The sequence below is a fragment of the Aethalodelphis obliquidens genome, unplaced genomic scaffold (assembly GCF_003676395.1).
Source record: "Aethalodelphis obliquidens isolate GAN/ISIS:26980383/991018 unplaced genomic scaffold, ASM367639v1 scaffold5, whole genome shotgun sequence".
Classification (NCBI taxonomy): Eukaryota; Metazoa; Chordata; class Mammalia; order Artiodactyla; family Delphinidae; genus Aethalodelphis; species Aethalodelphis obliquidens.
Window position 1 is genome coordinate 32,798,835 of NW_020837949.1, and position 144,179 is coordinate 32,943,013.

The window sequence follows — 144,179 nt, forward strand, 5'->3', positions numbered from 1 at the left end:
TGTACTCTTATAAGTGAATAATAGCACAGACATTGAAAACAATTTCCTTTCATTTATTTCTAGGTCTTCAACTCTTTTTTCCTAAATGTGAAAATCTACTGTGCTAGCCTAATGAGCCACTACATCCTGGTATTACTTTCATTCTTTTATAGATGGCTTTCGTTTCTCTTCAGTTTCATTATTTTCACTAAAAGGGTTAGCCATTGCATTGCTGTGCACTCCCACCTCTCTCAAGCTTCTGCTTGTCACTGAATCACTGAGTTATAACTGAGAGAACCCTTTATGCTAACTCGATGGAATTGCTGATAATTGGGGACTGGTATGTCAGTCTCAGGTTGGGGCAAGACCGAAACATGGGCTGAAACTGAAAAAGGCATAATCATCTAAATCTAACTGCATGTATACTTCCAGGAAATTCTTGGAATGTGAATTTGGTAAGTTATGAAAAGAATTGTAAAGAAATGGTTTACACACATCACATACCAACTAGCAAGAGATGAAGTAGCATTCTTTTCCTTTTTTAAATTGAGCTTACTAAAAGTATTTTCATAATGTGGACTAATTGCAGCCCACTGAAGATGAACAAACACATGGGTGAATTAACACCAAACCTCGTTTTGACTATTGACAAGGAAGGTGCCCCTTTTCGTGCTCCATCAGGGTAAAGGTTAAATTTACAAAACAAATGCATTAATTACCATTTATTTCAAAAGTACTTTATTTTATTATGGTGTGCAGCATTCATCACCTAGACAACCAGCTCCTTGGGAAGGCCATGCCAATAAAAGAAAGTCTAGATAAAGCTCAGAAGTCAATATTGAGAGTACAGCATCCAAATCAAATTAAGGAAACACTGCTGAGGTTGCCAAACATTTGACTTGTCTATTGCGTAGGTCTCAGACACCAGGGAACATGACATCGCAGAGATTTCTTTTTGATATACATATGTATCTGCCTTAAATGAACTGTCTGTGTAGTGTTTACTGGGTCCAGAATAGAGTTCTCTCTGATTGTTAATAAGTTCAAATCTTTGACACTACCTTCATCATTTAATTGTTTTGTTTCCCCTTAGTGTACCCTGGGATCATAGAGGAGACTCCTAACAAACATGTCTGGGCACAAAGGAAACACTGGGCTCATGAAGAATAGCTCTTGCTATTCTGCTCCTTGGTTGCCCTTCCTGAGCAGCCTGCACACCTGCAACCTCAGCTGGGAGAAAGGAACATAGCTTTTCCCAGTTCATTTGTTACTAACTAGCAGTGAAGCCGAAGCCTGGGCAGTGTGATAATCTAAGGCACATGTTTAGGCAAATGAAATATAGTCTTAAACAGTTTTCTTATTTAACTGGGACGGTTAGGTAATCCTTTTTCATATTCCCGTCCTCACTCTAAATAAAGATTATCTGAGAGAATCACAAGTAGTGGGAAGGGAAATCAGGGCTGAAAATTTAATTCTCCCATCCAAACCTCACATATAATTTGAACATGAGTCATTGGACATGGAAGGGATGGTGGCATCTGTTACGTCAGACACATCATCATTTATCAGGGGTCTTCTGGCTTATGTTTTTAGTTGCATTCGAGATGCTATTATTTTGAAAAAATTAGAGCTGCCAATGAGAAGGGCAGGTTTTTTTGAAAAACAGTTATTTTGGGGAAGGCTGTGTTTTGTGACTCTGAAATCAGTAATTCAAAAATAAGAAAGTTTTTTCCCCCTAGCCATTCCTATATGTGATCAATATGTGCAGTTTTATCAGGAATATCAGGTCTTCACATGAAAGATCTCCACAAAGACAAACATTCAGGAGAGCATCTCGGTTTCTCTTCATTTTATAGAGCTAGTTTCATGTTGGTGTTCTTAAATGTGCAAGCCCAGACTGTGTATAATTGAATGAATTAATAACTTATACTTTTAAAAAGTCAAAGCACTTAATTTTACTCCTTTTTATTCTTTCTTTTAAAGATTATCAATAATATTTTCTAAATTACCTACAACATTTAAATAATCCTCATTTAACATCCTCATTCAGAAGCAGTTCTTTCATTGCTATCCATTAGCTTTATATATATATATATATATCTTTTAGTCATCAAAACATACGATATACAGAAAGTAGTTAAAGTCTTTTCTCCATGCTCAGGTCCTACTGCCTCAGTAGTATTTTCCACAGAGGGACACCCACCCTCTGCTCATTTATCCATTAATTTCTCTGTCCTATGGCTCTTTCCTTATTCTTCCTTTGTAAAATTATTTTGGCCATCTGCAGTGGTTCCTTACTTGACCAAGAAGTCCAGAGTGAAGGTAAGTAGTGGGTGGAGGGCACTGGATGGTCATGGAGCCTTACTAAATCTTTACCATGGTGGAGTGACCATTGCCGAGTCTTGTGGGATGAGAACTCTGGTTTCAGCTTCCAAAATTGACTTAGCAAACCTTACCCCCATGGAAAATGTCACCAGAAAGTGATGCTTATTAACTTGATTAAGTCAAACTGCAGTGAGATATGGAAGAACATGGGGTGCTGGATACTCTTTTCTTCCGGTCAATGTGTTCTCTCTTTAAGGCAAAGTGTGAGGAAGCCAAGCTACCATCAACAGGTTGCATAGTGAGCCTGGGGCAGGAAAATGAGATGCAAGTTTTGTTATTGATCTTCACAATGGGCATGTATATTCTTGGTCTGGGGAAAGCATGTGTTCATGGGCCAGTGTTCCTTCTTCCTATGGGTGGTGCTTGGAGCTTGGATGAGCACAGCCACTATATGTCTCTGTGGCTCTTTTTCATCTCTGCTTCATTAGCTGATTCCCATCATAACATGTCCCACTTTATGCCCCCCTTACACCTTGTACATATCCCTACACCTTAACTGTTTCTTATGAATGGTCTTTCAGTACAGTCATATCTTCACATATATGGGAATCGTTCTATCTTCTGAGTTATTAGAAGCAGATTCTATAAAGGGTAACTAATTTAACTTATAGAAATCTCATTTGTGATCTTATTTCCATGATTTCCAAGAGAAATAATGATTGTCATAGGTTCCTCCTTCCCTTATTTGTACTATCCCTCATGTGATGTTGTCATATAGTCAGAGGAGCATAGATTTTGCAGTCACAAATTTTCAGAGACAAATTCCCTTTCTGCCTCAGGCTAACTATGAGATCTCGGGTAAATTATTTATACTCCTGAGCTTCAGTTTTTTCATTAGTAAAATGGATTATAATAATAACTACCTTTTAGTGACTTTAGCAATGTGGCTAATTTCCACGTTCTTCTGTCTAGTCCCTATCGTTCTTCTGAGGTCCAGGACTCTGTTACCAATTGCTTACTAGGAAACCCTACCTGGATGTCTTACTAGCAACACTACATATCTCATTGGATGTCTTCAGAATATTCTGAAGGTGAATCTTCTCTCTCTTCAACTTGCTTCTTTTTCTGTATAATGGGATGGTAATAGGTGCTGAGTGGAACTTATTTCAAAATTGTGATTAAAGTTCAAAGCTGGAAAGAGAAGATTCTAAGTAGTCCTCATTCTAAATGCAAAGAGCATACTATTGTAGGAGTCAGGCACTTTCCCTCAGGGCTTGACGAATGGTTTCACTGAATCTGTTGTGTGCCCAGCCCTCTCCAACTCCCCAGCCTTTCACCTGCCTACATCTCTCTCCAACCTCTTTCTCCATCTTTGTCCTAGAAGCAAAAGAATAGTGTAAAATTTGGTCTGGAGCCATAAAGTAAGGAGACTTCTGCCTCCACTGTCCCTCCTCCCCACCCTAAGACCAGAGGAGAAGCACAGGAGATGAGGGGTGGGAGACATGTGTGAAACAGACGTTGAAACAAACACCCTAACTTCCACCCCAAGCTTCTGGAGCTGCAGGTCTAAGATGGCATGGAGAGAAAGGGGTATTCAAAAGAGCTCTAAATCCATCTGATATTGAGGTGTCTAAATTACCAGGACTGAATTTAAAGAAGTAGAATAGAAAGTGTTGGGGAAAAAAATCAGATACCGAGTATTGGAGAGAATATGAAGCAGCAGTCTTTCTAATATCTTGCTAGAGGGAAGTGAATTGATAAACTGATTTGGAATTATCTCATGATGTTGAAGATATGCACACCCTATGACCCAGTAATTCTATTCCTATATATTTATCCAAGATAAACTCAGGAATATGTGCACCAGGACACAGGTACAAAAATGTTTGTAGCAGCACTGTTTGTAGTAGCAAAAACAAACAAACAAACAAAACTCTGGATTACAAAAATGTTTATGGCAAAAAAAGGGTAAATGAATGGCAGTTGTTCACACAAGAGAATATTATACGGCAGTGAAAATGAATTAATTATAGCTATATCCAAAAATGGTCATGAATAGTAATAATATAATGTTGAGTTAAAAAAAAAAAAGCCAGACCTAGAAGATTGTGTATAGCTTGATTTCTAAACTAGCATTTGCAATGCATTATTTTTTTAATCAATGGAATGATAGACATAATTTGGGATAATAGTCATATCAGATAAGAGGAGGCAAGAGGTAGAATGGGGAGGTGAACATAGATGTAAGTTTTGTCACTTTTAATTCTCCAATTGGGTGGTTGATTTATGGGTATTGATTACATGATTAATAAATGCATAACAGGGACTTCCCTGGTGGCACAGTGGTTGGGAGTCTTCCTGCCAATGCAGGGGACATGGGTTCGGGCCCTGGTCCGGGAGGATCCCACGTGCCACGGAGCAGCTGGGCCTGTGTGCCACAACTACTGAGCCTGTGCTCTAGAGCCTGCGCACCACAACTGCTGGGGCCGCTGCACCTGGAGCCCGTGCTCCACGGCAGGAGCGGCCACTGCAGTGAGGGGCCCGCGCACGTGGCGAGGAGTGGCCCCCGCTCTCTGCAGCTGGAGAAAGCCCTCGCACAGCAACGGGGACCCAGCGCAACCAGGAATGAATAAATACATTTATTAAAAAAATGCATAACAAATAAATAGAGGGCCATGAATCATGATAGTATTTAATGAAACAAGTATTATGCTTTTTCCAATGTTGTACTCCTGAAGTCCATTAAAAAATAAATAGTAAGAAAAGTTATGAAGTGGGGTGGGGATAAATTCAGTGAGAATGAAAGGTGAGTGACAGACCATAGCTGAAGGCAGTTATTGGAAAAAATTAAGTTGTTGTAAGTTTATTCCCCAACAAATTGAGACTTCTCAATAAAATATTTTCAAATGCATGAAACCACCATTCTTCCAATTGCCTGGGTTTTAATCTGAGTCATCTTCTTTGTTACCATTATCCAGTCTAGTGTTTTTTTAAACCACAGGTCATGACCCAACAGATTATGAAATCAGTTTAGTGGTTTATTCTCAGCTTTTAAATAAAGAAAAGAAAGAGAATAAAAAATAGAAAATATTAGTGTGCATTAAATGTAGTAAGGGATGTGTTTCTGTGAAAACTTTGTCTCATTTATGCATGTGTATATGTGTTGAATTACGATATAATTAGAGGGTGCATTAAAAAAGTTAGTGGTGGCCAAGTTCTATAGGTCCATTTGTAAAAAACGTGTTCTCTCCTTCATTCTCACTGCCTCCACCTTTGGGCAGGTCCTCCACTACCTCACCTGGATATAATGGCCTTCTAACTGATATCTTAATTCTAAGCTATCCTCTCTTCAATATGCCATAACCTCTGGAAGAATCTAGCTAAAACGCAGTTCTGATCGTCACTTCCTTGCTCAAAATCTTTCAGTTATTTCCTTTCAGTATTTGCTGAAGTCAATACAGAGCACTCCACCCTGTTAAAAACCCTCTGAAGTGTAGTCCGAACACACTCTATAGACTTACCCACTGATACTCTTCTTACTGAAGCCTCTCTAGATAACTTCAATTTCACAATATTCTTGTAGTATTTTTACTCTTTAACAGTAATAATTTAAATACATGTTTTATTCTACTATTGTATTCGAGTTCCTTGACATCAGTACCTAGAACAGTGCTTTGTACACAGTAGTTGTCCAATAAATATTTGTTCATGTGAGAAATAGAACTTGTAATACAGTCTTGGATTTCTATTTATTTATTTATCTAATTTATTTTTAATACAAGAATGTCCATAGCAACTTTATTTATAATAACCAAAAACAAACCAGATATCTACCAATAGGAGAATGTACAAACATACTGTGGTATATCCATACAATGATTGCTTCTCAATGGCAAAACAGAATAAACAACTGATACGCGCAACCGCATGGATGTATCTCAAAAACATTACGGTGAACGAAAGAAGCCAGACACAAAGAGAGTGCCTTCTCTGATGATTCTGTTTTTATGAATTTTTTGAACAAGCGAAACTAATCTCTGGAGGAAAAGAAATCATATTGGTGGTTGCTTCTAGTGAGATGAGACAAGGGTTTACTGGGAAGGAACATAGGGGAAATCTAGGGTCATGTAAATGCCTTATTGATAAAGTTCAGGTCACATAGTTGGATACATATGTCAAAACTCATTGAAAGGACGGCAAAACTATGTAAATAGTAAAAAGATCAGTGGTTGCCAGGGGCTGGGGAGGGAGGAGGGATAAATAGGTGGACCACACAGGATTTTTAGGGCAATGAAAATACTCTGTGTAATACCATAATGATAGATACACATGATTATACATTTGTCTAAACCTACAGAATATAGAACACCAAGAATAAATCCTAATGTAAACTGTGGACTTTGGGTGGTTATGTGTCAATGTAGGCTCAGTTGTGATGAATGTACCACTCTGGTGGGGAAGGTTGATAATGCTGGAGGCTATGCATGTGTGGGGGTAGCGGTTGTGGTAGATGAGAACTCCCTGCACCTACCTCTCCATTTTGCTGTGAACCTAAACCTGCTCTAAAAAAATAAAATCTTTAACAACAACAACAAATAGCCTCATTGAATGGTACATTTAAGATTTGGACATTTGGTTTATATTAAATTTTCTTTAAAAACGTTATAAACAAATATTCAATTATAATTGATGGTGTACATGCTGAAACACTTAGGGAAAAGAGTATTCATGTCTGTCACTTACTTTGAAAGGCATCAAAATAAGATGGATTGATGGGTGAGTAGAGGGATACATGGATGGATAGATAACAGATGAAGTAAGTATAATAAAATGTTAATGGTAGAATCTAGTTGGTATAGGTGGCTACCATAAACATTTTCAAATATTCTGTAGTTTGAAACTTTTTATAATGAAATCTCTAGTGGGGGAGGAAACAGGTAGAAGAATTTAAAATGCCTCTGGTTTATTTCCTTATTAGTAGTGGATTTCTCTCTTTCTATGATGTGCCTGCCTTTATGGTGCCAGGGAAGATGGGAGGATGGGATATAAGAAGTATATTCAGAAAAGTGGAGGTGGGGATAAGGTGGGGAATGTTGAATGGGGAGGGCTGGGGAGTCAGATGGCAAGAGTGTTGGGGAGTGTATCAGTCGGGGTTCAAGCAGAGAAGCAGAACCAGTAGAAAATATTATATAAGGAGGTTTATTGCAAGGTATTGATCTAATGAAATTTTAGGGGCTGATTAGGCAAATCCTAAATCAGTAGGGCTGGCTGTCAGGAAAGGCAGGCTGGAAATTCTCAGGCAGGAGCTGATGCTGCAGTTCCTGGGCAGAATTTCTATTTCTGTCTCAGAGTTCTTAATGGTCTAAAATTTGAGTTATTTAATTAATGAGAACAGTAGAAAATCTTTAAATGAATTTACCCAGTTATAAATTCTCAAATTTGCTCTTTATACAATTATATTAAATGACTTGAATGCAATTGTCATCTAACTTTCCCAATTATTGATAATTTACAGTGCACATAGCAAAAGTTATTAAAAATGAGAAAAACTTTAAAAAAAGTTATAGTGGATGTTGTGTTTACATAGGTAAAATAAAGTACAGAACTGGCCAGGCTATAGAGAGGAGTTTTGTAATAGCTGGAATCAGAATGAAGAAACTAGAAAATTCCTCACTCTTGTGGAGACAAGTTTTCTGAATATGCTTAGCTATTTGGTTATGTAAAGTCCCAGTAAAATATCCTGACTAATATATGTGAAAGGCAAATATATATGAGTTTTAAAGTAAAAAACCTCTTTGTACCATGCTTCTTTTGTACTCTATTAGAGATATTCTAGATTTGGATATTCTAGAAATGGAATCAGCATCTCTCCAAGCTAAAGAAATAGAAGCGTGCTCATAAATTTAAAGGATCAGGCAGATGTTCAATGAATATTCTGTTCTCTAAATACCTCTTTTTTAAAGTTTCATTTATATTATTTTCCTCTCCACAGTTTGACTAAGAAAAGTCTTTAAATGATAAACTTCATTAAACATAGGGTTCTGAGATGCCCCAAGTTTACTTACCACTTATACTGTCTAGTTTCATTGCTAGAGTTTGTTTTCCCCTTTCCTTAACAAGACAAAGGATGCAGAATATTTCCCATATGAGACTGTGTCAATAGTCCAGGACGTGAAAAATAACTTAGAATTTTACTTGCCACACCCAAAGATTGTTTGTTTACTAATTTTTCCATCCATTTCAGGATGAACTTTTAAGGTGTACGTAACAGAACTGGGTGCTCTGAACCTGACCTCTTGCATTTCCTCCAGGGGAGAGCTGTAAAAGAATGACATGATCTACTAGATCTCAGATATTTATGTTCTAACACATATATAATTTTAACTTGTGGCACATAATGGCTCTGTAAGAATGTTTATCTTTTGGACCTTTGATGATGCGAACTTTATTGTGATGTTTCATAAAGTCGCTGCTTTCTCAAGTTTCTAGGGATAGCTCCTCATTCTCATGTGCCAGAATTTGATGAAAGTTAATAATTTCTGTGTATTCATCAGGTTCACATAATTATACAACTTCAATAAATAATTAACAAAAAATAAGGTACAGAACTAAGACAAAATTACAGAAAAATGCAAGTGCTAAAATATTTTAGGTGAACTAGCATTTGCATTGATGCACTTGTTTCTTTTTAACTTACCCTGATTGACTATTTATTTGAACATCACTTTTTTTCATTTTGCCTAAGTAGGAAAATATCTAAGATTTTTCATTATAAAGTTATTACTAATAACCCCAACATTCTTTTCTTAACAAACAGTAACAGAAGAATAGTGAAATAATATAAATAAAGACAGAGAATCTGGAAACCCGTGTTAGTCCATGGTTTGGACTTTTCCAATCAAGTTACTAAGTGATTAAATAAATACTGAGTAGGAAATTTGAGCTAGATCTTGCACTCCTTATTCAAACTCAGTGGTTGTGACTAAAAGCAGTAAAATGCCCAAAATTCAGCCAAGGAAAGAAGATTCTGGAAAAACAAGGTCCTTTAAAAAAATCTCTGATTTGGTTTATCAATTACAAAATCACCAAGAATTGGCTGTATTTAAATCCTATCAATCGTGAGCTTAAAAAGAATTAACTATGTAGTCTACTTGTTTTTATAAATAATTTTCAGTTCTGTTAAGTAAGATTTTGCAGTTTATGTGGTAGCATTTCAAGGGTTTTTTATTTTGGTTTATATGAAAATTTTCCAAATGGTTTCTAGGCACCAGGGTTTTCAATTAGATAAGAAATTATTTAGCTACCCAGTCTTCCTTTTGTCTTTTGAAGAAAAATAAACATTATCGAAAGGCCTTTGGTAGGTATTTTTATACAGACATTAAAATTTTTTCCAATTCTGTGTTATAGGCCAGCTATAAGTCAAGCTATTTCAGCTAATGAAATTTGCTTTGATCAGAGGAGGCCAATCATCCTTCAAAGCATAGTATTTTGAAATGCAAGCAAGTGCCTAATAAATTGAGGGTGCTGCAGTAAGCAGCAGATCAAAATAGAGGTTGATGTTTCATTAGATCACATTAATACCTGACAAAAGGGATGACTACAAATCAATGGGGAAGCCTGCTCCTATGTGGGTCTGTGTAAGGGGAAGGCAGACTTTCTCCTCCCTCTCCTTCCCCACCTCTCTCCCACCTTTCCTCTGTCTCTTTCTTTTTTTCTCCATTCCTTCATCTGTTTCCCACTTTTGCCAAAGTATTTTAGACTACAGAAGTAGTGACTTAAGGCCAAGTATTCTTTATTTTTTATAGATATTTAGAGTGCTACATATTTCAGTGGGTGATAGGACAATAGTTGGTAGAGAGAACACTTTAAAAATAAATATTGGGACTTCCCTGGTAGCACAGTGGTTAAGAATCCACCTGCCAATTCAGGGGACACAGGTTCAATCCCTGGTCTGGGAAGATCCCACATGCCGCGGAGCAACTAAGCCCGTGCACCACAGCTACTGAGCCCGCGTGCCACAACTACTGAGGCCTGCGCGCCTAGAGCCCATGCTTGGCAACAAGAGAAGCCACCACAATGAGAAGCCTGCGCGCTGCAATGAAGAGTAGTCCCCCTTCGCCGCAACTAGAGAAAGCCTGTGCACAGCCACAAAAAAAAAAAAGAAATATTATAATAGTTTTCATAACTACGTAAAATCTTTTATACCCCCCCGAAATAAATATGTATCTATTCTCTCCTGAGGAAAGAGGCTTTAAATAAATGTTTTCGGAAGATGCAGATTCCTTGTGGAAAATTTCAAATATGACTTTAATAACAAATGACATATCTTCTCATTCAAAGAAGGATCAGATGACCTCGGCAAGCAAGATTGGAGAAATTCTTATACTTCTTTGACACCAGCTGGGTGTCCCAGAATTCAATTCAATTCTGACACTAACTACAAGGAGTTAATAGCACAGTCCCACGAGAGTGCCCTCACTTCAGACAGCAGCTATAAATGGAGTCCCCAGGCTACCTACACTTCTGCCTGGTCAACTACAAATTCAGAGGTTCCTATGACTGCTCCTCAGGTTCAGTAATATGCTAGAACTACTCATAGGATTCAGGAAAGTTCTATACTTACAATTACAGTTTTATTTTCAAAGATACAACTCAGGAACAGTCAAATGGAAGAGATATACAGAGCTAGGTATTGAGATGGGTGGTCCAGAACTTCTGCACCCCTCTGGGCATGTCACCCTCCCAGTACCTCAATGTGTTCATCAGCCAGGAAGCATCTCAAATCTCATTGTTCAAGAGTTTTTATTAAAGGTTCATTGTGTAAATGTGATTGATTAAATCATTGACCATGGTGATTGAACTCAATCTCCAGCCGTTGTCTCTTTCCCAGGGGTTGAGGGGTGGGGCTGAAAGTTCCAACCCTCTAATCATGTACATGGACTTTCTGGTGAGCAGCTCTCATTCTGAAGCTATCTAAGGGCCCACTATGAGTCACCTCCTTACCAGCTCAGGTATAGTAGAAAGGGGTTGGCTATGAAAAACAAGACACTCCTATCACTCAGGAAATTCCAAGGGTTTTAGGAGTTCTGTGCTAGAAACCAGGGGCAAAGACCAAATTATGTGTTTTTTATTATACCACAGACATACATCCTGTTTGTAGAGTCCTGGTGCTGTTTCCTCTCTTAGATTTTAAGGCCTAATCCCTTAGCTGGCGCCACTTGAGATCAGCTTCATGTATTTATAAGAGGTGAGGTTAAGTTGGCCTGAGACTTAAGGCCACGGTGGGAGGGGGTGATGGGGAGGTGCTGGGGTGAGTGGTGGTAGTGGGAGGGCTGTTGATACCAGTACCTGCATCACAGAGTTGTTCTGAGTGTTGAGTTATACATGTGAATTGCTCAGAACAGTGCCTGGCAGATGATGGCTATATAAGTGTTGGATATTATTTTTATCTTTTTTGTTATTATTATCACTACTCTCTTTATTTTGCACATGAGAACACTGAAACTCAAGAGGTAAAGTGAGTTGTGCAAAGCCCCAGTGGCTCTTACATACCTGAAGCCCAGGTATAAGCCACACTTCCTGGATAAGAATTGGAAGTGACACTTATAAGAGCTGGATTTCATTTGAGGGTCTCATTTAGCCCATGGTTTAAGCAGTTACAGAAACTCACATTGTATAACACTTATATACCACACCACATGCAGAGAGCTATTCATGATGGGGTTTTATGGCTGCTCTTGGCGTGTACGAGGCATTGAAGTAGTGTAATCACCACGTTTGGAGCTCTGTAGTGGAACAAGAATTTTCCTGTATTGACTATTAGAATCTCATACTAAAAGCCAGTAACTTGGACTGTGGTGTAAATGAGTCTGTGATGATAGTAATTTAATGGGAAAGTTATACTGGAAGCTAAGTTCCCTTTCAGCTGCCTTAAATTTTACCTTTATTGTCTCATTGCCTTTTGCATCTGAGCTTGGCAGTTAATGGTCTCTGTAATAAATTCAAAGAGGAGAGTTTAAAACAGTGGGGGCTGAATTTTCCTTTTTTGGTGGCTACATAAAACCTTCATAACCATTATTACTTAGGTTCTGCCCTAGCAGTTTTTATCAACTGGATCCTTTGATCTTTCTGGCCATATAATTAATAATTTACTAATTAAAATTTGGATTGGGTGCCCGTAGCAGATCGCAGTTTATGCTTAAGAATTTGAAGTCTCTTAGATGTTTCCTCTTTTGTTCCTACTTCCCCTTACCAACTTCTAAAGCTACAAAAAATACAAACTCCAGTAAGAGTAGGACTTATATCTGCAACCTCTTATTTTGTGATTCTTGAACTTAACTTCAAGCTCATAAAAAAACACTGAAAAGTGGGAGCTGCCTTGGAAAACATTTTTGCCTGAATAAGAATGCTTTAAAACTATAGCTCTACTTAAGAGGAATTGATAAAGAGGTCTTCATTATTAGCGTGCTAAATATCGCAGCTGTGTTCAGCCCATAAACCTTTACCACTTGCCTCAATCCTTTGCCTGATTTCTTTAATGCACAGCAATACGTGAAGTTGGAGCGAGAGAGATGATGCAGCCAGTCTCCTTTTGGCTGCTTTGATTCTGTCTCCTGACCTTCCGAATGGATATAAATAGCTCTAATGCCCCTCCCACTTTCTGTTCTCTTTCCCCTCTCTTTATCCTTTCCCTGTCAGTAAGGGATATGTGGGCAGATATCCTGGTTTCTTTTTTATCTTCACCTCAAATATTGACAAAATGTAGTCTCAATTAAAGAAAAAAGCTATAGATCAATCACACAGACTAGCAATCTTAAAAACACGGCTTACTGAAAATAAAGACCATTGTAGCCTTTTTCTCAGATTACCTTTAGCTAACTGACTCTGTCCCTGGAAAAATCACCACAGTGTTTTGTCTTTATTGGATGTCTATTTGTAAATAATTTGCCAAAAAGTTATCTTGCATGCATGAAATAATGTGCTCAAATGTTTGGAATTCATTGGGACAAAGATGCACTCTCAATCAAATTAATCACTGCTACCACAGGTAACATAATTTTCAAACTGAAAGCTGGTCTTTCATTCAGGCATTACACTTCCACCACCTCGAGAGACCATTGCTGAGCAGCCATAACAGGCAAGATCCTGAAGGGTTGCTGTGGGTGGAATGAGGGAATATAAAGCATGATCTCTGCTCTGAAAAGACCTAGCTGGGAAGACTAGGAAACCTTTAATCATAACACAGAATTAATGTGAGGATGCCAAAAATGTTCTGAGTAGGGATGTGATTTACCGGTATGAGGAGACTTTTTCAGGGGAGAAAAGGCAAAAGATGTTAAGCAGAAGGTATTGCAGAGACCACAAGTTTCAAAAGCTGCAATTTTCCTGTATCAGCCAAGGTGCATGGTTGCAGGCTCCTCTGTCCATCATGAGGAGGAGGAAGTTCACTGGACTGATGTATATGTTGAAATGGCTAGATATAAAATTTAAGTTGTGTTTTTGTGATGCTACTCTGTGTGATTGATCCATGGCTTTTTTTTTCTTTAATTAGGACTATTATTTTATCAAAATTTGAGGGGCACACATGCCAACACAGGAATAAAGGGCCAGGCTTGGAAGAGGAAGAAGCATGGGAATTTGGAGGTCTGGGTTGGAAAGACCATGGTGTATTAATCAGGATTTTCCAGAGAATTTTATCTATCTATCTATATCTATATCTATATAGATATAGATATAGATAGATATAAAATAAATCGAGAGATTTAGGGGATTGACTCACATAACTATGGAGGCTGGCAAGTCCAAAATCTGCAGGGTAGGCCAACAGGCTTAGGAAAATACTGATGTTGCAACTTGAGTCCAAAGGCGGTCTCCTGGCAGAATTCCCTTTTTCTCAATGGGAGGTCAGTAGGCCTTCCACTGATTAGATGAGGCCCACCCACATTATGGAGAAGTGTGCTTTATTCAGAGTCTTTTAATTTAAATATTAATCTCATCTAAAAAATACCTTCGCAGAAACAAATAGAATAATGTTTGACCCAGTATCTGCCTACCATAGCCTAGCTAAGTTGACATATAAAATTAACCATCACAAATGGCAAAATCCTCTGCAGATGTGGCCTGGTTAGCCTGCCATGGGTGAGATCTGTGAGGAATCTGTCAGTCAAGGATCAAAGTCCTGACTGGCCACATATCAGTCATATGTCCACCTTCCCGCTACAGCAGGGTGAGGAGAGGGAGGCTCTTGACCACTGGTTTCCATTGTGGGAGCTGGCTGTTCCTTCATCAAGAGGTTTCACTTAAACGGAGACCAAGTTGCTCAGGGGAAGGGAGGTGATATTCTGGACAGCTGAAGAACAAACACCTACTCTGTTTCTTTGCTGTGTGACCTAGTGTTCCAAAAGTTTTTGTATGTAATCTATTTTTTCCTTGAATCCTCAAAAGCCATGTATCTTGTTATTTATTCACTTGTTTATCATTTAACTCTCTTCTCCAGAATGCAAGCTTAATGAGGGGAGGGATCTTGTCTCTTCTTGACCACTGTTATCTCCAGTACTGCCTGACACATAGTTGGTGTTCAATATATATTTTCTCAATAAATAAATACATGGATAAATGTTTGACTATGGATAGTAGACAGTCTATGCTGTAGACTGAATGTTTGTGTACCCCCCAAATTCATGTGAAGAAACCTTATCCCCCATATGAGGGTATTTGAAGGTGGGGCCATTGGGGAGTCTGATAGGACACTAATCCCCTCAGGAATGGGCTTAGTGCACTGATAAAAGAGACACCAGAGAGCTCCCTCTCTCCTTCCACCATGAGTACAGAATAAAAAGATGGCCATATATGAACGAGGAAGTGGATTCTCACCAGACATCAAATCTGCCAGTGCCTTGATCTTGGACTTCCCAGCCTTCAGAACTGTCAGAAACAAATTTCCATTCTAAACTACCCAGTCAATGGTATTGTTATAGCATCCTGAATGAACTAAGACAGTCTGTAAATAAATGTATATGGTTACAAGTCTATAAATACATATATAAAGTTATATGTCCTGCTTGACTTTAACTGCTTGCTACTGTGATAGAGAAATGATGAAAATAGGGCTATCAAAAATTTTATCCTTATGTTTTAGTTGCACAGAACCAAGAGATTTAATAGTAGAAGTTCGTTTTGTTTGTTTTGTTTCATACCCATAAATTCATACACATATACAACACATATGATATATGACACTCCATATATGTTAAGAGAACAAGAAATACGAAAGTCAATTCCATATTTATGGGTCTTTGTCTTACACTTCATAGATTTTTCTAATCTTTTCCACAGTTTGGACAGTTTCTCATCTCTTGTTCAGTGATATCTGTACAAAGGAGGCTCTTTAGTAAAAGTCATGAATGTAACCTAGACCTAGGAGAAAATTGTTTTTGCCTCAAAGGAAAGTGAGAAACATCAGTAAGATACTGATAAAGCTTCTTCCAGATGATCAGTGTTTTTCACTAAAGAATGGTTTTTATGTTTTCCATGGCAGAGAATTCCACATCCAAATGTTCCACCGTTGCCAGTAAAGGTTTTCCCAGCCCAGCATGAGCAATACTCAGTTAACAATACCTAGCAATGTGTATATTGAGTCCCTCAGCCAATATTTATAATGGAGAGACTTACACTTGGATGACTTATGCGACAGAATACACTTTTCAGCATTTTGTTGCTGTTTGTCTAGGATGATCCAAAACCTTACTTTTTTAGAGCCTTTGATCTCTTAGCCCTCCTGATTAATTTCCCGTTATCTTTTGCTGCATAACAAATCACACCAAGCTTCTGGGGGTGAAGGGGGGTGAAGCAGCAACCATCTTATTGTGGTCACTGATTCTCTGGTCAGGAATTGAGAACACAAGCAGGGATGGAGTCTTTGTCCTTTGATGTCTGGGACCTCAGCTGGGAAGACTCAAACAGCTGAGAGTGACTGGAATGGCTGGGGGCTGGAAGACCCCTGTAATCCAAGGTCCAAGAGGCTAGTACAGTACCTACCAGTGGCCTCTCCATTGGCTTGAGCTTCTCACAGCATGGTGGCTGCATTCCCAGGGGAAGAACCACAAGAATGAACGGTCCACATTTTGAATCTCAGAAAATTGTTTTCTTTGAGGCACATGTTATTGTGGAATCAGACATGGGTTTGAATCTCTATTTCACTGTCTAGCTGAAAGAACTTGGGTATGTTTTCTCCTTTCTCCTTCCCCTCTTCTTTGTTATAACTTCAATTTTTTCATCCGTGTTGGGAGAGTCTGGCAACATGGGAGGCAAACATTTTTCTTTCTCTGTGAGATGAATAATAACTATTTTGGAATAGAGTAGGTAATTTTGTAATTTTGCATAAGGAGCCCAGAAGACTCCAGGGAGAGAAAGGGCCAAGATTACTTACTGTCCACACCTTTCCCCGCAAATTCCAATTTTTCTATGATTCAAATTAGCAAATCTATCACAGTGGACCAGGGTTTCCTAGAGCAAGACCCAGGGATGGGGATAGGTGATATGACTCCCAAAATAAAATAATGATGAGTATAGAAAGAGAGAACCACTGGGCAGGTCATGATCACTGGTTCAGGGAATCGAAGGGGAGCTTGCTTTAGTAAGATTTCTCTGTGAACCACTTGAAAGGGCTGCAAGGTTGAGCCTGAGCTGCTTTGGCTTGGAGTCTCAGTGACTGTACTTTGTACTAGGAGAGAGGAGGACAGATACCTTCTGCTCTTCCTTGACAGAGCTCAGGGATGTGGAGCATGGTGGTGGTAGAAGTACAACCATGGACGAAACAGGAACAATGCCCTCTAGCGGTGGAGGAGAAGCCCTTGGTCTGCCCACTCTGTTCAATGGCCTCTCATTTTTGAGGCAGCACCAGGAGCACTGGTTTACTCTGGAGCAATGTGCTTCTGGTGTCAATTATGAGATTCCCCAGCCTTAATATGGCTCTTCTGAGTTGTAGCTCCAGAGATATCAATAGGTCTGGACCTTTGAATATTTTAGATACTGACCAGAAACCTTGAGCATATCAGAGAAGAGAGTGTGAGGGTGGGTGAAAAGGGACAGGAGGGGATTAATGTGCTGTCACACCTGTGTCAAATTTACACAGGAAACCACAGTTACAAATGTAAAGCATAACAAAAATACCAACTGAGGGGCTTCCCTGGTGGTGCAGCGGTTAAGAATCCGCCTGCCAGTGCAGGGGACACGGGTTCCAGCCCTTGTCCTGGAAGATCCCACATGCCACGGAGCAACTAAGCCCATGCGCCACAACTACTGCAGCTCGCGTGCCTAGAGCCTGTGTTCCACAACAAAGAGAAGCCACTGCAATGAGAAGCCCGCGCACGATAACAAAGAGTAGCCCCCACGCGCCACAACTAGAGAAAGCCGGCACACAGAAACGAAAACCCAACGTAGTCAATAAATAAATAAATTTTATTTTTTTTAAAAAACAAAAAAACAACTGAATCTGTTGTGAAGACTACATAATAAAAATAAATATATATGTAAGGTGCCTAGCACAGTAGTTGGTCTCCATTAGGAACTCAACATTGTTTCCTTCCCATTCTCCTCTCATCTCTCTCTTCTGTCTTATGGGAGGAAAGCATTAGTTTGGGGGTCAGACAAATCTGATTTTTGAATTCTGACTTTTTATTTGTTAGCTGTGATCTTGGGCCCATCTTTTACCTTTCTGAGGCTTGGTTTTGTCATTAGAAAAATGATTCAAAAATAATTATTTTACAAGTTTAGTAAAATTAAAGTAAAATTATAAAAGCTGAATAAAATGATACTTCCACCCCTTTTCTAAATCTTTCTCGTATCTCCCCTTTACTACACACTCAACAAAAATCCATGGCCATTTTATAGTTCCAACTTCCAGGGGAATTTCAAATGCATTCCTCTCTACTTTTCCTGAGTGGCACTATCCTTGACAAAGATTTCTTTGGGACTGTCCACGTTTCCTAGACTGAATTTCCCCAAATCTCCCTGACTGAACATAACGGGCCATATTCACTTCCTTCCTTTATCCAGGAACAAGGTCACCTCCTGTAAATTTTGGAATGTGTCCATTTGAGGCCTACTCTGCCTTTTTTTTTTTTCATTTTTGCGGTACACGGGCCTCTCACTGTTGTGGCCTCTCCCATTGAGGAGCACAGGCTCTGGACGCGCAGGCTCAGCGGCCACGGCTCATGGGCCCAGCCGCTCCGCAGCATGTGGGATCTTCCCGGACCGGGGCACGAACCTGTGTCCGCTGCATCGGCAGGCGGACTCTCAACCACTGCGCCACCAGGGAAGCCCCCTACTCTACCTTTATGTTTATCACTCAACTTCCACCTTAGAGGAACTAGAGAGACCACAGGATTAAGCTTGAGGGTTTTGTTTTTGTTTTCACTTGGATGGCACAATGTATTATTATCTTCAGGGATGCTAAAACAATTAGGTATCCCACAAGGAGCATGCAAGTTCTCGGCATATGCCACAGTCAGCATTTATTGGGTGACCAGGAGCTGAAGGGCTCCCTATGATCATAGTACTTAAACCTAAGGGCTCAGATTAGCCTCAGAGTTTACCTGGCCCCAACCCCTGCACTCAAGGGTTTCCTTGAACTGAGAGCAACTCCACTCCAGATTCTAGTGTCTCATAATGATATAAAATTCACTCAGACTTTTGAGTTCTCTATTTGAAACCCTTGAGTAGTTTTAGAGCTTTCCATAGCTATCCTACCATTGGACTAGATTTGTTATGTAGCATGTTATTGATACTAATAGGCATTCATCTTCTGCATTTTTTCTAGCTCCTGTACAAATGCAACTACCCTGAGATAGTACAGATTGCTGACTTAACCAGGCAGTTACTCGGTCTTTTATTTTGGTATTGATCTCAATGAAGAGTCTTCTAAGTATTCAAATGAAAGGTTGTGGTGAATGAAAGGTGTGAGAATGACATTAGCATGACATACACTGTCTTGCATTGTGAATAGATGATTTCATTATTTAGGCCTGTTATCTCGGTACTTATTCAGAGCTCAAGTTCTGAAAAGAACAATACACACACACACACACACACACACACACACACACACACACAGAGAGAGAGAGAGAGAGAGAGAGAGAGAGAGAGAGAGAGAGAGAGAGAGAGACCAGGCAGCAGGAAACCTGTCCACTCTCCCCAGTCTTCTTTTTCTGACACTATGATTGAAAGAAGAGTGTCCTGTTGATACAAGGGACACATGCTTTGAGGTCAGTCCCATTTTCGGGATGTTCTGGATCTCTTATGTGTTAGTAATAGTGATCAGCTGAAGGTTATTTAGGACCCCCCCCCCCACAATGAGGACTTAATTAATCTGTAGATTTTAACTCTCCAAAGGGGAATTGGAATAATAATACCCAAATGACATTTATTAATAGATCGTTATCACCTGGAAGAGAAGTTCCAGGTGGTACCATGCGATTTTGTCCTTTGCCTGGATCTCAGGAAAATAAATAGGGACACATTGGATAAGAGAATCAGGAACCAAAAAGGTACTGAGAGGAGTGATGAGCCAAGTTTCACAAGATTAAAGGAGATGGTGATAAATGTAAAAATCTGTGCTTGGGTTCAAGAACCTGATTATAAGGGGATTCAGACAGGCATGTCTTAGCAATGTCATGTGTGGGAAAGTCTTTTGTGTCAAAGGATGACAATGCGGCAGCCACGTAGAAAGTAGGTAAACAGAGAGTTTGGTCCTGATTTGCTCGGAATTGGTCACAGGATGACCGTGACACACATTACAAACCTGGAGAAGCAGAGAGACAAGCACGTTGAAGCATGCTCAGAAGAGAAGGATTAAGGTGGCGATAGGGCTTGAAATAAAGGAAACCAGGGGTTCTTGGACTGGGAAGAGAAGACTCATGGGCATATTAGTGTTCCAGACACCAGTCTGTTAATGTGAATGTTTAATTTGACTTGTTCTGCTTGGCTCCATGTGGTTGATGATGAAAAATGGATAGAGTGTCAAGGTGATAAATATTTAGTTTACTTTAAGAAAAGGTGTTTCATAACTAAAGAGCTAATGGGTGATCTGAGAGTTGGTAAATTTTCTGTTATCGGGGGGATTTACTCAGAAGCTGAAAAAATCAATTACAGTAGGGATTTAGGCATAGGAAGCATGATTGGACTAATAATCTCTAAACTCCTATTGAAGTTGGAAATCCTGAATATATGATTCTAACACTTACTTGCCTAACTGAACATTTGTTTACTTGTGAAACATTTGAATCACCGTGACGAAGAAGGTCCAAACCCAAATTTTTGTGTATGAGATTTAAACACTGATCTGGGTAATTTTAGCCAAAGATTATTGGTAGTTTGGAACGTGTAATGGGATTGTATTTTACTGTGATGGTTCTGAGTTCCAATTCTGGTCCAGTCATTAGTGAACTCTGTAGAAGTGTGCTGGAACCGGCTTGTACCAGCTTGTGAGAGTTGACTGTGTGCATTTCCTCCCAAGTTTGTGTTCAAAGACTTCATGTTGGCAGCTTGTAATTGGCCATACTGGGAGTACTTACAGCATGGGAAGTGGAAAACACTACAAATCAGGGTTTTTTCTACTCTCTAGAAAGCTGGTTGTTAAACATTTACCAGTAGAACCATTAAAAATATATTTTTATGTGAACTCCAGTGTATGAAACAGATATACAACGAATGAAGCTAGCGGAATGGGGCCATAAGCCATACCCACTTAGCTTTCCCTCTTGCCAGGGCATGTCCTTCCCCAATAAAAGGCTCTAAGGCTCCCCTGTGGCACCCTATAACTCCATGGAATTTAAAAACTTCCAGAAAAATGATCCTTTTTACTCACTCTATGACTGTATTCTTTTAACCATTATTTTAATTTTCCTAGATCTAGGAATACAGACATAAAACAGCAGGGTTTCCTTCAGTTTTATAAGATTGTCTTTAAAATGCAGAGCCAAAGGTATCAGTTTGAGAACATTGGAAATCTGATTCCTATAAATACAAGAAGAAATGCACATAGGAAATAGTGAGTTTCCTAACTTTGTAAGTTTTCTTAATGTAATTGTGGGTTTTCTCTTGTAGTGCAGGGCTAGCCCAATGTGTAGTCATAAGTTTATGTGACTACTTAAACTTTCCTTTAGCATATTACCTTTTTCTTTCTTCGTTAGCTAGAAACTTGATGCCTTGAGGGAATAAGATTTGGTGGAATATTGTAATGTGTGGAGGAGGGGATATGGAAAGGCAGTTTTAAATGATCCACAGACTTTTGCATGGGCTCCTAAAAAACGGTGAGAGGGCATTAAAAGGATAACTCCCCAAGGGCAAACTTTGTCCGCTTTTTTTTTTAAAGAAGGTGTTGGGGGTAGGAGTTTATTAATTAATTAATTTATTTTTGCTGTGTTGGGTCTTCGTTTCTGTGCGAGGGCTTTCTCTAGTTGTGGCAAGCGGGGGCCACTCTTCATCATGGTGCACAGGCCTCTCACTATCGCGGCCTCTCTTGTTGCGGAGCACAGGCTCCAGACGCACAGGCTCAGTAGTTGTGGCTCACGGGCCTAGTTGCTCCGTGGCATGTGGGATCTTTCCAGACCAGGGTTCGAACCGGTATCCCCTGCATCGGCAGGCGAACTCTCTACCACTGCGGCACCAGGGAAGCCCCTGTCCACTTTTTTTTTCCTAACTGCATGGCTTGCTTCCTACAGTACCTGAAAATGTCCCTAGGAGGATCATTATGATCATAGGATCATAGGCTGTTAGGCAACTGGAACATAAGTCTAGGCATCTAGAGTGACATGCTTGAGGTGACCCTGATGTTTCCAGAGTGTCCATACATCAGAAAATAGGAGCACGCATGGCATGATCTGCTGCAGAACTTATCAAGTCTCAAATCAACTTTATCGCTGATTGTGGAATTCCTGTTCTCAAATGCTAAAGTGATATCATCTGCCCATATTTTGGTTTGAATATTTTCATCTGAATTTCTCTGGTGCTCTGAACTCTGATTTCTTTAATCTCACCTTTCCCATTTTCCCAAGAATTAACAGTGGGTTCATGGGTTCATTTTCCTTTCAAGGTCTTCTAATTCTATTGCCTCTTTCCTTGACTTTGTACCCTGATTTCCCTTATACCAAGTTCTCATCTTCAGAGGGAGGAGCAGAGTCGTGGCTGGCTAGATTGTAGCCCTTATCTCTACCTACACTCCTTCCTGTTTCCTTCTCTTGCCAAGCTTCCCTCTTCTCTCTGCCCTTCAGTCCCTGAGCTGGCTTTGAACTCACAACCTTTTCTGCCACATGCTCCTCATGTTAAGCCCCTGTCCTAATCTGCTTTGCCATGGACTGTCTCCTTCCTCTGCCTAAATCCTTCCCTAGTGTCCTTGGTCTTCAACCTGCTATATTGTCTTCTGCCAGCTGGGACTAGATCTCTATTTCTTGACTTACATTTGTGTCTTTTTCCATAAATTATCTAAAGGAGAGACTTTCTATATTTGCACTGGAGCTATGCCACCTTTCAGATATTCAGCACACAACATAAGGTGAAGTAAGATGCCACCTTAAGTCTCTTTACAGTGAAGAAGCATTGAATATTTTGGTTTCTTCTCAAATGCAGAGAAGAACAATTAAAGATTTTCCCAAATAATTAACAAAAATCAATTTAGTAAATATTATTCTCTTCTTAGAACACAGAAGTAGGGACCAACTGATTATATTGCTCCAATCCGCAGGGACAACCAAGTCAAACAAAGCTAGTTTACCATACAATATAATTTTTAATGAGCTTTGGAAGACAGATAATTTTTTATCAAACCTGTAATAACTCTGTGTTTATCAGGTTTAACTTTTCAAATCTAATGATGTGACACCTAGTGTTAGTTTTGAGTACTGCTAAGTATTTCACATAAAGTGTATTAAGAGTTTCCATTTTAAAAATTTCATTTAATTTCTTTATATACCTTGTGAGATTTATTCAGGTTATGATATAGTCTCAGGACAGATATAGCTTACTCTTTGGTATTCAAATTGCAGAATAGGATTTGAAGTCAGAAGGCTGGGCTCTAGATGTGGAGCTGGCTAGCTCCTGTGTTCTTGTGCAAACTATTTTCCTCTTCAAGTCTGTCTGAATGCCCTCATTGGTAAAATGAGAATGATGAAATATCTTATTTATCTATAGGCCCTTTCAAACTCTAGTACCCTGTGAGATATCTTTTTAAAGCATTGGATATGTATGCCAACTCCATTTTGAAGCTTGGTATATGTTCACCCAATAAACTGGCAAATAAAACAGTTGTTAGTTGGAGGAGTATTGTTATTCTTTTGCTTAAAAAAAACGGATGTTACAAGTTTTAACAAAGAAGTAAAATAGGATTTTAATGATTTATATTAACACTGTCTAATAGAGCTTCTGTGATGATGAGAATGTTCTATATCTGCTTTGCTACTTGGCACTTGAAATGTAGCTAGTGAGACTGAAGAACTAAATTTTAATTTTATTTACTGTAACTTAAATTTAAATAGTCACATATGGCTAGTGACTGACATCTATGACAATACAGATTTATAGAGTGTAGGAAATATGGGAACTTCTTGATGAATTTGGGGTAGTATTCACCAATATACTTACTCTTGTTACTATATTTCACATTCACCATCCCCCCCCTTTTTTTTCTTGCCAGAATTAACCATACAAGTGCTTTAGGATTGATTCCATAATTGTATCTTCCCTCATGGTTTCAGTTATATAGGTCTGGTTTAATTGAATTAAGGTAAAGCAAAGATTTTTTTTTTTTTGGTTCACAAACAAGGATTAAAAGATGCAAAAATAGAGAACACTTTGTAACACTTAGTAAGTGTGAATTTCAATGCCTAACCCCTACAGTTATTTTTCTAAAGTAATTTTCTGCATTTGAGAGTTCAGGTTAAAAAAAATAAAGCTTAGGAGTCCCATGAGCTATCGAAATATATGCTTTTCTTCTTATTATGGTGTCTACAAAGAAATAAATACTTGACAATTTTTAAAAATGTTATTTAACTTAAATTTTAGCTTTCTTAAAATCTACTCTGAAAACACTCAAGTATTTTGAATAGAAACTTCATCCCATTTTATTCATTCCAAATTATTTATCATTAGGTATACTTTCTTTTGTGCTCTTGCAGTTAAAATTAAGCCCACTCAACTAACTCTTTCATTAGTGTATAATGTCTTGATTTCTATTATTGACATCATAGAAGATACTTTAATTTAACCCCTATTGCCAGATAAACAACTCCAGCAACACACACACACATACCCATACACATAGACATATACATTACACATACATATTCACAAACACATATACGTATACATTCATACACACACACACACACACACACATTTTTCTAAGATTTAAGATGACTGGGAGCAACTTAATATATTGTCATTGAAAGGACCTCTCTAACAAGGAACATATGCATAGGAGGATCTGGTCCAAAATAAGTAGAAAAATGACATGTGACTTATAAAAGTTGGTTGTAATATCTATAATGAGTTTTATCTTTTCCATACCTAAGCCTGCTATACCCCAAATTTCTGCCTTACTATAAAGTTACTTTGCAAAAAATCCCACCTTGCCTCTCCCATATGTATGTACTTTGAACATTTAAAAATGCAAAACTCTTCTATTTTTCTGCCATCCAATCAAAGGATAGCACTTATCTATCCTGAGTAACACCAGGTCAAAGCTCAACTAAGTGTATTTTTTACAATATTATGAAAAATAATGTTTTCAATACTGATTACAAGGCAGTACAAAACCCTGGACTGCCTTCTGAAATGAAGGTTGAACTTTACTTATGAAAAATTCAGCATTGTGCATGTGATTTGAGTTCAATTTCTTTGAAAATGATAAGCTTCTGTAAATTTATTAAGTGTGTACACACTTATAATGTATGTTTTCAGAATGTGTGATTAGACAGAATGTCCTATTCTGTGATCATTTTAGAAAAAAAGAAAAGCTCCACATATCTACTTTTACTTTGCCACAGGAAGCATGATATGAGTTATCTCTTGTCTCTGCCATATCAAGTAACCACATTTTGAAAATCATTTTATTAGCTTGAACACAGCTACTCTATATTCATCAAAGTGGCAGATGAAAACTCCTTAGTAACAAGTATTTCCAGATGGAATATTGCTGTGACTGAATATTCTACTAATTTATTCTATTCAGTCATTTAGATACTTATCTTTATTATAAAAGTTAATAATATTTGTGACATTTTTCTTTTACAGATCCTGCTTAAGTTATTAAATTCCCTGGTCCTAGAGCAGTTTAGCTAGCTTTCTATCATAAATGCACAGTAGATGGCAGTCTATGCACTAGAATTCACAGAACATCATCTTAAACCCTTAACTGCAGCTTTTTAAAAATCTGCATTTTGGAAATTCTGTTGAAGTTTCACACAATGAGGTTGAAAGTCAACTTTAAGCTACCTCCTGATTCATTTTTGGCCTTCGAGAACCATTATAAATGGAACATATATTTGCTTTTTTGTTTCATTTTGCTTGAAAACAATTTTGGCACAAAAAAACAGGAGAAATTATTAAATTAAAGTGTCCACAGACACTGAAATGATAAAGTCAATAAGCCAATTTTCTGTGAGTTTTCTTGATTTTTTAGAAAGGAGCAGACTAGAGGATGAGATTCCAGACCAAGATCTGTCCTTCTAAATGTGACCAGCAACATACAGTATGATACTTTGTTCTTCTAGAAAGTTTCCCCTATGTGTTGAAGACACAATTCACGGGTAATTGCAGGAAGAGTTATTAATGTTCAGTACTGAAAATTGGCTAATATAGGGTTCCAATATGATTTATCAAAAGGGAAATTTGAAAAGAGAGAGAGAAAATTATAATGGAATGTTTTCTCCCAAGGGACAGGAGTTTCCAAGAGGGCCTTTGCTTTGGGGGCTGTTCTTGTCTACCTCAAAAGACTTGGGCAAGGTAAAGAACCTATCCCAGTCCTCTGGAGAGCAGAGAGGAGGAATCACTGTTTCCAGGAGTCAGTGCATTCAGAGCATCTATTGTGAGTTTGTCAGAAATAAGCAAGTATGAGGCTGCTGGAGGTGATGAGACGGCTGCTGCTGGTGGGTCAGAGGAAGGGTCAGAGGAGGGTCAAGGAGAAACCTTTCCTGGACAGAGGATTTGGGAAATACCGGGTGGCATCACTGACTCTGTGTGAAGCCAAGGGCTGAGTGGACTGATGTAGAAGAGCATGTAGCAGAAAATAAGGGAAGGTGAGAAGAGGTGAAATCAAGTGTAAGTCTTCACACATGACGTTTACTTGACTTTGAATGCTCTTCTCCCCTCCACTTTGCACTGGCCGTCATCTTCTCAGTCTTCATGTGTCAGCGTCACAGTCAATATTTCTTCAATAAATGAATGAATGGATGATCATGCAGAAAAAATTAACATTCTAATCCCAAGAGTTTGAAGGTACAGCAGAGACAGCAAGTACAGCTTTGGTAGTGGTAGCAGGGGAGAGCTCTTCCATGGGAAGGGTAGCAAGCTCTCATCACCCTGAGAAAAGCCACAGAGATTCTATAAGGAGGCATGGAGGTCAGGTTGAGAGCTTAAGAAGAGATCAAGGCAATTCTATGTTTGAGTATTTATCCAAAAGAATTGAAAGCAGGGTTTCGAAGAGATATTTGTATACCCGTGTTCATAGTAGCATTATTCACAATAGCCAAAATGGAAGTGATTCAAATGTCCGTTGACACATGAATGGATAAACAACATCTGGTGTGTACACACCATAGACTATTATTCAGCCTTAAAAAGGAAGGAAATTCTGACACATGCTACAACATGGATGAACCTTGAGGACGTTATACTAAGTGAAATAAGCCAGTCACAAAAAGACAAATACTGTATGATTCCACTTAAATGAGATACGTAGAGTAGTCAAACTCATAGAAACAGAAAGTAGCACGGTGCTTGACAGGGGTGGGGGAGGGGGAAATGAGGAGTTGTTGCTTAATGGGTACAAAATTCCAGTTTTCAAGATGAAAGTTTCTAGAGATTGGTAGCATGGCAATGTGAATATGCTTAACATTACTGAACTGTACACTTAAAACTGGTGAAGAAAGTAATTTTTATATTATGTGTATTTTACCATAATTTTAAGAATGTTAAAAATAAAAAAAAAAGAGGATGGTGCAAGGCAGAGTGCTTCAGCCAGCATCTGTATCTACCTTTTCCTTGGGGCTGAGATAGTTCAGCCTTGTTGAAATCTTAGGGATTTAAGAATTTTAGCACAATACTCATGCCACCTATTCTCTAGTTGGGTCTTGACCTTATAATATTACCTTCTTGAATTCCAGTTTTGTTAACGGGTTCTTGCTTTCCTTAAAAAGCACTGGCTTAACGTCTCTAGGGCTGCGGTCTGCCTTGTTCTTACAGTCCCTTCTCTTCTCAAACTTCATCCTTGTCCAGGAGTGGAGCCTAACCTTGAGACCCTGACTTCCTGCTAATTGATTTCCTTAAAGATAACTCTTGCCTGCATTGATTTCCCAGATGCTCCAAATAGGCTGACCAACCATCCAGGGTAGCCCCGGACTGTCTCGGTTTTAGCAATGCAATTCCCATACCCTGGGAAACTCCTCAGTCCTGAGCAAGCTGGGACAGTTGAGCATCCTACGTGTAACTGTCCTCAGTCTGTCGGTGTGTTCTTCACTGTTGGACCCTCCAATGCCTGTCCAATAGCCCTTAGTGGAGGCAGGGGTGAGCCTGGCCAGAGTGCCAGCTGCACAGCCTAGAGTTAGAGGCAGTGCCCAGAGCCATACCTAAAGCAACTTGATACGGAAGGACACAGAGGATGAGGAGAAGCTTAAGTATTTGGAAGGTACTGAAGTTCAAAACTGGGAAGCCAATAAGAAGATATTTGGTGCTAAGAGCTAACATTTAAGAACTATGCTGAGGTTTAGACGTGAATTAACTAATTTAATCCTGACAGCCTTATAATACACATACAGTATATATATAGACACTGTGATTATCACATTTTATAGGTGAGAAAACTGAGACTTAGAATAGGTAATTGGTTTTGCTGGACTCCTAACTCAGGGCATCTGATTTTTAACCGTTCTCCCAGGGAGCTTTAAAACAGACTGATACCCGATTTCACACCTAGAAGTCCTCATTTAATTGGTCTGGGATGAGAACTCAGTATTGGGATTTTTACAAACTCCCCAGGTAGCTTTAATACGATTCCAGAGTTTAGAATCACTGCACTAAAGCCTGATTTTTAAATAGCTACTTGATTCCACCTTCTTAAAGTCAATGTTCAGAAGGTGGGCAGAGCTGGGGAAGTTGGATTGAGAGCAAGGATGGAGTCATGAGAAAAGGTTCTCAGCTCATTACCATGAACACAGTCACATGCTATTGCTTCCTTCTGTTGGCTACTGGTGATAGGTGAATCAAACAGGCTTAGACATCGGTGATCAGGACAAATGCCACTGGGGTATTTATTGCCTCTTGACCTCTTCCCCTGATGTCATATTTACTTATACACAGGCTGGATGCCCCCGACTCTGTACCTGACCTTCACAACTGGGCTGGATCAAAATCAGGCCTTGGTCTCTTTCATAATTCCTGTCTTATAAAAGTTAGACTGACTTAAAGAGAAAAAAGACACTCCTCTTTTCTCATCCAACTCCATGCTTTTTGCCCTATGAAAAGAGACAGAACGAAGACCTAGATTTTGATATTTTACTTGGGATGGTAAGAATTTACCATTTCCTTGGGAAAAATGTATTAGTTATACATGCCTAAATGAGTTATTTATAAGCCTGCATTCTGTTATCAGGTAGGTAATTCCTTTTGTTATTTTCCTAAAGAACTTCAGCCAGGTACTATGAAAACAGAAATGGCCACACTTTGGGTAGACCACTCAACCATCCATTAATATTTTTTTAGGCAAGAACTAATTGAATCTACCATGCTTCCCATTCCACAAATACTGCTCACACACCTCTGGGTGTGAGTGCTTCCTGGAAACCAAATCTTGTATAATGGCCCCAGAGCATGGTCCATCTATAATCACAAAAGCCGGGTCTTACAAAGGCCCAACTTCATAGAAGTTGGCTAAGAGTCCAGTTCCTGTTGGTGGATGCAGGAGTTGCCAGAAACTTCATTCTGTCTTCAGATTCAAACTTAAAAAATAGCGGTTATTTCAGATTTCCAGTAACTTTCTGTTTCCTACAAAGTTAAAATTTGAAGTGATATACTGTGGTGCTGGTAGAAACACAGGGATAGGTTCACTTTCTCTTGCTTGGCTTTCTTGGACAGGACAGGGATTTTGAAACAGCCTGCTGGAGTGAGGGTGGGGGGAACATCCCTGGCCATAGGACAGGGTGAAGCCCTGGGTAGTATTTGTGAGTGTGACCTCAACAACACTGGCTCTGACCACTAAGTCAGGGATCAGCAAACTGTGGCCACAGGCCAAATTCAGCCTGCCGCCTATTTTTTCCCCATTAAAATAGAGTTTTATTGGAACACAGCCAATGTGTGGAATGGCAAAGTTGACTAGTTGTGACAAAGACCATATGTCCTGCAAAGCCTAAAAATATTTACTATCTGGCCCAGAAAAAGTTTGCCAACCCCTGCACTAAGTTATTCACAGATTTAGAAGAGATTGGGTTGAAAAATATTCAGTTTGTCTCTGACCTCTTTTGGGGGTCAAGACCAAACCAAAACAGGCCACCACTTGGCTTGAATGTGGCACCTCTGCAATTTGTAGTCAGCCTCTCAAAGGCTATTGGCAGTGAGACATAATGCTGGTCTGTGGTCAGTACTAACAGTTTTTTGTTTTGCAAATACTCATTATTAAAGTAGGCTTATGTTTTTCAGAAATCATTGGAAATTATAAACTAGTGTTTGGTGCAATTTGGGTTTATGCTCTAGTGAAAAAAAGAGCTTATTAGAGGCCTCCTGGAAAACTTCTAGGACTGTCACTTTTTTATTCAGCCTATAAAGGAATGCTCAACTGTTTCTTTTATTATTATTATTTTTTTGGAATTCTCTTGTCCCCTTGGGTCTTATTGTTCTCATATATTTTTTAAAACTAGTGAGTCAGAGCCTTGCTACAATGAGAAAAACGTTCGGTCTCACAGGCCTTTGCTAGCGTGAGAGATGGCGTTGAGGTGCAAAGATGTCACTGGACAAACTAAATATAGGCCAAGCAAAGCACTCCCAGGCCCATCGTTTCTCTGTAAACGGAGGCCTGCTACGTGTCATGAGCCTCCTCCCCCTTTCTTTGCCCTGTGCCTTTTGCACTGCTCTGAGGAATCTTTCTCCTCAGGGTAAGGCTGATGAAATGTTCCTAAATTCCCTGAGGACACACAAAACTGCGCGAGCTGCATGAATTCTTTTTTGGAGGAAACAAGCTGGTTCTGGTGACCAGGCACAGAGTCCGGAGCCTCAAGACACCCTGCTAGCACAAGTTTTCTTCCCAGTTCTTAAACTAATTTGCTGTGCATTTGGATGGCAGCACTTAGCAGCTAAGTGTGGTGACACCATAGGGTGGAACTTTTCAATTTGCTTCTTTGTATAAGTGAGTCCGGACTATGTAATTTACAGATTAAACAATGAGAATATGCATTTCTAAAAACATGCAGATACTAATGGGGTAAAGTCACTTGGGAGAGGGAGTGAACAGTGCTATATTTAGACCAGCTGATTTTAAACTTCCTCACTTGTCTGAGGCTGGTGGGCTTAAAGTCTGCTTGGTGGTCTACGCTGGAAGGTAGAACCCTAATGTCATGACCCTTCTTGTGATTGATTCCCCAAATCTCTCAGCACAGAGCCTAGACCCCATCCTGGAGGAAGGGAGATGCCCTAGCAGAGGGAGAATACAAATCCTTGCTTTGCCTCTGACTCACCGCATGACTATGGAAAATTCTGGTTACAAAACATGGAAAAGTGCAAGTTTTTTCCCTTGTGAAACAACTCCTTGACAGTGTCTCGCAGCCATCTTACACACCCCATATGTCTAAAACTACCTCCTTTGGCAGTCAAGAAAGCTGGGACCTCCACAACTGCGAGGAAGAGGGGAGCAGGCTGCAGACAGCTGGGGTAACCAACTTGGCTGTGAGCCTAGCCTCTGTCATGGGGGGCTGTGTTGTTTAATGTAGGTGCAGCTGCTGTAACAGATAAACCCTGAAATTTTAGTAGCTCAGCTTTAATTCCTGTAAAAGCCCATTAGTGCTGGAGAGTGGGGTAGGGTAAGGTATGGCGCTTTCCTCCCCACAGTCTTTGGAGGACCCAAGCTGAGAGATGCTCTGTCGTTTCAACACGTGGTTTTCATAGATGCCCTTAGTCTAGACATCCAGCCAAAAGATGGAGGAACATATGGGAGTTTTTTATGGCTCAGACCTGGAAAGAGAGCACATAATTTCTTCCTAGATTTCAGTGCCAGATCTGAGTCACATGGCCACTGCAAGAAAGGCTGGGAAATTTGGTCTAACTGTGGGTCCAGGAGGAAAGGGAAAAAAAGTTTCTTGCACAAACTAGCCAGTCTCATGCACAAACTACGCCACCTGATGGAGAGGAGTCTCTAATGCTTTATCAGAGTCCATGGAATTAACCCTGGAACTTATTAGGGCAAAGGTGCTGAATTTCTTCAGTTGGTTGGAGTTGAGGAATACAGAATTACATACTCCCTTTTTCTCTTTCTTTGAATCTAGTTGACATTGTGGTTGAGTCTCCAAGGTTTATTTCACTACAGATCTAAACCCATCTTGGTAATTATTTATTTATTTATCTGGTCAGACAACTTGACAGAGCCAGGAACTACCTTGTGAATCTGCAGCTGAATGAGTGATGAGAAAGTATGGAATTACCAGTCCCCTTGGTAGTCCTGTGGAATTGTTCCACACCTATGAGTAACACCTCTCACAGGTGAGACATTCACTGCCTAGGATATGGAGATGCCTTGGATCTGTCCATCTTAGCTCAGTGAATCCAAGTGACCATGGAACTTCAGCAAATCCCCCTCCCTTCATGGTGGCAGGGTCCCAGTATCTGCATTTCAAGGTACAAGGGTTTTTTTTTTTTTTGGTGGGAGGAGTGGAAACTTCTCTGCCTCACTCTGCCCAGCAGCAGGGCAGGCTAGAAGTGCCAAGGAATTAACACCTGCCACTTCCACCCCCCAGCCCCAGCAGCAGGCTTCAGCTGAATTGGAAATTGGATATAAATGCCTGCTGTCTTGCTCCTTGGGTGGGATAATTCTCTGGTGTGTACTGTACCATTTACCTGAGTTTCCCATGTACATAAGCTGACCATGGTAACTGACTCATAGCTGTCTTCATTTCTCTGTATCACTTTCCTAGCTCCCAACAGATGTTCCCTGCTCTTCTCAAATAAACCATTTGCAAGTGAATTCTTATCTCAGTGTCTGCTTCTGGGAGAAAGCAAACTAAAACTCTACTATTCCAGAAAATAGCCTGGGCTTAATGAGGGGGTTATTCTGACGCTTTAAAAATAATGTTTTCCCAGGCAGATATTTTGGGATCATAGTGGTATTTACTCCCAACTTTCTTCTCTAGCTAATTTTAGTAGGTACTTGGCAGTTTCCCATTAGAACTATCTTTTATTTTATTTGGGACCCAAAGAAAATTTATCTCCATATAACTTATGATAGTGGCTTAAAAGATTTTTTTGGTATTATCCTCAGAAAGAAATACGCTCTATATTGCAACTCACTACACACACATACCCACACTCATAAAAGTGAAACAAGTCTTACTGAAGTCATTCTATTACCCTTGCTATGTGTGATCTACTCTGTTATTTCTATTCTACGCTATCGTATCCCATCCCATGCCATCCCATTCCATCTCATGCCTTCCTATGTCATCCCATCCCATCCCATCCTGTCCCATTCTATTCTGTTCTGTTCTATTTTCATTTAAGAATGAAAGCCATTAACCATTAAATCAGTTTTACAATTCTGTGATAGATCAGCACTCACAGTTTGAGAAACACTAGCTGAAGGAGACACCTTTCAAAACAGATACTGGCATAACAGGATTCTTAAAGAAAGAAAGTTCAAGAAGAGGATTTGCAAAACTGTTATTCATTGTCCCTCAGGATAGCTGTGCAGTGACCTTTGTTGATAGAATCCACCATTTATTAACATCCTCTGTTCCTGGAAGAAAGAAAAAAAATCAATATATTGCAGCTACCAGGATTCTCCATGTGGGGATTTTTGCAGGTATCCCCATTCCAGCGAGAACAAGCACTGTGAGGTTAAATGGAACAAATAGATAACTGGAAACTGCGAGGCTCTTGAAAGTTCGGAACAGTACGATGGGGCTTGCACTTGCTTTTAAGAATGGGTCCAGTGTTTTGGCTGGGAAAACCAGGAGCAGGGCATACACAAGCTGTGTACTCATCATCATCTCACATATATGTGGTTATCAATAGCCAGCCCTGTGATTCACCAGAGACTTATTTGTATAGGAGACTTAGAGGAAAGACAGCGAAGGGGAGCTCTGAACTCTAAGGTTAAGCCCTATGACTGGGAAGAAGCAAGAGTTCAAACCTCTTAGCCATCCAGGAGAGAACTCTTCAGAAGGGAGAGCAGTACTATTGTAGTCTCCGAGTTACTTTATAATTCTTTAGCACTAACAGAGGGATATGTGTGTGTATGTTTAGAGTGGATAGTGGTGGATAGTTAACTTCTGAAATACTGGACTAAGGAATTTATACTCCGGGGGTAGTCAACTAGCATTGAAAAACCATAACCTGCAATCCTATTAAAACTTTATCTCCAATAAATACAAGAAGGTTTGCTAGTTTGTGTAAGGGATACTAGAATGGTTTTTCATTGGTGAAAGAGTGGTGATCGAGTTATGTGGATTAGCTGGAAATGTTGTACATGCATTGCTGCCTTTGTATGAACATCAGGGAGTAAGAATCTAGAGAGAGCCTCATAGGGGCCTTCTTGGACAGGTCTTCATTCAGGTTTTGTTCAACAGCTTAACACAGGATCCTGTGGCTTGACTTCTGACCAAAAATTTAGCTGAATTCTTCACTAGGACACTGATGCGCCTGCCTTGAGTGACCATTTTATACATAGATAGTGTTTCCTGGGACTTCATTGCTCATGTCAGGTTATCTAGTTGTTTGGGGGCCTTATTGTAATGAGTATTTGAACAGGTGGCTTCTTTGATCTGAAACGTGTTTTCAGTATAATATATCACTTGGTAATGGATTGTGGGGGAGGATAATTACAATTCTCACCCATAGCTACTGGAGGTGACCGATATCTGCCAGAATAACCTAAAACTCATGAGCAACCAAATTTGCTTGTCAATTCCTTAGGTACACTCTCTTGATCTAAGAAAATTGTTTGAGGGTTGAAGAGAAACAGTGGTTTTTGAACACAGCCTAGTGAGTGTAACTGGGCTTGTTTCCAGTTCAGCCCTCACAGTTCTATGGAAATAGAGGCTTTGACGAAGGGTGGGTCAAAAAGCCACCTCACTATGGCCTCTATAAAAAATGTGGAGTAGAAGGAAGCCCTGCTTTGAGACACAGTAATAAAGTTGATAGCAGCATGATTTTTCTTCAAAACACAGGATATGAGTAATATTACATTTCTTTCCTTTTCCTAAATAAATTTAAAATGCTCCAAGCTCCCGTTTAGCCTGACTGGTAGAAACGTCAAACCTTGTCATGATAAGGTCTTTTTTGTTGCCATGCGAATGTCCTGAGGGTCTCTTGTACTTGGTCTTCAAAGATCACAGCTGACGTAGTAGTCAGTGTTCAGATTTGTACCATTCCATATCCTTCTCAAACTCTTCCAAAAAAAAAAAAGATAAATAAAAATAAAAAAAATAAAAGACTCAGATTTGTTCCATTCCTCACGGCTGGGGGTTCTCCTGGGGGACTGAGGTCATTGCCAAGGCCAGGAGCTAGGTGCCCAGGGTCCTGCCTCTTCAGGAACTTTAAGATCCCTTCTGAGGTCCTGTCACATATCGAGGCACTGCAAGACATCAGGAGAGGGACTCCCAGTGCTTGTGGAGTCCACACACAGCTGCTGTCTCCCTAATCTTGAAGGATACTGTCCAAATTGCCTTCCAGTCTTGCTTTTTCCATTCCTTTCACTTCTGAGAGGAGCCCATATAATCATTCTTCAGGGGGACCTTTAGAAAAACAATGTGAAATCTCCTTCTTGGGGGAGTGGCTGGGAAAATAATATGCCAATACATTTTTTTTTTTCTACAAACACAGATCCTGTAACATAACCCTGTTGTGCCAACAGCCACATCCAACAATGTTGAGAGATGGGTGAGAGGAATAGCTTCAGAATTGTCACTTGAAGCCACCCAGTAAGCAGGGTGTGACCTTATGAGATAGGAAATGGTGGAGAAAAAACGGAATTCAATTTAAAGTGGAAGAAAGTAATTTGACCTTTTTGGAGGGCACATATATGTTTTTCCTGTGCAAGAAAGTACATATCCAATCATTTGCTAATAGCACAAGCACCATTACTATGATAATCATTATTTTTAGATAGTACTTAAAAATAAGTAACTTTTAAACCTTTGTTTAGCATTATATATTGTCACATTATAGCATTGTATATATAGCATTATATATTGTCACACATGTGATCTTATTTGCTGTTCACCACATCCTGGGAAGTGGGCAAGGCAGATAAGATTCCCTCATTTTGCAGATAAAAAAAATCAAGTGTTTTTTATGCTAACTGAGCTCCAAAGTATATCAGGCAGTAGGCAATTCAGTGGGATTAGAACCCAAGTAGATTGTTTTTCTACTTGACCACTCTGCCCTAAGCTATAAGACTGGGATTGAAAATATGGTTTGTAGATGACTTATTCTTAAGCAAATCAGTTACTTTTAAGTGTATCTTTCAAATTAGCCACAAAAGGCTTTCCTCACAATATCCAGAGAATGATCAAATTCACTCTTCCTTTAGATCACATATTTAATCCCAACTCAGCCAAGTTAATGATTAGGTATTGAATGCTTCCAGTACTCTGCAGCTGACAGCTGTTTGGAGGGATGTGGTTTTGGGAAGGATTAGGTAGTCATTCATTCATTCAGAAACATTTGAATAGTAACTACTATGTGCCATGCATCACTTTAGACTCCAGTGCTGCTCTGTCCAACATAGTAACCATGAACCACAAGTGGTGACTTAAATTTAAATTAAATACAATTTAAAAATTTAAAAATTCAGTTCCTGAATTCACACTACCACATTTCAAATGCTCAGTAGCTACATATGGCTGGTGGTTTCTATTGGACAGTGCAGATACAGATTTTTAGAGGAAGAAAGTTCCTTCAAGTGCTTTCCATTTATTATACTGGAAATAGAGCATTTCTATACTTGAAGAAAGTTCTATTGTATAGCACTGTTCCATAGTGACAGAGATGTAAAGGGATCAGACTGGGCCCCTTCATTTTAAAAACATAATTATTGTATGCCTGTAGCACAACAGAATATATCATGGTAAGTTCTATAACAGAGGGTCAGTTCAGTTTAGCAGATATTTATTGTCAGTCCTTATGCTGACCTCTGTGGCCATACTGATGGCTAAAAATTGGTCTCTGCCCCCCAGTAGCTTACAGTTCAGTGGAGATATGAATAAAATGTCTCAAGGCCTCGAGGGCAGAGCAACTGTCTCTGCCTGGGAAAGTTACAAGAGGAAAACACAATTATGCCCATTTTTTTTCATCTTCTCTATCCATGAACATGCATTGTTTCCTGAACAACACAGAAAACACTTTAATAACTATATTATGTAATAAGCAATTATTATAATTTTGCATTGGCATTCTCAAAGCACTGGACTCCCTTTGCTCTATTTTACAAATGAGCCTGGACCATAGGGTGGGAACCATGACAACTCCCAAATTCGCTTGGCGACATTATTCATAAGGCAGGCTATTAGACCTCATCCCAATGATGCTTCTCTTTGCACTCTGCTGCTTAAAGCTGGGAGAACCTTCCTCCCATCTCCTCCTCTGCCCACCGTGGGTCAGGTGCAGAAGACATTTATGTTTAACATGGTCCCAATGTACTAAGAGTGGCCAGCAGTGATCTTTTATTGAAATTTCCGACAGCGGCTGTTTTGTGTCTCTTCTCCTTTTATCATGTGTCATTTAAATTTGTACAAATAATGAAATAGTTGTCCTTTAGAGTAAGATAAATCCTCATTTAATTTGAGGGTAGTGGCTGAATATTAACTGTGTTTTCTGAGACTTTTATGAAAGAGACTCCTATTCACTGGCTGAATTATGGGGGGAAAGTTCTCCATTGCCCTCTAGGGTTAGTGCCAAGGATTTAACCCTTAGGTTCTTTCCTGACTGGCATTAATATAACTCTACAGAAGGAAGTTGCCCAGGAGTGAAAGCACAGCATTGTTGAGACACAAGTCCATTTCAAGCTGATTTATTCCATTTAGTGAGCTGGGGTAGTTCCTTCTTCTAGTTGTGCCTGTGTTTCTGTCTTTACAATTGATACTGATTCAGCATTTGTTGCCCTTGCTGTATTTAGAAATCTTTGCAATCTTAATTGTTAAAGAGAGACCAGGCTGCCTAAGCTCTCAGAAAATCTGGATTTATTTCTTGCTCCACCAGTCACTCATTAAGTGACCCTAGGTAAGTCTTTTGTCCATGTCGTTTTATTCTTTCCATATGTAGGTTACGGGACACCTCCATTCCTATCTCATGGGAATATGGAGGACACAGATGTGGAAGAGTTTGGAAGATTAGAGTTTTATGGATATTTAGATTGTAAGAGACATGTTTGCTGGTTTGCTGGCCATATCCCTATTTCTAATTAGCTTCCCTTCCTTCCATAACCCCTTGAATGGATAACCTTTCAAACCAGGTGACTCTGATGCCATAGCTGTCACTGATAGGATTAGAATGGACAACAAATGTAGGAGAAGCCAGTCTATGATCTAGGCTGAGCCAGTCAGATGTCCCTCCTCTAGTATGAATATAGAGACAAGAAATGGAAGTCGGACAATGATAGGTCCTTGAAATAAAACGTCGGGTAGATTTTGGACATTTTGACTCAGTCCATATTGATAAGCACAAGAAGAAATATGGTTTATGAAGACAGGCAAGAGAATGGCTAGGATGTGTGTTTATATATATATATATATATCTTTATTGGGATATAATTGATTTACAATGTTGTGTTAGTTTCTGCTATACAACAAAGTGAATCAGCTATATGTATACATATATCCCCATATCTCCTCCCTCTTGAGCCTCCCTCCCACCCTCCCTATCCCACCCCTCCAGGTCATCATAAAGCATCGGGTGCTATGCAGCAGCTTCCCACTAGCAGCAGCTAGCTAGCTTCCCACTAGCTATCTATTTTACATTTGGTAGTGTATATATGTCAATGCTACTCTCTTACTTCATCCCAGCTTCCTCTTCCCCCACCACGTCCTCAAGTCTGTTCTCTACATCTGCGTCTTTATTCCTGCCCTGCCACTAGGATCATCAGTACCGTTTTTTTAGATTCCATATATGTATGTTAGCATATGGTACTTGTTTTTCTCTTTCTAACTTACTTCACTCTATATGACAGACTCCAGGTCCATCCACTTCATTACAAATAACTCAATTTTGTTCCTTTTTATGGCTGAGTAATACTCCATTGTATATATGTGCCACATCTTCTTTATCCATTCATCTGTTGATGGACATTTAGGTTGCTTCTATGTCCTGGCTATTGTAAATAGTGCTGCAATGAACATTGTGGTACATGTCTCTTTTTGAATTATGGTTTTCTCAGGGTATATGCCCAGTAGTGGGATTGCTGGGTCATATGGTAGTTCTATTTTTAGTTTTTTAAGGAACCTCCATACTGTTCTCCATAGTGGCTGTATCAATTTTTATTCCCACCAGCAGTGCAGGAGGGTTCCCTTTTCTCCACATCTTCTCCAGCATTTATTGTTTCTAGATTTTTTGATGATGGCCATTCTGACCAGTGTGAGGTGAAACCTCATTGTGGTTTAGATTTGCATTTCTCTAATGATTAGTGATGTTGAGCATCTTTTCATGTGTTTGTTGGCAATCTGTATGTCTACTTTGGAGAAATGTGTGTTTAGGTCTTCTGCCCATCTTTGGATTGGGTTGTTTGTTTTTTCGATATTGAGCTGCATGAGCTGCTTGTAAATTTTGGAGATTAATCCTTTGTCAGTTGCTTCATTTGCAAGTATTTTCTCCCATTCTGAGGGTTGTCTTTTTGTCTTGTTTATGGTTTCCTTTGCTGTGTAAAAGCTTTTAAGTTTCATTAGGTCCCATTTGTTTATTCTTTATTGTATTTCCATTTCTCTAGGAGGTGGGTCCAAAAGGATATTGCTGGGATTTATGTCATAGAATGTTCTGCCTATGTTTTCCTCTAAGAGTTTGATAGTGTCTGGCCTTACATTTAGGTCTCTAATCCATTTTGAGTTTATTTATTTATTTATTTAATTTATTATTGTTTTTGTGGTACGCGGGCCTCTCACTGTTGTGGCCTCTCCCGTTGCAGAGCACAGGCTCCGGACGCGCAGGCTCAGCGGCCATGGCTCACGGGCCTAGCCGCCCCGCGGCATGTGGGATCTTTCCGGACCGGGGCACGAACCTGTGTCCCCTGCATTGGCAGGCGGCCTCTCAACCACTGCGCCACCAGGGAAGCCCTTGAGTTTATTTTTGTGTATGGTGTTAAGAAGTGTTCTAATTACATTCTTTTACATGTAGCTGTCTGTTTTTCCCAACACCACTTATTGAAGAGGCTGTCTTTTCTCCGTTGTATATTCTTGCCGCCTTTGTCAAAGATAAGGTGAACATCTGTGTGTGGGTTTATCTCTAGGCTTTCTATCCTATTCCATTGATCTATATTTCTGTTTTTGTGCCTGTACCATACTGTCTTGATTACTGCAGCTTTGTAGCATAGGTTGAAGTCAGGGAGCCTGATTCCTCCAGCTCCATTTTTCTTTCTCAAGACTGCTTTGACTATTTGGGGTCTTTTGTGCTTCCATACAAATTGTAAAATTTTTTGTTCTAGTTCTGTGAAAAATGCCATTGATAATTTGACAGGGATTGCATTGAATCTGTAGATTGCTTTGGGTAGTATAGTCGTTTTCACAGTGTTGATTCTTCCAATTGGATGTGTTAAGAAAAGCAGGTAAAGTACCCTGAGACACTGGAAAGAATGAGATAGGGTGATGGAGTGAAGGGTTGTTTAAAACTTTCTATTTCCCATGAGGTCTGGCTCTGTTTTAGGCATTTTTACTTTTTAATTTGAACCACAGTCTCATGAGATAGGAGGCATTATGACTGCTGATTTAGGAGAACATAGTTATGTGACTTATCCAAGGTCACATAGTTGGTTTTGAAGTTGGTTGAGGATTTTTTTTGTGTGTGTGTGGTACGTGGGCCTCCCACTGCCACGGCCTCTCCCGCCCTGGAGCACAGGCTCCGGAGGCGCAGGCCCAGTGGCCATGGCCCATGGGCCCAGCCGCTCCGTGGCATGTGGGATCCTCCCGGACCAGGACACGAACCCGCGTCCCCTGCATCAGCAGGCGGACTCTCAACCACTGTGCCACCAGGGAAGCCCTGGTTGAGGATTTGATTACAGTTCCCTGCTTCTAACTTCAAAGTTTTTTCTGCTACAGTATTTCTTATTATTTACATTCATTGTTGTTTAAGGTTGAAGATGAAATAAGAACTAAAGAAGTTGTTTTAGTCCAATGTAGATACTGAAGGCTGATATTTTATTTGTAAGTTACCTGAGCAATATTTGATGTCATCCCAGATATTTGTCCTAATGCCAAAACCTCACTGTTAAATTTGTTTCCTCCTCAGGAATATAAATGACGCTCCTAGTTTTTTCCTATTCATCCCACTCAAATTATTACTCATTTCTGTTAGATCTGGAGTATGAGAGTTTACAAGGCTATTGTATATTTTTTCATGGTTTTGATAGATATTTTCTGAGCTTGGTCATCTCAGTTTAGCTTGGATTTTCAAAAAAATATTATTAGGACATATTTGAGTAATAATCACAAAAGCAAGCACTAGTCTTTCATTTAAGATCTAAGTTGCTATAAAAGATGTATTTATTTCATCAAGGCAGTGGTTTTCAAATTTTCTTAGTGATGGAACTATTTAATCAAATAAAATATTATGCTGAAAATTAATATGAAAAGAAATTAAAATGGACCTTGTTTGTTTGAGGGAAAGTGGTAGATACTGTTCCTCTCATCTCTACCCCTAGCCCACCTCTTTTCTCTTAGGGGATCTATCAGTACTTCTGACTTCTATAGTTCTATATTCCACAGTTTTAAGGCCACTATACTAAACCATAAAATTTATTGTCAGTAATTTTTATTTTACAAAAAGCTATTTTCTCAGAGAAAAATAACAAAATATTAATTCTAAGAGTCACTTTCATTGGTGCTTCACTGAGCTTCCTTGAAGACAAAGGCCTTTGTCCTACCCATTTTGTTTTGCTTGTTTTTCTATTTTCTACTGTACCAAATAGTTGCTTCCTGCGAAAGGAAGAAAACGAACAACCATGTGAACAGAACCTTGGACTAGGGAATATATTATCTGCATGGCTTTTAACCATTTACTGTCTTTTTTCCCCCTTGATGACACTATTTTAATACTGCCAAATAGTACTTCCCTTTTGCAATTTCTCCCAAGAACATAGTGAGTTTCTCCATAAAGAAGAGCTTTGGAGCTAATAGTCATGGGTGTTAGACTTTCTGGGAAACCTTGAGTAATCTATTTAACCCCTCTGAGCTTCTGTTTTCTGATCTCGAAAACAGAGCAGTGGCATCCAGTTGACTTAGATAAGGTCACATAAGCCATAGGGTTGTTGTTAGGAATATTTGTAAAATGCTTAGCATACTGCTCTGCCTTATGTGCTCAGTAAATGAAACCTATTTTTATTTTGAGGGCAATAGGAAAGGCAATGAAGAAAAGGACAAAATCACAGTGAAAATGCAAAGTCAGCGTCAAGCCAAATTATATCCATCAATGTGAGCATTGTGCTGTGTATTTCACAGAGTGCTTACTTGTGTTATACAGTTGATAGAAATTTGTTTTAGAGTTGGCGGGTAACTAAATCTCACCTTTTCCAAGTGTTCGTGCAATGTGATGAAGAGCTTAAAAAATATCCTCTCAAAAAGGACTTTGACTAATGCCTGGGATAGTTATTATCTCATTAATAGTTAGCATGATATTAATACAAATGAAGTAGAGGAGTAGGTTTCTTCGTTGCCCATTCATAGAGTGGCTCAGACTGGCAGCTGTTACCTTTTTTTAATGACTGCCTTCTTCCTGCTGCAAGTACCCCACCCTTTATGCCAGTTTCCACATGTTTTTCACTTGTTCTGTTAAAATACTAGGTAGATTATAGTTTTTTCCCTTTGACGTATAAATTACTCAACTTTCTATAGCATCAAATCTGTCACTCCAGTTGATTTTATTCATTTTCCCCTATCTAACTCTTCCCACTCCTCTCTCATTACAATAATAAAATTCCTCTTCCTTACTTGTAACTTTCTAGCTCTATAGAAGTTTGAGTGACTCATCACACAGTGGAGTTGATGAAGTCAACAGCTGCTGGAAAATCATCTTTTTCCTTAATAACTGTATCAACATGTGTTTGCCATTATTCAAGTAAGAAAAACTGTATATATCAAATATCCATGGTAGTCCTTGCTAAAATTTTCATAGGGGAAACTCATGTTTTAACATATCAGAGTGTTCAAATGGGTACAATAGAGAAAGTTTCAATGGGGGAACAAAATCATGGAGAAAAGAATGAAGTTGGGGAAGAAAAACAAATGGCAAGTATGTTGTTGGTAATGCTATAATTTATTTCACAACAGGTTAGGTGACCTTCTTCATGACACTATTAGCAGTAAAGCAGAAACTTGGCACTTCATGCCTTCATATTTTCCATCCATCTATCCAGCAATCTATCCATCTAACAAATACTAATTGAATGTCTATTATGGTAACAAATCTCTGCTTCATGCAGTTTGTATCCTAAGGGAGGTAAGGACAAAAAATTATAAACCGAAAAATAAAATAATTTCTCAATATTATGTGCAGTGAAGGAAATAGGCAAGAGGCTAAGATAGAGACTAACAAGGGAGGACTTGCTTCAGATAGGGAAGACATGGAAGACCTCTCTGAGGAGTGATATTGAGGCTGAGACTTAAAGGATGAGAAGGAGGTAGCAAAGTAGAGAGGAAGGTATAAGAGCAGTCCAGTCTGATTGAAGAGCTGTGCAAAGTCCTGTGATGAGATGGGACTTAAAATGTTCTTGGGAATGAAAGATCAGTGTGTCTGGAGGACAGGTAGTAAGGTGGTGGTGGTATGAGCTAAGATGGAAGAGACAGGTAGGGTCTGGGTCATGTAAGACTCTGTGGGCCTTGGTAAAGGGATTGGATTTTATAATGAATACAATAAGAAGCTACTGGAGGGTTTTAAGCTGTGTGTGTTTCTACATATGTGTGACAGTTTGTGTTGCTGTGTAGCAAAATGACCAAGTGAGTTAGATTAGGGGGCAAGAGTGGAAACAGAAAAACTAGCTAGGATAGTTCAGGATTTAAATGATGGTTGCTTACACGGAGGTAGTGACAGGGGAGATGAGGCAAGAGTTTAAAAGCACTGGAGGTGGAACTGACAGAATCCTATGAGTTAATGATAAAAGAAAAACCATCCTAAGAAAAAATTGCTCAATGACATATAAGTGATATCATATGATATTTGTCTTTCTCTGTCTGACTTCACTTAGTATGATAATCTTTAGGTCCATACATGTTGCTGCAAATGGCATTATTTCATTCTTTTTTTTGGACACAGCAGTGAATTTATTTATTTAAAAATTTTTTATTTTATATTGGAGTATAGTTGATTAACAATGTGTTAGTTTCAGGTGTACAGCAAAGTGATTCAGTTATACATAGACAAGTATCTATACTTTATCAAATTATTTTCCCATTTAAGTTGTTACAGAATATTGAGCAGAGTTCCCTGTGCCATACAGTAGGTCCTTGTTGGTTGTCTGTATATTTTAAATAGAGCAATGTGTACATGTCAATATGGCTGACTAATATTCCATTGTATATATATACCACATCTTCTTTATCCATTTATCTTTTGGTGGACATTTAGGTTGCTTCCATATCTTGGTAATTGGAAATAATGCTGCTATGAAGATTGGGGTTTGTGTTTCTTTTCAAGTTAGTGTTTTTGGTTTTTTAGGATATATACCCAGGAGTCGAATTGCTGGATCATATGGTAGTTCTATTTTTAGTTTTTTGAGAAAGCTCCATACTGTTTTCTACAGTGGTTGTACCAATTTACATTCCCACCAACAGTGTAGGAGGGTTCCCTTTTCTCCATATCCTCTCCAACATTTGTTATTTGTGTTCTTTTTGATGATAGCCATTCTGACAGATGTGATGTAATATCTCGTTATGGTTTTGATTTGCATTACCTGATGCTAATGATTGGTGATATTGAGCACCTTTTCATGAGCATGTTGGCATCGGCATTTCCTCTTTGGAAAAATGTCTATTCAGATCTTCTGCCCGTTTTTCAATCAAGCTGTTTTTTTTTTTATGTTGAGTTTTGTGAGCTGTTTATATATTTTGGATATTAACCCCTTATCAGTCATATCATTTGCAAATATTTTCTCCCATTCAGTATGCTGTCTTTTTGTTTTGTCAATGGTTTCCTTTGCTGTACAAAAGCTTTTCTTTAAAGTCACTACACTGATTCTTCTTGAATAACTTTGGCATAACTTTGGCCAAGATCTGACATCCTGCCACGGTCAAAAGCATGTCTCCACACTGCATACGAGAAATGGATTTACTGGGTAAACACAAATGCCAGCCTGGGTTACTAAATAATCAGCCTCAGTGCTTGCTTGGGAGCCCAGCAAAGGGAAGGACTCTGTTAACAACATGAAAGGAGTTTCAGGGGGAGAGAAATTAGGAGAAGATCCCTTTGCAAAAAATTTTTTTGGAAGCTGTGATGGTTAATTTTATGTGTCAGCTTGACTGGAGTACCCAGATATTTGGTCAAACATTATTCTGGGTGTTGCCATGAGGATGTTCTCAGATGAGATTAACATTTAAATTGGTAGACTGGGAGGGCAGACAGCAGAAGCAAGAAGAACTACAATCCTGCAGCCTGTGGAACAAAACCCACATTCACAGAAATACAAGATGAAAAGGCAGAGGGCTATGTACCAGATGAAGGAACAAGATAAAACCCCAGAAAAACAACTAAATGAAATGGAGATAGGCAATCTTCCAGAAAAAGAATTCAGAATAATGATAGTGAAGATGATCCAGGACCTCGGAAAAAGAATGGAGGCAAAGATTGAGAAGATGCAAGAAACGTTTAACAAAGATCCAGAAGAATTAAAGAACAAACAAACAGAGATGAACAATACAATAACTGAAATGGAAACTACACTAGAAGGAATCAATAGCAGAATAACTGAGGCAGAAGAACGGGTAAGTGACCTGGAAGACAGAATGGTGGAATTCACTGCTGTGGAACAGAATAAAGAAAAAAGAATGAAAAGAAATGAAGACAGCCTTAGAAACCTCTGGGAAGACATTAAATGCAACAATATTCGCATTATAGGTGTCCCAGAAGGAGAAGAGAGAGAGAAAGGACCCGAGAAAATATTTGAAGCGATTATAATCAAAAACCTCTCTAACATGGGAAAGGAAATAGCCACCCAAGTCCAGGAAGCGCAGAGAGTCCCATACAGGATAAACCCAAGGAGAAACACACTGAGACACATAGTAATCAACTTGGCAAAAATTAAAGATGAAGGAAAATTATTGAGAGCAACAAGGGAAAAACAACAAATAACATACAAGGGAACTCCCATAAGGCTAACAGCTGATTTCTCAGCAGAAACTCTACAAGCCAGAGGGAGTGGCATGATATACTTAAAGTGATGAAAGGGAAGAACCTACAACCAAGATTACTCTACCAAGCAAGGATCTCATTCAGATTCAATGGATAAATCAAAAGCTTTACAGACAGGTAAAAGCTAAGAGAATTCAACACCACCAAACCAGCTCTACAGCAAATGCTAAAGGAACTTCTCTAAGTGGGAAACACAAGAGAAGAAAATGACCTATAAAAACAAACACAAAACAATTAAGAAAATGGTCATAGGAACATACATATCGATAATTACCTTAAACGTGAATGGATTAATGCTCCAACCAAAAGACACAGGCTTGCTGAATGGATAAAAAAACAAGACCCATATATATGCTGTCTACAAGAGACCTACTTCAGACCTAGGGACACATACAGACTGAAAGTGAGGGGACGGAAAAAGATATTCCATGCAAATGGAAATCAAAAGAAAGCTGGAGTAGCAATACTCATATCAGGTAAAATAGACTTTAAAATAATGTTACAAGAGACAAGGAAGGACACTGCATAATGATCAAGGGATCAATCCAAGATGAAGATATAACAATTATAAATATATATGCACCCAACATAGGAGCACCTCAATACATAAGGCAACTGCTAACAGCTCTAAAAGAGGAAATCGACAGTAAAACAATAATAGTGGGGGACTTTAACACCTCAATTACACCAATGGACAGATCATCCAAACAGAAAATTAATAAGGAAACACAAGCTTTAAATGACACAATAGACCAGATAGATTTAATTGATATTTATAGGACATTCCATCCAAAAACAGCAGATTACATTTTCTTCTCAAGTGCGCACGGAATATTCTCCAGGATAGATCACATCTTGGATCACAAATCAAGCCTCAGTAAATTTAAGAAAATTGAAATCATATCAAGCATCTTTTCTGACCACAATGCTAAGAGATTAGAAATGAATTACAGGGAAAAAAAATGTAAAAAACACAAACACACGGAGGCTAAACAATATATTACTAAATAACCAAGAGATTACTGAAGAAATCAAAGAGGAAATCAAAAAATACCTAGAGACAAATAACAATGAAAACACGACAATCCAAAACCTATGGGATGCATCAAAAGCAGTTCTAAGAGGGAAGTTTATAGCTATACAAGCCTACCTCAAGAAACAAGAAAATTCTCAAAAAGCAATCTAACCTTACACCTAAAGGAACTAGAGAAAGAAGAACAAACAAAACCCAAAGTTAGCAGAAGGAAAGAAATCATAAAGGTCAGAGCAGAGCTAAATGAAATAGAAACAAAGAAAACAGTAGCAAAGATCAATAAAACTAAAAGCTGGTTCTTTGAGAAGATAAACAAAATTGATAAACCATTAGCCAGAATCATCAAGAAAATGAGGGAGAGGACTCAAATCAATAAAATTAGAAATGAAAAAGGAGAAGTTACAACAGACACCACAGAAATACAAAGCATCCTAAGAGACTACTACAAGCAACTCTATGCCAATAAAATGGACAACCTGGAAGCAATGGATAAATTCTTAGAAAGGTGTAACCTTCCAAGACTGAACCAGGAAGAAATAGAAAATATGAACGGACCAATCACAAGTAATGAAATTGAAACTGTGATTAAAAATCTTCCAACAAACGAAAGTCCAGGACCAGATGGCTTCACAGGTGAATTCTATCAAGCATTTAGAGAAGAGCTAACATACATCCTTCTCAAACTCTTCCAAAAAATTGCAGAAGGAACACTCCCAAACTCATTCTATGAGGCCACCATCACCCTGATACCAAAACCAGACAAAGATACTACAAAAAAAGAAAATTACAGACCAGTATCACTGATGAATATAGATGCAAAAATCCTCAACAAAATACTAGCAAACAGAATCCAACAACACATTAAAAGAATTATACACCATGATCAAGTGGGATTTATCCCAGAGATGCAAGGATTCTTCAATATACGCAAATCAATCAATGTGATACACCATATTAACAAATTGAAGAATGAAAACCATATGATCATCTCAATAGATGCACAAAAAGCTTTTGACAGAATTCAACACCCATTTATGATAAAAACTCTCCAGGAAGTGGGCATACAGGGAACCTACTTCAACATAATAAAGGCCATATATGACAAACCCACAGCAAACATCATTCTCAATGGTGAAAAATTGAAAGCATTGCCTCCAAGATCAGGAACAAGACAAGGATGTCCACTGTCACCACTATTATTCAACATAGTTTTGGAAGTTTTAGCCACGGCAATCAGAGAAGAAAAAGAAATAAAAGGAACACAAATTGGGAAAGAAGTAAAACTGTCACTGTTTGCAGATGACATGATACTATACATAGAGAATCCTAAAGATGCCACCAGAAAACTACTAAAGCTAATCAATTAATTTGGTAAAGTTGCAGGATACAAAATTAATGCACAGAAATCTCTTGCATTTCTGTACACTAATGATGAAAAATCTGAAAGAGAAGTTAAGGAAACACTCCCATTTACCACTGCAACAAAAAGAATAAAATACCTAGGAATAAACCTACCTAGGGAGACAAAAGACCTGTATGCAGAAAACTATAAGACACTGATGAAAGAAATTAAAGATGATACCAACAGATGGAGAGATATACCATGTTGTTGGACTGGAAGAATCAATATTGTGAAAACGACTATACTACACAAAGCAATCTACAGATTCAATGCAATCCCTATCAAATTACCAATGGTGTTTTGTACGGAACTAGAACAAAAAGTCTTAAAATTTGTATGGAGACACAAAAGACCCCGAATAGCTAAAGCAGTCTTGAGGGTAGAAAACGGAGCTGGAGGAATCAGACTCCCTGACTTCAGACTATATTAAAAAGCTACAGTAATCAAGACAATATGGTACTGGCCCCAAAACATAAATATAGATCAATGGAACAGGATAGAAAGCCCAGAGATAAACCCATGCACCTATGGTCAAGTAATCTGTGACAAAGGAGGCAAGGATATACAATGGAGAAAAGACAGTCTCTTCAATAAGTGTTGCTGGGAAAACTGGACAGCTACATGTAAAAGAATGAAATTAGAACACTCCCTAACACCATACACACAAAAAACTCCAAATGGATTAGAGACCTAAATGTAAGACTGGGCTCTGTAAAACTCTTAGAGGAAAACATAGGAAGAACACTCTTTGACATAAATCACAGCAAGATATCCTTTGATCCACCTCCTAGAGTCATGGAAATAAAAACAAAAGTAGACAAATGGGACATAATGAAACTTAAAAGCTTTTGCATAGCAAAGTAAACCATAAACCAGACGAAAAGACAACCCTCAGAATGGGGGAAAATATTTGCAAGCAAATCATCAGACAAAGGATTAATTTCCAAAATATATAAACAGCTCATGCAGCTCAATATTAAAAAAAAACAAACAACCCAATCCAAAAATCGACAGAAGACCTAAATAGACATTTCTCCAAAGAAGACATACAGATGGCCAAGAAGCACATGAAAAGCTGCTTAACATCACTAATTATTAGAGACATGCAAATCAAAACTACAATGAGGTATCACCTCATACCAGTTAGAATGGACATCATCAGAAAATCTGCAAACAACAAATGCTGGAGAGGGTGTGGAGAAAAGGGAACCCTCTTGCACCTTGGTGGGAATGTAGATTGATACAGCCACTATGGAGAACAGTATGGAGGTTCCTTAAAGAGCTAAAAATAGAATTACCATATGACCCAGCAATCCCACTACTGGGCATATACCCAGAGAAAGCCATAATTCCAAAAGACACATGCACCCCAATGTTCATTGCAGCACTATTTACAATAGCCAGGTCATGGAAGCAACCTAAATGCCCATCGACAGACGAATGGATAAAGAAGATTGGTACATATATACAATGGAATATTACTCAGCCATAAAAAGGAACAAAATTGTGTCATTTGTAGATATGTGGATGCATCTAGAGACTGTCATACAGAGTGAAATAAGTCAGAAAGAGAAAAACAAATATCGTATATTAATGCATATATGTGGAACCTAGAAAATGGTACAGGTGAACTGGTTTGCCGAGCAGAAATTGAGACTCAGAAGTAGAGAAAAATCATATGGACACCAAGAGGGGAAAGTGGCAGGAGGTGGGGGTTGTGGTGTAATGAATTGGGAGATTGGGATTGACATGTATACACTGATGTGTATAAAATGGATGACTAATAAGGAGAAAAAACATAAAAAAAATAAATTAGTAGACTGAGTAAAGCAGATTGCCCTCTCATGTGGGTGGGCCTCATCCAATCAGTTGAAGGACTGAATAGAACAAAAAGACTGATCGTTTTCTGAGTATGAGAGAATTCCTACTGCTTGAATTCTTTTGTACTTGAACATTGGTTTTGTCCTGCCTTTGAACTCAAAGTGAAACATCAGCTTTTCCTGGGTTTCAGCCTGCCAACTTTTGGACTGGAACTATACCATCAGTTCTCCTGGGTCTCCAGCTTGTTGATTTACCCTGAAGACCTTGAGACTTTTTAGCTTCCTTAACTTGTATGGACCAGTTTCTTACTCCTTAATCTCTCTCTCTTTCTCTATATGTAGTTTCCTAATATATTCATATATGTATATTTCATATATGTATTTCCTATTGGTTCTGTTTCTGTGGAGCACCGTGACTAATACAGAAGCTCTTAATGTAAACTTAGCCAAGGCCAAAATAAATTATTTCTGAAATGTGCATCTTAAAAAATTCCAGTTAAGAAATGGCAAAAATTCAAAGCAAAGCCCCCTCCCTGAATGTATCATTTATCAATGGAGAAAGTTAATATCTATCACATAAAGTTGTTGGGAGCTCAAATTAGATGACATAAAACAAAACATTGAGTAAACTGCTAAACAAATATTTCTTATTAATTATAACTTTCACCTGAAGTAACTCATGAATGTTGATGGCCTTAGAAGAAAGAGCCCAACTAAATGTGGAAAATGTGGTCTTGAAAACTGGAAGACCACCACCCCCAAAAACGTACTACAAATATGTACACACACCATGAATATGCTCATTACACACACACACACACACACACACACACACACACACACACACACACAGAAATCAACACATACAGACCTGTTTTGAGGAAAAATAATAAAGCTGACAAACTGTTAAACATTTTTATTGTGCAGACTTATAACTTTACAGGACATGCAGGATAAAAAAGTGTAAAATATCAGTAAGCATATAAAATTTCAGCTGTCTTTTGGACCAGCACTTGATTTGTACAAGGGACTAAGCATCTATATAGAACAGACATGTCTTGGGATACACAGTTTACAGATTGAATCACAAAGCAATTTCCCAAGTGATTTTCCTCATATAAAGATAAAAATATCTTTGCACTTAAAAATATTTCAGTATAGTACATTTTCAGTTATGTACACAGTTTAAAAGTAAAACTATGTCCATGCCAGTGTCTGTTTTAAATGCAAAAAACCTAAGTAGGTAACAGGTTGGCAATTAAAGTGTCAGGAGAACTGGAAGAGGCCAAAAAACAAACAAACAAACAAAAAAACAAGCAGAATTCCAACAGTTGTATGGAAATAAAAATAAAAGCATAACTGAAGGTTAAAAATAAAGTCCCCCTGGGAAGAATCTTAATATGAGCAGGAGGAATAAAAAGCTTTTTGATGTACCAGGCAGCTTTCTGTATGACTCAGGTTTACAGGTAAAATTCCTCAGTTTGAGTTCAGAAGAATTTGAATTTATTCCAGCAAAATTACCTCAATCTTTTATTACTGCCTCCTCCCCCATCTTCTCTCTGAGCAAAGTGATGCTTGGATTAGGTACAAAGCTCCTGGCAGGGGGAGGGGCCATGTGTCACAGCATTACAGACAGTTGCAAGTGCTTTACTTTGAAGAGGTCACATTTGCAACAACTCTGACAGTCTCACACAATGGCCTCCATTTTATGAGCCCTTCCCCAGAGGCCCACTGATCAGCTGAAAAGGGAACACAATGTTCAGCCACTAAACCACCCCAGTGATGGATTAGTTTGGAGTCAGGAAAGCGTGATTATTCTTGAAAATAAACGAAGCTGAATAGACATGCTGACCTCATTCAGCTGGTGAGAGACGGGGACAGTTGGCTTCTACTCCTGCCAGCCCAGAGAGGGCTTGGCCCCATTTATCCACCTTAATTCGTTTAATGGGGCTGATGTGGACCATACTCGATATAGGTAAAGATGTTGTGTCATCAAGTGCAGACATGAACTTCATCTGATTCTGTATCTCAGAGTCAGAAACAAGTGTGAAGAACTAGGTAATGGATTTTTCTAATTTTGGTCTTCAGGGAGGCTGCTGACCTAATGAAAGTTGATGAGGTGGACCCTATTTGAAAAGGAAAACCTGAAGAACAGGAAGGCACTTAGGTGTCACCATCTATATAACAAATATTCAGGCACAGAAAGTATCACAGGTTAAAATTTCAGGAGAGTAAGGCATTAGTCGGATCATGTGCAGATTATATTTTCTAACTTGATAAAGATCACTAGATTCCACTGGATCATTAAAGTGAATGGCAGCAATTCACTAACAGTTCAGAGGGAACAGTTGGTTGAAAACTGCCCACATACCTGTACACTCAATGGCAATAGCCTGGAATTCTTCCCTTACCATAAAATGATCAACATTTTAGAATAGGCAGTTGAGGTTGTTAGTTCTTTTTTTTTTTTCTCCTCCTCAGTTCTTCATATTTCTCTCAAATTATCTTTCAACGATAGGCTCATATCTCAGCCAATAAAACAATGATCCAAATGTAAGGAAAATATTTTAAGTGGGTTTTAAAAATTCATACCCCCCCAAAAATAGAAGACATAGCTCAGAAGAGACAAATAAAAGTTATGAAAACTGAGTGATTTCTTTGCTCTGAACCAAGAAAATTCATTCATATATTGTTGCTAACAACTTGAAATTGGCACCAAGAAAATTAAAAGGGAAAAAAAGAATCGGATATACTTCTATCCTTGAAGTGTCATTTATATTTCTTTCTGAGTGTTGATGTGGATATTGCTGAATATTTTGCCAATAGACTCAAATAGCGGGTCACAGAAGGCGTGGACATAGATGGAATAGACACGGCTGATGCACTGAATCTCAATCAAGAAACTCTTAATGCACGGTACAACTGCCCAGATGTGCAGAAAAGAGAGAATGGCAAAGTAAATGCCCCAGATGAGTGCCATTGGGATGCCAAAGAGGGCAGACAGCAAACGGTAAAACCAGTACTTCGTCACAGTGAAGGTGGTGAAGCTGGCCTTCCAGATGCCATCGAAACTGTGTGTCCCTTCTGGTTCTGCAATCACATCTTCAAAATCAATCTAAAAGGAAGAAGTGACAGAACATGAGCATGAAATAGAAGAAGAAAAGAAAAAAAAAACATTTCTGAGTATGCATAAATATATATTAGCTTTTATGTACAGGTTCTGTGTAAGATGCTAAAAGGCACCCAGCAGCATAAGCCTCGCTTGGAATTTGTAGGAAATTCAGAGATTTGGGCCCCACAAAAATCCCTAGGAGTGGCATCAAGGAGATTTTCTAACATGTCCTCCAGGTGCTTCTTTGCTGTGTGAAAGGTTGAAAACTGCTGCTCTGAGGGAAACTAAATGGATATGATAAAATTCCTGCCTTCAAGTAAAACCCAGCAACATGGATAAGTATACATGGCACTCAATAAAATGTAAATGACATGACCTAAGTTAATTGACTCCAAGACAACTACACACACAATGTTAAATGGTAGTTAGTTCATAACTGATTATCAACTCTTCAAACATTCAACTGGTAGAATATCTTCAGGAAATTAGATCATCGTGAGCTCTGAGGATTCAAGAAGTCTTCGTGGGGTGGTGGGACCTGAGCAGGGATTGGAAAATGGAGTATGATTTGGAAAGGAAGGAAGAAGGGATCTTGAAAATGCAGTGAGCAAGGCCCCAGGAACAAGGAAGGATGATACAGTGAGTGTCACAGGCAGATAGACCTGTGTGGCCACGGCTGGAAAGATGGGTTGAGGCCAGATTCAATTTTATTTTATATACAGTGGAGGTCTATTGAAGATGTTGGAGTGGAGGAATACAGCCACAATCAATGCAATCATTTATCAACATGAATTTGATATCAGTGTCCAGCCTGAGAAAAAAGGAAGAGACTCAAGGCAGAGAGATTCTTGCTGTATCTCAAGTTTGAGATGGTAGGGCCAAAACTGGAATAGGCCATGAAAAAGAAAAAAGAAAAGAATAAATAATGAATTTCAGGATGTTAAAGGAAGAATCCACAGGACTTAATTACTTCAAGGATAGGGAGAGAGAAAAGCCTAAGGTGAGCTTTGAGCTTTGAGCTTCAGGTTTTCCTGCTAGAGAGAGCAGAGGTGACATTAAAAGCAAGAAGAAAATTAGGAAGGCAGTTAAGAAAATGTTAAGCGAGAACTTAATTTTTGAATTGAGCAAACAGTAAGGTTTTGAATAAGGACAGATGCAAACATCAGTGATCCACACCTGTACTAGTCCCTTTTGGTGGCCACTAGGAAGTAATCAAATGAGTTTGCAGTCACATAGCACTTAATAGTTACCAAGTGCTTCTACATGCATTGTCTCCATGTGATCTGGGATTTCAAACCAATCTGGGAAGGTAGGTTGTCATTTTACAAAAGAAGATACTTAGGTTTAGAGAGGTGAAGGTGACTTGCTGAAATCAAACACAAAGCAATGGTGGGGACAGAATGCAAACTTGGCCCCTTTCCCAAATAGCGTTCTCTCCCACAGTATGTGTTCACTTAAGCAATTAATTCCCAGGAGCTTTTATCCCTCTGGAAGGATTATATAGACTAAACTGAAGCATAGGGTAAAAAAATTACCACCAAAAGAATAGGACAGAGCCAGCTTAACTGCTTGGTGGTGGCAGCAATATGAAGGGATCTAATGTAGTTTGAAATCCAAACAAGTTGATGACTGCTAGCAGCAATCCAGCTAATCTCAGGATTAGGGAATTAGAACTTGGGTGACTCCATGGAGCCTCTCAGTGCCAAGGAGCCACTTTTGATTCAACACAACAAAACCTCTTTCGTAAAAAGTACATAATACTTACCAATAGTTAAGGTTTATTTTCTAGAACATTCTGTTTCTTGATCTGTTGTCCAATGTCCTAAGAATATGTAATATATAAAAATGGTATGTCCACAATTATCTAAATGAAGCTAAGTAACTTTATTGTTGTTCTAATGTTTTCTTTCTTCATTTAGATCTAGACTCAGAAGTAAACATTTACTTGTGTGTTTTCAAAGGCTGTTCTAAATATGTGGCAAGTCAGATCAGTCCTTTAATGAAGTTTCTGTGCAGTTTACTTGTCTACTGTGGGGTTTTGCTCAGATAATGCATTTTCCTAGAGCTATTAAAAATAAAGCCCTGCTGTTTTCCTTCATCCAACTGAAAGGTACCCAAAGAATTGAGTATTTTTTAAAGATGACCTTATTTTGTAAGAGGATTTGGTGAAGTCAGAATGAATGCGCTAGAGCAGGTGTTCTTAACCTGAGTCAAAGGATGGGCAGTGTTGGTCCACGAATGCCCTGAAGTGGGTGCATACATTTTGAATGTACAATAGAAAAGGGTCCATTGCTTTTTCTTAGAAAATAGTCTATTACCAAAGAAGGCTGGTAAGCACTTTATGGGAACAGAGGATTCCTATCTCTTTACAGAACAGAATTTAAGCACGTCTGCCTAGAGATTCTTTTCCAAGGGAATAGATAGTTACTAACATTTGTTGATTGGCTATCATGATCAAACACTGTTCTCATTTAACTTACAGCAACTCTGTAATTTATTATTCCCATTTCATAGAAAAATGTAAGGTTTAATAAGTTGTCCAGGTAAATAAGAGGTGGATTTGAATTTCTAATCTGGTTTGAAAGATACTGACTCTTTCTTCAATACCACATTGCTTAAAAAAATATTTTTCAAATTTTCTCTAAGACGATTATAGTATTTCATAATTAAATGGTACATTAACAAAAAAGAGTTTATTGAATTTAACCCTTTGGTAACTGTAAGAATTCCCATAGTGTGGTCTCTGAGGAGCGTGTTACGATGAGGTCATACACATATATACACAATTGGTCCTTAGTGAAGATCTATGAACATATGCATGTGTGTAAGATTTCTCAATGATAAGTTAATTTTTCTAAACATAAATATAAATGCTTTTTTCAATGAATATTTTGGAAATTCTTAAGCTTTATTTTAACTTGCTTTGATTATTTCAAAGCAAGTTTAGTGTTTTTTAATGCTTTCCAGAAACTGCAGTGAGCATGATTTATTTATCCTCAAATATCCAAGTAAATTTAGAGCAGGTCTCCAGGGGTGGACAGCAACATGACAAAACTAACATGTTATATAAATATATTCAGTTAGTTGCTGCTTTAGTCTTAAAAACTTTAAGTGGCTTAAAATAATATTAAAAGTAGAACCAATTAGATGCAGCTGAGAAAAAAAATAAGGCAGGTTAAGGAAACACAATGAAGCCAGAAATAATGTTTCGTTTCTCTCCACCTCCATTTCTGCAGCAGTAATAGTAATAGGTTTTTGTGAGGAGAACATGAGAAAATTTATGCAAAGTGCTTAGCATGGGGATAGAGCATTGCAATACAGTAAATGCTTAATAAATGGCATGAAAAAAGTACTTGCTCTGGGTGACTAAGCTTTTTAATTGCAATAAGAGAAACTATCAGCTGAAAAGTATATGGTGGCTGTGAATTCAAACCTCATCAATGCTTCAAAAGAGCTAACTTCCATCTGTAATCATCTTTAACACAACCCTCTGAGATGCGTGCTCTTATTCTCATTTTACATATGAGGCTACTGTGGGAGGTTAAGAAATTACCCAAGGACACAAGGATGATAAGTGGCAAAACTGGAACTTGTCCTACCCCAAGTTTGACCTTTTTCTGCTTATGTATCCCTAGGACTATAAGCTCTTCCAGTAGCCTTATTCGCTTAATTTTCACCCATATAGATATGCTTTCTAAAACATTCACATTTTGATTATTAAAGGAATTACTCTTGTTAATGTTTCCATTTTAAGTTAGGACATCTAGTAACTAGGATGTTTTGCATTTTTGGTACTGATTGAATTTCCATGGCCCTGAACATTATGTTCTCACAATCCTGGGCACCTAGCCAAGGACTCTCTCTAAATGGCAGATAAGGAAACTGAGGCACGATTTAAATGGGCCAGGCATTCTCAAGGTCCCAAGTGAATCAGTGGAAAGGCTGAAATTAGAACTGTAACTTCCTGATTCCCAGGCCTAGATCCAGCCCTGCCCTCCACATAATTTCCCTAGGAACTTACATCTCTCTCCCCAGGTCCCTTCTCTGCCTACCCCATTCATATCTCTAGGTCTCCTGTAAGTCTCTCACTGTCTTCTAAGACATAGACTTGAAATGTATCTCTGTGTGAGGTTAGGAGAAGTGTCCTTTTCTCAACACTAATACAGACATTTCTGTACATTTATCTAGGGTGAAGAAAACTGGAGGGAATATTTTGAAAAATATCCTCATTATACATTTTGATATGTATTCATAATGCACTGAACCCAACAAAGTTCTGTTTGTAATCAGTCATTCCATCTAAAGGTAGTTCACAATTCCATCCATCAAAGCATAGTTGCTTTAGCAGATTCATAGGTATTTAAAGCTGAAGGAATCCTTAAAGAAAAGGAGTCCCATTTGAGATAGAGAAATCGATGGGCAAAGCTGTCAGATGACTGGATCAAGAATACTTTCCCACTTAATGGCAGGCACAGGATTGGAATTCAGACTTAGAAACTCTCCTAGGCTCTTCCACAGCTGTCTGCTGTCACCATACATCCTCAATCATCTGGATGCTACATTCTGTAGTCAATGTAAAAGGCAGCTAGGCTTGTATGTGAATTTGAACATCACTGAATGAATGATGATGCCTGTTTTTGACAATCTCCAGTGTGCTCATCGTTCACATGCATCATTGGTTTGATTTATCCCTTATCAAAGCTGTCACTCTGGCGTCCCGTTCCCTCAGGGACATGCTCCTCTTATCCCTCTATAGGAGGGCAGGTCTTGCTCAGAGCAGAACTTTATCTGCTCACCTAGATTTGGAGCAGAACAGCAGTTAGAGATTTGCTTTTAAACAACACAAAAACCAAGACATGCAGGTGCCATTTAGTTTCTTAGAATGGGATGCCTCAGATGAGGTTGAACAGCTTCTCCAAGAACTGATTTTCTGTTCTGTGATCTATGGAACAAGTTGCGCCTCTGGCCCGAATCATTATGCAGACTGCAAGATCAAAGGCATAAATATGCTTCAGTGATATTTCTGTGTCTTAATAGATGCTTTATAAGGAGTCAACAGTTTATATAACTAGATTTTTATAAATGACATTAAATACTTTTGTGCAACATTGACTTACGATGCTATAATTTTGGAAACGTAAGTTAACAAAAATCTATCAGCAGATGTTCAAGAAAAGCAATCTGTCTCATTGTGTTTTAATAACAGCTGGCTAATACAGTAAGTCTCAGATTTCGTCTTGTTAAATGTATGCAATGGAAATATTTAAAAAACATTTTATATGTACACAGGATTAAAAAACCATGGGGTCATTTTTTGTCTCAAAATTTGGACATTTTATTTATGAATAAGGAATTTTCAAGAAGGAAACTTTAAGTATATTTGAGATTTAACAAGCAATGATGCTTGCCTTGTCTGTTTCTGTGGGAAAATATCTTTTTAGACTTTTGTCAAAATTGTGAAAAAATCACAAAATTGTGATTGTATTGGATATATGGAGCACATAAATAATAACAAACAAGATGTTTACAGAAGATGTGTGTTGCCTGCTCTAAATCCACAGTCCCACTTCTCTGCCAAGTGAATCTTCATTTATTCAGGTCTTGGAAATAATTCTTTTATCTCAGAGTTAAGTTATAGTTGGTTATAGACTTGCCAGGGTAATCTTAGTCTCCTTGGTGAGTGGTCAGTTTAGAGTAGACATGTGACCCAATTCTGGCCAATGAGATCTAAGTAGAAGTCTGCTGGGCAAGACTTCCAGGAAAGCTTTATCTTCCTTATGAAAAGAAGCAGAGGTATATGATGTGGCCCTTTGCCCCTTTCATCCTACTTAGAAAATGATGTATTGCCTTAGTGTAGAGAAGTCATCTTGTGATCATGAGGTGACATGTATAATTAAGAGAATAGAAGATGCTGCTTTTGCTATTACCAAACTACTGAAACAATGCCAGTAGCTGTCTGCCTCTAGACTTCTCCTTATGCTCTTATTTTTAAGCCACAGCTCTTCAGATTTTCTATTACCTATAGCAGAGAGCATTCTTAAGTGATATAGTAACTAACACTCTTTCCTATTGGTTGGCATAGTAGGTGTACAGCTCCTCATATAGAAACCTGAATTCAATTAATAACCTCAAAATATCTTTTCAACACTACTAGACTCTACCCCCAGAATGTACTCCTTAACCTGTATCAGAAGAGTTTGTTTTACATTAACATTTAGTTTTAGCAAAGTGTAAGTAGGATGATAAATTGACTATGAAAAAGCAAATTCATGTATTCTGTGATAGCATCTAAGATGACTCCCAGTGATCCCCCCTCCCCCACTTCTTGGTATTCATGCTTTGTGTAACACCCTCCCCTTTAGTGTGGGCTGGATTTATTGATTTGCTTCTAAATAGTATAATGTGGCAAAAGTGATGGGGTGGTCACTTCCAAGATTAGGTTACAAAAGACCATGGCATCATCTTGCTTCCTTTCTTGCTCTCTTGCTTGCTTGCTCTGCTGGAAGCCAGCTGCCATGTTGTGAGCGGCCCTATTGAGAGGTCTGTGTGGAAGTTAACTGAGGGAGAACTCTAGCCAACAGCCACTGAAAAACTGAGTCCTCAATCCAGCAGCCTGGGAGGATCTGAATCCTACCATTGGCCATGCGAGTGAGCTTGGAAATGGGTCTTCTCCTAGTCGGGCTTTGAGATGACTCCAGCCCTGTCCCCTGGACTGCAGCCTGTGAGAGGCCCTGAACCAGAACTACTCAGCTAAGTCACACTTGGATTTCTGACACACTGTTAGATGGTAAATATTTATTGTTCTAAGCTACTAAATTTGGGGGTCATTTGTTATGCAGCTAGAGATGACTAAAACAAACCATCTTTATTTTGATGATCATGTTTTATTTTCTATTACATTGCTCTTTTTTCTGTTAGATAATTTAATTTTTAAGCTTATAGAAAAATGTATATAATGAATGTACATAAATATCCTGGAATTTGGTCCTGGAGCAAAGTCTAGAAATATATGAGAAGGAAATGCAGCATTTTCAACTTTCTACAATTCATATCAAACTGAATATTAGAAAAGTTTTAGGCAATTGATAGTGCTATCAGCGCATATCCATAAAGTGCTTGGCTTTCTACCCAGATATGCACCAAGGACTAAGAGCCAGCTCCACCTGGAAGACGCATCACTGAATCTTGACTTCTGAATATAATGTCTTGAATGCACCAGCACAGGGGTAGTGTTGCAAAAGAATCAACTGGAGGGAGGATGCTTGTTAAAATGCAGATGCTCAGGCCCATTTCAGACTCAGATCACACTCTCTGGGTTGGGGCCTGGGGAATCTTATGCAAATGATTCCTAGCGAATGACACATCCATTTGGATTTAGTGACAACTTCTTTTTGTTGCCGATACTCTTTCCCCTCCATGCCTGGAAGCCCTAGTCTGCTTCCTGCTTCTTTCTGGAAACTCCTCATGTGCTGGCTGGCATCTGGAAGTTGATGGATAATGAATGAATGGAAATTCCCTTGAAAAGCTATTCCTAATTTAAACCTATAAATATTTATTATTGGACAAGGATGAATGACTACTATTTATTATGAAAAACACAAAAACTGGCAATAGAAATCCTGATTTATTTTTCATGACTCTAAACCCAGTATAAACAAATGCATATTTTAAAAATCAAATACGTACTTCTAAAATCCTAACACATGAACCAAACCCACACATACAGAAGGAGGGTTGAGACTAATTTCAAACTCCCCTCAGTGTTCTCTCACATATTTCCAACATGTTGAACAGCCTTTGAAGTCAGTGGAATAAATGTTATCCATGAGTGTGTGGGTGTAGAGAGGGCTGAGAACCAGCACAATTAAATGTTACCAGAACACAGGAACTTTGCTCTAATGCCTATGTGTTTTCTCAGGGGCAAAGGCAAAATACCCATTTGTTTACTGGGCTGAACTAGCACTACTGTAGGAAAAAAGCTGCAGTGTTCTTGCAGCCCCGATTGAAAAGAGGAGGCCTGGACTGTATCCTTAATGCTTATGATTGCTTGGATTTCCAGAGGATCCACACACGGTCCTAGGAAAAATGTAAATCTGCGGTGGGAACATTGAAGTGTTCTTGGGCTGCTTTGGGGTAGCAGGTGCTAGGCAACTTCACCTTGTGGGAGAGCACAGGATTGCCTGAAGGGAGAGGGCTGCATTACTAACCAGGGTTTCAAGCTGAAAGAGGACAGAAAGGTGGGTATATACCTACCTCTGAGTGAGAGAAGAGGGCTGGGTGTAGAAACAGGGGTGCAGAGGGGACCTGCAGTCCCTGGCCTGGGCCTCTAGCTGGGACCCTTGAGTGTCTCTCTTTGGATTGACCTCCCTGTTGTTGCTTCTCAGACATTACAGAGACCTCAGAATAATGATATTTTATACATATAGTGTCCTATTTCACTCATCTGCTTCTCTTCACAAACTTGTGAAGTTCTAGGTTATCTTCATAACAAGAAAGGAAAATAGTCTTTTATTTCCCCAATAAGGAAAGGTCACTTAACTAATAAATGAATGGACCAAACCAGGACCTAGGGTAGGTCTATATCTGTTGTACCCATCTTGGTATCCTCCACAATTCCTAGTAGTACTATGCACACATTAATTAGCAAATATTCCTTCAATATGTATAATATTTTAAAGGAGCTATAAATGTCCATTGAAAGAATGTAGGCATACATTAACTATCATATTATCTACTATGAATTCTTTTCCAATTTCACAAGTGCACTTTTATTTATCGATATTTTTGGTATCCCATTTTATTAAAAGAGATGTTCTTTTCACCATAGCTCTATAATACCACGACCTGATCAAAATGAAGTGTAGGGTTGGTTATCATTTAAGTTACTTGAACGGCATGGAAAGCCTACAGAGGAGGGGGCAATTCAAACTCAGAAGTCTTCAGCTTTAAGGAAGAATGATTTAGAAAATATTGGTTAAAGCATGTTGTTGCTTTGTTGGGTTTTGCCTCAATGATCTGAATAACTACAGTTGTGTAGATCTGGCCCCAAAGCAGGGGGCACGCACTGGAGTATGTTGAGGAGGGGAAGCAGGGGTGGAAGCAGAAGTAGCAGCCCAGCTCTTTGGGGAATCAGTAGAGCACACCAGTGGGGAAGAGATAGAGTGAGGAGAGTGAATTTGTTCTTTGGTGTCTCTAGTCTCCACTTTTCCTCATGTTTTCGTGTGTGTGTGTGTGTGTGTGTGTGTGTGTGTGTGTGTGTGTGTGTGTGTTTCCCCAGTGCAGGAGGCCTACATTGTAATTTGTGCTTTAGAATGAATTTAGGTGACTATGTTCTTTTTCCTGGCAGGGGTATAGGGGGATGCACAGAGCAAGGCAGAGCATCATCTCCAACTGTCCTTTATTGTGTCATTAATGGACTTAGGGCATGAGTGTGGCGGATATATTCTGAGGCAGGAGAGTTGTACAGAGGTTTTGGAAAAGCAATGACATACATTATAGAGTACTATATGCCTCAATTGGTTCATCACATCCTGTATGTGAGGACCTTCAAGGCAGGTGTTATTTTCCCCATTTTACAGACCAGGAACCTGAGTCTCAGGGAGGTTGTAATCAGTGACTGAACCAAACGCAGGACTTAGGTCTCTTGGATCCTCCATCACACAACTCTCTTTAACCCCACACCAGTCCTTATTCTGCTTATGAAGCCCTGCTCAATCAGAATCACGTAGGAATTTCTGAATCCACGTGCTCTGGTTGCTCTCCCTTGCCTGCAACCATGCTTCCCATCCAAACTAACAGATAATGCTGCCCTGACTCAGCATAACCATTTCTACCAGGACAGGGCATGTGAATCCAAGCCAGAGGATGTGGCTGGCCTCCTTCTGCTGTCAAACCTCCATGCTCAGCATTACCCTCACTCTCCAGCAACCAAGCTCTTCTCTGGTCAGGACCCCCTGAGTCATTGACCATTGGTTACGAGGGTCCCCATTGCCTTGTCACCTCTCTGTGGCTTTTTCTGGTTTACCATAACATTGTACCTTTCCCTATTCCATTCCTGTAGGGCCAGTGGTTCTCAAACATTAGTCCATTCATTTCTTTGTTAAAATGCAGATTTCTGGGCACTGAGATTCTGAGTCGGTTGTGTCTGAGAGTAGGGTCCTGGTGTCTGTACCTCCTCCCTCATTTTGATGTAAGTGGTTATAGGTAAGACACTTTGAGAAAGAAAAAAAAAAACTGTCTTAGGCTGTCTTAGCTCTCTGCTAGGTGAGAGGATCTGAAAAATCTAACACTCAGATCTGAGTGGGCATGATACTAAGTTAGTTACTGTGTTGCTCTCTACTGTTGAAAGGCAATATGGTACCCTGCTTGACAGCATGAGGGCTGCTTTGAATCTCAGCTTTGCTAAGCTACTAAACCTCCCTGTGCCTTAGTTTCTTATCTGTAAATTGTGGGTATAATGGTACATACTTCATAAGATTATTCTGTGTATTAAATGACTTAACTTATGCAAAATATTTGGGACAGTGCCAGGGGCAATGGTCAATACTACATCAGGAGCTTCTGGCCCAGGCACCCAAACCAGGAGAAGTGGGGAAGTGTCAGGGATTTCAGTAGCAGTGTTGGGAGGATGGAGGAGCTATCTTGGAACAGGAGAACCTCTTGGCATTCCTGAAACCATTTTGTGCAGGTGGGTGCTTATTTTCCATTCTGCCATTAAGCAGATAAGAAGGATTAGCTCATCTCTTGCATGTGTGTTAGCCTTCTGGAGTTTATTGTAAACATGAGGCATACATGCCCTGGGGGAGAGATGCTCCAGCTGACTGAGTGACTGGATGTGTCTGAAAGTGGCAGCAACACCAAGCAGACAAGACTCTCTTTGCTTTAGATTAATTCCTTTTTGCCTTATTCTTCCTTTCCTTTTGCCTTTCACCTGAAGGCAACCACCAGGTTTTTCCATCTTTTGCTCTTCTTAGGAGGGAGAATAAATGATCCTTGGGTTTGTATTACACTTTGAAAATTTAAGTTAAATTTCCCTGCTCTGATAACAAAAATATACACTCCTAGTTTACATCCTGTTATGCATTGAATTGTGTTCCTCTCAAAAAGATACGATGAAGTCCTAATCCCCAGTATCTCAGAATGTGACCTTATTTGGAGACAGGGTCTTGTAGATATAATTAGGATGAGGTCACACTGGTGTAGAAGTGGGCTCCCCATCTGAGATGGCTGGCGTCCTTATAAGTAGATGGTAATGTGAAGACACAAGGAGAAGGCCATATGATTGATTTGAGTTATGCAGCTGTAAGCCAAGGAATGCCAAAGATTGCCAGAAAACCAGAAGCTAGGGAGAGACAAGGATGGATTCCCCTGCAGGTTTCAGAGGGAGCATGGCCCTGCTGACCTTTTGATTTTGGACATCCAGACTCCAGAACCATGAGACTGTAAATTTCTATTGCTTTAAGCCACCTAGTTTGTGATACTTTTTAAGGTATCCCTTGGAAACGAATATACATCCTTTTGAAATTGCTAAAAACTGTCCTTGATGATGAGATGATTTGGGGATTCCAGAGCATATTCATACCTCCTTGAGTATGCTGTGCACTCTTTCTTCTGGGGATCCCAGTCAGGAACCTAAAATCACAGTTGGTGTACCTGAGACCAATTGGCCGTGAGCCTTCTTCAGGAATCTGGAACTATCTCTCCTGTCCACATGGCCTCACATTTTCATTATTACAAAAAGCACCTAGTGTCAGGTGGCTTGGTACAAAGCAGGCTACATATCTTTTGATTCCTTTTTTTTTTTAATCTTCAGCCTTCTGGTATTGATTTGGTGGCACTTGTTGATGTTGAGTGTTACCAAACAAGTGACATGGAACAGTTCACAGTGTAAAAATAGGCCAAGCAAGGGCCAGTGATAGGAGCACTGAGACTAGAGCATTGAACTTGAACAGGGAGGAGCCATACCTTGGGGGCGCTTATGTTTGTCATCCCTGAAGAGAAATAACTGCAGCCCTTCAAAGTGTTGGAAGCTTACTTCTCAAATAGAAAGTCCTGTATTGTTTAATGCATGGAAATCTTATTTTATCCAAACATACAATGATAAGGATTCATCCAGAGGGCTCACTTTCTCACAAAATTCTGTTTACACTTGGGGGTTTGTTATTCTTTAAACTTCTGGGCATGTCATGGGAAAAATATGAATGATCACTGCACTAAAGAAAATAAAAGCTCTTTCCATTCCATCAAAGACATAAGAGACGGAAATGTCTTCACTGTTTTCAAGCTACCCATTGGTTCACATAGACATTTGTTTGAACCAGAGCTTTTTAAACACTCTTAACTTTTTTTCAGTTTCTACAACTCACTTCCTGATGGCAGAGGTTGTTTCCTACCATTCACTTAAGTCAACCTAGTGTTACTAATAGTTTTCGTCTTACCTCACTGCTTGAATATTTTTCCCTCCAGTGCTTTAAGTCTGTTTATTAAACAAATAGAAAATTAATGAAATAAATCTCTGTAGGTTTGAACATTGCTTGGCTAGTGAGGAAAAGGATTTACACTAGGGTCCTTGTAAGGTCTAAGCAAGGATAATCACAGCCCATCATGTGGCTCCCAAGACATAGCTCCCAAGCTCTACCACAGGGTTACTCCATCTGGGCACTTGTTGGCATTTTGGGCCAGATAATTCCTTGTTGTTAGGGTGAGGGTGCTGTCCTGGGAACTGTAGGGTGATTCTCAACATCTCTGTCGTCTACCCACCAGATGCCAGTAGCACCTCCTAAATTTTGACAACTAAAAATGTCTCCAGACATTGCCAAGTGTCCCCTGGGAGGGGGAGCAAAAAATAATCCCTGGTTGCAAACTGGTGCTCTAGAAAATCAGAATACAATTTGCTGAGACAGTACCTGAACTTCAGAAACATTTATAGCCTACAATGCATGCATATTTATTGCAGGCACTTTTGGTTTACAGTACTGTGGCCTTGTGAGTTCATTCATTCCTTCATTCAGTAGTTATGAAATACCTACTTTTTGAGGATGGAATAAATGAACCAAGCAAACAGAGCCAGGATAGGGTCTATGAGCTGGCTATGGGTGTCACTGAAAAGGGGACAGTGCCAATAAAATAGACATGGCCTCTGGCTGCTCAAGCTTACTTTTAGGGTAATAGAGGAAGTCACTTTCTTGCCCCTCCCCAAATCACTAACCTCTTGAATTTAGACCAGACCATTTTTTTCATCCCGCCTACCCCAAACTTATTTAATGGTTTGATTTTGTATGTGTGTGAGATTATTTCTGCTACTAGACTGTAAACTCCCTGGAATCTAGTAGATACTAAATTAATATTTGTTGAATAAATTAGTGAATGCTTTCATTTATTAAGTTATATTTCTCTTTCTCCTATTTACAAGAGCACAAACACGATAAAATCTCCTTTAGGAAAGAAAGTTCTGAATGTGTTATTATCTGGCCAGGGGCTAGTGATTGCATTTATTGATTGCATTCTATTATTCTAACCCAGTCATAGTAGTTTTGGTAAAAGAATGATCAAAAGGTGAGTAATGACAGGGAAGACAGATCTATTCAGTTTTTGTTTATCATGAAATTTGGGTTCATACCTACAGATTTAGGTTTAGATTTAAACCTATAGCTTAGCTTAGGGAGCTGATGAGCTCCCTGAGAATGTTCAGGGGGTCTGGAATTCAAACAACTTCATTTTTACTTTCAGATTCATACAGCTGGGGTGCTAAATGATGGGATTAAAATCACATAGGGTCCTAAATTCTGAACTTTATATGGGTCAGAGAGAAACAGACTCTTTATAGCTGGGTAATGGGAAAATATGATTCAAAGTAATAGTGCTTCCGTCCTGTAGTTCTTAGTCATCTGATCCTATTGCTCACAGTTGGGCTGTTAAAAGAACTTCAGAAATGTGGCCATATATGAACTAGGTGAATTTGATAACTGTCGGCACTCAGAAAGTCTGAGCATTTTCTATTTAGCTAGACATTTTTAAGACCATTGCTCTAACTAAAGTTGCAAATAATTATGAGCTTCTTTGTTATGTGAACTAAGAGAAATTGGCTGGTTACAAAAAATAAAAAACAAAAATTACTGAAAGTTTGTAACCAACTTTGGAACTGATTTTCTGATCCATCTTTGAACACAAACAGCCAGTTTGGAGGCAAGGGCAGTAAAAGGAAAGACCGCAGAGTTCTGAGCCCAAATGAGAAGGGGAAATGAACTCCAGCTCTTGATCTTCTTCAGGACCAAATATTTATTTGCAGTATATTTGCATTCAGCATGCCATCTGTTGATAGCTCAGTATTTCAAAGATGATTTAGTTAAGTCCCACAGCCTTACTATTAAGAGTAAGAATGACAATTGGTAAAATCTAAGAAGAAGGTAATAAAAATAGTATTGATGAGGGGGTCCTCCACCGTTATCTCTGCATGGACTTTTATGCACGTTTACAGCGTTCCACACTTTTATGAATATTGGTTAACTGGAATCACAGAATTTTAGAAATAAAAGTGACTTAGCGATCTTCTACTTCAACTTATTGATTGTTAGATGAATAAACTGCTGTCCAAAGGGTCCAAGTGACTTTTCCGAGGCCCAAGGTAACACTTGAGGTCAGTGTCCAAGAGAGATCTGGAATTCAGGTTTCATCTGAGGCTCAGTTTCCCCATCTGCTCTGAGGAGTGATTCGCATCAGTAAAGCACTTCTCAGTGACTTCTCTCTTCTCTGTGCCAGGCCCTGGAGAAGTGTGGGACACCTGCCATCCCTAGGTCCAGTGAAGCTTCCTGTGGCCTCTGCACCATTAGGAGAAAAACCAGTGCATGTTGTCAGCTCCATTCCTAGTATGCCTGAACCATGAACCCAAGTGAAAAAGAGGGATAGGGATGATGTTCTGACACTCTAACCTGCTGATCTTCCTCTTGGGGAGAATAGAAAGAATGAGCAAAGGAAAGGGAAAAACACCAGGACTGAATTACATAAGTGACATGAGATTTATCCCACATACAAAGTCTATCTTATGTAGTTGCTATAGCAGAGTTCCAGAAAGCACTTTTTTTTTGTAATAGGAATTTGAGTGATAAATATCATATTCTAATAAAAATTCTAAGGACTCTGCAGGATGAGGACCTAGAGAAGTAATAATTTCCCCACTGTAGCCCTTACAGTCCTGAAAGTTTTGTCATGATACACAGTTTTTTTATTAAGAAATTCTGCGAGTCGAAACCAGACTCAATTCCAGCTGTACATTAGCATCACCTGGGGAGCTTTCCAAAGAGAAAAGAATACATAGGCCTGGGCCCCATCCTAGACCAATTCAATCAGAATTTCTAGGGATGGAGCGTGTACAACAGTATTTTTAAATGTTCTCCAGATGATTTGTAGCTAGGGTAAAGGACCACTGGTCTAAAGTCACAAAACAGCCACCCTTTGCAGAAGCCACACTCTCTCATGAGTTTAAATCACAATAGGGATTTATACAAGCTGCAAAATTGTGTGACTATGCAATGTGTAGGAGGGATTGGATGGGCAGGCTTGCCATAAAGATAATGTTTCATACTGACCTTTTGGTACATACAATGCATGCATTTTGTAGTATTCTACTTTCAGATGTTTACCACTTGCATTCTCAACCACTGTTAACACAATGCCACATCAACTCCTCTTTGCCCCCAAACAAACCAGGTATCCTGCAGGAATAGAGGAAAGTGTTCATACATATGCTTGTGCTTCATTATGAGACTGTGTCAGTATTCTTATACACCAAACTGTAGCTGTAGAGGTAGAAGGATTTGAGAAGCTACATAAACAAGTAATTTAACACACTACTCTTACAGAACAACCTCTTGTGACACATTCCTGGGATTAACTGCTCTTATTACTTGGAATTTCTTCTCCCATGTAACCTAACTTTTCTTTTTTTTTCAACTAACCCCTTCCTCCTTTTTCCTTGTCCTGAATGGTGATTGTGTCTGAGCAGTATTTTCCTTGTTAAGTCTCATAAGAACCTAGCAGTAACTAAAGGCAGTTGTCATTTTATGTTCACTTTGAACTCTTCTAACAAACTGCCAGACAAAACAGTCCCTCCCCAGCCCTACCTGGGTGTTTCTCTTCATCTCTTATCTCCTTCCTTTTGCTCTTCCCTAGGATCTTTCCAGCATCTCTACCTCCTTATAAGATCAAAACAGATCCTATATTTAATAAGTCTGACCAATAGCAAATAAAGTAGAGAATCTTGTCTGTGACATTTTTGTTTTTTTTGGATTACATTCTCCTTTTGATTCCATTCATTGTGCTTCCTTTAAAATATCATTAAATTATTGAGATGTTTAATGTTCAGACACAATTGATAGACTTAGTTTTGGTCCCCTATTGCTCAAGGGGTGTGGAGCATGATGGATTCATTTAAGGGTGTGTTTACAATAGTGATTCTCACCCAGGAGATCTTGGTCCCTTAGGGGCTGTGGAATTATTACAAAGGGTTTCCATATCCGTTGTGTTTACCAAGCATCTTGATTTTCCACATCACAAGCTCCCACAGAAATGACAACCCTCTCCTGATATTTTCTTATTTTTCATATATTTACCTATTTGTTTCCCGCTTAATAGCTATACGTTTTATTCCTAGTCTTTTAACATTATCTTACTTTGTATTGGTTTTTATCTTATTTTTATGGGCTATTTGTAATTTGCCAAAAATCACTTTGATGTTATTTTTTATATATGTTAATAAGGTCATTGTAATTGGTGTCATTTGTAAGTTGAGAGTTCTCTTTAACTTGTTCATTCCAGTCATTGATAAAGCATTAAATGTACTACGACTGTGGTCTTGGCTGTATATTAGATATCAGTCACACCTAAAATTCACATTACACATCATCACCCTTTTTTAATGGCAACTTTCTAGTCCTGCCTATGCTTAACTGAATAATGACCCTGATTTCCTATACTTAGCTTATTGATGAGAAAACTATTTGGGGTCAAATTGACACATCTTACTCTTATCCTTATTATAGTAAATCAACCTCCTATCACGGGAAATGATAGAAAGAAGCATATCTGGAAAAGGAGCTAACATTCATTTCACTTGGCCCAGACATCAATAATGAAACAAATGATGTCTGACCCCTTCTAGAAACATTTAAGTGTTTTGCTTGTTTTTTGTTTTTATTCTTCTGAGAAGAGATCTGAGATCTCTGACAGACCACCTATGAGGTACAAAGAAACTTCTATGCTTTTGAAACAGTGGATACCACATCCCAGCTAGTAAAATCTCAGCTCTCTGTGTACTTAATATCTAGAAGTAATAAAGCGAAAGAATAGGAAGAAGAGGCTTGGGTTTCTCAAAGCTGTTGTCTCCTTTAGGCTTTGAGAAAGGTTTTAGATTTTTCTTCAGAACTGTCTCCGGACCTAGTCATTTCTCTGATGTTTGCATTTGTCCAAAGGTATATGGGGAGTCTGACAGGGAGTCCTTCTACCCCTCTCTTGGCAAGGGAGCTTTCATGTGGCCTGAGACCCAACTCTCAGCCTTCATACTTCTGGCCCCAGGGGGCAGTGCCAAGCAGCAGCAATGGCATCTTTTGGCATTCTAGGAATCTGCCTGCCCTGCCTGCGAGATACTTAGGAGATTAGCCTTATTCTGCAGGCCCTGGGAAGTCATCCAGGTGCCTCAGCCTGCTTATTGGAAGGCTCAGGAGAGATGTATCTATGTCCTCTTCAAACTGGAGATTAAAACATTCTAAATAATAAATTTATATACATATTAGAGCAGGTTGTCTCTTTACCTTAGTAAACAGAGTGAATGTTTTTGCATTTCTTTCTTAATTATTTGGATATGTTTTTCCTTATAAGGCTTTAAATGTGGCAGCTGCAGAGAAAAGGAGCAAAGGAATACACTCAATGACATAATCCTACTGTCTTTTAGCTCACTGAAGACATTCAATTACTTAAAAAAGAAATTTCAGTTTCTTTTCAGCAGATTCAATTTGGCATCCATTTTCTTTCTTTCTTTTTTTTTTTTTTTTACTAAAGTACATGCATATTTTTCTTTAATTGATCTTTTTGCATGTCCACTTTTCCTCTAGACATGAAGTTTTGTTTTTTTTTTTTTTTTAACATTTTTATGGGAGTATAATTGCTTTACAATGGTGTGTTAGTTTCTGCTTTATAACAAAGTGAATCAGTTATGCATATACATATATCCCCACATCTCCTCCCTCTTGCGTCTCCCTCCCTCCCACCCTCCCTATCCCACCCTTCTAGCTGGTCACAAAGCACCGAGCTGATCTCCCTGTGCTATGCGACTGCTTCCCACTAGCTATCTATTTTACATTTGGTAGTGTATATATGTCCATATATACACTACCACTCTCTCACTTTGTCCCAGCTTACCCTTCCCCCTCCCCATGTCCTCAAGTCCATTCTCTAGTAGGTCTGCGTCTTTATTCCCATCTTGCCCCTAGGTTCTTCATGGCCATTTTTTGTTTTTAGATTCCATATATATGTGTTAGCATACGGTATTTGTTTTTCTCTTTCTGACTTACTTTGCTCTGTATGACAGACTCTAGGTCCATCCACCTCACTACAAATAACTCAATTTCGTTTATTTTTATGGCTGAGCAATACTCCATTGTATATATGGAGTATATCATATATATACTTCTTTATCATAATAAAGAAGTATATATACTTCTTTATCAATTCATCTGTCGATGGGCACTTAGGTTGCTTCCATGTCCTGGCTATTGTAAATAGAGCTGCAATGAACATTGTGGTACATGACTCTTTTTGAATTACGGTTTTCTCTGAGTATACGCCCAGTAGTTAGATTGCTGGATCATATGGTAATTCTATTTTTAATTTTTTAAGGAACCTCCATACTGTTCTCCATAGTGGCTGTATCAATTTACGTTCCCACCAACAGTGCAAGAGGGTTCCCTTTTCTCCACACCCTCTCCAGCATTTGTTGTTTGTAGATTTTTTGATGATGTTGGCATCCATTTTCTGACAGCAGACTCCATGTGGGGCCCTGGGTGGGCACTGGGCAGCCACAGTCCTGGGGCCACCAGGGGCCACTGTTCTGTCTTGAAGGACTTGCATATGATGTGGGAAGAGAAGAGGGGAGAGAGGCATGGGGATAGAGAAGCAGAATGCTTAGAGGGCTTTGATACATGCTAAAATAGAAACAAAAACAGAATGTGGTGGGAGCCAAGAAAAGAGATGACCAGTTCTGATGAGGGCAGTCAGGGAAGGCTGACAGAGGCCCAGATATCTGAGGTGAGCCTTGGTGGATAGCTGTGGTTCTGTCAGGCAGGCTCTGGTGCACAAGGATGCATGGCAGGATCCATGCATAGTGCAGAGTAAGTGCTTCCTAAATATTTGCTGAATGGCCTTTCTAGGGAGCACCCATCTGAGAATGACTCTCATTCCTACCTTTATAACTAGAATAATAGGCTTACCCAAAATATTTTGGTGAACTGGTGGTTATTAACCATTTTAGACAAACAATTTCTCTCCCTACTAAAAAGCCTGACATTTAAGAACAAGTGAGAAAGAGGGCTCTGTTGACCTAACCAAAATAACTGGCAATGAAATCCAATGAATGCAGTTGCATTTCCTTGACACGTTTTGGTATGCCCACTTCCAGCTATATATTATTATTACTAATATAGAAAAAAACAGTGAGCCATGATTGATGGAACATTTTAATTGTTCTTCTGAGAGATTAATGGTACGTTGTAAAAATGCACTGTTCCTTACTTCTGGTATTTGTTTTTGAGAACAAATATGTAGTTATTAGGGAGGAAGTCTCATAGAAACTACTTTCAGGATTAAATAGGCATTTCTCCCACTAGCATAAAACTAGGATTTTTCTCAATTGTTTCCTATTTTTACAATGTATTGCTGTAATGGCACGAATATCTGTAGAAACTGGACAGAAAAATTGAGAACCTTAAATGAAGCTATTAGATGCAAAGTGCCTGTCAGGACCTGCTTCATTTTCTCACACCTAGCCCTCCCTGCACATCCAGGCAGGATCAGCTGCAGCCCAGGAGCTGTGGCCAACCTGGGCAGTCAGCATGCTTTAAAGACTCAGGTAATTCAACGCAAGCCAGCGTTGCAGCTTGTCTGGTCCTGAGTGTGTGTTCCACTTCTAATCACTGGGACACATCCCCACTTTGTACCCCACTTCTGTCTTTGGGATTTGACCCTCCCTGCCTTGTTGGGAGCTCACCCAGCTTGCATATTTCTTGAGGTGTGTGGGGTTTTGTCTTGGTCTTTACGTTGGTCCTTCCTCCTCCTTTCCCAACTCACCTACCAGGATCTAAAGTCTGACCTTAGAACTGTAGGCCTGTCACTCCCAAAACAGACCATGTCTGGAATCCCCCTGCCAAATGCTGCTCAGCCACTCTGAGAACACAGTCATGTCTTTCCTCACTATGGAGACACCACTGTCTGCTTGGATCATGATCTATTACAGAGAGGCACTGGAGCACAGTGGTTAAGAACCCTGGTCCTGGGGTCTAACTGTCTGGGTTCAAATTCTGAGTGTACCATTTCCTACCTATGAAATCCTGAGCAAATGGTCAGGTCTGAATCTGCTTATCTGCCAGATGAATATAACTGAAAATGATAGCACCTCCTCAAAGGGCCGTTGGAGGAGTAAGTAAAATAATCTGTGCCAGCAAGCTAGCCTGTAGAAAGTGCTGGAGGAAGACTTCCATGTCCTGTTTCACTCCCACCTGCACATTTGGCATCCCTTGGTTTGCCCCGTTGCACTGAAGTTAGCCCTTTCTGTTAGCAGATGTCATATCTCATCAGGTCACTTCCTGGCCTAAAAACACCTCTGTGGGTTGCTGTGGCCTACACAGGGACAGGTGCTTTGACTGGGCACAGAAGGTCATGCGGATCTGGCTCCTGCTTGTGTCCCTTGCTCTGGCTACACTGACCTGCCACTGGTGCCCAGAACATGTTAGGTGCCCTCAGGTCTCTGTACCTTTGCTCCTGCTACTCCCTCTGCTGGCATCCCTTTCCTGCCACACATGCCTGGTGCTCAGCCTTGGAGATTGTTGAGAACTCTATGCTTTGTGTCCAACTATAGCGCATCCAGATCTGAGCGCATCCACTCAGATCTGTTTATATATTTGCTTTCCTGATAAACTCTTCAGGGCAGGAGCTGAGAGTTAATACTCAATCAATGCCTGAACCTGATCGTGTCATCAGACATGACAGCACTGTGCAAAGCAATGGATGTGGGGGGCTCCTGGAGTTGGCATGTGCAAAGCCCAGTCCAGCACAGGGTGGGTGGCAGGGCAGGGAGAAGGGGCCAGGGCAGGGAGAAGGGGCCTTGTTGTCCTTTCTTTGTCTTTTGCTTCTTTTCCTCCCAGTTTCCTACTTTCTCACTACTTGGGTTCAGAAATCAGAATCTTTCTCAGTTCTTCATTATAAATGAGAAACCGTAATTGTGTTTGATGCCTACATCAGTGAGATGACCCGGTGTAATCTCAGGATGCAATTTATCTTTTTACATAGAATCTATCAATGTCCATTTGTATTATAATGTCCTTGCTGGGCTCAAGAAAGGTTTAAATACTGAATGCACCTTTTAAAATTTTCACTTTTAAATTGCTATGAAATAATATATTAAGCACATACATACACCATCAAAACTTATTTAAGCCTTCTCAAAATTAAAAATGCCTGCTTCTTAATTACCTAAATAACTAACAGTGGCTAAAGGGAAGCTCAGTTGTGTCTTTAGGAATATGTACTTCCCCTGCTATGAAATAATGACCAACAAGAGACATCTTCTCAAGGTTTAATAAAGAAAACAAAATGTATTTTATATCTAAAACATCAGCATAGGAGAGGCAGGAAATATGTATTCTGTGCAGGTGTAAATCTGTTCTACCAATTAAATTCCCTTGGTAGTTGCTCAGTGCATGGATCATGCAGATTTCCTTTAAGACAAAATTAAAAGCACTTCCCCACTCTAAACAATGGCTCATGTGAAAGCATGCCATTTTATGTTTCCTGGACTAACTGAAAAAAATTAAAACTATTTTAAACATTTTAATCTTTGATTGAGTAGTTGACAAAATATGTGATGGAAGGATGTCAGTTTCATTAACCCTGTGTTGCAGGGAAAGAAACTAAGGTCTGAGGGTAGAGTAGATTGGCACTTAAGAGCAACTCCTCCAAGTTATAGTACAGCTTGGTGGCCAATGAAGGATAGGAGAGAGGTGACATTGGAGACTGGAGAGGAAAGAAAAGCATGACATTCTTAAATGGAAATTTTGCCCATTTTGCTAAAAAAATAGTGCAAGTAGGGACTTCCAATGTATTTCAGGTACAGGAATCAGTGACAGGTCATTGCCAATTCATTCATGACCATATAATTTTTCTTCCAAACTGGGACAATTCTGAGAATGAAAGGGGCATTGTTAATAATTAATTATAATTAATAATTAAAAATAATTAATAGTTATTCAGGATAGCTATTGACCATTATTAACTTGCCTGCATGGGACAACCTAGAACATATGGCCACCCCACCCCTAGGTCACTCTGAGGCTCTAAGCTTGCAGTGGGCTGTAAGCCCAAGTGGCCTCAAGGGATGGAGGACCACTGAGCAAGGCTGACTTGGGAACCCTCTATGGTGTTTCAGAACTCCCTGGCAGAGTTTAAACTGGCCTAACCTTCAAGTGTTCTTCTGGCAGGAGGAACATCTAGAATTACATAGTGTGACTGAACTGTTCTCTTAGAGTAGAACCATTCAAGTGTATATCTTTAAGCCAGCCTTGGGTACAATAATTTCTAAACCTGACTTCACAATCTAGGGAGCTTAGAGGCCCTAGATTAGGCCCCATCCCTAGATACTCTAGTTTAGTAACTATGTAGTGGGCCTAGGCATCTGTATTTTTAAAAATTCCTGTGATGATTCTGATGCCCAGGTGAATATGAGGGCCCTCTTGGGTTTGTAAAGAGGATATGAGGTTTTAAAATGGTTGAAAATTTTAAATTTTCAATAGGATGATTAAAAGTCAAGCAACAATATGGGAAGGGAGAATATTAGAGAAGAACTGAAATATTTTCTATAAGTTAATTATAATTTTTATAGGACCCAAACAGGGGCAAATTGTTTAAAAAATATATGTTCCTTTGGTGTTTTCCTAAATAAAAGTGGTACATTGGACTCTAAAAAAAAAAAATATATATATATATATATATAACATATTTTATATATATATATATATATATATATATTATAAATATATGTTCCTTATTTTCCCCTAGCCTTACTTACTGGCTCAGGAACAATTCGAGGCATTATAGATGAGGCATGTTTTAAACTATGCCCTAAAGATTTTAAGATTTTACCATACAGTAGAATTTGGTAAAGGAATTTCAGCAAATGTTTTCAAAGGAAACTGCAATGAAGAGAGACAAGGAAGATAGTCATAAACTCTTTGTGGGCAGTGCTTATATCTATCTTTGTTCCATATTGTAGTGCATGGCACATAATAGATATATAGTAATCATTTATTGAAAGGTGAATGGGTTTGGGAGGGGAATGCTATTATATGAGAATGACTCTCATTCTTTTCTTTATAGTTAGAGAAATTGAAGCATAGAAACGTAAAATAGCTTGCTCAAAATATTTTTAAGGCTGGTGTTTATTAGCTTTGATTAGTTAAACAAGTTTGCTTTTTGCTTATGAGCTCCACTCTCAGGGACTGCTGAGGAAGAGAAATCTGTTGCCCTGACATCCTTCCCCCTCCTTCCTTGGTGTCCCACACTAATGGGACTAGACACTTTCTAGTTTGGCCCTTAGGTTGAAACCAAAACTGATCTGATTACTATGTGCATGCCTTTTCTTGATTTTTAAAGAAACAGAATTTTGTGTCTATATATTTAAGAATCGTTAACATTCAAGTTTTAAAAAAGAAAGTTAACAAAAGTCACAAAAATTTCTTTTCTTGGCACAGTACTCTTTCTACTCTGTCCAGGTGCCTCTGAGCACCTGTGGTTAAGCATATTTCTAGGGGCTAAGGGCTACCTTTTTAGAAAACTTCTTTTAACAAAAGTATAGCATGCAAATCTTTTTCTCCAGGGCCTTAGTGTATAGTAACTTAGATAGTATACATAGGGTCCAGAGAGTGGAAGACGAGTGTGTGTTTCTTGGCCTAAACCATCTTTGTATGAAAATAACAGCCCTACCCTTTTCCCGCTGCAAATCTGGCCAGAAGGATCATGAAAGGGCCCAGGAGCCCATAGCCCAGTGCACACAGCCCTATTCTTCTAGGGATCAGCTCACTCTGGATATTTCATCATAGAGAACAATAACTTACGGTTAAAAGTAGGGCAAACTAAAAAGCAGTTTAATTTAGAATATGAAAGTGTCTGTTATTTTATGAACTTGAGTGGGCAGGATGTATAAGCAGGTGGTTTTTGAAGTTATTGGACTTTCCAGATGCAATAGTTTGCAGCTGCTCTTACTTCAAACCCCTTTAAAAGGTAGCCAGCACTGCTGTCGATTGGAAGAATAACCCACATCATGAACTTTTTCATAATTAAAGAATATTTGGTGTATCTTATCTTAAATTTTAATAAATAATATGAAATTTTATTCAGTTAGAACCAAAGTTGAGCTAATTCTTCAAGTTTTTTGGACAACAATTTGGAGGTGGAGAAAGAAAAACTACTTTATTTTAATAAGCATTTAAAAGGTATGTCACTGTTGACTGAAATTGAAAATGTTTCAGATGGTTATGAATGAATAATGTCCCCCATTTTAATATTGTTATTTGCTCAGTGATGTGAGAATAATTTCCCACCACACATGACCATAGTGCTCTTTTACAAGCTGGGGATTCTGAACTCCATGCATATTCTCATGTGTGGCAGAGTATTAGTCACCATCTTGTGAGGCTATCTCCTAAACAAACAAATAAGCAAAACCAATTCCAACAGAAGAGACTATTAACATGGCGCTGAGTGCTTTGGGCCAGTCTGACCTTTTAAATCTTATGCTTTGATTATATCAAGCAAACATGAAATTTAAAATCTCTGTTATATTAATATTAATTACTAATTGCTCTAGAATGCTTTATAGTTGAAAGGGATCATGGTGGCATTAGGCCGTTATTTTGAAACCCAAACTGATTACCCTGCGCATCCCTTTTCTTGACTGCTAAAGAAAATTTTGTATCTGTGTATATTTAAGAATCATTAATTCAAATTTTAGGAAAGAAAGATACAAATGCGTATTTTTATTTTTAACAAAGATCTCCTCTCAGATGTACTGATTTGTCTCAGAGCTAGGCTCAGAATCATCTCAGCTCATTTCTCCTCTCATGACAATAATCCATGAAAATCACATAATCTTATCTATTCAAGCCTTATGTTATATTTCAAAATATCTGTTTTGGACACTAACCATGTGAAAACGTGGATAGAAATTTAAACTTTTTTAACCCTTAAGTTTCTCTTAATGTTAAAAAAAAGGAATTGGGAATTGGAGGTTAACCTGGTAACCATTACATTCTCTTCCAATTCTAAAATTCTGTCATTTTGCACCTATATGGTTTTATTCCCAGTGCCACTGCATATTGTTCTTCTCATTTCATGTCCAGACCATGATGCAATTACATCGTAACTGTTTGCTCCTCATCCAGACTGGCTATCTTTTATTACATCCTGTACCTTAACCAGTCATCTTCCAAAGAGCCCACCTTCATCATGTCATTCTAAGCTTGAAGTCTTCTTGGCTTCCCACTGCTGACATGATAAAGTTCAAACTTATCAGGAGTACTGGATTCAGGATTCTATCATCTGGCCACGATCAGTCGTTTCATCTCTATGACCTACCACTATGACACATGAACTCTAATTTCAGTCAAAATGGGCTGCTAAACCTTCCAGACTTATGCCCTGTGTGTGACATTCCCATCTCCATGCCTTGTCATTTAGAATTACCTCCTGTACTTTTTTCTCAGCTATTTGCATTCCATCTGTCGATTATGACCCAACTCACATTGCACCTCCTTCATGCCCTTCTCCATTAAACTATCTATAATGCATCCTTCTCTCACCCTAATGCCCTATCCAAGTAGGGTCTCCCTAACACTTAATATCAGTACCATTCACTTTCAAAAAAACTTTATTGAGGAATAATTGACAAATATAATATTTAAAGTGTACAACATGATGACTTGATATACATCCATATTGTAAATGATTACCAAGATCAAGATAATTAATGATTCACTTTTAAATAAACTTTTTATTATGCAATATTCAATACTACTTACTTTTGATTTATTATAGTATATATTTGGTATATTTCCAAAATGATAATGAGAAACCTTATGATAGAGACTGCATAAAAACGCATGCCAGTTGAAAAAGAAAGTGAAAATTCAAACCCATATGTGAGAGAGAATAAGTAACACGGATTAATGAAACTTAAAAATCTAGTTATATGTTTCCTGGCAAATAAAAAAAGGACCAATTAGATAGCATTTGGAAGTGACTTACTGTTGTGATATTGTGTGTGTGTGTGTATGTATGTGTGTGTGTATTTTTAATCTGTATGCATCTTGTCTTCACTAACTCTAATCTTTGTGATTTCTAGGACTTATTTTAGGAATTACACTTTGTAGTACGTAGCACAGTGTCTAGTCTAGCAATGATGAGTTTAACAAATTGATTGATGGCTAATGTGATATCAGAATCATAAATTTGAAGTCATTTTCTTTATTAGAAAATCAAAATAGTACATAATAAACATATGAATGAAATGTGAGCATAAGAAAACATAGAAATCTCAGAGGGAGAATGGACAGTCTGAAGGTATGACCACTTTAATTAGAAGAAATTTTAAAAAGCGTTCATAAAATAACTCTTTTTTTTCGATAAATGTCTATACAGACATCTCATAATATGGTGTAGCAAACCTTTAGTGAAATAAGAAACCAACTTTATTGGAACTAAATTGTTCAGTCTAATTTATGTCATTATCACTAGTGGAATAGGTGATAATACTCTACCTTCTTGAAGTATAAATTCACAACACATCCATCTTCTGAGTTTTCTTCCCTACCCTAAATAGCTGTTTTATGGGACTAAAAGGATACTGTGCAGATACACTATGCTGCTCCTCACACTGTACATCAGTGTTTCATTTCATCTCCATCTACAAGTTTCTAAACTTGATATGGGGACATTTTTAATATAGAGAGAATGAACACTCTAGTCCTCTGCTGTCCAATAGTAATTTCCATGAAGGTGGAAGTGTTCTAAATCTGTGCTGTCCACTACGGTAGCTACTAGCCTTAAGTGCTGAGAACTCAAAATGTAGCTAGTGTGACCGAAGACTGTATTTTAAATTGTATTTAATGTTAATTACTTGGAATTTAAATTGAAATAGCCAAAAGTGGTTAGTGACTATAGAATCAGACAGAATTGGCAGCTTTTACAGAGCTGCTTGCTTTTAGAACAGACCTTTTCTTACCTGATTTGGTAACTCTAACAGTAGATTCAGTTGGCCACTGTTTCTTTATTATCATGTGAAGTTTTAAGCTACCATGCATTAAGCGTGAAGCTTTGGGTGTCTTTATTATTTTAAGAAGTCTGTGTAATCAAAAGTAAAATTTAGAGAAATTTATTATTTACTGTCTCGGTAACATGCAGAGGATCCTCACTGTTTCTATCCTTAGATTTGTGCTTGGATTCAAAGAAAAAAAAATTATAAAATAGGAGTCTCCACTGGGTGTAGGCCCCCTTTCCTGGCCCTACTGGCAGATGTACTCTTTGCATCTCTCTTTGCAGGGCATTCTCTGAAGGCCTCTTTAAGCAAGACATCTGAGTAAGTGGGCCTACCAAATTCTTCTCGAGGTAGATTTTTTCTGTCTGATTGTCTTGTTTTGCTCACAGTTCTATGAGCAAGTGGGTGGAGTTTGCTTTCTCTAGGCCAGCAGAAGCTTGTTCTAACTCTTCCTTTTAATTTCTTTAATATGAGGATCCCCACACTTGCTCTTTGAAATGCTATTATGTGAACTATTTCCTCTAAGTCTGTTATGCCTTTTTTCCATTTGTGTTGAAGTCTCTTTTCCCACTGGGGCCTTTCTTTCTCAACTTAGTCATGCTATGTGTGGAGACCCACATCTACACTGCTGGCTTCTCTGACTCATCCTGGGAGGTTCACTTGCTTCAGGAATCCCACTCAACGCTGCAGTGGAACAACAGGGAGGCTCTAATGAAGCTAGGCCCTTCTGAAATCTGCATCTTTTCCTGGCACTTTTCCTTCTTGTCCAAAGCTACATGAGAAGGGAAACAAGCAAAAATGCCCTTTCCTCCTTTAAGGCAATGTTTTTAGTAAATAGTTTTTAGCAATTCTAATTTCCAGTTTATAAACTATTTTTGTTATTGCTGCTGCTTTTAAATATTCCATAATCTGGTTAGTAGAAAAGCCTGCTAAGGCTCCAATTTTCCTTTTTCCTCCACCAGCAAGCCAAGAGAGTCAATTCTGACAGTTACATTTTCCTTCCAGTTGCAGATTAAATTGTTCCCCTTTTTGAAATATATTATTCATAAATGTGAACAGTCTCTGAACTATGGCCCCTCCCATCCTGGATAGGAGGCTGCGTGGGCGGAAACTGCTCATCCACCCCATTGGCTGCTCTGGGGGTCTTCACACTTTAATCTTCCAGGCCAGGAATTTCTTTGGTCATCCCCCTTCCTGAGAGAAAACCCTCTGCCAAGGATGGCTCAGGCCTATGATTTCCCAATCAAGATGGGTTTAAGCAACAAATTCCTCTGATGAGATTTGTTCAAAGGGTCAAAGTTGAGTAACATAATCATAATCAAAAAGTGACCATCCAGTCAGATCTAAGTTTAGCCAATACCCATTCAGTTAACCTATTTTTAATCTCACCAAGCACATCCTTAAAGTATGAAAAGGAACTCCAACCTGAACATCCCATTAGCTCAGGGAAGGCTTACCCAAGCAGTCACTAAAGAAGCAACTTTCCACACCTAACTAGAGGTCTATAGGAGAAATCAAAAGGCACATATTATTTTAGTTGTGTAACTATGCATAGCTGTGTACAACAAGTGCCATGTTTTTCCAGTTAAATACCCTTCATATAAATATTAAATATTTGATTCTATTCTGTATATATATGTGTGTATATATATACATATATATATACATACACACACATATATATATATTTCATCTTTAGTCAGAAGTATTTCTACCTACTTTGTTATTTTTAAGAAAATCACTTCAGGTTATCTTAATTTTAGCTGAGGGAACCTGCTCACTTAGTATTCCGGCTGTCACCTTTGGCACAAGACCTTACCAAATGATCTCACTGTTTAATTCTATATACAGTGGAGAGCCACCCTTCACTTAGACTTTCAACCTGAAAACGGAAAAAGGGTGACCTGCAGCGCAAACATCTCACCCTCTCAAGGAGTGTGGGGCTGTCTCTTGCTGAGATCCAGAGGTTCATTTGCCAGGAGAAGGGTGCAGTTAAATGAACTCTTACAAAACTCAAGTTAGCTAAATTCCAGCTGAACTAACCGGCAGGAGTGGGGAGGGGAGATGTGACATTTCTGACAACCGCGGGAGTTCCCGCACATCAAGCCCAGAAAATGGTGAGTGTGTGGCAAAGACAGGGAAAGATACACAGGCTGCTGGCCAGAGGAGAGCTGTCCCAGCCCTCTCAGTGTCTTCTCGGGGCACATCCCTTCCTTGCTGGCCGCCTCACCTTACCTTGACCACGTCGTCGTTGAGATGCTTGGGGTCGCGGTTGACCAGGTCGATCTCCTTGGTGTGCGCGTCGTACACTTGCTTCTCGTTCATCTCTTCTGCCATGGCCTTGTTGTTGGGCTTGTAGATGTTGCCCTGTTCCCGGATGGGAACAGTGTAGAGATGTCCCTGCGGAGGGCGGACGGCCAGGAGGGGGAGGGTGGCACCGGCGGTAGGAAGAAAATTTCAAAAAGAAAAACCGGCGATCAGAAAAGTCAGCCTAGTAGCGCGGCAAACCTCGAGGCTCAAAATCGAACTAACCGCTTCGGAAGCGGTGGCTCCGCGCACAGTAAACTCCTTAGAGCCGCAAGCTTTTTAAGAGGATCGAGGAGAGGACACCACACCCCTCGGTACCAGGCAGGGAGCTCCTGCCTCCCCCGCCCGCCACCGCCAGGGGTCAGGGCAGACCCCGCCGTGCGGTCCGCCCCGGCCTCAGCCCTGTGCACGCCCTGCCCGCGGCACCCCGCGGAGACCCCCGCAGGGGAGAAGACCAGACTTCCGACTTTTCTCCAGCCCCTCTCTCCGCCACGCCACCCTCTACCCGAGCTCTTCACCTGTTCCCGTCCCTGGCCTCCATTTCCCTTCTCTCCATAATCCCTTCTAGCTTCATCCTTAAGACCCAGCTGGAACCCCCCGACCCATGGAACATCCTCCGCACCTGTCCGCGTCCCCCACCCTCCCTTTGCAGTCTCTGTTCCTGCGCAGCTCCCACCACTCCCCTGGTGCTCACAATCCCGCATCCCCCATCTTTGGGTCGAGCCAAGTGTCAAACCCTCCTAAGCTCTCTAGAACGGTATCTAACCTGCACAACCCCCCGGCCCACCCTCAGGTCACTCCCAGGCTGCCGGCCGGTCGCTGAACGGCGGCTGAGTTTGGGAAAATGAGGTCTCGACACCCAGGCGGAGACCGAGCGCCGAGAGGTGTTTGGAAGGGCGGGGGGGGGAGTGGTAGTTAGGGGGAGGGGAGGTCCGCTCCTCTCCAGACACCCCTGCCAGGCGCCGAGATGCAGGAAGAGTTCTTGAGGTGGCCCAAGAGCTTTGGAAAGTGCAAACAAGACGCGCGCTGTCGCCCCGGCCAGCCGGTTCAGGCGCCTTGTTCTTGTCCCCAAGACTGCGAGTGAATGAGCTCCCACCCTCTGCTCTGGCTCTCTGCCTCCCAGAAGACTGGGGCCGGACCGTGGGGGTCCCGCAATAAGGCAGTGCCCCTGAGCCATTCAGAAACGCGCCCTCGGTCTGGCAGACCCAACTTGAGGACCCCGACGACCCCCTTCTCCGCGATCCTCTAGCTTAGGGGCTCCCTTGACCCCCTTCCTAACAGGAAAACATAAAACATTCCTGCCTCCTCTTCACCTCCCCGCCCAGACCCATTCCTCAGCAATGCCAGGGGAGAGGAGTGCTCCGACGTCGAGAGAGGGCTGAGGCAAGCAAAGCAGTCGGAATATTTGGAGTGGGTGATAGCAGAAGCAGCACTTCTTGCGCGCCGCGATACCGGAGCACACCCACCCGAGCCTACCTCTGAGTCTACGTATTTGCCCCCCGACATTCTGGCCCGTGGCTGGATGAAGGCTCTGAGGAGATTTCCCTGGGCTGTGATTTAAGGGAACTGAGAAAGGAAGATCTTGTATTGTATGGGGGTGGGGGGGTGGGGAGGCTCTGGCGGGGGTGGGGGGGGCGGTGGCTGGGAGGGAGCCTCCTGGCTCTCCGCCAAGGGTTTGTTCTGCTCGCGGTTGGCCGGGATGTGTGCTGCGCCGGGTCTAGGCACATCCCCAAGGTTTTGGCAGCAGAGGGCGGGGAGCGCTCGCAAGGAATAAAGAGCAATGAGAAAGAGTTTTCACCGTCTGGGCTGCTTGGGCAGATATTTTAAACCTGGGGCAACATTTTTCCAACTATAAGCCACTGAGAGGCGTCCGGGCAGGGGAGCTAATGTTTTCGCAGTGCATCATCCCAGCAGGGGTGGGGAGTGGAGGAAGTCGACTGCCTGCAGAGATGCCCAGTATGGGCAACCGAGCTTCTTAAAGAATTCTGCCCTGTTCTAAGCCTTTTCTTCTCATCGCCCACGTTCCATCGCTGCTTAAGACACAACTATCTCCTTGTTTCACAGAGGAAGGGATGAAAAATGACCCGGAACCTTTAGGTGCATTTCACATCTAAACACAAGGAAGGAATCTGTGTGGGTGCGTGTGTGGTGTGCTTTTGGTGACACTGGTTTACATCTAGTCTGTGTGGATGGAAACTTGGAGAAGCAGGCATGCAGAATTTAACATTTACCAACCGCTTCTGAAATGTCTCTCAAATGCTTTGAAATAAGAAATAAAAATGTTTAACTCTTCTATTAATTTATTACTTTTTCCCCCCGGAACTAAGGAAACAGGTGATGCCATATTTACAAAATACATAAAATATTTACAATTGTACAAATATTTAATTGGAGTTTCAAGTTTACCAGAGAAGATTTTTTTTTTTTAAGTGCTTGGCTGTGAGTTAGAGGAGGCTTAGTTTTTCTAGTAATTGATTAGAATTTTTAAAAAAGTTGTTAGCAATGAAAATATTTTATCTGTTCCTAAATCGGGGTTTTCTTTACCTTATTATAAAGTGGCACAAGATGAATTGAGTAATAATCAGTCATTTTACTTTGGGGCAATAATAAGGAGATTCACTATCCTAAAACGGAAAGGACATTTTGCATTATGTTCCACATGCGCTCGAAAGTCAAATTATGATTTGAAATGAAAAAGCTGGTACTATACCTGAAAGGGCACAGGATACATTAAAAATACTGGCAGTCTAGAAGAGGGAAAATGGGGATGGACACAAAAGGAGGAGGAGAAAGGGAATTAGAGGATGGAACTCCTAGAGTTGATTATCAAGGTGGAGAGAAGACATAAACATATAAAAGAGAATGACAAAGCACAGGATTTTGTTATTGTTGATAGCAGAAAGGCAATACAGTTTTTGGAGAAAAGATCAATTTCAACTAGATGGCAGAGAAAATGTCACAAATGTTGGCATGACTTTACTTATGCTGACTAGTCATCATTAGAATACTAAAGATCTTCCCAAAGTTGGGTTTTCTTAATTTTACTTCTGCCAAATTGCATTTCTAAATGCTTTGAACAGATTACATGTTAACAAACATAATATTCTAGAAAAGGGAGGTGTCAGGCTCAGTGTGTTGTGTAGTGCCTAGTCTACCTCTAATGATTGCGAAAAGATTGCTATTCCTCTAACTCCTTCATAAAAATGTTGGCTGCAAAGCAGTTGAGTTTTGTTCTATGGAAAAATGTGGAAGCTGTTTCCCATCTTTTGTTATTCAGTCTTCAGCTGCAGTGAGTAATCTTGACTGTGAAAAAAGTCAACAGGAACAGGGAGAGAGCATGTCCTGCATTCCAGCAAGGAATGGACTTTGTGGGGAGGCCTGTGAGTGAATGCTTAACTAGCACTCAAAGGAGGGAAAGCAGCCTCCCTGGGGAAGTCCACCCCAAAGTCAGCACAACACATGGAATCATAATGATCAGTGAAGCGTTGTCAATGCCAAAATGAATTCCTAATGAGAAGAAAAACCACAAACTCTTCATTAACCTGCCCCAACAAGAAGCTGGCACCAAAGAGAAACAGATCATATTCTGGTTATAATAGCTGATTGGGATAACTGGCTCCATCCAACTTCATGAGATACAAAGAAAAGATGAAGTAGAACACTGTTAGCAGAGATTTGAAATGAATAGATGATGTAAAGAGATATATATATTTTTTGATACCCACAGATATAACTTTAGGCTTAGAGGCAAGTTAATAACTTCTCCAAATCATTTACTAAAAAAAAAAAAAAATGGGTAAATGGCAACTCATTTGCCCTCTACGTTTTTTTTTTTAGGAAGCAGCCTTAAAGGTCAGCTCATGCATTATATGTTACTATATAGAGAGCTGAAAGGACACAGGTCATCAAACCGGCTGTCTTCGAAATAAGGAAACTGAAGTTTAAATACATGAAAATGATGTGTTCTTAAGGAGTTTTGTGGGGCAATGAAACATTTTAAAATTCATAAATAACTATAGCACCTGTTAACAACTTGTGGGGCGTGGGATTCTTAAGTAGTGTAATGAGGACGGCTGTGGCAGTACTGTGACGTTTGTTGCCTTTCGTGTTCTCTCATCTCTTTCTCTAGGCTCCCTAACCCCTGAGCACAGCTTCCTCTTCCCATCCCTTCCACCCTAGGTCCTCTTCATACTCTCAGCTGGCTTCATCTCATTCCCACTCCAGGATTAGGAGTCTAAGGTTTGACCGCTTATAATGATATGAAGGTTTAAAAAAGCAGTCATCTTTCCAAGATTTCTCAACACTCAGAAGCTTGATACTGCCCAAATGTGCCTTTGTTGATGAGTTCAAAAAAGTGAGTGTAGCTTAGATTATAATAAGAATTATCACTAGGTGTGATATAAAAACAATTTAATAACTAGTATGGCAGAGCCACCAAGCAGTCATTCTAGGCTTGAGTCACAGCTCTGGAGCTGTGCCTTAGTGTCCTGCCAGCTAGCTGCTGGCTTATTGGGAGTTGGGGGCCCTTGGGAGAAGGACAGGAGGGGAGGGAGTACATTTTAGAGCAGTGACTATTTATACACAAGTACATAAATGGCAATATTCTTACAATCTGTGTTTCAGCTGAGTATTTACCCTGTTTTCACCATCACCACCTCTCATACCTTCCCCTATTCACCCTCATAACCCAGATCCCATTCAGGCCTTCTTCCCATACCTGCCATACCTTCTTCCATACCTTCCATTTTATACATGGAAAGAAATGGCTTTCTAGAAGAAGACTTTGCCTCATCACCCAGTCCCTTCCTATCCCTGTTCTGGTTTGAAGGCCTCACTGGAATCTTCCTCAGTTTGAGAAATTCATTGGTCTTTACATTTTGACTGTCTTAAATGATTTTTTTCTATTTATTTTCTTAAAAAAAAAAAGGACAACTATTTCTACATCTTAAAAATCTGATCAAGATGGCTGAAAAAGTATTCTTTTTATACTGTTTCTTTAAATTAGCTTTACTTTCTTTATTTGTAAAATGAAAAATATAATTGACGTCTACCCAAGAGGGGTGCTGTGAACATTCAATGAGGTGATGCATTTAAACCACTGAGGATACTGCCTAAATCAAAACAGATGCTAGGGTTAAGGAGACAAATTTCAGTCCACAGATTCAGGATTGAAATAAGTGTATTTTCTTTTATAGTATTTTTATTGTAAAATAGTTCAACCATCTAAGATATACCAAATAGTGTAATGAACACTCACCATAAGCCTGATCAAATACTTTTGTTTTGCCTGGTTTGCTTCAGATTTTTAAAGTGGAAAACATAGATATTATTCTGGTCTCCTGTGAGGCATAACTTTCTCTTTTATTAATAACTGAACTCAATTTCTTTTACAAACCCCATTCCTTCAGGTGGCAGAACCTTCACCTCAATCAAGTCCTAGTTTCTTCCATTTTGTTAAGGTTGTATTGCATCTAAGTTCCAGGGGCTTATTGCCAAGGAGTCTCAGGGTGGGTCTGTGGAGGAGAGTCTCTTCCTTAGTTGTACATCTTGGATCTGCTGATAGGTACATATCCTGTCTGTCATTGGTCCATTCAGGATGCTGCTATAATGTCCTCATGCTGATTCAATATGACCCTTAGGGCTAGAGACACCTTTTGCTACTTCTGTCCTTTTCTTGGGGCTCTGTGTAAGTCCGATGAATCTGGGTGGGCAGGCCTGATGCAGCATCATGGAGCCTCCTATGGTAAATGTGGTGTAGAGAACAGAATAAATGCCCTACCACCGTGCAGAGGAACTCTAGAGGGTTGCTATCTCTACAGGCCCTACTCAGAAGCAGGAGGCACAAGTACCTCTGCTCTCAGATCCTCTTTTATCTGGGTTCATGCTAGGGATACACATGTGTCAAAAATTACTTTATTTTCCTAATTTTGTCTCCCTTGAGCAGGAAGCCTTGCTCATATATCACTCAATTTCTTTAATGCCCTGAATTCCCCCAGGACCAAGGCTTTTGGAATCAAGAGAAGCCTTATCTCTGCTTTTTCGTTGTAATAATCCTTCCCTAGGTATGGTGGAAGGTGAGGTAGGGGAAGGCTCCATGGGCATCCAGAAAAGAACATCAGTAAACATTTCAAAAGTGTCATCATTCACTAGTTTTCCTCTTTCCCTTGGAGGGGGAATTAGATGAAGCTAGTCAAAAGGTACAAACTTCCAGTTATAAGAGTAATAGAGATGTAATGTGTGAGTGATAAACATAATTAACGCTGCTGTATGTTATATATGAAAATTGTTAAAAGAGTAAATCTTGAGTTCTCATCACAAGGAAAAACCTTTTTTTCCTATTTCTTTAATTTTATATATATAGTAAATGATGAATGTTCACTGAACTTATTGGGATAATCATTTCATGATGTATGTATCATCATGCTATATACCTTAAACTTATGTAGTGCTGTGTATCGATTATATCTCAATAAACTGGAAGAAAACATAATCCTGGTAAGATTTTGCTGGTGACATATAAGATCTATCTGGTTTTTCTGAATTATAACAAACCCTCAAATTCAAATTCCAAACATGTAACTTTAGAACTTCTGCCAACATTTATATTTCATTGATAGCCTTATATTAAGGCTTATATCCTTCTAATTAGCTCAAAATATTGATGGTGGAATAATATCTTTAGCCTTTAGCTTTTACTGTATCAGTTTACTATATAATTTTCCTGTAAAATCTTTGTTATTCAAGACCAAATCAATCTGACTGGTTATTCAGTATTATTGAAATAAGTTTAATTCTTGGGAAAAGTTTTGAGTAGGAAATCTTGTGTAGAAAAGTACAATTCTTGTCTGTGTCCTAAGTAAAATTGGTAAAAATATAGTTGTAAGTACTAAATCAGTACAGATGACTATGTCTGAATTCACAACAGCTAATTAAAAGCAAAAGATGCAGTGAACTGGTTCTTTCTTTGTCATCATATATCTAACACATATTTTAAAATTGAATTTTTGGGTGTATCAATTATTGCTACAATAATTCAGCACAAATAAAGTACTACAAAGCTCAGTGGTTCTAAAGAACAACCATTTATTTTCACAGATTCATGGGTTGGCTTGGCTGGGGCTCAGCTGGTCTAGGCTGGGATGGCTGGGGCAACTCTGCTTCCCATGGCAGGCCTGTGCTGGCTCTGCTCCGTATGTCTCTCACCCTCCTTGGACCAGCAAGCTAGTTAGGGCAGGTTCTTCTCATGCTCCAAGGAGCAGCAGAGGCACAAGAGACAAGATAAAATGTGCAAGACTTCTAGAAGCCTACACTTGGAAATGACATACTGACGCTTCTGTCCTGTTCTGTTGGCCAAGGCAAGTCATATGACTCAGCCCAAAGTCAAGGGACTGACAAGTAAATCCCACCAAGATGAGGCCAAGGTGAGGGTGTGAATGCAGCAAGATGTGAGAAGCCCAAATCTACATCACCTGTGTGTGGTCTTCAGCGACTGGCTTTCAATTTTTCAAGTTTTAATCTAATTTCTGCGATATACCCTTTGCTATCTTTTATTTCATTCTCAGAAAGCTTTACATATGTTTTAAAAATCTTTGTATTAAACAGTTGGTAACAACAATAACTAAATCTCTTAATCTTACATTAAATGCAAATTTTCTATATGAGGATTCTCAAATACAATGCTTGACAGAGGGCCTCAGATCAAGGGGCCCAGCAGGTCACAAAATAAATTCTCTTGGCTTTAAGCAGAATATGATTTTCAAAGCAGCTGACAATCTACCTTACTTTCAAAAATTAGGCCATCTTATTTTCATCGTCATTATTATTGTTCCGGATTTAGAACTCAATATGATGAAACTTGTGATTTTTCCTTGAAAATGCAGCGAAATTTTGTCTCTAAGAGTAGGTATTCAAAATCTACAGACTTCCTTTTTCTTTTATATGTAAATTTTTCCTTGAGTTTTTCCCCCATAAATTACATTAAAAACAAAATCATAATACAATCTGATTTGTCAGCGTACAAGTAAATCTAAATATTGAGAAAATGCTAAATGTAAGCAAACACAAATCACATTGAATTCTTTCTTATTTGTGCTAAAATTCCAGGTTCAGTTCATCATTTCATCATGATAGCAGTGCTCTACCTACCTTGACTATTTTAATAACTGGATAATAGCCCTACCAAAATAATTGTTCCAACGTTTATTAAAGAGAGGAAGTCTTAGTCCAAACACTGATATAATCAAGGAATAATATGTTCAGAAAACGTGAAAAGAGAGGTAAAAATATCAACATTTGGCTCATTTTGTTTTTTACCTAGGTAGATTTATATAAATAATAAAAGTAATGCTAATTACAGTCCTAACTAACCCAAGATTGAAAATGTTTAATATGAGGCTCGGGCATAGCAATGTTTCAGAAAAATTGGTGTCAAGTGGTGAGCCAGATTGCTACATTACATCTAGTTGAGAGAAGTAGAATTTTAGATATGTGGACGATGACTGCATTTCCTTCTATTCAAGTGAAACAAAATTCTGATCACCCTTTATAAATATGGAAACTCCATAAATCTTATTCAAAGTGTGACTAACTCTCAGCAAACCTAATAGGACAACAAAATGTAATATAATGTATAATGTAATATAATATATATCTGAGATAAATGGCATTTTATAGTATACTAGTAGAGTGTTTGAACAGCCTACAAGTAAATCTAAATTTAGAACATCACATATTTTAACAAATAATTAATTTAAAAATTCTATTTTAATGAAGTGATGAAGAACAAAAATGGTAGTAGTCCCTGAATACTACCATGAAATTATAAGGAGATATACACTGTAAAACTTTCATATTTTTCTTAAGTTAATGTAAATATTTGGGAGGAGTCCTTTACAAAAGCCCTTTGTTTTGTAACCAACCCATCTGGCTTTGTCAGAGCTCCATTATTTAACAAAGGAAACTCTCTTTCCTTTTGGCCCTTTCCCTAGTAAATAAACTATTTACCAGGAGTTGCTTTTACCTGGGGGAAATTTATGTCTACAACCACTCCCTTTGAGGCAACAATGCTTAATCATAAAATATTTCACTCTTCAAAAAGTATATATCAGTTCATATTGACCATTTATTAAGTGGTCTGGTCTTTATAGAGAACTTTACTTTCTTATAATTATATATTGAGTATATTGAAGGTTTTTTTTTTTTTTAACCAATTCCAGGGAAAATTTTGGTCTGTAACATGAGCTTTTGTACATACTGGAGGATGGGTTTAATTCGGCACTGCTGGCTTTGCTGTCAATCAGTTCAACTTACTTCAGAGGGAATGTGAATGTGTTTTAAACCCAGTATGGGGGATTATAGTTATGGGACAGACTGTAGAATCTTTCTTTTCTTTTTTCTTTTTTGATTGTGTTGGGTCTTTGTTACCGTGCACGGGCTTCTCATTGCGGTGGCTTCTCTTGCTGAGGAGCACGGGCTCTAGGCCCGGGGGCTTCAGTAGTTGTGGCTCTGGGGCATGTGGGATCTTCCCGGACAGGGCTCGAACCAGCGTCCCCTGAATTGGCAGGCAGATTCTTAACCACTGCGCCACCAGTTAAGCCCTAGAATCTTTTCAGAGGGTCAAATAATCTCTCTTTCAGTTTCTTCTTTTCTCTGTCTTTAGCTACTTCATCTTCATCTCTCTCCATGTCTTACTCAAGCTAATTACTAGGGCCTTGCTACCCAAAGGGACCTGCAGCCTCACCAGCAGCATCAGCTGGGAGCTTGTTATAAACCAGAATCTCAGGTCCAATCCCAGATTTATTGAATTAGAATCTGCATTTTAACAAGATCGCCAGGTTATTCGTATGCACATTAAACTTTGAAAAGCAGCATTCTAGAGGAAACTTGAAAATGCTTATTCTCTGAAGGTGTTAGGGAGGTGTTAGGCAGAAGCTGGGCAGGGAGTGAGTGTGCACACACGAGGGTGGGCCAGTGAACCCTGTGGCCCTGGCACATGATCCCAGACAGGCTCCGTTGCTTGGTGGCTCAGTCTGTATGTCCCTCAGTGGGTGCCATCATGGCGGACGCTACCAGTCAGGTGCTCCTGGGCTCTCGTCTCACCATCCTGTCCCAGCCGCTCTTGTATGTGAAGGTGGGATATGAGCTTCTTCCTCCAACAGTTGGACGAAATATTTAGGGGCGGCAAGTATGTCAGCTTCCTGGTCTTTTTTGTTAGGCTCAGCACATTGCAAACATCCATGGAAAGTGTGGGTTGTGCACAGGCTTAACTCCAAGACTGTGTTCAGGGGTCCTTGGAACTGTGGTCCATGGTAAAGTTTTACAACATTACCAGTAGTGTGACAAGGTTGAGGAGTCATGATTTGGAAATGTACAGAAAGAAGTTTCATCTCTGACCGAGTTATCAAGGAGACAACTGGAGAGATGATGGCTTCTTCTGCTGCTACTCTCATCACTCATCCCTTTCACGTGAGCACCCTGAGATCTATGGTACGATTCATTGGCAGAGAATCCAAGTACCATGGACTTTGTGACTCCATAGTAACTATCTATCAGGAAGAGGACATACTAGGATTTTTGTGGGTGTTATTCCTCGCCTCCTAGGTGACATCATTTCTTGGTGGCTCTGTAACTCAGTGGCCTACCTCATCAATGTCCTTGCACCAAACGGTGGGGTTTCCCCTATGAATGAAATGAGTTATTCCCTAGCTGTCACAGGATTTTTTTGCCAGTGTGTTGATCTATCCCTTTGTGCTTGTCTCTAATCTTATGGCTGTCAACAGCTGTGGGCTTGCTGATGGATGCCCTCCTTACTCCCCAATATATACTTCTTGGATAGATGGCTGGTGCCTGCTACAAAAAGAGGGAAATATGAGCCGAGGAAATAGCTTGTTTTTCCAGAAGGTCCCCTTTAGGAAGACTTATTGTTGTGACCTGAGAATGTCAATTTGAAGATGTGGGACAGGGACAGTGACATTTCTGTAGTCCCATATACACAGAATTATGGGAGAGAGTGTTGGTTTCTATACAGTGTGGAATGCTTTTTATTAAATAATCATTCAGTCTTGGGAAAATGAAAAAAAAGGCAGAAGTTATGTCAGCAAATAAACTAAAAAACAAAACAAAAAGTCCTCATATATAAGAACCACGGATGAAGAAAAACCTCCACAAATACATGCATAACAGAGCTTGTACATCATCATAGGAAGAGCAGTAGTAAGGCAGCCTGGATGCCTTACAGGGAATCCCAACTCCGAAAAGGAAGTAACATACTATTAAAGAAATATTTGAAGGAAATTGAAGGAAGCATCATTTAAGGGGAAACTCTACAGGCTAAGTTGTCCAAGTTGCTTACAGGGAACTGGCAGTTCTTTGCATTTCTATAAACTGATGTCTTCTTGGGATGTGAAATCAGGAATTACAAACTGGACAGCAGCCAGGATGGGTTTTTGTTGTTGTTGTTGTTGGTTTCTTTTTTTGCTTTGTTTGTTTGTTTGTTTGCTACGAAAGGAGTTGAGCTGTATTAAATTCTCCCATTAGCCACACCCAAAACGTGTTGGCTGTGGCAAGAGCTGAGGCAGCACTGGCCTTAGGGAGGGCTTCAAAGTAGCCCAAACCCACCCTGCACTAGAAGCGTGTCATGCTGGGCCAACTTCATTGAAGATTTTAAGACTGGGAGGATTTTCCTTTCCAATTCTGAATATTTCTTCAACTCTAAGAATCATGAAATCATGGAAATCTTTACATGAATCCCTAGTTCATCATGCAGCATAGAGACTGCCTGCATCTGATCTGTCTCATCATTCCAAAAGTTCTAACATGAAAAGTAGTTTATGATCTTTTTTGCCATTTCCTCTTGTTCAATATATTTAGGATCACAATTCTTTTTGCATGTGCCTACTCTAATAAAATTATCACTTAAGATGACCCCACTTAGTCTTTCTCTCTCTCAGAAAAAAAATAGTTTTAATAAAATCGTTCTTTGTACAATATTTTTCATCTTTTATGTGGCCCTTTACTCACCTTTAGAATAAATAATATCAACAACTCTGGCTCTTTTTCAGGGGTCTATTTTCAAATTTATAATCTTCATAAGATCTTTCTCTTGTCTAAATAAAATGTACATAAATAATTCAGTTGATTGCTCACTTGTTTTTTCTATACGATAAAATTTTTTTTTTGATATTTTATTTCCAATGCTTTGATCATGGCCCTCCCTCACCCCTTCTGCCCTCTTCATGGCCCCTGCACACGGAGGCTACCATGAAATTGATCGAATATGCTAGATACTCTGTGGAGATTTCATTTAGTTTATATTACCTAACCCTAAATAATGTGTGCTATTTCTGTGACTGCCTCAACACAGTCATATCTAAACTGGGAAGGAAGGCTTGCTTGTATCTTACGCTTTTTATATATTCCAGTGTGATGACTTCTCATTTTCCATATGGCTCCCTATTATGATATTGACTAGTTTACCACAACTGCTTTGTGAGAAAATATGTATGTAAAAAATGTTTGTTTTTGCAGACATGTTCATTTGGTGATTTCTTTATTTTGGTGCACTATTTGCAAAGTTTCAATCAGAAAGAATATTAAACTTTGTGAGATCATTTAAGACAGAGTTCTAAAGAAATCAAGATCATGTGTGATCCACTGAGTTTTTCTTTGTCTCATAGCAAAACATTGTAAGCCTTCACCCTTCAAAGCCATCTAAAATATTCAGTTCATTGGACTGGATGAGAGCAGAGAGGAGGAGAAAGAGGGAAGGAAGAGCAGAAGAGTGGGTGGATCTCTGCTCGCCATTGCCAATAGTGGGAAATATAAACACCATGCCCTATGATAGGTGTTCAGCATAACTGTTATTGCAAAGCACAGACAGCATTACTATATTAAAGTGAATGAAAAATTAGGGGAAAATGAGTGTGGGGATCACAATATGAGTTATCACTGTAGAAAAATGTTTGTTAAAATTTTATGTGTGCAAAATGGAATACTATAATGTTGTTCTATAATACCACCTAATATCTTAGTAAAAATTACATATATATGTAACTTTTACTGATATACATATATACACATGAATGCTGATAATGTGTGGAGACACATACACTGCTATTGCAATTGTAAATTGTACAAGCCTATTGAAAAGCAGTATGACAATATACAACCAAGCCATTAATATGATTGTATACACCAATCTGGTTTTTCTGTTTTTAAAATTTCTCGTGAGCAAATTATCTTATTGGAGGAAAATAAAATTATATATGGTTTTCCCTGGAATTTTCAAGGTAAAATAAATGACAATAGGATTGGATAACATACTAAAAGCTGTGCAAACTGATAAGAAATTTCCAACCAAATGAAGATATGAAATATGGCCCCTATCTCGAAAGGTATATGCTTAGCCTAACGAGAAATTATTACTGTAATTATTAAAATTTTACATGTCTAGGTGTTTAGTATTGAGGAGAAAGATCATCATTGTGTTTCTGATACATAATAAGAAAGTTTTTGTTAAAGGTAGTACAATTTTATGAAATTTATAAAACATGGGAATAATAGCATGTGAAAGATAATCTTTTTAAAAAATTTTTTTTAAGATTTTTTTTTTGGTGTGGATCATTTTTAAAGTCTTTATTTGAATTTGTTACAATATTGCTTCTGTTTTATGTCTTGTTTTTTTGGCCCTGGGGCATGTGAAATTTTAGCTCCCTGACCAGGGATAGAACCCACACCCCCTGCATTGGAAGGCGAAGTCTTAACCACTGGACTGCCAGGGAAGTTCCTGAAAGATATTTTTCTGACATTAGCTGGAGTGTTAGGGCCTAGGGCACAGATCATACAGGGAAGGAAATGGTGTGCTCAGGAAAGTAGAGAATAGGGCTGGGGGAGGGCTCAGGGATCAGAAGGGGGCAGAGTGAGGAAGGTACAGGGAGCCCAGATACCAGGTTGTAGGGCGCTCCCACCACTGAGGACTTTGTACTGACTCCATTTATGGGAGAAAGGAAAGAAAAAAGGTGCTTCTCATAGCAGGAAAGGTGACATGACTGAACAATGAATAAAAAAGAAGATTTTGGTCGGAAGGCAGAATTAGTCATTAGAACAGCCATACCCACATCCTAGAAATAGCCGATAATCTCTGTAGTGATTAAGAGCCTGAACTCTGGTGTCAGACTCTCTTGGCCCAGATCTTGACTCCCATGTGATCTTGGGAAAATTCTTCAACTTAAGGACATCAGTTTTCTCATCTGAAAAACAATAATAGAACCCACATCATAGAGTTATTGTGCAGATTAAATAAATGCCCAGCAAGTAATAAATGCTTAACAAATGGAAATGTTATTATTTGTACCAGAGATCAGGATTCTCCCACTGTTGTAATGCATGAAGGATTCCAACCGGTGTCCTCCTCAGTAAAAGAAACATGTTATCTTTGCCACCTGCCTCCCTGGGAAATGCTGTGTTTATCCCTGCAACTTTCCAAATGACTCCTTGTTTCACTGTCCCAGTTAGCTGAGCCAGCACTTGGCTGGAACTGGTGTGCCATTCAGTTAGAGGCAGGTCCTGCCTCCTGCCCTTCTCTCCCCTTTTGTTACTGGCAGGTGCTCGATGACAAGCTACTCAGAGGCAGGGAGAGAAAAGAATGCTCCAAAGATGACCTGTAGCTCCTATCTCTTCCTGAACCATTTATGTCTGGGAGAAATATTTGCCCTTGGTTACGTGCTCTTTCCCACTCTGAGTCATGTCTCTTCCTTTCTTTCATCATTCTCCACCCCTACCTTTTCCTATAATGGCAAAACAACTTCTCCAGCTGTGCAGCCAAGCTGAATGACCTGACACGTCCAAGTGCAGGCAGATAGGTGTCTGTCCTATTTTTGGATAATTGTTGAAGTGGTGTCCTCTGATTTCTCTGACTGCTGCATGGTCTTCTTTCTTTGCCACAGATACACGGCAACAGTCAACAGCACAGAGAGGTGAGGTGGAAGAGAGACAGATGGTCACAAGTTGTAGTACAGTTTTCATTTTAACTTTTGCTCTTCTGCCATTTTCTTTAGGGCACAGGGTTCTAGGAGAGCCCTCATGCCCCCTCCCAAGGCCCTTTTCATTTAACAAGACATAAGGAACTTTCCTTTATGGTCTTAGCTGACTTCAACTCCTTCCACCCTGTTCAGACCCCTTCGCTAGGGGTTTGAACAGAGGTGTCCAAAAGCAAAACTGTGAAGGGTAAAGATTGTGTCATTGGAGCCTCCTGTTCTCCCTTTTCTGTCTTGACTTTCACTTTGGTGGCATGTCTTTTAATCAGTGTAAGATGTTCTCAGGTGGCACTCCACTCAAGGCCCTCATACTAGGGCCCCTTATATAGTTTTCAGCATCCCCTTCTCAGATCATCCATTCACAGTGAAGTAATGGATGTCTACTAGTAGACTGAAATGTTACCTCACCCAAAGGTATCATTCATTTAAACGAGCATCAAGGTGTAAGGCTGCAGTGGGAGCAGTTCAGATATAGTCTGAAGAAAGAAGCTGAAGAGTGGGTGCAAAAATGGTTTTAAAATACAACAGGGTGCCTTCTTTTGCTCATTTGGTAGTAAACAGGGAGAAGAAATTGGGAAGATTAGCTATGGAAGCCGAAATTATTTTTATTCCTAAAACATATAACCTAGATATCTAGTATATCCTTATCTTCTGCTCCCTCCTCCTTCAATTCCTTCTCTTGTCCTCCCTACATACACATATACCGTGAAGGAAGGAAATATACCAAATCCTGATTTATGATAAGTTGCATTAGCGGTGCAACATTTTCATTGCAACACTACCTACTTTTTTTTATCTGAAAGTAATATGTAATCTTGTAAAAATTCTTTAAGCTCTTGTTATCTTAAGTAAACATTCAAAAATGATGAAATTGCAAGCTAAAGAAACTGAGCCATTATTTATGTGATTTCTCCACTATGCTATTTAATTTGTCCTGGATTCAAATGAGACAGTGTATGGGACTGTGTTTTCTAAAATGTAAAACTCGATAAAAACAATGTTTTAGTATAAATTTCAAAATGGGAAATAGGATAGTAAAAGAAATAGCAACATTCTAAAATGCCAGAGAGAATGTTTCCAAACCAGTTTTAAGTACTAGCATTTCCTACCCCTGAAGCCGTGAAAATACATTTCAGGCAAGAAAATTGAGAGTAAAGATAGGCATTACCCCAAAAGATGAAATATACTTGATATGCTTTACATACATTTTCATTTTCCCAACTTAATGATTCATGAGTGAGAAAATGATGAGAAGGAAAATCTTATTAGGATCAGTACTTTTCAAACCCCTCATGCAAATGAAGAAAATTATGATGTCAAAATGTGATTCCCACTCCAGCTCTGCAATCATCCCAAATTTTCTTCAATTATTTATTCATGTAGTTGTTCATTCAGAAAATATTGATTGACCTCACTAAGTGCTTGGCACCATTTTAGAACCCCAGGAAACAAAGATGAAGTCATATTTTTGGTTCTCAAAGACCTAACCAGCAGTCTAGTGGGGTTATTTAACAGGGTTAGTTTTACCATGTGGTAAGTGATAATAGGGGTTTGTACAAGATTTTATATGAAGACATAGAAGAAGCACTTAATGTGGTGGGGTTCTGGAAACAGGAAGGGTTAGACAGGCCATGAGGGGAAGAGTGATGCTGCCATGGACAGGAGAGGGCTGGGCACTTCAGTGAGGGCTGCAGAAGATAGTTGCTGAAGACAACAGTGGGTTGATAGTGAAGGCCTTGTGAACACTGCTCAAGAGTTTGGATTTTATTCTAAGGGCAATGGCATATGATTGATAGTTTAAGCAGGGGAATGACATGGAGTCTTCATGAGATCACTTCTTTTTTGAAGGGGAAGATGGATTGGAAAAGATCATATTGAAGCTGGGAGTGAGACCAGTTAAGAGGCTGTGGCAACTAGGTAGGCAAAAGATGAAGGTGGCCGTGATTATGGTGGCATAGCAGTGATTTGGGTAGAAAAATCTATAAATAAAATAAATTGTAATTAATTTAACATAGAGTAACATATTATTGGGGGGAAACTGTCACAATAATAAAGACTTAGAATTGTTGTAAATCTAGGAATCCCTGTCATGAAGAATCAAAGCCACATACAGTCTCATAATCAACAGAACTGTGAAAAGTGAATGCATTAATTCCTGTGTTTATAGCATGCCAGTCCTTTAATTGATAAAAAATTCATGATTTTAAAAAATGCCTTTAAAAAAATTCCTGGACTGAACAGCAAGATTGCATATACATGCATGTACATAGCCAAGTCTTCATTCTACAGAAGTCACAGGAAACAATGAGATGGGACGCTCCTAAGAGATCCTTGAGTCTAATCCTCTCATTAAAGATAAGAAAACTGAGACCTTGAGATTAAACCATTTGCAGGAGGTGACACACCTCAGTAATGGCAGTGCTGAGACAGGAATCCAGATGCCTGACCTGGAGGGCAGGGCTCTTTTCACTAAACTCCAACAGCTTCCCAAGAAAGGTATTTAAATAAATTCATGGGATGTAGACAACTATTGAAAAGAGGGACTTTTAAGTTCTTCACAACTTTAAAGAGCACTTTAAAAAGCTAAACGCATGTTTTATTATTGGAGATTGGTCATTTTTCCAGATTAACTAACAACAAGAAAATCTATGCCAATATCAGCAACTACTTTTCACATATTGACTTTCCAAAAATAATTTTGGACTCTGGTCTGGCTTCATGGTACTGGTATCCAAGAACATGTGACTTATATTGTTTTCTTATTTAAAAAATTGAAAACAGAAATATGAGTTTATTTAGCATTAGCAAGATACTTTATTTCATGAAGAATATGAAGTATGGTTGGTTTAAGAACATGCTATTCTATCATATTCATCAAATGATAGAAATGTTTATAGGGAACCTCTTAAATGCTGGGAAAACAAAAAAGTTAAATTACCAATCTTGTAATTTTCCACAAATACATTCCTGAATAAGCAATAACTCATGTATTTTTATATATTATGAGTTTTTTAAATAAGGAAAAATTAGTTTTAAAATGTTCTTTATTGATGAGTTTGACATGTAGTAAAAGCAATAAACACATTTTATGAGTTTTTAAAAAGTTTATTATGGATACTGGGAAAGTCCCATCATCACCCACCTCTTCCCTACCCCCAAATAAAAGAACCAGCATATTTGCACATGAAACCTGGATTCACTTGGTACAAAATTTCAATCTTTGAAATAAAATAGTTAATGGCAAATCTCAATAAAAAGTTATTTTGAAAATGATCAATGTTATTCAGAAATAAGGAAATCACATATTCTACGTTTTGCAAGTTAATAGGTTTTGTTATATGACTGTGTATATATTTTGGCTTTAAAACTTACCAGTAACTAGAAGATAGAAGCTCATGATTTATTTAAATAGATATTTTATTGATCAAATACATTTGCCCAATCAACATATCCAAATATTTTTTAAAAACATCTTAAATATAAGGTATAAAGTCATGAGACTTATTGACCTTTTTAACTATATAGTAACATCTATATAGTCAAATGAGTAGTAATGCTTGAAGTTAATGATCATGAGAGTGTTTTCTAAGCATGAATGGCCTAAGGCAGCTTTGAAAAAATCTCTTTTGTAGCTACCTTCAAAAGGATATGAGTTTCATAATCTGATCATTCATTTGCTTTGGTCCCCAATAGTATTCCAGTACAGTCATCCTGTATATTCACCAGCCTTAGAATTTGGGAAAATAAAATTAATCTTCATTGAATGAGGAGTTGTCCTCTATGAAGATATTCAAAGGAATGTTAATCCGAGTTCTAATAGTAATTCTGAAATTTGAGCATTTATACACTTTTAAGATATGCAAATTATAGTTAACCACTCACATCAGAGACATCTTTTGTACATGCCTATCATTTTGCAATAGAGATTTTTAAAACAACGGTGACTCATAACACTGAAATAGGACTCTACAGTTCAAAAATAATAAGAATAATTTTATACTGTGTAACAAGACTCATATTAGATAACATCTTGAAAGTTTGCAGCTGTTAGTTTTTAATTTATATATACGTAGCTCAGTAGCATGGACCCAGTAAATTGACAACTCTCCTGAAATTACTACGTGAATTACTGTAGTTGAAATTGTACTTAAGTGTCAGAAATAGCCTTTATTTTAAAATGTTATTAAATAGCAGCAATATTACTTGAAGGTAAAGCGAAACATTAATAGGAATGCAGAATACAGGTTTAATTTCTAATTACAAGACAGAAAGCATCTCCTAGATGAAATATCAGTTGGGTTTGTATTAAGATCACAGCCAGATAAACATCAGCCATAAAACACTTCAGGATTTTGCTTGGAAAAGTTAGAAAGAAAAGCCTTGTATATCTCTTTTCCATTCTATTACCAAAGAAGATGCATATGCTTATGTAATCAAGACAGTGCAATCTCACCAGTGAAGTTCCTTGTGGAAGACACATTTACTCCTCCTATATATTAGCTCAACAAGATAACAAATATAATGAGTTCTTTAAAGCAAATATAATGAGTTCTTTAAATCTGATTAGAGAAACATTTACAATAAGTACAAAATATACAGTAAATTGAAACATCTTGTTAAATATGCCTGTAGGTTAACTATGCCCTATTTAAAGGAACATACTTTCATGAATCTATTTTCACATTTGTTTTATCATATTTGAGAGCCCCTATCATCACTGTATACTTTTGTTACTGTAGTTTCTAGAATCTTTGTATTATCTTATCTCTAAGTATCCCCATGACTTTACCTGCAAAGGTAATTTAAAAAGTATTACTTCCAAAGTAAAAGAAAAATAAGAAATTCCATATTTTTATGAGCAGTTGTACACAAAACTATTGTAGTGTTTGAGAGAAATGTCCCTTGATCATTATAGATTCATCATTACAAAATGTATACTTACATACTAAAGCAAGAACTGTCTGCCTTCAAAATTAAGTGTTGCCAACCTACTGAGTAATTCTGGTTATAAAGTTAGATATGAAATCCTTGGCTTTTAATATAGAAAAGTATTATTTGAAAAGATCTGAAAATAAACATTTCTACATGTGGTTGCCCATCTTAATAGCTTTCTTAATTTGAACATTTGGAGAATTAACAGAACAGTAGTGCCTTTATGTTATAACAACAAAGAAGTATTACAGTATCCAAATCTCTGGACCTGGGGTCCAAGTATTCAGTCATGGCTCAGTTGCAGGCTGACAGAAGAGAAGCTGCGTCCTACGCTCCTACACAATGGGGCAATGACAACATCTGTCACGCTCTTCCATATTGTCTGCACTGAAGGCAGGACCATTAGGCAGGTCTTTACAAAAGGCATTATAATCCTGGAATGGAGGAAGAGAGATGTGTAAAGATTATTAGTGTTACCAAATAAGGCCACTGACTATTGCATATGCATATAACAATGGCCCAGTTCACCTAAGCCGGATTAAGCATTTGAAACAAATGAACAGTAACCCACATCATGATAAGATGCACAGAAAATATGTTGCTTAAAAAAAATAAACAAGAATGTACATGATAAACACCAATATTCTTTCTATTGGTAGCAGGCAATCTAAAATAGTAAAGCAAAAGATAAACAAAATAGTAAATTTATATACCTGATCTCTGCCCCTAAACATTAACCTGCCTAAATCTTCATATGTCTCTGAGGTCCTACTTCCTGGTAGCTTTTCCTGTTGTCTCATCCCACTTCCTCCCCATTGGACCAGGCTGGGTTGGATACCCCTTTTTTGTGCGTCTAAAGTACTGCAACAAACTTCTTAATCCTCAAATTCACCAAAAGATATCATAATGGATGCTAACTGCTTATATTTCTGTCTTTCCTATTAGAATGTAAGCTTTTTAAGTTAGGACATCCTTTACCCTTAATAAATGTTTGAGCTGAAGTGAATTTAGTATTCTCATATGCTTTATATTATTAATTTTCCACAGTAATTACACACACTGAAAAGGGTTGTGTAGTACAGTTAAAAGAGCCCTTCAATTATGTCAGAACTCTTAGACAAGAAAAACTAGAGTATCCTAAATTTATTTTTTCTTTATGCCTTTTCTTAAGATAACCACATATTTTCATATTCCTCAGGCTGGTTAATTTTTTCTGTAGTCCTCTGAATAATGTTCTTTGTCATAGTAATGCTTTTTGGGCACAAAAGTGTTTGTGAACTCTCAGGCATTGTTGGAGGGCTTCAATAGAATTTTTATTATTACTCGGGTGGGCACAAAGAAGTAAGGTTGATTTTCTTGGTTTACTATTAAAATGTGACTTAAATAAAGGTCTGTTGTATTTAGCCCAAAGTAAAGAGAAGATCAGGCATTTGAGTGATTGAGATATTTTTAGAATACTGAATTATTCATATTGACTGCCTGCATAGATTATATTTATCTTGTGTTTTGTTCCAATGCTAAAGACTTGAAGCAATTTTTTAAAGAAAATTAATTACTAGGTGTTTCAGAATTACATAGTTGAACAGAAACCTGAATGATAACAACTTTTAACTTCTTATCCCATTATGTTTCTCACTTGATATGTGGCCTTGGGCAAATCACTACAAATTAAAGTAAGAATAGGAAATCTTATAGACCAGCTATCAGGATTAACACTTATTATGCATCCCTGACAGGTCCATATGATGCTGTCATTATAATGAATAATAAATAGAACTATTTTGAAGTCAGAATATATAATGAAACAATTATGACAAAATAATCTCAATTTGACTTAAGTTTAGTTTGGAAAGCTTCCTAGCCAAATTCACTTCCCTCAGAATATAATGCACTTTCCATTCTTTCTTAGGCTGAGAAATTTTCTTTCCCCTAACTCTTTAGATCTCCATGTCCTAAGAGGGAATTAAACACAGGACAAAAGTGCAGCAAAGTGCAATTGCCCACATTTGAGGACTCAGTTCATAGGATGTGGTGAACTCATTTTATTTTCTTCAAGTTGTTGTTCTCTCACTTTGGATCAGAGGATCCAGTGATCCACTGACAACAAACTTAAATTGTGTTATCAACATCCCAGTTAGTTTCCTTTCTGAAACTCCAGGCAATTTGGAGTGACCCAAAACTTGGTTGGGGCTCTATGTGACCAACCAAATATTGCTTAAATAAATCTTATAATTAGCAAGATTATATATTTATCCATTGGATAATAAATCCATTAGAACTGGGACTTTTGTTTAGCTTTGTATCAACTATAGTTCCATAAGACTGCCTTGTCACAGCAATTTGCTGTATTAAAAAGTCTTCTGGGAAATGAGACTGCTACTACTGAATTTCCATCAGTTGGACCATTTATTTGAATTGCATCCCAGCAAAAATAAAAGGTAGAGGGGTCCAAGCCACATTTCTTTGGTATGATCCACTTATGACCAATAACCTGTGGTTGCCAAATGGCATATACCTCAGTTTATGGTATGGACTCAAACCAATTCACCGGTCCCTAATGACCTGTACTTCTGGCCTAGGATCCAGCATCACCAGACTGAGTTCTGAGTGTTTTGTTTTTGTTGTTTGTTTGTTTAAATAATCTAAAGTCAGATCCATTGTGACCATGCAGTGTGGTTCAAAGAACTTATTACTGCATAGTTTCATAGCTTTGATCACCAAGAAAAAAAGTTTACTCAAATGGGTTTGCTCTTCTATAAGGCCTCTCCTTGATCTGGTCTTATTGTGTCACTGGAATGTGATCCATTAATGATAAATCTATTTTATCAAGGTATAAACTAACTTTTAAACATTTTTGTTTGAAGTTACTCCTCTACTTGCAATCACAGCTGCCTGATGACAAATGTATGACAGTTAAATATTAATGTCCCACATGAATGTAATTTGAAAAATAAGCTATAGTTAAATAATACATTTTCTGTGGCTGAAAAGGAAGTGGTTTGATGATTCACCTCTGGAAGCACTACACAAAAAACATTCTCAGGAGAGCCAGGTGGAGAGAAGCATCATTTGGTTAATTGTAGTTTTACTTATATCTCTCCGCCATTTAGTAAATGGAAACCTTTTTGTTGTCAGTTATTCCACAAGTGCTTTAGGAAAGCCTAGCTTTGTTGACTGGCACTCTGTGTTTCCAAATAGCTTCATAGCCAACATTTCACAATATGTTATGTGGTCACTCAGTTTTTCACATTTTGGAAGGTGAGAAAATGGACATAGAGTTTAGATGACTGGTTTTATTCAATTAGGAATCCAAAATTTTATGCACTGACTTGGGCATCTTTAAAAAAAATTCATGTGCTAATGTCAAAATATAAGCTTAACTATATATATCCTTTGTTGATCTGCTCATGTAAACAGGCAAAGATTTTCATTCCTCTGGCAGTTTTCTGGCACTTTCAATATAGTTTAATTGTTTACAGTTTTTAGTGATCAAATTAAATTGATGTTTGTTATTTATCCTTTACTTATTGGGTGAACTTCAATTTATCCTTTAAAAGCCTTTGTAGACCCTTTTCTTTTTAAAAGCCTTCCCTGTGCTTCCCTCCTCCACAGATCTAGCTGGGTTGTCCTCAGCAGCCACCTCTGTACCTAGCCAGTTGTCCTGATGTGCTGTGAGTAAGCTGAAGGCAGATCTTGCATCTTATTCATTCTGGGCCCAGTGCCCAGCACAAACTAAGCACTCAATAAATTTTCTTGGTTGAACTAACTAGCTAGCTAACTGACTAAAGAAATTGATTCAGATGGTAAAGGGGAATGGAGAACAATTTCATAACTTCTAACAATGAACACAACATGTATTAGGGTGTGGCAATACCATATAAAGTGATTATGAAAGACATGGAGACATCTGGGGTTATACATTTCTGCAGGACTGCCCTAAAAGACAAGTTTGGCAATTGTTGCCATACAGGGGATAATCTGAATGTTCTTCCTCTCAGAATAAAGTGGACATTTTTAAAAACAACAATAACAAAACTTCTTGGTAATATATGACATTTCCTTTTAAATTTTTTAACGCTTAGAAATGTTCTCTATAGCTTTATGATGCATTTCGTGTGTGAATAAAGTTACTCAAAATGTCCCAAAATGTCCAACAGGTTTCTATATTTATTTCCCCTTTTACTAGATGCCACTCCTGTTGGTGCCTCATAGGTGAAAAAGTAACTTGGAAGCCTTCTCATTTCATTATCCTGCAGTTTGAGTTTCATTCATTTGTGCTGGGGACCCCTTCACCTTAACTGCACACATCTTGCCTCTCCTCTGTTCTCATCCTTGCCATTTGCCAGTGACAGGATTGGAGCCGCCTCTCCATAGCACTGCTTAACCAGGTCTGACATCCCTCTGCAATGATACTGTCACTGGCATTCTGCTCAGAGATCTCTTTTGTTTTACCCCAAGCACAGGTGGTGACTGAATAAAAGGTGATGAAAGAAATAAGAGCCCTGCCCAGAACCATGGGCACAAGTCAAAACAGGGCCCTATGAGAGAGCAGCCTGTGGCTGGAAGCATAGCTTCCAGATCTCCACCTCCACAGTCAGCTGGGCTTTAGCATTCGAAGGAAGATCACACCCGTGGACAGAGGGACCTTCCTTCTTCTGTTTAAACTCCTAACCCAACCTACAATTCTAAAGAAAGCACACTACCCTTCAAGGCCTCCCAGTTCTGCTACTGTGTTCAGAGATGATGCGCCTTCTTTCGCCTGCAAGCCGGCCTGGGAGAAGGGGAGGGCAGGGGGCAGGTGGCAAAGAACATTCCTACGTTTCAGAAAGCTGGCCCACCCCAGTGTGCCCCTTCTCACCAGATGTGCAGACAGCTGAGGATGGCAAAGAGAATTCCCGCAGCGAAAGCCAAGGGAATGGCCAGGAACACCGTCAGGAACTTGTAGATCACGTATTTGCTGATTTCAAAGAGAGCGTGGCTGCAGATCCACACTTTGTCAGACGAGTGCGTAGACGCGGGCTCTGCAATCACATCCTCGAATCCCACCTGCGGAGACAAGACTCAGGGATCCTGAACTGTCGCCCAACCTGCCTCTCCAGGATACGGGAGAGCTCGGGGTGGGAGAAGCAAGAAAGAAAGACTTGGCTGCGGTGCCCCACCTTCTCTTAGGGTCATGGTGGGCGGACAGGAAGTTGGCTAAGAATTCCTGGCTACTCAGGCGGCCCCACAGAGGGAATCCGGATCCCGTACCCTGCGGCGCTGACCCAGTGGCGAGGGTGGGAGTTGGGGTCGGAGCAAGTTAGAGGGGGCACCCCCACTCCCAGGCCTTAGCGGGGACTTGGGTCAGCCTCAGGTCCAGGGTAGGGCCCGCCCCAGGCTTCACCTTGAGATGCGAGTTGAGCCGGTGGGGATCTCGGTCGCTGCCTGGATCCACGAACTTCTCGGGGTCGGCGTAATCTACGCTGCTGTGGCGGCTGTAGGAGTCCTCGTCCATGAAGAGCTGGACATCCGCCTTCTCGGTCTCCAGCCCCATCTCAGCGCTTGGTGCGCGGCAGCTGCAGCCCGGCTGGCGCAGCGCGGCTCCCGGCCCGCGCAGCTTCGCCTTCCCGTGGCGCTCGGCCCCGCCCCGCCTCGCTTCGCCTCGCCTCTCCCAGAGCGGCCCGGACGGCGGTAGCTTCCCGCTGCCGGCTTCTGCTCCGGGCCCGCGCGGCCCGAGTCCCGCCCCTCGGCCCGGCCAGGGGGCGGGGGCCGAACGCAGCCCGCGAGATGGCTCCCTCCCCGCGCACCCCGCTGCCCGTCCCTGGTCGGGTTCCAGTCCGGCCCAGGCCAGGAGAGGGATCAGGGGGATGTCCAACCAGGCAGATCCCGGCCCTGCCCAGGTGGGCGAAGCGCGTCTCGGGGATGAGGACCCGAATTCGGCCCACAAGGGGCAGGAAGGCTTCTTGGGTCACATTGCACGACACCTAGAACTGTATGCGTAAGAGCCGGCAGGTTGACCCAGGGATAACGGACACACTGCAGCGAGGCAGCTTGGTGGTTAAGAGCGTGGAGGTATCGAATATGAAGGCCTGTCTTCACCTGTAGGCTCTACCGTTTACCTTGTGTGCTCCGGAGCGAGGTACCGAGCCTCTTGGAAGCCTCCTTACAAGGACCTGCCTCATTGTAAAATGGGAGCAGTGGTGCTTGCTTCACAGTGTTGTCCCGTGAGAATTAAATGAATTAATTCAAGTAAACCTCTTACGTGGTCCCTACACACAGTACGCTTCCAATCAACGTTGTTACTGCTGCACTGTGAGATAAGCAGCCATAACACACCTGAATGCCAGGCAACCTTGCAAGTGCCAGGGGACCCCGCAAGCGCATCAGCTCTTCAGCTATCCCAGTACCCAGAGTATGTGAGTCAGCTGGAGGCACCATGAGAATATGAAACTTGGTACGTGAGCCTCCTAACCCCTATGGGTTTGCATCTTCAGACCATAAGGGGAGGTCTGATTTTCTTTTTTTTCCCACTCTCTCTCTAAATTATAACTTACTTTTCCTTTGGATCAGATCCTGTTGAAAGATTTCAGGTATCTCTAAGATGCAGTCACATCTGCAACTGCCTTGTAGGAACCATGTAAACAAACCCCTATCATAAAGCCACACTGCAGTAGATGAACCAGCCTGTGAACTACTCACACAAACGCTTTCAGAAGGGAGGAGCTTGCACGTTCATAAAGGGTTTAAGGTCTGGTGGACTTACACATGGGGGAGGAAAAGCACCTAGTGAAAATTTGCTGAAAGCAAAATAATGAGTCCTAGACTTGAGGGGGTGCCTGCAGCTTGCTCAGAGCCTAAGGCATAGTAGGCACCCCGTAGGTATTGCTGAATACAGGAACTCACTGAACATATCAAATCCCCTTGTGTGAACTAGATTTGAAGAATTACTTCTTCTGAAAGAAAAAGACTATTTTTGAAAATATACGAACAAACAGCAGGATCCGAATTGGAAAAATACTTTGGAGCCAAAACTCAATAGTCTAATAATTAAATAAAAAGTTTACGTACTGCTACTACTGCGTATGGATGGCAGTGTTGTAACGCTGTAGAGTGTTAACATAGTTGAATGTTATGCAAACTTTGTCCCTTCTCTCCCAGAAGTGGTTCTGCTTGCCCATTCCCTTATTTCTTATTTTCTTTCCCAATTTTATCTATGTTCAATTAATTCCAAAGTGATGACTTAGACATTCTGCTTATTGCTTTTTCTATATTTCTCTACTTCCTCTATTCACCAACGCACACTTGACTCTGAGAGTTGGGACTTTTCTAGAGTTGTTGCCCAACAACTGTTTGTCAAAGTGAATAGAAAACATTAATCCTTAAGGAAATCCGTTATATCAATTACCAGGAGATGGAAAAGAAGAGAGAGTTTACAGCTAAATAACAGTTTGTACAAACTTATTTTCCTCAAACTTAAAATTCAAGTTTGAAGTTTAAGATTTCCAGATGTTTCATCCAAAGAAGAAAGTCATTCCCATAGTGCTAGAGTGGGCTTAAGCAGTGGCTGAAAATCTGGCATTAGGGCTTCTTTCCTTATCCTTCTCTGTCCTCTTGCCACATTTACATTTCTAGTGGGATTAGTAAGACATTTGCAATAGTTATCACAAGTAATTGACTCATTTTTTCAGGTGGCAGGGAGAGGAGGCCAAAAGGAAGGTAAAATTAACTTGGTTTTAATGGGGTAGCTTATAGATTCATTTGTAAAATGGTAGGTATTGATGAAAAAGTGTCTCTAAAACCTAAGTTAAAAGAAACTCATCCAGACTCATCTAGATTTGTTGTATTTAATGTGGAGCTTAAAAGAGAACAATTCATTTGTCCATTTGTTTACAAATTTCTCTTTCCCCCACCCCTTCTCCTTTGGTAACCATAAGTTTGTTTTCTATGTCTGTGGGTCTATTTCTGTTTTGTATTTATTTAAGTTCATTTGTATCTTTTTTTTTTCAGATTCCACATGTAAGTGATATCATATGATATTTGTCTTTGTCTGGCTTACTTAACTTAGTATTAATCTCTAGGTCCATCCATGTTGCTGCAAATGGCATTATTTCATTCTTTTTTATGGTGAAGTAATATTCCATTGTATATATATACCACATCTTCTTTATCTATATAACTATCAGTGGACATTTAGGTTGCTTCCTTATCTTGGCTATTGTAAATAGTGCTGCAGTGAAGGTTCTTATTTGGATGAAATTCTTGTCCACCTCACCATTCTAATACATAAAATTTTTTGAGATGAGCTGTAACAATGATTTTGCTTATCTTATTAGTAAATGCTTAGAAAATCTTAGCTACTATTGTCCTCAAGGAGTTTAAACCAGAGTGATTACCACAGCAAGTAGTATCCTGCTTCCTCTAAGTGGGAGATCTACCAGAAAAGGGGGAAGAGAGGAGGTGGGCGGGAGCTAAATGGCTGAGCACTCTCTAGGATCTTCCATACCACAGAATAACTCTCTAGTAAGCTCTCTTTAATTTTTTAAAATTGCCCTATAACCCAAGGAACTAAAAAATTTCATAACAAATCCCATACCGGTGCATTTATTTTCTGCACTGGTACAAGAGGGCTGATTTTCCAATGGTTATTAATATATTTGAAGAATAACAACTTGATAATGTATTAGTATTTTTGAGTAGGATAGTTTATAACCATTTTGTTCGTCACCTTTCTCAGCATAGTGTCTAAGAAAGAAGGTTATATTTCTGGTTTCTTGAAAATTGTATGTGAATACTTTTATGAATAAAAATATCTATTTTTCTCTTCAGTTTTTAAATTTTTTCCAGATCACATATGTGTATATATATATATATATATATATATTCCCTCTGTATGCTTACATACAACTTTAGGCAGGTTCTGTTCAAACGACCTTTGTGAAAACTGGTTATTAATGAAAATAATGACTTCTTGATTTCACTATTATGGTTTGATCATATTTAAAGCATTTGGATTAGGCAGGGTTTCTCAGCTTCAACACTGTTCATATTTTGGACCAGACGATTCTGTGTTGTGGGGACTGTCCTGTGCATTGCAGGATGTTTAGCAGCATCCCTGGCCTCTACCCTCTAGAGGCCAGTAGTACTCACCAGTTGTGAAAACCAAAAATATTTCCAGACATTGCCAAATGTCCCCTGGAGGCCAAAATCACCTTTTCCCTCCTTTCCTGGGGTGAGGACATTGGATAAGATACTGCTGAAACAGGTCTTCATGTGAATGGGAATAATTAAGCTCCAGCTGTCTATTTACAAACCCATGCTTAAAGCTCAGAATTGTAATACCAATTTGTCAGAAACTCCAGGGATTTTTAAAATTAACCTTAAGGATACTTGTTTGCCCTGTAAAAATTTCAGAACTTATTATCATCAGTTAAATTGCAGATTTTCAATATAATGCTGGTATTATTTGAGGGATGTATATATACCTCATTAAGAGACCAAAAAGAAACAACTGCTAGGCCCTATCTACCTTGCAGCCTCCTACATTTTCCTTACAAAGGCCAGGGCTGTTTGAATGATTATAGCTGGAAAAATGAGATTTGGGGACTTCTTGATTCCATCTTAAGGCTGTAAAGCTTAGTAATTTTTGACACTCTTCAGCACTTTTGCAAGCTTTAGGTGACCTTAACTGAGAAGTTCATGGATTTGTTGGTGGAACAGCTAGATGGTTGCTTACCAAGTCCTTTAAGCATCCCTTCCCAGACTTGTTTGCTGGCAGCAAGGCAAAGCCTGAGAAATTTGGAAAGACCTGCAGTATCTTGCATGAGTCATTCTCTTTGTGGATAGTGGGCTTTGCATAAACTTCCCTCCATAACTTCCTGTCCTGTACTCCATCTTCATTCATGTATCTTTTCATCTTCTCCCCCCTTCACCCCTACTCTCCAATTATCCCCTCCCCAGGACCCCCACAAAAAAGTTTAAGGGAACAGATAAAAAATGTCTGTTATTAAAGTTATTCAATAATTAACTTTTGTGGACTGGTGCCAGAGAGTTGTATGGTATTTAATAAAAGCTTTTTCATTTTTTTTCTTACCTATCACTTGTTTCTGTTCACATTTTGGGTAAAATTAGCCTTTACCAGCAAATTCTGAGTGAACCAGCAAATTCTGAGTTTAGTATTAACGCACAGTAGCTAGTTTGTAATTGTTGCCAGCTTAATCTTCTGGCTGTTTCAAATAGTACCACCTCTGGCCATAACCTCTTTTCATACGCAAGAATTTCCAGAATTAACTTTTGTTTGGGAATACTTAGCTATTAGAAATAGACGAGGAAGAAGGTACACTCCTGAAAAGTCTATATTCATGACTAGAACCGATAGGATCGTCATTCTATTCTCATTCAAAACAATGCATGACAATTAATTTTGGATTTTTTTTATCCTGTCTTCCATAAATAAAGGATGTTCCTGTTTAATCTTTTGAGCATCCCATTGATTTCTGGCATACTGTATGTATAAATAAGACATCTCCCCAGGACTTTGGTATTTTATCTTTCCAGAACATGAAGTAGGCACTAAGTGTTGGTGAGCACTAACTTTCAAATTAAACTCTTATTAAGTACAACTTCCTCTACATTCAAATGGGAACGTATTTCTGCATAGTTAAATGTTTTTCAAATACCAACTGAAATGTGCACAATAAGATTACTAGTTATCAAAACAAAAGATCAAGAGGTTGTTTTCTTAATTTGGGGTTTTATTTTGGACAAAAAAATATTTTAGTTCAATTTGAAGCCTTTGTTTTCTCTAGTAATTCTTGTTTTTGCAAATGTTATTCTACTTTTCATTTAGAGTAAATGCCAACTTTTAAAAATGACACAGTGAATTTACATTAGTCAAAAGTATGGGAAGTTTTCTGTCTGCTTGTTTTGTTTGTTAGTTTTTGTTTTTAATAAATTTTAGTCTTATTGCATATTTCCAAAAGAAGAATAAAGACAAAAACACAGAATGCCTTCTACCTGGTTCTTGTAAATTACTGCTTTGGTGTCTGTTAGGTGAACTTTAATTCTTGCGAGAGTCATCTGGGAGTCAAGAGCAAAGGGAGGGCTTCCCTGGTGGCGCAGTGGTTGAGAGTCCGCCTGCCGATGCAGGAGACACGGGTTCGTGCCCCAGTCCGGGAAGATCCCACATGACGTGGAGCGGCTGGGCGCGTGAGCAATGGCCGCTGAGCCTGCGCGTCCGGAGCCTGTGCTCCGCAACGGGAAAAAAAAAAAGCAAAAAAGCAAAGGGAATCCAATTGCCTGGGGCAGATGGAAGACTGGGCGACTGCCAAGGGGCTGGGCAGAAGAATTTTTAGATTATATTTTCCTATCAATAAATATCTGGGAAGAATTTTGTTTCCAGAGAGTTTACTAAAAGAATGTCTATTTTTGTTCCGTGGTTACATGAAACTGTAAGGCACATTTCTACACTACATAAAGACATGAAATAAATTAGTCAGTTCAGGTGTCTGTATCCATTCTTTCTGGGCCACTGGAGCCTAGTTAGACCCTCACTGCCTGCCAACTGCTTATTAACTTCCAGGTTCCTTGTTAGAATAGGGAGAGGATTGGATCCAAATATAGATTTTAAAGTTACTTTATTAAATTCATTACCAGTAGGACTATTGACATTCTTGTATGTCTGAATAAGGTAATTCTTCTCTAGTTAAATAATTACTAAATGAATAAATGTATTATTTCAAAAGCAACTTTAGCAGATGTTTGCATCTTCTTAAAAAAAAAAAGATAGGAATTCTTTGAAGCATTCAGAACATTCTCATCATGCTAACCTCAAGAGAAACAACAAACTTCATTGAAATATACACAGTTTCCTGTAACATCTGTATTTATGTCACCATCTCACTTTGGGGATATGATAACAATTATTTACCAGATAGGTAGAGTGACTATTTTCCCCTTAATAATAGTAAGTGAATATAAAAATCTTGCTTCTCACTTATTATCAGTCTATATATATTCACATAATTACACATTTTACTAACAAATACGCTTTTTTTCCTTTTTAAATAATATTATGGTCATTGGAAGCTCTTGGATAAACAAGTCACTGAAAATAAACTTAGATAGTAAAACACTGTGGTCCTGAAAAACTGCACACTACTTTATTTGGAAATAGTAGAATTTGCAGAATGTTGCTGTAAAGGGCATGCTACTCAAATTACTTGGTTCTGAAGACTCTTACTATGAAAGCAAAGTATTTTCTGAAGGAGTAGAGCACAAATAGCTAAATGTTTGAGCCAAAAAATAGAGTTATTATTTTACTGTCTTGGAAAAGCCTATCCAATTTCACCATGTATGTATTGCAAGTCTTTTTTATTAAAAAGATAGCATAATAGAAGAAGCAAGAGGTGACAAATAAAAACTGTTTAGGCTTAAGTTATTTTTAGCTATAGGATGCTGATAATCTATAAGAGTTGGACTGTCCTTTAGGAAAAGATTAAAATGCAGTTAAATTTCTTTTAGGTGTAGGGAGATGTTTTGGGCTATTAAAACCTACTTTAGAAGTCTACATTCCTGCCATGGATCTTATTTTCCCCTAAGTTTCTTCAGTATTTTCTTGTTGGTTTGTTTTTTCCTGCCAGAGAAAGAGCTTCCATGACAGAACTGTTTTCCTTTTTCTCCCCTTTCTTCCTCTCCTTCCTCTCTCTTTCTTGCTCTCTTCCTTTTCAAAGTGTTATTTTCCCCAGTCACAGTCTTACTAACAATATCTCAGGGTTGGGAAGAACTTTAGAGGTTCTAGACTAATGATCACCCATCAATGAATCTTCATAAGTGGCATACAGGCTCTGTTGGAATAGTTAGCAATGGGGAATTTATAAAGCAACCCAATATGGTTGTTATAACATTCTTCATAATATGTGCCAGGGTCATCTATCTACCTAAAATTCTCCCTCTCTCCCTCCCTTCCTCCCTTCCTTCCTTCCTATTCCTTCTTTCTATCTCTTTCTTTCTTTTTCTTTATCTCTCTATCATCTTCTGACTTCTACAGATAAAAAAAAGTGTGAAATGTCAGCTCTTGAAGTATTTGAAAGTAGTTTCTGAACACCAACCCCTGTCCCTACTGAATCTCTTTTCTAGCTAAACAGATTTATTTCCTTCAGTTGTTCTTCACGTGTCACTGTTACCAAATGCTTCTTATAATTTTCTTATTCTCTGGACCTGCTCCATATCTCAAAAACCACACTTAAAGTATAACACTTGGTCTGGGGTCTGAGCAGTGCAGGGTAGAGCAAGAATACTATATTACCTTCTTCATATTGGCCACTAGACTGTTTTGATGTTTTTGGCTACTCTCTCCTAGTGCTGATTCAAATTAATCCTATTGGATATTGAAATCTCTGAGTCTTTCATACTCATTTGTATTTTGGTTAGGTCACACTGCTAGTATGAAGTAATTAATGATTTGAATCTAAGAGGATGACTATATTATTCCTATTAAATAGTGTCATGCTTTGAGTTATTTTCTTATTTTTGAGTGTTTTCAGTGTCTTAAATTACTGTTAAACCATGATTTTGCTTATACCTTTTTCCAGAGTCACTGATAAAATTCTGAAAAAAGCAGGGTTGAGAACCAAGTTATGAAGCATTCCAATTTAATGGCTATAAATAGAGATGATTTCTAAATTTATAGCTCTAGCTGTTGCTGTTTCCAAGCTTCAAATTCATATATCCTTCTGACAACTTTGACATTTCACACTTTATATTTCCAAAAAACTAGATGTTGATGTCCACCCCCATATCCAACCCTCTGGTCATTCTCATCACACAGTTGGTCAAACTCAAAAATTATGAGTCAGCTTTATTTTCTTCATTTTCTTCACTGCTTCCTTTCCCATCAAGTCTGTTAGTTCAATCTTCAAAACCAGTGCTTTCACTTTCTTCCATTTTCACTTCCCTTCCCTGGTCTAAGTTCACGTCTTAACTGAACCATCTCAACAGGCTCCATGTTTGATTCTGCATCCACTCTTCTCCCAGAAATTGCTTTCTCCACACAACAGCCAAAGGATCTTTTAATGTAGAACTACTACATGATCCAGCAGTTCCATTTCGGGTTATTTATCTGAAGGAAACAAAAACACTAAATCAAAAAGATATCAGCACCCCCATGTTCACTGCAGCATTATTTACAATAGCCATGACATGGAAACAATCTAAGTGCCCATCAACAGATGAATGGATTAAAAAACTGTGGCAAATATATTCAGTGGAATATTATTCAACCATAAAAAGAAGAAAATCCTGCCATTGGCAAAACATGGATGAACCCTGAGGACATTACGTTAATTAAAATAAGTTAGAGAAAGACAAATACTGTATGATCTCACTTATGTGTGCAATCTAAAAAGAAGAAATAGAACTTGTAGATACAGAGAAAAAATTGGTGGTTGCCAAAGAGGGTGGGGAGTGGATGAAATGGGAAAAGGGGGGCAAAAGGTACAAACTTTCAGTAATAAATAAATAAGTTCTGGAGATGTAATGTACAGCATGGTGACTATAGTCAATAATAATGTATATTTGAAAGTTGCTAAGAGAGTAGATCTTAAAAGCTCTCATCACAAGAAAAAAATGTGTAACTATGTGTGATGATGGATGTTAATTAGACTTACTGTGAAAAAATGCATAATTTAATGAATATTCTTGTTGAAGTATTTAATGAATATTCTTGTTACAAAGTATAATATATACACAGCTTAATATATATACAGCAATATATATATATATACCAAATCATAAATATGCAGCTCAATGAGTTGTCACAAGGAAAACATACCCTATAACCTCCACACAGATCAAGAAATAGAACACTACCAGACCTCAGAAGTCTCTCTTGCCATGTCTCTCACCAACTTCCTTTCCTTCCCAAAGTAACTGAACTTTAACATGATGCATTAGACTTGCCTGTTTCAAATTTTACATAAAAAGAATCATACATAAAACTTTTTTTGAGTCCAGTTCATTTCATTAAACATGACTGTGAATAGTACATCTTTGTTATATAGAGGAGGGGTAGTTTTTTTCATTTTCATTTCATCTCATTTCATTGCTGTATAGTGTTTCATTATATGACTAAACCACAATTTATTTATCCATTCTAACGTTGATGGATATTTGGGTTGTTTGCTATTAAGGGCTGCTATGAATAATGCTGCTGTGAACATTTCTGAATATGTCTTTTGGTGCAGATATGGACACGTTTCTGCTGGGTTTATATCTAGGAGAAGATTCACTGAGTTAAAGGGTAATTTATGTTCAATTATAGTAGATACATCGAATTTTATAAAGTGATTATACTAATTTATACTCCCACCAGCAGTAAATGAGAGTTCTAGTTGCTCCACATCATCACCAAAGTTGTGTACCTACAACTTTGAATTTAAATAGCAAAAGCGTTGTAAGAATTAGATAATTCAGCAAGAATGAAGAAAATATTAAGATTGGCAACATCAAGAGTAAAAAGTGACATATCCCTGTGGTTATTTTAAAATCAGGAGGTAGATGAGAAGCAAACCAAGTACTGGTTTGAGACTGATACTCTTTCTGAGGGGTGGGTCACTGGAAACCATACAGGGGCCAAAATAATCAACCTAGCTAAAATGTCCCTTTGGGGAGTGGGAAATGAATTCTTATTCACTGTACTTGCTTCCTGGGAAGGGATAATATCAAGTGTTAGGGGAGTACCTTGCTTTTACAAACAGTCTTTTAAAATATCTTATGAGTAAGTGAGTTATTTTTCTACAAATATGTTGACACATCCAGTATTGCAATTCTTCATTTACATTTCCATGACTTCTTTATTTCTCTTGTCTTTGTTGTCTCTTCAGTCTAGTTGCTCACCTGGTTTTTATCTTCCTCAAACATCTATATTCCCTTTTAGCTTAACTTCATACCACTTTAAAAAAATATCTAAATCTGTAGCATATTTACAAATCTACAATTTTGATGTCCAGTAATGACAGTTGAGAAGTACTGATCTAATTCCTTGATGATCCTGATTAACCTTCATGGTGTAAAGACAGTGTTAGCATCTCAGGTCCAAACCAAAACATTTTTGAGAGTGAAAGGGGGGCACTGTTGATAATTATATTAGAACAACCAGCAAAGACAGAGATTGTCATGAGCAAATTGGGACCTATTGCCATCCGAGCTTGATAACAATCTTCAGATAATCTTGCCTTCCCATTTCCTGGTCTATGGATCGTGGACACTGTAATTTGGTTGCTTCAAAGGAGATCTAGGAAAGGAGAATCTGCCCCCCACCCCAAAGTATCATGTAGTAGAAAAAACATGAATTTAGGGTTAAGTTTTAATTCCTGTTCTAAAATCATTATCCATGTAGCTTTGTTACTCAATCTCTTTTATCCTTGGATTCTTCAATGAAAAATGCAATGATGTAAGAATGAACCAAAATGCCAGAGAAAGTGTTTAAGTCTGTCATTACCAGGAAAGATACTCAATACATATTACTCTTCCAAGGGAGTCAATGCTTGCAAATAAGAAGGTAATCAAAGGGAGAGGAGGTGGCCTCATACTGAATACGGTCCAATTCTCTCATCCAACGTATAACTCTTAATATTGTATGTATCTTTTATATTTTTCTCCAAATACTTTTATATTTGTTTCTAAGAACTGTCCTGTGGTAAAGGCAGGGCAATTTTTATTATACCCATATTAGAGACAAAGAAGCAGAGGCTCAGAGATGTTCATAGTTTTGACAAAATTGCCATGGTTATTAAATGTTAGGTCCAGGATGTAAACTCAGGTCTCTTGCATCTTGGTCTAGGACTTTTTTTTTAACATGTCTGGCTCTTCCTGCCTTTTTCAGGTGCATGGATGGGTAATTAATTAACTATGGTCCCCAGGCTTGAGATAAGACACTGGTTTGAAAGAAACCATTTAATAAAATATTTAAGGTATATTTGCTTGTATGATATGCTTTGCTTTATTTTTTGACACAAGTGAGGTGTTGATTATAGTTCTGGAAGCAGCTAAAGGATAAAAATCACTAACTTTTTATTATTTGCATATGTGTCACACATTTTATGGTTATTCTAAAACAAGTTCTGCAGTTGCTTTTCCCTGAATACTAGAAACATCTCAGATATTTTTCCATCAACCGTCTATTCAGTGAGACTATTATGCTCTGGGAATGCTGATATTACATCCAAAATACAATTAATAATTTCAATCTGTGATATAAAGCACATAAATTATTTCAAAGGCAAATGAAAAATAAATCAGGGCCCGACTATGTTTTAGCATTATTTTCCACCACATTCTTCAGCTGATAGTATGAGAAAGCTAGAGTTAATCCTAAAACCTTTGGAGCTTAATAGTCAGGACATTGCTATTCAACAACAAAAGAAAGAAGGGGAAACAGATGGACAATGTTCCAAATCAATGGGAGTGGCTCATGCTTCTTCAAGGGGAGTGGGCTGACCCTGAGCACAGGGTGGGATGGGGCCACCCACATGGCTGCAGGTTCAGCCCAAATAGTTCTAAAGTGCCTCAGAAAACACTGGACTAAAAGAGTAGAAATAAGTACATGTCTTTGTATGACTTGAGAGAATGGTCCAAAAAGAAGATAGAATCCATGTGGAAAAAATTTAGACTTCCTTTTTAAAGGAAGCTTCCTTTTTTAAAAAAAGTAACAGCTTTATTGAGCTATAATTCACATACCATACAATTTACAAATTTAAAGTGTACAATTCAATGGTTTTTGGTATATACACAGCATTTTGAAACCATCACCACAATAAATTTTAGAACACTTTAATCACCCCAAAAGATATTCTTTGCACATTAGCTATTATCCCCCAATCCCTCCATCTCCCCAGCCCTAGGCAACCATGATCTACTTTCTGTCTCTGTATATTTGCTTATTCTGGGCATTTCATATAAAATAATTTATACAATATGTGGCCTTCTGCGACTGGCTTCTTTCATTTAGCATAATATTTCCAAGGTTATCCATGTTGCATTAAACATCAGTACTTCATTTCTTTTTATTGCTGAATAATATTCCTTTTTACTAATATTATCTATTAATTAATTGATGGACATTTGGATTGTTTTTCCTTTTTGGTTATAATGAATAATGCTGCTGTGAATATTTGGGTACAAGTTTTTGTAGAAACATGTTTTCATTTATCTTGCATCTATACCTAGGGGTGGAATTGCTGGGTCATATTGTAACCCTATATTTAGTATTTTGAGGAGCTGCCAAATTTTTCCAAAGTGGCTGCACCATTTTACATTCCCACCAGCAGTGTAGGAGTGTTCCAGTTTCTCTACATTCCTTTTTTTTTTTTTTTTTTCCCGGTACGCGGGCCTCTCACTGTTGTGGCCTCTCTCGTTGCGGAGCACAGGCTCCGGACGCGCAGGCTCAGCGGCCATGGCTCACGGGCCCAGCCGCTCCGCGGCCTGTGGGATCTTCCCGGACTGGGGCACGAACCCGTGTCCCCTGCATCGGCAGGCGGACTCTCAACCACTGCGCCACCAGGGAAGCCCAGTTTCTCTACATTCTTACCAACACTTGTTATTTATCTTTTTGAATATAGTCATCCTAGTGGATGGTAAGTAGTATCTCACTGCTTTAGTCCTCTTGAGATGCTGTACTAAAATACCATAGACTGGATGGCTTATAAGCAACAAACATTTGTTTCACATATTTCTGGAGGCTGAGAAGTCTAGGATCATGGTGCTGGCAGACAATGTTAATTGAGGGCTTCCTGGTTCATAGACAGCTGTCATTTTGCTTTGTCCTCACATGTTGGAAGGGGCTAGGGAGCTCTCTGGGGTCTTTCATAAAATCACTCCCATTTCTGAGTGTTCCACCCTCCTGACCTAAGCACCTCTCAGAGCCTCACTTAATACCATTACATTGGGCATTAGGATTTCAACATATGAGTTTTCAGGGGACATAAACATTTAGACCATAGCACTCATTGATTGGCATTTTTCTGATAGCTAATTATAGATTTCATTTTTGTCCAGAATGTTAGCCAATATATATGCCCTTCAGGGGCAATATTGGCTAAATATTACAAATCCCTGTATATTATCTCCACTGTAAAAGTTCTTTGTTCATTTCATGTAATTCCTATTCCATAGTTATGTCTTTCCCGTGGACTTGTCATGTGGCAATTAAGTTATAGTGTGTTTATTATATTGCATTAAATCGTATTTATATATTGTATTGTTATAGGGTATTGTCTTATTAGTTACATCTTTTCTAGGGGCACTATATAATTTTCTCCAGGAAGACTGCAACTCTCAGAGGATAAGGTCCATGCTTCTCGTTTATTTTGAGACCATTTCATGATTTAATACAAAGTTGAGCATGTAGTTTGCACCCACTAAGAATTTGTTTATTGACTAGTTCAGCTGATCGCTCATTTTTGCTAGGCTAGTTTAAATGAAGTCTTAAAGCTAAAAAGATGTAAATGAACCAATATTCACAAAATGTAAACTTCATCAAGTATTGGGTAATTAGGATTTTACCAAATTAATTTTTTAAATTCATAGCTTAACAGAGCTTGATAATTAAGTACAGTAGCATCCCTAAGATAAGAGGATTGGGGGTGATTCCCCGTGGAAGTGAGGGTGTTGCACAGGGGCCCTGTGCTGCTGTTTCATAGAGTGATGTGGGGAGTTTTCTTCATCTCTATCAGTCAGACAAATAGAACCACATCCACAGATTATACTGGGAGGCATTTGGAAGCTTAACAAGGCGTATGTGAGTAAAAGTGGTTTTAAGGGTATCAGTTTTCATTTGTTCAACTTCCATATGTACTCTAACAAAATTGATTTGCTTGATAACTCATCTGTTGTTTTCCATTCCCACTTACCCTTTCAAAGTTGCTCCTTTTCCATGTCATACCAAAGAAATGCAGACCTCTCATCCATCTTGAACTTATCACGCTGCTGTGCTCAGTGCTGTAAAAGCCTCTGGAGAAGAGAGTGGGGAAGGGACAAATTCAAAGTATTGGTGTTAGCAGTCTTCTTCAATCAAGAAGCCATAAGCACTACCCCTAATTCATCTTATTAAGATAAACATTTCCAATGCATTTTTCTTTTTATGTTTAGTAATTACTCACCAAAATTTGTGAAACATTTACACTGTCTTGATCAATTATTTACTACTAATACCTTTAATAGTAATTATTATTATTTATTATTATGATGTAATTGTTATAGCAATACCTCATTCCAGAAGGAAACTTATAATTCTTAGATGTTTAAAATCACAGGCAATAAAAATCAATTTCAATTTATAGACATATTTTTGTAGCAAAGAAGTATGCTAAGGTGGTCAAAAGTAGTTTCGAGCATAAAACAATTACTTTAAAATCATGTTCTATAGATGCTGAAGGGGAAGCCACATGAAATAATCTTCTCAAGAAGAAAAAGGACAAAGACAAATTTTTTATAATTAAAGAAAAACTTGTCATGTATTTGCTTATTTATTAATAAAATAGATGATGGTATCAAATTGATGATACCTATATGCCATTGGCTACATTTAAAACAGTAATGTTAGTATTTATAATATTCTGGAAATTACTTTCTTTGCAGCTATTTAAACTGTGGTGAAAAAGACTTTTTATGTGTCAACCTAGAAATTTACAAAGTTTTTCTAAACTTTTTCATGGGGTATTGAGCAAAAAAAGAATAAAGAGAAGAATATTGCTATGGTTCAAGGTAAGGTACTTTCCAACTGCACAGGCTTCGTTTTTGTAACTTCCTTTCCCCATTATATTAATTTTGGTCCTGATTTTATCTGAAAAATCTGATGTTGGGGGAGGGTGAGGGAGGAAACAGAGCAGCAGCTGTCCAGTCTGAGCACATTCTGCTGCTGGAAGTCATCCCAGAAGATGCTCCTCAATGATTCCAGTGTGATGTGAACCAAGTCTGCTTTCAAGACCTTCTGAGAAGGCCCTTGATCTTTTCTGCTCAGACTGATTTTCACAATTTCTTAGGGTTTTTGTCAAAATATTAAAAGCATTTAAAAATATTTTCAAGTTAAAAGAAAACCCTCGTTATGTCTAAATTATAGAAGGTAAAATTTCAGAAAAGTGGTTACATTTAAACATAAGAGCGTTGCAAGTTGGTAAGTGTATTGCAATGTTTGATTTGGCGGCTGAGGAGCAAAGCTTTAACTGAGGGTAGGATTTTCATCTTTTCAAGCCAAATATGGTCAGTTTTAAACTCCTGACAGTGTCCATATATATATGTTTCTCTTAATAGTTTGACTTGGATTTATCACTCATACAACTCAGTCCTCCATGTGGCAAAATGGGGTTTTCCTGCCTTTGACCCTTTCTTGTGGTTCGGCACTTGCCCTGCTCCCTCTGGGGTCCAGGCTCACGAAAAAGTAAACTAATAGGAGGGGATCCTTGTTTATCCCCATATAAAGGGATTTGCAAGGCATAAGTGAAGAAAAGTATCTTAAATTGCTTTGCAAACTCTACAGTGCTTTCTAAGGGTTACCTTTATTACAAATAGCCCAGGGGTTCCTTGAAGACAGCAACCATACCTTAATGAACTTCAAATTTTTCACATCTAGCACAGTGCTAGATATACAATGTGTAGTTAATTTATGTTTCCTGAGTAAATTTCAGGTTTTTTCTCAGAACCTCAAGTTAATCTGTGCAGCTTTGAGGGCAACCAAATAGAATTAATGTTCATTGAGTGTCTACTAGATACCTTTTTTAGTATGAAGGTACCTCAAGTGAGAAAATTCCTAGTGTCATAACTACTTGGCAATAAGAAACTCTGAGAGTTCATACTAGGTTAATGTTGGGCCTGCTGGACTGGGAGAGGCTGAGAGAGATGGGCTGGCTATGGAGCTGGAGGTGTACCAGATTGAGTCCTCTAGGAACGGATGCCAAAATGGCATTATATACTAGATGTGCAAGAGATTTATTGGGGGGAACACGTGTAAGAGAAAGAGGAAAGGAAGAAGAGTTGCTTAGGAAGAGTCTCAGACTGCAGCAGAGTTATAAGAAAGCTTGGGCTGGCCTCAGCATCCCCATGCTCAGTCATTGGCTGGGGGCAACCAGTGGAAAGTGTGGTCTCAGCAGGAACAGGGGGGTGGATTCAGAAAGCAGCAGTTAGGGCCATCTATCAACTATGTTCCCCATAGCAAGAGATCTGAGTGGTGCATTTTTCAGGGCCACAACAGGCTTTTTGTGTGGATGGAATTAGAAGAAGTATTCCAAATTACATTGACAGGAGGCTGAGGCAAACCTGGTTTAATCTAGCCAGCTGATCCTGAGAAGTGGGTAAAGAAACAATTAGTAAGGAAGAATGGTAATCTGGAAGCACAGGTTAAGGAAGAGCCAGTCTTTTGGGGTTGAAATAAGTGAAGTAGGGAGTGAGTAGAAGAGACTCATGAGTGTTTTATGCTGAGTGAAGTTAATTGAACAATGAGATGCGGAATATACTTAATTATATAGAATTTGAAACTTCAGATTATTTTCAATGTGTCAGAATGATTGTGCATTTAAAAAATGGTTGATGGAATGTGCTGTATTAGAATCTGGAGAAAGGTCATCAAAGAGCATTAAAAAGGGGAAAGATCACAAATCTATCCCAATAGTATGAGAAAAGAATTAAGTGGAAGCTTGGTGAAGAAAGTCCTAAAAAGTTAAGGGATGTGTTTTGTTATTTCTGTCTTTTAATGTTCCTGCTAGCATTCACTTGTACTTAGTTACATTTCTTAGAAAATTTATACATATCTTTTATATTTTGTTGACTTAGAAACTTATCATCCCCTCCTTTTAAATTATTTGCATATGCAAGTTTGATCACATACCTTTGATTGTAACATTTATGTACTCCGGTTGTGACAAATGATTTTATAAGGCAAATTTATCTAATCATACGCGAGAACAGGGGATTCCCTGGTTGTGCTCTTGTCCTCCCAGTTCCTGGAGTAATTGTGTGATGACCTATCTTGTCGTAACCTGATCTTATCAATTAAATTATTTTGTTTTTTAGTGTCAATGTACTAAGCTTACTCACATTTAGGAGAAAATATATTATCATAAATTTCCATTTTCTTGATTTACTGAAATCAGTGGTGAATAAATGACAATAGTTTTTTGGGAGTTACTGTTTATCAAATTGTGGCTAACATTGATAGGAGAAGTTTTATTTAAAAGATTTTATGTGTTGTAAATTTTCTGTAAACAGTGTAAATGCTTTGCAAAATTGATATTAGGCAGTCTTCTTCATATTTTACATGGCATGGTAGATTCTGGTATTTATCTACTTTAATTATCGGCATTGTAGAATTTATTATGTGGTTCTACGAAAGTTATTTTCTCTTACATATTTTCTACATTTAAAAATCTTCTAACTCATGCATTATGTAACCCATTTTAATCAGTTGTATTAAAATGACACCTGGGCTTCTCTGGTGGCGCGGTGGTTGAGAGTCCGCCTGCCAATGCAGGGGACACGGGTTCGTGCCCCGGTCCGGGAAGATCCCACAGGACGTGGGGTGGCTGGGCCTGTGAGCCATGGCCGCTGAGCCTGCGCGTCCGGAGCCTGTGCTCCGCAACGGGAGAGGCCACAACAGTGAGAGGCCCGCGTACCGCAAAAACAAAAACAAAAACAAACAAAAAAATGATGCCGTATTGAGCATCTAAATTGCTTATTCTAAGTGTCTTAAAATGGTAATTGAGATTTCCACAATGTTAAAAGGGTACACATTATGAAATATAAAATATGTAGGCATCATTTTGATGGCCTCTGAAATCTCGATGAGTTTTAATGCCCTATTATAAAAGTGTCTTTTTCACTGTCTAGATTGGGATGCAGGTGGCTTTTTGTTTTTCCCCAAGCTCTGAGTCTGGTTGAAGAAGGAGTCATAGGAAATGGGGTGAGTAGAAAAATGGAAGGGATGACGTGGTATATGTTCCCAGTCTGGCTCTTTGGACAAGAATTGAGACCTTGGAATTAGAAGGGAAGAACTAGAAGGTGGAAGAACTGTTTTCTTAAAAGATGTAAAATTCTGGATATATTGGAGCTATTTTGGTACTCATTCTTTCAGGCTCTTTGTGGATTCCAGTCCTGCTCTGATATCCCAAAGATTGATGGCTTTGAGAGCTTCAGGATTCAGCACATGGCGCAGATTTTGGGTTAGTGGGCATTATCTGTGGGTGCATTCAGTGAGGCTCAATGAAATGGGAGAAGAAAGGACATTGGATGCCACTAGGTGACTAGAGCTAATGAAAATAGCTATTGGTCAAATGGAAATATTGGTGGCCTCCATTTGGGAGTGGTAGAAATAATCAGAAATCACTTTAAATAGGTTAGCATTTTTAATGGAGCTATCACAATTTGTGTATGTATATGTGCATAGATACACCCTGGTGAAACAAAGTGGTGTCCAGTTTTCCCAGCACCACTTATTGAACGGCCGTCTTTTCTCATTGTATATTCTTGCCTCCTTTATCAAAAATAAGGTGACCCTATGTGTGTGGGTTTAACTCTGGGCTTTCTATCCTGTTCCATTGATCTATATTTCTGTTTCTGTGCCAGTACCATACTGTCTTGATTAAGGTAGCTTGGTAGTATAGTCTGAAGTCACTGAGGCTGAATCCTCCAGCTCCGTTTTTCTTTCTCAAGATTGCTTTGGCTATTCAGGGTCTTTTGTGTCTCCATACCAATTGTGCAATTTTTTGTTCTAGTTCTCTGAAAAATGCCAGTGGTAGTTTGATAGGGATTGCATTGAATCTGTAGATTGCTTTGGGTAGTAGAGTCATCTTCACAATGATGATTCTTCAAATCCAAGAACATGGTATGTCTCTCCATCTGTTTATATCATCTTTAATTTTTTCCATCAGTGTCTTACAGTTTTCCACATACAGGTCTTTTGTCTCCTTAGGTAGGTTTATTCCTAGGTTTTTTATTCTTTTTGTTGCAATGGTAAATGGGAGTGTTTCCTTAGTTTCTCTTTCAGATTTTTCATCATTAGTGTATAGGAATGCAAGAGATTTCTGTGCATTAATTTTGTATCCTGCTACTTTACCAAATTCATTGATTTGCTCTAGTAGTTTTCTGGTAGCACCTTTAGGATTATCTATGTACAGTGTCATGTCATCTGCAAACAGTGACAGTTTTACTTTTTCTTTTCTGATTTGGATTCCTTTTATTTCTTGTTCTTTCCTGATTGCTGTGGCTAAAACTTCCAAAACTATGTTGAATAATAGTGGTGAGAATAGGCAACCTTGTCTTGTTCCTGGTCTTACTGGAAATGCTTTCAGTTTTTCACTATTGAGAATGATATTGGCTGTGGGTTTGTCATATATGGCCTTTATTATGGTGAGGTAAGTTCCCTCTATGCCTAATTTCTGGAGGGATTTTTATCATAAATGGGTGTTGAATTTTGTCAAAAGCTTTTTTCTACATCTATTGAGATGATCATGAGGTTTTTCTCCTTCAATTTGTTAATATGGTATATCACATTGATTGATTTGCATATATTGAAGAATCCTTGCATTCCTGGGATAAACCCCACTTGTTCATGGTGTATGATCCTTTTAAAGTGCTGTTGGATTCTGTTTGCTAGTATTTTGTTGAGGGTATTTGCATCTATGTTCCTCAGTGATATTGGCCTGTAGTTTTATTTCTTTGTCTGGTTTGGTATTAGAGTGATGGTGGCCTCATAGAATGAGTTTGGGAGTGTTCCTCTCTCTGCTATATTTTGGAAGAGTTTCAGAAGGATAGGTGTTAGCTCTTCTCTAAATGCTTGATAGAATTCGCCTGTGAAGCCATCTGGTCCTGGGCTTTTGTCTGTTGGAAGATTTTTAATTCCAGTTTAAACTTCAGTGCTTGTGATTGGTCTGTTTATATTTTCTATTTGTTCCTGGTTCAGTCTCGGAAGGTTGTGCATTTCTAAGAATTTGTCCATTTCTTCCAGGTTGTCCATTTTACTGGCATATAGTTGCTTGTAGTAATCTCTCGTGATCCTTTGTATTTCTGCAGTGTCAGTTGTTACTTCTCCTTTTTCATTGTTAATTCTATTGATCTGGGTTTTTTCCCTTTTTTTCTTCTTGAGTCTGGCTAATGGCTTATCAATTTTGTTTATGTTCTCAAAGAACCAGCTTTTAGTTTTATTGATCTTTATTATTGTTTCCTTTATTTCTTTTTCATTTATTTTTGATCTGATCTTTGTGGTTTCTATCCTTCTGCTGACTTTGTTGTTTTTTTGTTCTTCTCTCTCTAATTGCTTTAGGTGTAAGGTTAGGTTGTTTATATGAGATGTTTCTTGTTACTTAAGGTAGGATTGTATTGCTATAACCTTCCCTCTTAGAACTGCTTTTGCTGCATCCCATAGGTTTTGGGTCATTGTGTTTTCATTGTCATTAGTTTCTAGGTATTTTTTAATTTTCTCATTGATTTTTTCAGTGATGTCTTGGTTATTTACTAGTGTATTGTTTAGTCTCCATGTGTTTGTATTTTTTACAAGTTTTTTCCTGTAATTGATATCTAGTCTCATAGCATTGTGGTTGGAAAAGATACCTGATACGATTTCAATTTTCTTAAATTTACCAAGGCCTGATTTGTGACCCAAGATATGATCTATCCTGTAGAATGTTCCATGAGCACTTGAGAAGAAAGTGTATTCTGTTGTTTTTGGACAGAGTGTCCTATAAATATCAGTTAAGTGCATATTGTTTAATGTATCATTTAAAGCTTGTGTTTCCTTATTTGTTTTCAGTTTGGATGATCTGTCCATTGGTGAAAGTGGGGTGTTAAAGTCCCCTACTATGATTGTGTTACTGTCTATTTCCCCTTTTATGGCTGTTAGCATTTGCCTTATGTATTGAGGTGCTCCATATGTTGGGTGCATAAATATTTACCATTGTTATATCTTCTTCTTTGATCTATCCCTTGATTATTATGTAGTGTCCTTCTTTGTCTCTTGTAATAGTCTTTATTTTAAAGTCTGTTTTGTCTGATATGAATTTTCTTCTGCTTTCTTTTGATTTCCATTTGCATGGAATATCTTTTTCCATCCCCTCGCTTTCAGTCTGTGTGTGTCCCTAGGTCTGAAGTGGGTCTCTTGTAGATAGCATATATAAGGGTCTTTTTTTGGTATCCATTCAGCCAGACTCTGTCTTTTGGTTGGAGCATTTAATCCATTTACATTAAGGTAGTTATCAATATGTATGTTCCTATTACCATTTTCTTAGTTGTTTGGGGTTTGTTATTGTAGGTCTTTTCCTTGTCTTGTGTTTCCTGCCTAGAGAAGTTCCTTTAGCGTTTGTTGTAAAGTTGGTTTGGTGGTGCTGAATTCTCTTAACTTTTGCTTGTCTGTAAAGGTTTTAATTTCTCTGTCGAATCTGAATGAGATCCTTGCTGGGTAGAGTAATCTTGATTGTAGGTTTTTCCCTTTCATCATTTTAAATATGTCCGTCAGTTCCTTCTGGCTTGTGGAGTTTCTGCTAAAAGATCAGCTGTTAACCTTATGGGGATTCCCTTGTATGTTATTTGTTGTTTTTCTCTTACTGCTTTTAATATTTTTTCTTTGTATTTAATTTTTGATAGTTTGATTGATATGTGTCGTGGCATGTTTCTCCTTGGATTTATCCTGTATGGGACTCTCTGTGTTTCCTGGACTTGATTAACTATTTCCTTTCCCGTATTAGGGAAGTTTTCAACTATAATCTCTTCAAATATTTTCTCAGTCCCTTCTTCTCTTCTCCTTCTGGGACCCCTATAATTTGAATGTTGGTGCGTTTAATGTTGTCCCAGGAGACTGTCCTCAATTCTTTTCATTCTTTTCTCTTATTCTGCTCTGCAGTAGTTTTTTCCACTATTTTATCTTCCAGGTCACTTATCTGTTCTTTTTCCTCAGTTATTCTGCTATTAATTCCTTCTAGAGAATTTTTAATTTCATTTATTGTGTTGTTCATCATTGTTTCTTTGCTCTTTAGTTTTCTAGGTCCTTGTTAAACGTTTCTCTGCATTCTATTTCTGAGATTTTGGATCATCTTTACTATCATTACTCTGAATTCTTTTTCAGGTAGACTACCTAGTTCCTCTTCATTTGTTTGTTTTGGTGGGCTTTTACCTTGCTCCTTCATCTGCTCTTTGTTTCTCTGTGTTCTCATTTTGCTTAACTTACTGTGTTTGGGGTCTCCTTTTCTCAGGATGCATGTTCATTGTTCCCATTGTTTTTGGTGTCTGCCCGCAGTGGCTAAGGTTGGTTCAGTGGGTTGTGTAGGCTTCCTGGTGGAGGGGGCTGGGGCCTGTGTTCTGGTGTATGAGGCTGGATCTTGTCTTTCTGGTGGGCAGGACCACGTCTAGTTGTGTGTTTTGGGGTGTCTGTGACCTTATTATGATTTTAGGCATCCTCTCTGCTAATGGTTGGGGTTGTGTTCCTGTCTTGCTAGTTGTTTGTCATAGGGTGTCCAGCACTGTAGCTTGCTGGTCGTTGACTGGAGCTGGGTCTTAGCATTGAGGTGGAAATCTCTGGGAGAGCTTTTGCTGTTTGATATTAAGTGGAGCTGGAAGGTCTGTGGTGGACCAATGTGCTGAACTCAGCTCTCCCACCTCAGAGGCACAGGCCTGACACCCGGCTGGAGCACTAAGACTGTGTCAGCCACACAGCTCAGAAGAAAAGGCAGAAGAAAACAAAGAAAAAAGAAAAATAAATAAATAAAGTTATTAAAATAAAAACTAATTATTAAAAATAAAAAATTAAAAAGTAATTAGAAAAGAAGAGAGAAAGAATAGAGTAACCAAACCAAAAATGAAATCCACCAATGATAACAAGTGCTAAAAACTATACTAAAAAAACAAACCAACCAACAAACAAAAAGACAGACAGAATCCTAGGAGAAATGGTAAAAGCAAAGCTATACAGACAAAATCACACAAAGAAGCATACACATACACACTCACAAAAACAGAAAAAGGAAAAATATATATTTACCATTGCTCCCAAATTCCACTGCCTCAATTTTGGGATGATTTGTTGTCTATTCACGTATTCCACAGATGCAGGGTACATCAAGTTTATTGTGGAGAAGTTCTTTGTGGACATTTAATCTGCTGCTCCTGAGGCTGCTGGGAGAAATTTCCCTTTCTCTTCTTTGTTCGCACAGCTGTTGGGATTCAGCTTTGGATTTGGCCTCGTCTCTGCGTGTAGGTCGCCTGAGGGTGTCTGTTCCTGCCCAGACAGATCCGGGTTAAAGGAGCAGCTGATTAGGGCGCTCTGGCTCACTCAGGCTGGGGGGAGGGAGGGGTACGGAATGCGGTGAGCCTGGGCGGCAGAGGCCAGCATGACATTGCAACAGCCTGATGCGTGCCGTGTGTTCTTCCGGGGAAGTTGTCCCTGCATCACGGGATCCTGGCAGTGGGGGGCTGCACAGGCTCCCTGGAGGGGAGGTGTGGATAGTGACCCGTGCTTGCACACAGGCTTCTTGGTGGCTGCAGCAGCAGCCTTAGTACTTCATGCCCATCTCTGGTGTCCACACTGATAGCCCATGCCCATCTGTGGAACTTGTTTAGGCTGTGTTCTGAATCCCCTCTCGTCACGCACTCTGAATCAATGATCTCTTGCTTCTTGGGTAAGTCCAAACTTTTTCCTGGACTCCCTCCCGGCTAGCTGTGGCGCACTAGGCCCCTTCAGGCTGTGTTCACGCAGCCAACCCCAGTACTCTCCCTGGGATCTGACCTCCGAAACCCGAGTCTCAGCTCCCAGCCCCAACCCGCCCCGGCGGGTGAGCAGACAAGCCTCTCAGGCTGGTGAGTGCTGGTCGGCACCAATCCTCTATGCGGGAATCTCTCCACTTTGCCCTCTGCACCCCTGTTGCTGCGCTCTTCTCCGTGGCTCCGAAGCTTCCCCCCCACCCACCCTTCATCTCCGCCAGTGAAGGGGCTTCCTAGTGTGTGGAAACCTTTCCTCCTTCACAGCTCCCTCCTAGTGGTGCAGGTCCCGTCGCTATTCTTTTGTCTCTGTATTTCCTTTTTTCTTTTGCCCTACCCAGGTATGTGGGGAGTTTCTTGCCTTTTGGGAAGTCTGAGGTCTTCTGCCAGCATTCAGTAGATGTTCTGTAGGAGCTGTTCCACATGTAGATGTATTTCTGATGTATGTGTGGGGAGGAAGGTTATCTCTACATCTTACTCTTCCACCATCTTTAAGATCTCCTCTGGATCTCCAAGCTTAATGTTTAGTCAGAGGTGACTATCTACAACCAGTTATAACATGACAGTAAATGGTTTTTTGAAATATTCAAGTAGTAATTACAACACATTGCTTCAGGTGGCAATTTATAAAAGAAGTTGTTATATAAACTCCACCTAGTCTGAGTCTGTACCCATATAGTCCCACCCGGGAATAAATCCTATACGAGGGGTATGCTAAAATCGAAGTGTCAAAGAGCAGCTCTAACCTCCCACAGTAAATAATTCAGAAACTGAACAAATTAATGAAGCAACTGTTTCTAATGTTCGGAGAATAAACAGCATAGAATTGTGATCCTTGTAAGAAAGGAAGCAACTGTGACCCATACAATCTTCTTGGTTCTCTGCCTGGAGTCAAAACCAAGGGATGGAACACAGGGGTGGAAACTCAAACAGATCCTGGAAGGCTTGCTAACTTGAGAAGATGAAGATCAGAGTCTGGGGAGGCTGAGACAGCTGGAAGTTACAGGGCAGAGTTTTGGAAAGGGGGCATTTATAAGAAAAGAAGTCCATAAATCTGCATGGGGTCACCTCTAGTTTTCATTGAGTACTAGGCTACCCACATAGAGAATAAAGCGCCACAAAGATGGAGAAGGAATGACTATGGGTCTGTAAGAGGAAATATTCAGAGCTCACAAAGGGCAAGAAGACATTTGAGCTCTGGCCATCCAGAATGGAGAGTTCTTAATGATCATCTGGGAAATTTAATGCAGACCCCAGGATTCCTGCCTTAGAAGTAAGAATGAACCAACATTGGAGTGGATGCTGTTGTTGATCCACCCTAGCAAAATGTATAAATAGACCTCAGAGGTGATGGAACACGAAAATATGCTCAAAAGCATTAGTCATTAGGGAAATGTAAATTAAAACCACTATGAGGGCTTCCCTGGTGGCGCAGTTGTTAGGAATCCGCCTGCCAATGCCGGGGACACTTGTTCGAGCCCTGGTTATTTAACTCTGTACAGGAAGAATGCAATGCAAACACTTAACAACATAACACTCACAATATCCAGCATCCAAGAAAAAAATTAATAAACAAGCCAAGAAGAAGGAAAAGGGGACCTTTAGCCAGGAAACAAATTAGTCAATAGGAAAAGCACGAAATGAAGGTGTTATTAGAATTAGCAAAGATGTTAAAAACATGAACACAGTAAGTAGAGAAATGTAAACTATTAAAAAAGAGGCAAATGGAATTTATAGAAGTAAAAATGTGATACATAAAAATAAAGAAATGATGGCTCCAAATTTGATGCAAATTATGAACCCACTGGTTCTAAAAGCACAATGGACCGAAAGCAGGATGAACACACTCATGCTAACATAGTTACATCAAGGTACACCATAATCAAGTTTCTGGAAACACTTGAAAAGAATATTTTAAAGACAACTAAAGAAAAAAGACATTAGATAAGAGAAATAAAGATAGAAATTACAGTAGATTTGTCATCTGTAATTATATAAGCCAGAGCAGTGGAATGACATTTTTATTTATTTATTTATTTTTATTTTTTGAATATTGATTTAATTTATTTATTTGGTTGTGCCGGGTCTTAGTTGTGGCTTGCCAGCTCCCTGGTTGCAGCACATGGGCTCCAGCTGTGGCATGCGAACTCTTACTTGTGACATGCGTGTAGGATCTAGTTCCCTGATCAGGGATCAAACTCGGGCCCCCTGCATTGGGAGTGCAGAGTCTTAACCACTGCGCCACCAGGGAAGTCCTGGAATGACATTTTTAAAGTGCTAAAAAAAAAAAAAAAAAGCCTTCAATCTAAAAGTCTATAAACAGAGGCATTGCTCCTCAAATAAGGGCAAATAAGGACAATTTTCTGAAAAAAATTGTTTTCAGCAGAGCTGAACCACAATAAAAGTTAAAGGAAGTTTATCGTGTGAAGAAAAAATGATACCAATGGAAATATGGATCAATAAAAAGGAATGGAGAGCACTGGTAATGCTAAATATATGCTTAAATATAAAGACCTTTCCCCTTAATTTTTAGTGATTTTTAAAAGTATTTAATTGCTTAAAGTAAAAATAATACAATGTATTTTGGAGTGTATAACATACATAGAAGTAAAATATATAGTAACAATAGCACAAAGGAGAGGAGGGAGAAGCAAAAGAAGATATGCATATGACCAAGACATACACGAAAATATGCTCAAAAGCATTAGTCATTAGGGACATGTAAATTAAAACCACTACGAGGGCTTCCCTGGTGGTGTAGTCGTTAGGAATCCGCCTGCCAGTGCAGGGGACACTTGTTCAAGCCCTGGTCTGGGAAGATCCCACATGCTGTAGAGCAACTAAGCCCATGCACCACAACTACTGAGCCTGAGCTCTAGAGCCTGCAAGCCACAACTACTGAAGCCTGTGCACCTAGAGCCTAAGCTCCACAACAAGAGAAGCCACTGCAGTGAGAAGCCTGCACACTGCAGTGAGGAGTAGCCCCCACTCGCCGCAACTAGAGAAAGCTGCACGCAGCAACAAAGACCCAATGCAGCCAAAAATAAATAATAAATAAATAGATAAATTTATTTTTAAAAAAACCCCACTATGAAATACCACTACACACCTGCTAGATTGTCTACATTTACAAAGACTGCCCATACCAAGTGCTGGCCCAGATGTAGAACCATTGAAACTATCATATATTGATTTGGGCAATATAAATTAAACAGGCACTTAAATTAATCACTTAAATCAATAACAATCACTATAAATTAAACAAAAATAAAATAATCACTTTGGAAAATAGATTGACAGTTTCTTAAAAGTTAAGTGTACACTTACAGTGTGATTTAGAAATTCCACTCCTCGGTTTTTACCCAAGAGAAATGAAGTTCACATAGACTTGCACATGAATATTCATAGCAACTTTATTCATAATAGCCAGAAAATGAAAATAACCCAGATGTCCATCCATAAGTGATTGATAAACAAATGATGGTATATTTATAACACAGAATGTTACTCATCAATAAAAGGGAACAGAGTAATGGTGCAAGCAACAACACAGATGAATCTCAAAAATACTACACTGAGTGAAAGGAACCAGATTCCAAAGAGTACATACTATATGTTTCCATTTATATGAAATTACAGAAAAAATAGAACACTAATTTAGAGTGACAGAATACAGGTCGATGGTTACCTGGAAACAAGGTTTGAGGGTAGGGGGTTCATTGATTTAGAAGTTACACAGGAACTTTCAGAGATGACAGACATATATCATATTTTGACTGTAGTGGTTGTGTAGTATATACATTTATTAAAAATAATTAAAATGTATACTTAAAATGGGTACCTTATATATATGTAAATCTTACTCAATAAAGTTGGTTAAAAATATGTCATCAGCTCTCTCCCCTCACTCCTCACTCTCGTGCTGCGAAGAAAGACCATCTGCAACCCAAAGGGAGAGCCTCACCAGACACTGACACTGCTGGCACCCTGACCTCGGACTTCTAGTCTCCAGAACAGTACATCATGGAATGCAACTCATCTCAAGCTAGAAAAGCACAGTCCTTTCAGGATTTCAGCACCCAAATGAGAGTTGTGAGGACAGAAATTGGAGGTGGACCAAGGCCACATACTGGAGTGAGCATAAGCAGAGCACAGAGCGTCATACTTGGCAGGGTGTTCCAAGAGTGATTGTTGGGAGAAAACCAAAAACAACCCAAAAGCACTGGTTGCACATGACTTACATAGGTGTGCAGCCATGTGGCTGACAGGATCTCGGCGCTCTGGCCGGGTGTCAGGCCTCAGCATCTGAGGTGGGAGAACCGAGTTCAGGACATTGGACCACCAGGGACCTCCCGGCTACATGTAATATCAAGCAGTGAATGCTCTTCCCAGAGATCTCCATCTCAACGCTAAGAAACAACTCCACTCAACGACCAGTAAGCTACAGTGCTGGATACCCTATGCCAAACAACTAGTAAGACAGGAACACACCACCACCCATTAACAGAGAGGCTGTCTAAAATCATCATAAGGTCACAAACACCCCAAAAATGCACCACTGGATGCAGACCTGCCCACCAGAAAGACAAGATCCAGCCTCATCCGCCAGAACACAGGCACCAGCCCTCTCCACCAGGAAGCCTACACAAGCCACTGAACCAACCGTATCAAGTATCTTTTCCAACCACAATGCTATGAGACTAGGTATCAATTACAGGAAAAAATCTGTAACATATCCAAACACATGGAGGCTAAACAATACACTACTAAATAACCAAGAGGTCACTGAAGAAATCAAAGAGGAAATAAAAAAAAATACCTAGAAACAAATGACAATGAAAACATGACAACCCAAACCCTATGGGATGCAGCAAGAGCAGTTCTAAGAGGGAAGGTTATAGCAACACAATCCTACCTCAAGAAACAAGAAATATCTCAAATAAACAACCTAACCTTACACCTAAAGCAATTAGAGAAAGAAGAACAAAAACCCCCCAAAGTTAGGATTTCTTTCTTTAGTAAAGAAATCAAAAAGATCAGATCAGAAATAAATGAAAAACAAATGAAGGAAACAATAGTAAAGATCAATAAAACTAAAAGCTGGTTCTTTGAGAAGATAAACAAAATTGATAAACCATTAGCCAGACTCATCAAGAAAAAAAGAGAGAAGACTCAGATCAATAGAATTAGAAATGAAAAAAGAGAAGTAACAACTGACACTGCAGAAATGCAAAGGATCATGAGAGGTTACTCCAAGCAACTATATGCCACTAAAATGGACAACCTTGAAGAAATGGGCAAATTCTTAGAAAAGCACAACCTTCCGAGACTGAACCAGGAAGAAATAGAAAATATAAACAGACCAACCACAAGCACTGAAATTGAAACCATGATTAAAAATCTTCCAACAAACAAAAGCTCAAGAGCAGACGGCTTCATAGGCAATTCTGTCAAACATTTAGAGAAGAATTAACGCCTATCCTTCTGAAACTCTTCCAAACTATAACAGAGGGTGAAATTCTCTGAAACTCATTCTACGAGACCACCATCACCATGACACAAAAACCAAAGATGTAACAAAAAAGAAAACTACAGGCCAATATCACTGAGGAACATAGATGCAAATACCCTCAACCAAATACTAGCAAACAGAATCCAACAGCACATTAAAAGGATCATACACCATGATCAAGTGTGGTTTATCTCAGGAATGCAGGGATTCTTCAATATATGCAAACCAGTCAATGCGATACACCATATTAACAAATTGAAGCAGAAAAACCATATGATCATCTCAATAGATGCAGAAAAATCTTTTGACAAAATTGAACACCCATTTATGATAAAAACTCTCCAGAAAATAGGCATACAGGGAATATACCTCCACATAATAAAGGTCATATATGACAAACCCACAGCCAACATTGTTCTCAATGGTGAAAAATGGAAAACATTTCCACTAAGATCAGGAACAAGAGAAGGTTGCCCACACTCACCACTATTATTCAACATAGTTTTGGAAGTTTTAGCCACAGCAATCAGAAAAGAAAAAGAAATAAAAGGAATCCAAATCAGAAAAGAGAAAGTAAAACTGTCACTGTTTGCAGATGACATGACACTGTACATAGAGAATCCTAAAGATGCTACCAGAAAACTACTAGAGCTAATCGAAGAATTTGGTAAAGTAGCAGGATACAAAATTAATGCACAGAAATCTCTTGCATTCCTATACACTAATGATGAAGAATCTGGAAGGGAAATTAAGGAAACACTCCTATTTACCATTGCAACAAAAAGAATAAAAAACCTAGGAATAAACCTACCTAAGGAGACAAAAGACCTGTATGCAGAAAACTATAAGACACTGATGAAAGAAATTAGAAATGATACAAATGGATGGAGAGATATACTATGTTCTTGGATTGGAAGAATCATCATTGTGAAAATGACTCTACTACCCAAAGCAATCTACAGCTTCAGTGCAAATCCTATCAAACTACCAGTGGCATTTTTCACAGAACTAGAACAAAAAATTTCACAATTTGTATGGAAACACAACAGACCCCAAATAGCCAAAGCAATCTTGAGAAAGAAAAATGGAGCTGGCGGAATCAGGCTCCCTGACTTCAGACTATACTACAAAGCTACCTTAATCAAGACAGTATGGTTCTGGCACAGAAACAGTAATATAGATCAATGGAACAGGATAGAAAGCCCAGAGTTAAACCCACGTACATATGGTCACCTTATTTTTGATAAAGGAGGCAAGGATATACAATGGAGAAAAGCCAACCTCTTCAATAAGTGCTGCTGAGATAATTGGACGGCTACATGTAAAAGAATGAAATTAGAACATTCCCTAACACCATACACAAAAATAAACTCAAAATGGATTAAAGACCTAAATGTAACACCAGACACTATAACACTCTTAGAGGAAAACATAGGCAGAACAGTCTATGACATAAATCACAGCAAGATCCTTTTTGACCCACCTCCTAGAGAAATGGAAATAAAAACCAAAGTAAACAAATGGGACCTAATGAAAGTTAAAAACTTTTGCATAGCAAAGGAAACCACAAACAAGAGGAAAAGACAACCGTCAGAATGGGAGAAAATATTTGCAAATGAAGCAACTGACAAAGGATTAATCTCCAAAATTTACAAGCAGCTCATGCAGCTCAATATCAAAACAACAAACAACGCAATCCAAAAATGGGCAGAAGACCTAAACAGACATTTCTCCAAAGAATATATATAGGTTGCTAACAAACACATGAAAGGATGCTCAACATCAGTAATCATTAGAGAAATGCAAATCAGAACTACAATGAGGTATCACCTCACACCAGTCAGAATGGCCATCATAAAAAAATCTACAAACAATAAATGCTGGAGAGGATATGGAGAAAAGGGAACCCTCCTGCACTGTTGGTGGGAATGTAAATTGATACAGCCACTATGGAGAACAGTATGGAGTTTCCTTTAAAAAGTAAAAATAGAACTACCATACGACCCAGAAATCCCACTACTGGGCATATACCCTTAGAAAACCATAATTCAAAAGGAGTCATGTAGCACAGTGTTCATTGCAGCTCTATTTACAATAGCCAGAACATGGAAGCAACCTAAGTGTCCATCAACAGATGAATGGATAAAGAAGATGTGGTACATATATACAATGGAATATTACTCAGCTATAAAAAGAAACGAAATTGAGCTATTTGTAGTGAGGTGGATGGACCTAGAGACTGTCATACAGAGTGAAGTAAGTCAGAAATAGTAAAAGAAATACTGTACGCTAACACATAAATATGGAATCTAATAAAAAACAAGGTTCTGAGGAAGCTAGGGGCAGGAGAGAAATAAAGATGCAGATGTAGAGAATGGACTTGAGGACATGGGGAGGGCGAACAGTAAGCTGGGACAAAGTTAGAGTGGCATGGACATATATACACTACCAAATGTAAAATAGATAGCTAGTGGGAAGTAGCCACGTAGCATAGGGAGATCAGCTCGGTGCTTTGTGACCACCTAGAGGGGTGGGATAGGGAGGGTGGGAGGGAGACTCAAGAGGGAGGCGATATGAGGATATATATATATACATATATATATATATATATATATATATATATATATATATATAGCTGTTTCACTTTGTTATAAAGCAGAAACTAACACACCATTGTAAAGCAATTATAGTGAAATAAAGATGTTAAAAAATATGTCATCAATGAAACAGAAATGTAATTAATTTACTTCTATTTTGCTGAATAGTGGAAACATTTTAGAGTCCTGTGGTAGACTTGGCCAGGCCTGCTTTAAGCTTGTTTACTGTAAGAAACATGGTACAAAAATATGTAACTATAGCAAGCAAGGAATTGCATCCGCTCGCTACTTTGTATCCTTTTAATGCTTGTTTCTGGTTGGAAGTGAAAACAACCTTGAACTAACCTGGCACTCTTATTCTTGCTCATTTTAGAAACAGGTGCTGTGTTTTGTAGTCTGTTCTAACTTAAGTGTCTATTGCAACATCTGGATTAAAACAATAAAATAATGTGTGAACATAAGCATAGACATAGTGGAATAATTAAGTAATGAAATCTTAGAACAGTAAACACCTAGAAATTACTTTTCCCAATATCTAAGGCCAAGGAAGATGAAATTACTGTCCCAAATCACAAAACTAGTGGGAGGCAAAAGCTTCGATTTTTAAGCTGAAATTGCTGTTTTTAACTGATGCTGAATTTTAAAGTATAGTCCTTTCTCTCTGCTTTTTGTTACTCTGTCCCTGTCCGTTTTGCTCTTGTATCTCCCTAGATGGGGCTTCTTGCCTTTCTCATGCTTGTTTTTCCTGTTCCCATCTCTGTGCCTTTGCTTATATTACTCCCTCATCTGGAATGTCCTTTTAATTCTCAGCAAATACAGATGGTGAAGAAAAGTGACCATGATGTTAGAGTACCACAGCATGTCTTTCCTAAGAAAAATATATTAATATACTTAAAATACATTCACCTCTATCATTTAAACCTCAATCTTTGTGCCTATCATTTGTGTTGTGAACTAAACTGTATTCCTCCAAAATGTGTATGTTGAAACCCTAATTCTCAAGGTGACTGTTTTTGGAGATAGGACCTTGAAAGAAGTGATTAAGGTTAAATGAAGTAGTAAGGGTGGGGACCTAATTCCAATAAGACTGGTGTTCTCATAAGAAGAGAAAGACACACCAGCAGTGCACATGCTTGGAGAAAAGATCCTGTGAGGACACGATGAGAAGGTGGCCATCTGCAAGCCAAGGAGAGAATCTTCAGGAGAAATCAACCCTGCCAGGACCTTGATCTTCAACTTCTTAGCCCTCAGAACTATGAGAAAGTACATTTCTGTTTAAGGCACCCAGTCTGGTATTTTGTTATGACAGTCCTACCAGACTAATACAATTCCCTTTGAGTACTTTCTTAGACTCCATTTACTCCAAGAAAATATTTCTAACCTATAGTTAGCATCTCCTCTATTCCTAGTATCTATTTTGTAGTTTATTATGTTTTGTTTGCTTTAGTTTTTTATAGGCAATTATATCATAAACATATATAAAATAGTGCTTTTAGAAAATTTATTATTTGGTGTCTATGGGCATTTATGTTGTGAACTAGAATTATTTGCTGGTTTGACTCAAGGTCTATGAAGCCTGATTATAAGCATTGCTCTATGGTTTTAAGAAAAATGCACTTAAATTGAATAGCTATGTTTGACTTGTACAATTGATTTGCCTATCAAAAACTCAATCTCAGTCAATACTTAAAAAAATTCTCCAGTAAAACACAAGGTCTTAAATAACAAGTTATTTTTCATAGTACAGCAGAAACAAGACTCTAATTAGTCCATTTTTTTCTCCTTTAGATGTCCTTTGTAAACAAACTGTTTTAGAATTCTTTAGACTTATATAGGCATGTCTCATCTCCTATGAAGGCACATAGCACATATTTTATTTCTTTTATACTATATTACTTATTGAAGGGAGGGAGGAAGGAAGGAAATGATAGCTCCATACTGCAACAATGTTTTTGGCTTCTTTATAAGTAGGAAAAAATTCCAAATCCAGAGGTATTGGTCAGTGAAAGATCCAGCTAATGTGCAGTATTAGGTAGAGGGTGAAATACTCAAGTTCAGGATTGAGGGTGAGTGGGAGTAAAATGATTCTGTATGAGGGAGGCTAATAGAGAAAATTATCAAAGAAAATGAGACCAGAATGGAGATGGAGTGACTGGTGGGAGAAATGAATGGATAGAAAGGGAGATCAGGTGACTGGGGAGGGTGGGGAATTGAGGCTGAGAGAAGTACTAGCTGCTGACAGCTGAAGAGCATGGGAAAAGAGACACGTGTTAACAAGTAATATTTGAGTGAATTTGTGTCTCTCTGTTTTAGAAATATTCATTAAAATGTACATTGCTTCTAAAGTTTTTGGACACGTAGGGTTGTTTTCTTAAGTATTGAAAAAGAGAACATGAGGAAAACCTTCTGTGTTACATAAGTAAAAATAATGCATAAATCTAGAAATCTCCACAGTGTTCCTGACTGTAATGAAAATCAAGAGCTATTTAAAATACTTAAAATATTCATAGCAACATGAGGGTGTGGTCATATATACCACATTATCTGATTCCTTGATTTATTGTTTAGCAAAGTATTTAGAAGACTATCGTATTGGAGTAAAACTTTGGGGTCAGACTTAAGTAAATAGGGAATATGTCAAATAATTTGTAAGCACCAAAATGGAAATTCCTTTTAAATCATTTGAAGCACAGCATATTTTATTGTTCCCACTCTAGTGGGAAAGATATTTAATAAATAAGGCTGAACTTACAGAGGTGCTCCTGGAAACTGTATCATATCCCAGAAGTATGCCATTGCATGAATATACCACAATTTGTTTATCCATTCACTTATTGATGGAAATCCAGGCTA

At 38.8% G+C, this 144,179-nt stretch overlaps 2 protein-coding genes, 2 long non-coding RNA genes and 1 pseudogene across 6 annotated transcripts; 1 reads left to right on the plus strand and 4 right to left on the minus strand.

Annotated features, from left to right (window-relative positions):
- Nucleotides 1-51,464: 51,464 nt before the first annotated feature.
- On the minus strand, nt 51,465-85,344 carry CAV1 (caveolin 1). 2 transcript variants are annotated; one of them, XM_027102131.1, is made up of 3 exons: nt 85,027-85,344; nt 83,479-83,643; nt 51,465-53,678 (listed from the first exon to the last, which is right to left on the minus strand). In XM_027102131.1, the coding sequence occupies exons 1-3, from the start codon at nt 85,054-85,056 to the stop codon at nt 53,337-53,339; spliced, it is 537 nt and encodes a 178-aa protein (XP_026957932.1). In that variant the 5' UTR covers nt 85,057-85,344; the 3' UTR covers nt 51,465-53,336. The 2 variants fall into 2 exon arrangements, with proteins under 2 accessions (XP_026957932.1, XP_026957931.1); XM_027102130.1 differs by lacking the exon at nt 85,027-85,344 and adding an exon at nt 84,338-84,446.
- On the minus strand, nt 65,570-71,876 carry LOC113618191 (uncharacterized). Its single transcript, XR_003431918.1, has 3 exons — nt 71,480-71,876; nt 69,260-69,385; nt 65,570-68,491 (listed from the first exon to the last, which is right to left on the minus strand). It is a non-coding gene; the product is annotated as an uncharacterized LOC113618191 (long non-coding RNA).
- Nucleotides 85,345-93,609: 8,265 nt separating the features above from the next.
- On the plus strand, nt 93,610-94,628 carry LOC113618189 (mitochondrial carrier homolog 2 pseudogene; annotated as a pseudogene).
- Nucleotides 94,629-94,660: 32 nt separating this feature from the next.
- On the minus strand, nt 94,661-109,534 carry CAV2 (caveolin 2). Of its 2 annotated transcripts, none has more exons than XM_027102133.1 (3): nt 108,898-109,151; nt 108,373-108,560; nt 94,661-97,796 (listed from the first exon to the last, which is right to left on the minus strand). In XM_027102133.1, coding segments are annotated over exons 1-3 (339 nt in total). In that variant the 5' UTR covers nt 109,048-109,151; the 3' UTR covers nt 94,661-97,795. The 2 variants fall into 2 exon arrangements, with proteins under 2 accessions (XP_026957934.1, XP_026957933.1); XM_027102132.1 differs by lacking the exon at nt 94,661-97,796 and adding an exon at nt 101,677-103,948 and having other exon boundaries at nt 108,898-109,534.
- A 7,467-nt stretch (nt 109,535-117,001) lies between these two features.
- On the minus strand, nt 117,002-132,547 carry LOC113618192 (uncharacterized). The gene is made up of 3 exons (XR_003431919.1): nt 132,502-132,547; nt 123,398-123,497; nt 117,002-117,609 (listed from the first exon to the last, which is right to left on the minus strand). It is a non-coding gene; the product is annotated as an uncharacterized LOC113618192 (long non-coding RNA).
- Nucleotides 132,548-144,179: the final 11,632 nt, after the last annotated feature.

Excerpts from the sequence above, each read along its gene's own strand:
- CAV1 (XM_027102131.1), bottom strand. The coding sequence starts at position 85,056 with ATGTCGGGGGGCAAATACGTAGACTCAGAG. Across the intron at positions 83,644-85,026 it reads GCAAATACGTAGACTCAGAG|GGACATCTCTACACTGTTCC; the intron begins GTAGGCTCGGGT and ends CGCCCTCCGCAG. Across the intron at positions 53,679-83,478 it reads TCAACGACGACGTGGTCAAG|ATTGATTTTGAAGATGTGAT; the intron begins GTAAGGTGAGGC and ends TCTTCCTTTTAG.
- CAV2 (XM_027102132.1), bottom strand. The coding sequence starts at position 109,047 with ATGGGGCTGGAGACCGAGAAGGCGGATGTCCAGCTCTTCATGGACGAG. Across the intron at positions 108,561-108,897 it reads GGCTCAACTCGCATCTCAAG|GTGGGATTCGAGGATGTGAT; the intron begins GTGAAGCCTGGG and ends TTGTCTCCGCAG. Across the intron at positions 103,949-108,372 it reads CTCAGCTGTCTGCACATCTG|GATTATAATGCCTTTTGTAA; the intron begins GTGAGAAGGGGC and ends CCTCCATTCCAG.